The 144,179-nt window shown below is 43.7% G+C and overlaps 2 protein-coding genes across 4 annotated transcripts; one reads left to right on the top strand and one right to left on the bottom strand.

Moving 5' to 3' along the window:
* The first annotated feature begins 10,581 nt into the window (after nucleotides 1-10,581).
* SMIM13 (small integral membrane protein 13) lies at nucleotides 10,582-20,256 on the top strand. Of its 2 annotated transcripts, none has more exons than XM_083187920.1 (3): nucleotides 10,582-10,744; nucleotides 15,905-15,992; nucleotides 18,032-20,256. In XM_083187920.1, the coding sequence occupies exons 2-3, from the start codon at nucleotides 15,917-15,919 to the stop codon at nucleotides 18,223-18,225; spliced, it is 270 nt and encodes an 89-aa protein (XP_083044046.1). In that variant the 5' UTR covers nucleotides 10,582-10,744; nucleotides 15,905-15,916; the 3' UTR covers nucleotides 18,226-20,256. The 2 variants fall into 2 exon arrangements, with proteins under 2 accessions (XP_083044046.1, XP_083044047.1); XM_083187921.1 differs by lacking the exon at nucleotides 10,582-10,744 and adding an exon at nucleotides 10,891-11,180.
* Nucleotides 20,257-64,793: 44,537 nt separating this feature from the next.
* Nucleotides 64,794-113,772, bottom strand: NEDD9 (neural precursor cell expressed, developmentally down-regulated 9). Of its 2 annotated transcripts, none has more exons than XM_083187918.1 (7): nucleotides 113,648-113,772; nucleotides 83,780-84,184; nucleotides 70,908-71,006; nucleotides 69,666-69,755; nucleotides 67,736-68,857; nucleotides 66,086-66,175; nucleotides 64,794-65,963 (listed from the first exon to the last, which is right to left on the bottom strand). In XM_083187918.1, the coding sequence occupies exons 2-7, from the start codon at nucleotides 84,176-84,178 to the stop codon at nucleotides 65,454-65,456; spliced, it is 2,310 nt and encodes a 769-aa protein (XP_083044044.1). In that variant the 5' UTR covers nucleotides 84,179-84,184; nucleotides 113,648-113,772; the 3' UTR covers nucleotides 64,794-65,453. The 2 variants fall into 2 exon arrangements, with proteins under 2 accessions (XP_083044044.1, XP_083044043.1); XM_083187917.1 differs by lacking the exon at nucleotides 113,648-113,772 and adding an exon at nucleotides 101,101-101,347.
* Nucleotides 113,773-144,179: the final 30,407 nt, after the last annotated feature.

Genomic DNA, 144,179 nt, shown 5'->3' with positions numbered 1-144,179 from the left:
CACTCTGATTATGCTCCTGTGCAAATGCTGAAATCACCAAGCTTCTTCATGCTGTCCCTGCACAGCAATTACTGAGGACTGTTCATTCATACTGGTTTGCGAACTCACCTGTACGTTCACACCAGGGGCTGGCTGGCAACTTTTAGCCTGGGGGGCAAGTCCAGAGCACTGGCCCATAAGTAACAGCGCATCATAAAAATGGAGGTTTTTCGTAAAAAATATATGTATTAGTAAAAAAAAGATAATAACAACACCACCACCACAGGTTGCTCCCCCTGTATAATAACAGGACACCACAGGCTGCTCCCCCTGTATAATAACAGGACACCACAGACTGCTGCCCTGTATAATAACAGGACACCACAGACTGCTGCCTTGTATAATAACAGGACACCACAGACTGCTCCCCTGTATAATATCAGGACACCGCAGGCTGATACCCGCACAAGGATCAGGGGAAGCTGAGCACTGGCACACACAAACTCACAGTAGCTGGCGGAGGGCTTTTGCACACACCACACCACCCCCCCTGCCATGCTTACAGCTGGCTGCGGATGCTTCCGGAAGCTCTTACTGTCATTGCTGGTCAGCTCCGCCTCCTTGAGTAGCTGAAGGAGGCGGAGCTGCTCACCTATGGCAGTGAGAGTGGCCGCAGCTGCCACACGGACAGTCTCCTGCAGCCAGCCTAATATATCATGCAGGGGGACTAGTGACAATACCCCCTGGCCTAGCACATTATTGTCATGTGGCTCCAGGTTAACTGAAATTTTGCGCAAGCGCAGAAGCTCCTATTGTGGCAGCTGAGGGTTTGTATGTATCAGGCTTGGTAGGAGAATGGCCACTGAGAGGGGTGCGGGACACGGCACACTAAAAATTTGCCTGGCTTCCCAGCATCCCAATCTGCCCCTGCCACAGGCTGCTCACCTGCATAAAAAAAATAAGAGGACACCACTGGCTGCTCTCCTGCATAAATGAAGAACAGGACACCACAGGCTTCTCCCTTGCATAAATAAACAGGACAGCACGGGCTGCTTTCATGCATAAATAAAGAACTGGACACCTCAGGCTGCTCTCCTGCATAAAGAACACGGCACCACAGGCTGCACCCTTGCATACAAAAAAACGTACACCACAGGCTGCTCCATTGCGTAAAAGACAGGACACCACAGGCCGCTCTCCCTGTATAATAAAATGAATGCCATGACACCACAGGCTGCTCCCCCTGTATAATAATAATAATGCCATGACACCACAGGATGCTCCCCCTGTATAATAATTTATGTGTCATAGCATTACTTTTAATATATTATACAGGGGGAGCAGCCTGTGGTGTCATGGCATTATTATTATACAGGGGGAGCAGCCTGTGGTGTCATTGCATTACTTTTATTATATTATACAGGGGGAGCAGCCTGTGGTGTCATGGCATTATTTTTATACAGGGGGAGCAGCCTGTGGTGTCATGGCATTACTTTTATTATACAAGGGGAGCAGCCTGTGGAGTCATGGCATTACTTTTATTATACAAGGGGAGCAGCCTGTGGTGTTATGGCATTAATAATAATAATAATAATAATAATAATAATAATAATAATAATAATGCCATGACACCACAGGCTGCTCCCCCTGTATAATATAAAAGTAATACCATGACACCACAGACTGCTCCCCCTGTATAATAATAATGCCATGACACCACAGGCTGCTCCCCCTGTATGATATAATAAAAGTAATGCCATGACACATAAATTATTATACAGGGGGAGCAGCCTGTGGTGTCATGGCATTACTATTATTATTATTATTATTATACAGGAGGACACCTCAGGAAACAGAAGACATATATATTCTTTTATTTGTCAGTTTGATGCTCACTTACTGTATCTTTCTCAGTCACTCCTGCTGCTGCTGCGGCTCCCAGATTTTCTACACAGCTTCCTTGCTGCTTCCTGCGGCCACAGTCAGTCCCCGAGTCCCCGTCCAGACTCCAGCCTGCCTGGCTGCTCCTCTACAGACGCATGGGCGGGTGGCCTCATCGTCATGACGCCCACACCCAGCGTCTGTCACTGCCGGGCAGCAGAGGGAACAGGCGGCCGGGCCCTTCTCCACGTAGCCATGGAGGCCGGCGGCCATGTTCCTGTAGCCGCAGAAATGTTTTAACGCCTACAGGAACATGGCCGCCGACAGTGGAAGAATAGGTAAAGCGGCCACGGATGCGGCCCGCAGACCTCCTGTTAGAGCGGCCTGGGGGGCACATGGCACTCAGCCCCCCCGGCCCAGCCCGCCCCTGGTTCACACAGGGGTTCCATACCTCCCAACATGACCCTCTCCGGGAGGGACACAATGCTCTGTTACTGCACTTCCCTGGTAATAAATGATTGCCATCACCTGTGAACAGGTTAAGTAATAAGAAAGATGTTTCCACACAGGTGTTGGTAATCATAAATGAAGAGAAAAGCCCAGGAACAGAGCATTGTGTTTGTCTTGGAGATGGTCATGTTGGGAGGTATGGGGTTCAATGTTGAATATTCGCTTAAGCGCGTGTGCAGGGCTTCTATGCGGCACCTTTGGAGTTTTGCATAGTCTCCGAGTTGCTCGCAGAGACTGACTTAGATTTGTGTACACTGAAGAAATAATTAGATCGAATAACTTTATGCCCACACGCTACCCTGCGAATGGATGTTTATGCAAAACGGCAGGGATATTTTCCATGCGATGGGGGAAGGGCATTTCCACACCTGGCAGGCAGCGTTACATGGCTCACACTGGCTACTGGTATCCTGGGAAAACACCCCCAACTAGCCAGTTCAATGATGTCCTCAGCATAGCTATATCCTGTGCTACAGCTTCTGTGGGAATCTCTCTGTTACAGCCTGGCTTCGTTCAGTTTTGCTACTGATTCCAGTTCCAGATGATTCAAAGTGTATCTACATTAATCTACCACCGATTGCCATTGGTCACCATTGGCTGCCATCTATCACTACAAAGGTGTCTCCAGTTTCCCTGCTCATTCCTTGTGTACAATCTCCTGTTACCAGCCACCATCAGAGAGTCAGTATCGCTATCAGCCTCCATTGGTGTCAATCATCGGTAACTGTCATCATCGGTGATCTCCTTCTCATGCCTGTCAGTTAGACCTGTTGACTCACCTCATTTGGTTCCAGCGGATCCTGCACATACTGTATCCTCTGATTTCAGTCCTGTCACAGTCTCCTTTGGTTGGCCACCGTCCTCTTCAGTTCCGGGCAATTCATAGATGCGGCCCCTGTCACTGTGGACCATTCTACAACTACTACTCCTGACCCTATGGTATTTGGCCACCACTTTGGGCCTAGGACTCTACCTCCCACTCCACAGTCATCTCATCTATGTGGAAAAACCACATCAAGCCTTCAAGCTTCTGAAACTCTCTAACCCGAAAGCAAGTCACTCAAAGAGACACTATTCCACAAAGCTGGGTCGAGCATCTTAACATGCACATTTATTTAGCAGACCCCTTTTCCGTACAGTTAGATGAGCTTGTTTGTTCCCGCCCTCCCACACACACATACATCACCCAGATATTTGGATGCGGAAGATGAATATATTATACTAGATGGATGTAGTGACAAGCAGTAAAATTACACACACACTAAGGTTAATTTTTGTCAGGAGTCAATCAACCGATCAGTATATTTATGGAACCTTTAGAATGTACACTCTAACGAGCAGGGCCCTCTCTCCTCATTTATTTTATTTATTTATTTACAGTTTCTTATATAGGGCGTACATATTCGGCAGCGCTTTACAGAGAATATTTGAACATTCACATCAGTCTCTGCACCAGTGGAGCTTACAATTTATATTCCCTACCACATGTACACGCACACACAGACATTCTAGGGTTAATTTTTGTTGGGAGCCAATTAACCTACCAGTATATTTTTGGATTGTGGGAGGAAACCGGAGTACCCGTAGAAAACCCACGAAAGTACGTGGAGAATATACAAACTTCACACAGTAAGGGGCATGGTGGGAACCCATGACCTCAGTGCTGTGAGGCAATAATGCTAATCATGCTAACTATATAACACTCCGCAATGCCCATTACATACTATATAACACTCAAGCAATGCCCATGACATACTATATAACACTCCGCAATGCCCATGACATACTATATAACACTCCGCAATGCCCATGACTAGAGACAGGATTATATGCATTTGCATATTTGCATATGCATTTGCATATTTTGCCCATTCTCACTGGTTATTGCATATTTTACCTAAAATCTAGGGATGGTGCATATTTTAGGCCCCGTCCTCTTCCCACCCGCGAGTTACAGCACTGCTTTGCCCTGCTGCTGCTGGCCAGGTAGTGGTAGAGTGTGCAGGCTGGGGCAATATGTCCACAGTGTGGGAACCTTGGATGTGCGCTATGTCTGACTCCTCTAGGCTGCCAATTCATGTTGATAAAAGTCAGTCGGTGCGGATGCCATTACGAAGCTCCTGAACATTTGCCTGCCCCTGGCCTGGAACTTTACACTAAGAGACAGACTTCTGCAGCAGAGGAGGTGGGCGGAAGGGTTGTGACATCACGCGGCGCGGAGGAAATGCTGTGTCACAGTGAGTATGCAGCGCAGGGAAAAAGCCTTCCACTGCGCCGCCCTCACACACTATGTTGACATTTGGTCCATCGGCGCTGGAGGTGAGGGTCCGTGTAGTTGATGCAAGAAGAGCTTTGGACGCTGCAGTCTGCTGTAGCAGCCAGGAAGAAAAAAATCCTGTATACAGCATTAGACATTTGCAGATGCTGTGGGCCTATTTTTGAGGTTGATTTGCAACTAATTGTATGCTGATTTTTAAATAAATAAGTTAAAAATTACTTTTTTTATTATTTAATGTAGCATATTTTAACACTTTTTATGCATATTTTAAGTATTTTTCATGCATATTTGCATGCATATTTCAAGCTTTTTATGTTGCATATAATCCTGTCTCTACCCATGACATACTATATAACACTCCGCAATGCCCATGACATACTATATAACACTCCGCAATGCCCATGACATACTATATAACACTCCTCAATGCCCATGACATACTATATAACACTCCGCAATGCCCATTACACATTTGACATATAAGTGCCACTTACCTACATGTTCAATTCCAGGGGCTTCATGCTCGATGCCAAGGGGCTTCATGCTCGATGCCAAGGGGCTTCATGCTCGATGCCAAGGGGGACTGAATTTGCTTGTTGCCAAGGGGGACAGAACTGTGCAGCAGCCCGCTACCGGCTGCTATTTTCAATGCACCGCCAGTAGTAGTGTGCAGCAGGGAAGGAGGGAGCCGTAGTGTGCAGGAGGGAGGGAGCAGTAGTGTGTAGGAGGGTGGGAGCAGTAGTGTGCAGGAGGGAGGGAGGGTGGGAGCAGTAGTGTGCAGGAGGGTGGGAGCAGTAGTGTGCAGGAGGGAGGGAGGGTGGGAGCAGTAGTGTGCAGGAGGGAGGGAGGGTGGGAGCAGTAGTGAGTAGGAGGAAGGGAGGGTGGGAGCAGTAGTGTGTAGGAGGGAGTACACCTTACTCAGCCCCCCAATGCCCGAGCCGTCGGGGGGCTGACAGATGCAGCATGCGTGCGCCCCCTCCCCTGTCGCCGGGCCTGCCCGCTCCCAGCTCCCCACCCGCTGTGTCCGGGAGAAGTGTTACTATGTAAAATCCATATCTCCCGCTGGACCGCTCTAGCCAATAGGCGCTCGCGGTCCAGCAGCCACCAGTTGATTGGCTGCTGACCACAAGCGCCTATTGGCTAGCGCGGTCCAGCGGGAGATATGAATTTACATAGTAACACTTCTCCCGGACACAGCGAAGCGGGGGAGCGGGCGGGGAAGCGTGCAAGCTGGCGGTGCCGGCACAGCTCCAGCGCCTTGCTGTCTTCCGGTGCCTGGAGCATGTGCTCCGGTGGCACCGCCCTTGCTACGCCTCTGCCTGTATCCCCAGTAATTCTGGAAGTCTGAGCTTTATAAAGTGAAATAGATCAGGGCCCTTGAGAGACTCTTAAATTGTGTCTTCTGGATCTGTTCTCTAAGTCCTGTACTTTGTTATACAAGTACAGGAGGTCTTTCGATTGCTGCTTGACCACTGGTTTTATATCTGCCATGTCTTTAAAGCATTCACCCACTCTGCACTCAGCCTCCACCATTCGCTGCTGCAGCTGGGCTATCTGTTGGTTTATATTGTGGGTTTATTCCTGCAGCAGGGGAGCCATTGCAGCCCTTATGGCTTTGATCATGTCCCCATATGTGACCGGGTCTTCCGGCTGTGGCAATGTCTTATCAATATGGGCTGGGGAGGCGGATTGGGAGGCCTCTAGTGATGGGCTTGATGCTGGGGGTGAGGCAGGTTTGGAGCGCTGGGGCAGGGGTGATAGCTGCAGAGGCGTCTGCTGTGATCTATTGGCGGTCAGTGCCATCTTGGGAGTGGCAGGTCCCGGTGTCTTACCCCTGTTTGTTCGCGATCTGGATCCGGGCATTCCCACCAGGTACTTTTCCATGCGGGGTGGGAGGTTGTCAGGCTCCGGGGGTATGTTGTATGCCGAGCGTGGAGGCTGAATAGCCTAGTAAGGTGTATGTTTGGCAGATTAGCAGCGGAGCTCTCTCTGCGTGCAGCTTCACATCACGCTGCCGGAACCGGAAGTCGCAACTGTCTTTTTTATTTACCATGTACTTGTCCTAATTGCATTTGTACTGTAACTCACAATTTTTGGACTTGTGGATAGTGGGGGTATGAAAACGCCGGAGGATGCGTTCCGCTGCCGCTCGCCACGCTTCGGGGTGTCGTGGATAGTGGGGGGAGTGTGAAACATCATTCTGTGTCATACAATGATATTATTGTATAGCTAATGTAATGGCATCGCACACCCTATAAAATCGCATGCAATTTCGCGGGAGGTGCGATGCGATATTATGCGATCCCCTGGGGCACACAGAGCAGTGAATAAATTACATGAAAAAATCGCATCGCATCGCACGCCACTAAAATGGCCCATGCAATGCGCTATTTCACTACGTTACCGTATGTAGAAAATCTGGACGCCGTGCTAGGAAACAAGTACCAAGATTTATTTCCATGCTGAAGACTTGAGAATTTTGGATCAATTTGAGACATGATGTATTTATAGAATCAATCCATAAATCCCAATGATACAGCACTGATATTGTAACCCAATGCACATTATCTTGATTTTGAATTAGACTTCTTTTTTTTTAGTTACTGTGTATGCACAATTTAAGCTGATCCCTAACCATGCATGCACAAAGTAGTATTGATCTCGGGAATGTTATTTCAGTTAGCACTTTCTTCATTTTTTAGGGTAAACCCTATTCATCCTATTCAATTGGAGGGCAAAATATTCGTAAGTGGCAAAAACACCTGCAATTGGTCAATTAGCTGCCAATCCATATGTTTTCGCTACATTGCTGGTAGAATTGTGTCTGTTTTAACAGATTTTTCGACAATGCCTTTTCGCTCTAAAAAAGTGAAAAGGCATTGGCAAAAAATGCCCCCAATAGCAGCAAAACCCACCGTGCTTGAAAGTTGGTGGTCGGATTAGTTCGATTTTTTTCGCATAGGCAAAAAAATGGAACTAATTGAATACTCCCCATGGTAATCTTATATTGATTTGATATGCCTTGGGTTCTGGAGATAACTGGCTATCTTTAGTATGATTTATTACAAGATATTGCAAGGTTAATTTACAGTGTTATAAATTGGATTATAATATTCTTAGACAGGTAGGTGGTTATTTTTTTATTAACACTTGTTCTGTCTTTAAACAGGCTCAGATGGGTTGTGACATTATGGGGCAGGTGAAAAGCAACTAACATTAAACCAGGACAGACCATATTGAAACGCAAGTTATTATACATGCAGGGTAAATATGCAGACTAGGGATGGCCATTGCATTGCAATGTTTCTTAACCATCAATGATTTTGTTTTGATGGTAGTACTTTTACCATTCATTGGTGACATTCCGATGTTGCCACCATCGAATGGTAAACATTTGATGGTGAATAAATGATCTGGCCCCCGGCCAGCCATGCTGTAGTGTTTCTGTGCATGCGTGGCTGTGCTGAAGATATTTGGGCATGCGCAAAAAAGGATTTTTTTAAGCATGAAAATGATATGCGATGTGTCACTTTTTATGCGATCCATGACCATCGCAGCAATGGGTCGGAATCGTAATTGCCATATAGCACTAGTGCAGTGGTGTCAAACTCATGGCCCTGCAGCTGTTGTGGAACTACACGTCCCAGCATACCCTGCCAGAGCCGGCCTTAGGCATAGGCCAACTAGGCAGTTGCCTAGGGCATTTGGAATGCCTGGGGGCATCAGCAGCTTCTGCTGATTAAAATGATATGCAGCATGCCTATATTCTGTGTGTGAGTGAGGCTGTATCTGCATATTAAATAGTGTATTCATGGAAATCACTGTAACATAGCATTCCGTATGCAGGTACAGCCACAGTCGCACACAGAATATATTCATGCCACATATCATTTTAATCATCGGAAGCTTCTTGTGTGTGCTGGTCATAACAATGCAAATTTTCAGCAAAAAAGGCACCCAACGTTAGCAGAACTGGCCAGGAGCTGCATGGCCTATTGAGGCAAGAGATGTATGAGGAAAGGGTGTGGTATATTAGCCCGACAGTCGGGATTCCGACAGTCATTAGTCAGACGTCGGACTCCCGACTGCACAGCGTGGGGAGCGCGTTCGCCACGCTGCGGGCACGGTGGCGAGCTGAGCTCGCCACCTATTTTATTCTCCCTCTATGGGGGTCGTGGACCCCCACGAGGGAGCAGTCGGGATTCCGACATCTGAGTAATGACTGTCATAATCCCAACTGTCAGGGAGCCGTCCGGCACCCTGAGGAAACATCTGTATCCAAGCAGAGGCAGAAATCACAGTGTTAGCGGCTGTACGAGTGCTGTCTGCGGGTGGGTTGGTTGTGCAATAGTGTTCGGCATATGTGTAAGGGGCATTATGTGTGTCATGTATAAATGCATTAATAGTGTGTGACATATGTGTAACAATTATGTGTGTCATGTGTATAAGGGCATTAATAATGTGCAACATATGTGTAATGGGCATTATGTGTGTCATGTGTATAAGGGCATTAATAATGTGCAACATATGTGTAAGGGGCATTATGTGTGTCATTATGTGTATAAGGGCATTAATAATGTGCAACATATGTGTAAGGGGCATTATGTGTGTCATTATGTGTATGAAGGGCATTAATAAAGGTTAGCATAATGTGTAAGGGGCATTATGGTTATAAGGACATTAATAATGTGTGTTATGTGTAAGGGGCATTACTGTGTGGTATTATCAGGGGTGCTGAGAGAAAGGGGTAGGGGGTACAAATTACCCAGGCCAAAGTCTGATGGAAGGGCCCAGTGGGGGCCCCAGGCCCCCTCCCCTTCAGTGACTGCAGCAGCTCTTCTCCTCTGCCCAGCACACGCTGCTTTGTGCTGGGTTGCAGTGTGGCCATGGAGGTGCTTAAAATACAATATTTTCTCAGGATTTGTTTTCTAAGGGTATAATGTGAATAATGTGAAGAGTAATGTGTATATAAGGTAAAGTGGTACTACTGTGTGATGTAACGTGAATAAGGGACACCATCGCATGATATAATGTGAATAAAGTGGCACTACTGTGTGGCATAATTTGAATTGGGGGTACTATTGTGTGGCCATGCCCCTTCCCAGCAAGAACACACCCCTCTTTGGCCCGCGCACCCTGTGTGAACTGTTTCTATTTAAAATATTGCGGGTAGGAGCACCAAAATGATGACTGCTATGATGAGGGTTGATGGTGCTGGGAAAGGGGAGCAGGGTCAGAGGCGGAACTAGTGGTGGTGCTAGGGGGCACCAGCCAAAATCTTGCCTAGGGCGTCATTTAGGCTAGGGCCGGCTCTGTACCCTGCCACAGATTTTACATAATGGACTGCTAAAACTGTGGCAGTGCATGCTGAGACATGTAGTTCCACAGCAGCTGGAGGGCCATTAGTTTGACACCACTGCACTAGTGGATGGGGGCCTAGAATCAGCCTCATACGTTCCAGAGTGCCCCTGTATCCTAAAATGCAGTTTCAAAGGCCTCAAGTAAAGTCACACATTCCCCTGAAAAGCAGGCTACCCACAAGAATTTCCTATAGCCCCAAATTAAAATACTTCCCAGCGGCCCTTAGTTTTTACCAAGACAGTCCCTTTTTAGAGGAGTTGCTTGCGCCTTGCTGATATTATGGATGACCGCCCCGAGAACTACTAAACAGCTGTCAGTGTAATATGTCCTATTCGTGTTTCCGTAGTGCTAGGAGGCTGCTCCTGCCTATCATCACCACGCTGACTACATAGCCACTGCCGCTCTGAGCTGCTGTATCGCAGTACGCCTGCTGTACCAGTAAGCGGCCTGTCACACGCTTCACAGCGCCACCAGTTGGTCACTCGCTGTACATACAGCGAGCAGGCACCTCCCCAGTGCAGCTGCCGCAGTACTTAGCGACTACACCCACTTCAGCCCTGGAACACAAGCAGTGGGCGTGCCTTGTGGTGTCACGGATGTCTTATTGGCTAGCGTTGGCTTCGGCACCAATGGGTGCGTGCAGGGGAGAGGCCATGCGGTGACCGAGCTGTAAGCGGCCCTGGACAAGTCCATTTGCATTGTCTTCTACCAGTACCTGGGACAGCAGGAGCACAGGTAACACGCACGTAGTGTCACACCGGGCAGCGGGCGCTCACTGTGGCCTCAGCAGGCGGCGGACTGCTGCTACACAGAGACTCCTGTCAGTGACGGGAACAGATTGATTTCCAAGGGCATTGGTACAGACTGCATGCCGGTGTATGTGGGCTGCACAGATGTTTGTGCTAGTTATGACGCTCTCAGCGATCGTGAATGATGTCATCAGGCTATATGATACAGCAGCACACTAGAGGGATGAGGGGATTCTTCGTGAGAAGCTGGAATTAATATAAACACATCCTCCTTCCCTCTGCTGCTCTATGATTCTGCAGTAAACAACGAGACTGAGTAATCAGTGTATTCCCAGGCTGGGGGGGGTCAGAAGCAGCTAGTCTCCGGAAACTCCCATTCCCACCCGTACACAGACAGGCAGTGGGTGCTGCATTCAGCTCTGGTATGTGCGAGGGATACGTATTTGGCCTATATTGTCCTGTAATGGCTGTATTATTCTAAAAGTATTGTATTTAGTGATGTCTGCTTTATTAAAGTCCTTGAAAACACAAATTGGATGCACTGTGAGGTGTGCCATTGCAGTCTAATAAATCAGCAGGTGCCAAATCCCCCCCCCCACCCCGAGTTTTTCCAGATATAACAGAAAACACTACATGCTTCTACAGACAGTCAGAAACTAGTTAATTATTGAGTTTTGGTTGCTAGGCAACCTACAAACATAGGCTTCAAGTAAACTATTATAAATTAAGACAAAGTAGTGCTGCTTTGGAGGGCCACAGTTTGGACATGCCTAGCTTAAGGTGCCCATACACGTTACAATTATTGTATACAATATCGCATCTCATCGAATCTCGGTTTTGCGATGAGATCTAGTATAAAAAGTATGTTACATAGTAGGTATGGCTGAAAAAAGACTTGCGTCCATCTAGTTCAACCTGGTATGTGCTGCACATACTTTTTGTACTAGATCTGATCTCATCGCAAAACCGATATGCAATGAGATGCGATATTGTAACGTGTATGGGCACCTTTAGGCCTTCCTACACTATGGCTATGCTAACCTGATGCTTGACATAAATTTAAAAAAATAGTGTCCCTCCGCAATCTTCATGTATGTGTCATAGCAGTACTGCCTCCGAGCACTGAGTCATGGGTTTGATTCCCACCGTGGCACTAACTGTGCAGAGTTTGTATATTCTCCCCCTGCTTGCATGGGTTTCTTCAGGGTACTCTGGTTTCCTCCCACAATCCAAAAATATACTAGTAGGCTGTGTGTGCGTGTGCATATAGTAAGGAATATAGATTGTAAGCTCCACTGTGGCAGGGACTCATGTGAATGTTCAATATTCTCTGTACAGCACTGTGGAATATGTGTGCGCTATATAAGAAACTGTAAATAAAAATAGACATTATTTATTTACATTTTCTTATAAATCCCAGCATAATGAATTATGGTTTTGTTTAACTTCCTGGTTAAAAAACTTGTTTTATTGGTGAACGTCGATGGTTTGGTGGGGAATATCACCGGTACCACAGAACGCCTAGGTTATGTATTCCTTAAAGCCTACTGTAAAATATGAACAGTTTACATGTTGTGTCTCTTTAATGTCATTATTGAGTAGGTGACTTGCAAAAGTGAGTGTGTTTATGTATCAGAACTCTTCTACATTTCATATTGTTTCTTTATTTAATATATGTCACTATATGTAACTCCTGCATGGCAGGTACGAGTTCGTTTTAGCCTAATATTGATGCTTATGTAGCAACTTCATATAAGTTGCATGACCAGTTAAGAGTTATAAACCCAATGCGTACATTGTAACATGTGTACCGTGCTTGTAGTTCTTAGACTACATACATTGCCTTTTTTTTTTTTTTTTTTTTAAACTTTAGTCATGTTGTCATCCCTACAATACCCTGTTCTCACTGCTAGGCAAATTCCCGGGTCTAGCATTTCGACCTGGTAATTTTGCCCTTTTTTTGACACCGGTTTTTTGGTACTTGTGTAATATCTGGGCGCCCAATTTTTTAATTGTATTGCATTGCATGCAATATAGTGGCATACAATTCATGCGATGCGATTTTTTTTCATTGTAAAGACCAGGGGCGAAATGTAATAGGGTGCGATTTTTTTTTTTTTTCGTAAGAAAAAAATCGCACCGTTAAAAATCGAGTTTTTTGCCACGAATTCGCATATGTAATGAGATGCGAATTTGCGGCAAAAAAGTGCGATATGGTGCGATTTCGGGCGATTTTTAAGTCCTTAAAATGTGCGATTTTCAGTCATGAAAATCGGCACATTGTCAGTACTGTGCGGTGTGTTGAAAAAAAAACGGCGTGCGGTCCCTCTCCTAAGCATAACCAGCCCCGGGCTCAAAAAGCCGGTGCTGCTATCATAAAATCAGAGGGACAAACAAATAGGGGTTCCTTTGATTTAATGAAACCAGCACCAGGCTCAAGGTCCAGCGCTGGTTCCCAAAATACGAGGGACAAAATGACTAGGGGTCCCCCGTATTTTAAGAACCAGCACCAGACCCAACCAGCCAGCAGGGTAATGCCACAGCCGGGGGACACTTATTATGTAAGGTCCCGCGGCCAAAGCATTATCCCCGTGGCTGGTCAGCATGGGCAGGGGTCCTGGGGAAGTGGGGACCCCCCCCAATAAAGGGGTCCTCCCCTCCAGGACTTACCAGCCCATGCTGAAAGTCCGGGGCTGTCCCCGATACCCCTGGGCGGTGGGCATCGGGCTGATGAAAAGTGTAAAAAAAAAAAAAGAATAAAAACTATTGTCTTATACTGTAGAACTATGAGTCCCAGCAAGCCTACCCCACATGCTGGGACTTGGAGAACCACAAGTCCCAGCATGCGGGGCATTAATGGGCCTGCTGGCACTTGTAGTTCCACAGTACAAAAAATAGTTAAATAAAACACACTGACACCCTGAAAAATAAGTTTAATACATCCACAGCCCACACATACTGATACTTACCTACCTTGAGCCCGTAGGTCGGTCCCTGGGTCCGGGGCTCCAGGGCTGAAGAGTCCGGTTCCGGGGCCTTGGTCCTGGTTCCGGGGTCCTGTGCTCCAGGGCTGATGTCTCCGGTGTCCAGGATCCGAAGTAATCCAAAAGGGGTACCTAAGGAAGGAAATCCTACTCACCTGCTCCCCGGCGACGACCCCAGCATCTTCTCCGGCAGACGCGCTGCTCCCGGCTGGTACCCGTTCACGGACTGGAGAGGCGCAGAGATGTTTCATCTTCCGCGCCTTTCCTCCGGATGATTCTATTGGCCGCCTAGCGGCCAATCAGGAGCCGACTTTCTCGAAAAAAACGGGAGCCCAGAAAATACACAAGTACCGTTTTTTTTTTCAGAATCAACTCTATTGGCCAGGTATACTTGCGTATACTAGGAATTTGGTTTGGATTTCTGTGCAACAGCCAGTTAGGTACAGTTAAGCAGTGACAGTACAGATATACATAACACATACAGGTGTGGGCTAGATGTACCCTGGGGATTATAGATGCAGGGAACATAAATTAGCTGGGCAGCACAGCGTGAACGGTTCAACCTGTGTCGAAATTCCTGGGTCTCCAACCCTGCTTTTTACATGGGTTGGAGACCCGGGTATGCAGACACCGGTTGACCCATTCACACTGCAAAAAAACCTGTATTAAAAGGCAAATTACGGGTAGAACTGCTTCACCCAGGAATTTGCCTTAGCAGTGAGAACAGGGTCCGGTGCTGCAGTACCCACAATTAAAATAGAAGGCAAAAGCCGTGTTGTTCACACTGGCGGTGTGAACACAGCATTACACAGCATATGGCTGCCAAGTTTTACAGGTCCAGAGTGATTACTTATATAGTCCCTTTGGCCAACACTCTTTGTACCTGTAAACAATCCCCAGTTGCATGAAACACCACCAGCTTGACTAGTAAACAGACCCACAAGTGACCACTAAACAAGGCAAATAAATTAACACAATGAATCACCCACTTCATAAGTAAATATTTGACTAGTTCATGGTGCAACATTTGAATAACAGAAATCCCATTTGACCTGTATACAATGCACCTACATGACCAGTAAACAAACCTTGGCCATTCCTCATGGTTGTGTGTTCTGCTACTTCTGATGTTGTTATAAGGAGGGATTCATGCCTGACGTGAGGTGGAGGTCTCCCAAAAAACCTGTGATGGGTAGTAAAAGTGACTTCCTCCAATGCAGCGTGCTTACACCAGTCAATCAGAGTTCACTTAAATGAAATCTGATTGGCTTGAGTAAGTCCTATTGCAAACCCATGTTCCTTATACATGGTCCGCATCACTATTGCTATGACCCCTACACACGGGTCTATATAAGTGCATTTTCTAAGCGATCTAATGAAATCACTTAGAAAATGCTCTGAGATCACCCGTGTGTGGGGCCCATTAGCCTGTATGTGTGACCAAAATTATCATTTGAAGTGACTAAAAATCTTTAGCATTTGTATAGGACTGTTCAGATAACCAGGTCAGCTAAAACACCAATAGCTGCTTGTGTACCCTATCCAAGTTCAAATGATGTTAATGAATTTGCTATCATCACCTCATATGATAAATAACTATACAGTTCAAACGCCCTTAAGCTGGCCATAGATTGCAATCAAGAAATTTGCTCTGTATACAAACAACTCAGTCAACTAATCTGCTAGTATGTTTTTGGATTGTGGGGGGGGAAAAAAAAGCATAGTACTCGTAGAAAATCTATGCACACGCAATGAGGACATATAAACTCCACACGTAAATAGTAGTGGGTGAATAATCTAAAATATTTTGTATAACTGTACCCTGTATTTAACCCTTTAGAGTGCTAACATTGCTGTGAGACATGGGCAAAATATGTACTAAATATGCCAGTTTTACTCACAGCAACTGTTATTATTTTTTTGGCACAATGTTTAACAAAACTTCAATTGATTGACATCAGATCGATTGCCAGCAATACCTAAAGTGATTCATTTTCCTCGTCTCCGACCCGGGCATTTTTAGCATATATTTTGCACATCTCTCACAGCAACTTTGGGTTAATGTATATAAATTTGTAAATAATATATGCACACCTAACCGAACTTTAGTTTCATTACATATGTGTACCAAACCCACAGAGTTTTCTTGTTTTGTTTTTCAGATAGCAGAAAACATGTGGCAGAGTGTTGGTTTAACATTTCTGGTCTTCGTGGCCACATTAATTTGTGTCTTACTGTTTATGCTGTGTGGTGAGTAAAAGATTTCCTTGGCTTTCACTGACATGTACTGTATATCTGTATGTCAGTAGTGGTAAAGGGGATACTGTTATACTGTTTAAGTTTAAAATAAGGCCAAAAGTGAAGACATTGGTCCGTTCTATAAACTATTTCTTTATGCAAAAATAGATGCGTCCTTTGATATTATTACGGGAGGTAGCATCTCGCTGCAATGCATAGCGCAGCCTCTTGGAGCCGCCATTTTCCCCATGCAAGGCTAGTGGTAATGAGAGCATGTGTAAGCTTTTTCTTTCACTTCCTCATTTCAAGTATATGGAGTAGCGGGAGAGTGCATACACGCACTCCACACTATCTCACACTGGGGGTTATTTTGGTTCACTCTTTCTGACAAGTTCCTTCTTACCGGTAGATGGACAAAACCATGTGCACTGCAGGTGGGGCAGATGTAACTTGTGCAGAGAGAATTAGATTTGGGTGGGTTTTTACTTTAAAGCAAGATCTATATTGCAGTGTAAAAATAAAGCAGTCAGTATTGTCCCTGCACAGAAACAAAATAACTCTCCCAAATCGAATTCTCTCTGCACATTTTACATCTGCCTCCCCCCCTGCAGTGCACATGGTTTTGTCCATCGAAGAAGGATTTTGTCAGAGTGAACTAGAATAACCCCCACTGTGCCATACAGTCTGCAATGTAAACCTATATACCTCTTTCACACCACACCCTGGAACTGGGTTATTGCCAGGCTAGTGACGTATGGACCCAGGTCAAGGTGCAGTGTGAGAGCACCGCAGCTTATAACCTGGGTCACCAACTGAGCAATTCCACCTGGGTTATAAGAATGGTTCAACCAGGTCACCCTCTGTATAATGGGTGTCCTGGATTTAATGTGGAAGTGCTGAACCTGGGATTGCGATCCCGGGTCCGATTTGGCTTTGCAATGTAATAGCGTGAAAATAAATATCTGGACACATCTATGATATGTGACGTTAGAAGTGAGGGGGGCATAGTTGGCTCTATGGTAAACATCTGCCAGCAGGGCAGTTTTATATTGACTCATGTCAGTAAGTACATACAATATGGAGCGGCCTCTCCCTTACTTACACATTCAAAATTTAACCTCCTGTCCTTTCCAGGCCTGGCCAACATCTGTCTCTACAGCTGTTGTGAAACTAAGGGTGCCCATACACGTTCTGATCCTGCCGCTGCGATGTGTGCTATGAGATGTGCGCTCCCGCGGCATCTCATCGCACAGTACAAAAGGTATGTGCTGCGCATACTTTTTGTACTGTCTTTTTATCCCATCGCATTGCATGCACAAGGCATGTGATGCTATTTACGCTCAAAACGCACGGCAGGATTGGAACGTGTATGGGCACCTTAAGGGCTCCAATCCACTAGGGCATGGGTCTTCAACCTGTGGCCCTCCAGATGTTGTGAAACTACATGTTCCAACATGCATTGCCACATTTTTTCCTATAAGAGCATGCCAAAACTGTCAGGGCATAATGGATCTGGAGGGCCAAAGGTTGAAGACCTGTGCACCAGGGCGAGGTATCAGATGCAGTACCTCGCATGCAATACCCTGCCAACTCACCCGGCAGCTGCTGGACGGCAGCATTGCATATGATACACGGTCCTTTTGCATACAATGCGATCCTAGCAAGGGCTACGGCTGCAATGAATATTCACGACCGCTCTGCGCACGGGAACGTCACGGGAACCTCACATCACAATCGCAGAAAAATGACATGCGATCTGTCACAGCAATGAGTTGGAATAGCATAACAAGTGGCCATATCCCACTAGTGGATGGCCACCTTTAAAGTCCCAGCACGCTTCACTAGCTTATCAGTAAGTTGGTGTGATGGGACATGTACCTAGTCATTTTGAATTAGTCACATGTTTGCAAACACAGATATCCTTAAAACCTGGACTGTTACAGAGCTTTGAAAACCAAGTTTGGTATACACTGGCTTAGAATAAAAAAGAAAGCAGATATCTGTGGATATGCATATTGCATAGTAACATATTGTGATTCTTCTCTTCTTAGGCTGGTATGTGGTTTGGCATCTGTTTTTGTCTAAGTTCAAGTTCCTCAGGGAGCTTGTATGTGATAGCGGGTCTCTTCAAGGCGAGAGTGAGTCCTCAGAATCTGTTGCAGAGTTGGACTCTCCATCTACTCCACAGAGAACAAGACCAAAGTCTGCACGACAGAGGAGAGCTCCGGCAGAAGAGGCAACTTAGTAATGGCGCCACCGTTCATTTCCATGTTCGGAAGGCTATATGACACTAAAATTCAGCATATGCACTGTCCACACTATGACTATGGAATTACTGGCTTCATAAAAGCGGGGAGAAGGTACAGTAGTGGATACATTTAATCTAGCATCAAATCCCCCCATCAGACTTGACATAAGTAGAATACGTCATCACTTGATAGGAGCATTAGTTGCATGCCCTTCACCTTGCAGACAAAATGACCATTTTGCAGCTGCACTGATTGCCTACCTGGCTTCAAAGAATGAAATTGGCTGCTTACATATGTGCTGCTCTGCGTTTACATATACTGAATTATTTTGTGCGAACTATATGTTTTTCTTTGAACATTTGGTGACCACTTTCCATCAGTAGCCTCCAGTAGCACTTTTAGTGTTCATGCATTCACTGTAATCGCAAAGGAACACCAGCCTAAAACGCCATGTTTATCAATGAGTTTATCCTGCTGCCATGGTGTCCTGCAAACAGTACTATGAGAACCGCCTCCAGAGTGCAGGTTTACAGTCCCCTGTGCACTTCCTGCCTTGTGTTATGTCATCATTGTGTATGCAAGAACAAGATGCTGTGGGAACATCATTAATCAGGAATATCGTATTGGTAACTGCTACAAATTACAAGCATCTTTATTTAACTGAAGAACCTTTATCAGGTGCTTTTACTTCCATATGTCAGCCAGAAGTTATCACCACTGTTCAGCCAGAAGGATCTTCAAAGTGGATATATCTGATCACACACTGGATGATGCACCATGACTTGTCTAATGTCTACATATGTTGGATTCCCATTGTAAAGAATGCAGGGAAATAATTGTTTTTAGACTATTCACAAAGAATTTAGTCCCTTTCCTTGTCTTACTGTGAAACTATTGTCCTCCAGATGACAATGAAAGTCTAACTGTTAACTATTTCCTTTGGGACAAAAACTTACTTTTTACACAGTCATCATATCTGTTCTATGTAAAATCGTTAATTGCTCTTGCTATAAGGAGTATACTGTTGGTGTGTATGCTAGATTAGCTGTCATGTTACCATTACAAAAGGCTTTTGTAGAGATCCCTATCTATACATTGTAACATACCAAGCAGATTTTCAGTAAGCTAACCTGATATTGTATTATTTTTTTATTAATGGTATCTTGTTTTATAAAATGTTCTTACAGTACTTGATTCTAATGGATCTCCTATACCAGCAATAAAAAAAAGTTTTACCGATCTTGCTGCGCCCCCCCCCCCCCCCCCACCTTTCCAAATTAACTGGTCTCCAGTCCACCAATATGCACCCTTTCTATGCCAATATTGAACCCGATTCTAACCTGATTGCTGCTGTGTGAATTATGGAAGACATGCATATTAATGGTAGCGTGCACACGCAAGTCCAAGCAGCGACAAAGTTCAGCATCTATTCTGATCGTTAGCTGTTTGCAAGTTAATTGATGGTGGCGTTTGTGGCTCTTACCCAGCCATTTCCTGGGAGTGGCCAAGAAAACAAAACACATAAGCGCCCAGGCACTTTCATGGTGGGTCTGTGACGTCTGGTCTGGTCTCAATCAATCAATTCTATCGCACGCTGAATAGGTTCTGGGCCACACACAGACAGGAAAATAATTCCATGGTGAGTGAGTTGTGAATGGATTAGCAGCTAGCCGCCAATTGGCACGATTTTCACAAGCCATTCAGAGATGTGCACATTGCAAGTTTTCACTCTGTCTGGGAGGTGGATATCTGATCGCAAGGCTCTGCTAAATCCCCAGCAGCATTCAGGTGTAAATAAACCCCATTCTTCAGGGATTTGAAGATTTTTTATTTTTTTTACCAGCTAAAGATCAGATCAGCAAATTATCATGAAAGTGCCCATTATGCTATTACTTGTCTGCGAATTGGCTGATCCTTGCCAAACACTAGCAATCCACAGCCCGACTAGTGAAATCCAGTATATTGAATAACCTGTTTTACTGATTCCAATCCACTTATGGTCGGAATTTGTAATCTGTACATTTATGGACCCCCCAATACCACCGTTGAATCAGAGCAGTCACACTGTTGCTAATGCTATTTTTCCCTATGCTTCTTCGGTAGGATATTAGTTAGAGGATTGTAAGTTACTTTAAAATGCTATATAATACTAATGGTTTTATCTTGCTGTATCAATTTAAAAGATAAGTTTACTGACACTTAAAATACGGTGCCTATGCCTAATTGTTTGAAGAAATGTAGTAATTTATACTATTGGAAATGTTTATTTGAGACCAGGAGCCATACTTGCCATCCTCTTTGGGAGAAGCCTGGAGAGGTGATGCAGGTGGGTGGTGATGGGAACAGGCCAGAACATTTGGATTGGTTAGACCACGGACCCTACATTAAGTGCCGTAAATCACAAATATTCTGTTTTGAGGGTGGTGCATAAATGGAGCAAATAGTATAGAATTGCGTCACCAGGCCCTACCACCTTTTGTATGGACCACCGTTTCCCTTTATTATATTCCACATTCTGCCCACTTCACTAGGGTGTATACAGGATGCCGGAGGGGTGCGCACTCTTCCCGGAGTGCAGGGGTGGGAGTTTCCAAGAGACTGGACAAATATGACGTGACCACATATCTGCTAGGGGAAGTATTGGATTAATCCAGAGAACCTTCGGCCCTCAAGCTGTTGTTGAACTACACATCCCAGCATGCCCTGCAACAGTTTTAGCACAGCATGCTGGCATGTGTAGTTCAATGACAGCTGGAGGACCAAAGGTTTCCCATTCCTGGCTCAATCCAGTGATGGTCTTTTGTAGGGACCACTTGGTGCAACGATGTCATGTCTATATAATATGAATGGGTTCAATACAATATTTCTACACTTGACTCGGTTTGGCTGCATTAAATGAATGATGCATGCATGAATATGTGTTGTGAACTTATTCTTTACTGATGACCTGTTCTAATTTTAAAACCCTTAACCCTTTTCCCTTAAATATATAACTTTTAACCCCCCCTTCCCCAAAAAAAAAAAACCAATTTTTTTTTTTATTGGATATGGCAGTGGTGTTTCTAATGGTGTGTACACACAGTGAGATTCCCTTGCTATTCGACTTAAGATGCGAGTGCTATGCAATCTTTGCTATCTCTGTACTTTTTACATACAATCTGCTTTAGATTTGCACTATATAGTCTTTGCTGCCCTGTCTATCTGGGATTCACTTTGTGCTGTCACGGGAGCGTGCATCGTGATCTCAAGGTAAAAAACCTGTGCAATGTACATGCGATTTTGACTATATTTAGTCAAAATATCATGTCAAATCTCAGTGTGTACACAGCATTTGAGCAATATGTTGATGATTTTATTGCCACCTGCTGAATTCCGCAATAAGTTATTTACTTGTGTTACCTGCGAGTATGATGCATCAGCACCAATAAAGAATGAAGTATAAATGTGTATGGTATTGTGGAGGTTTCTTTATTACACTCAATAACACAGCATGCTGAGTGCTGTAGTACAACTACTACCTGATCGCTGTGGTATGATTGCCTGTGCATCTTGTTTTTCTCCATTTATTTTTAGACCTTCATATTGTGTAATATGAGCTGGACATATTCAAGTATTCTTTTTTTCCTGCTGTTGCGGAATTTATTTATTTCAGTAAAAAAAGACTATGTTCATAATAATTGTCTTACACATATATCATTTTATTTTTGTGTGTGTGTGTTTTATATTTGGCTGCAATAAGATTTCTTTCATGCTGTTCAAACCTCCTTTCAGTTTTCTGACAGCTTTGCCTTAGGTATACAGAGCCATATGTATCAAACTTCAAAAAGACCTAAAATGGAGATCGATAAAAAGCCAGCCAATCAGCTCGTAACAGCCATGTTACAGGCTGGGTTTGAAAAATGAAAGTTAGGATCTGATTGGCTGGTTGTTTATCACTGTCCATTTAAGCACTTTTTGAAGCTTGATACATCTGGCCCTCAGTCACTTAGGATTCTCTTATAACGAACCCAACTGTGCTAATAATATTGTCCTATAAGCTAGTGTGTTTAAACTGTGGTGGTCTGTGCCTCACCGAATGCACTTTATACAGAATGCAGCATCCAGCTTCAAGGAATTCATTTCATTATATGATTGCACATACAGGACAATTTCTTGCTCAGACTAATTGAGTTGGAAATCCTATGTACTTTTTTGGTGTAATGGGATGTCCACAGAATTTAGATGGAAGATATTGTCATGTTCAATTACATTGCACCAGCAACTTTCTGCCTGGTCATCAACCTGTTACATATACACCAAATGGCAGAACTCTCTTGCCAGCCTCATACACATGTATATTAAGTGTTTAACATGCATTCTTAAAGCCTATTAATTGTGCTTTGGTGCTGATAGTCCAAAACAGAAATAATAATGTTCAGAGAAGTTAAGGTACCCATACAAGGTACAATAATTGGATGTGTTTTGGTCTAGATCGCATCTAATGCGATTTGCAAGCGATGCGATCCGTACCTAGTTCAAAACGTATGTGCAGCACATACTTTTTGAGCTGTGCGATGGGATGTGCGCGGAAGCGGACATCGCATTGGATCCAAAAAACGCACAGTGTATGGGCAGCTTTAGTGCTTGGTAAAATACTGTTGTGCCCATTGGAAGCATTCATTACATACAGACTAATTCATCATGGATCGCTATTTGCAAACAATTCTGCCTACGCTTTCTGTTTCAGTGCAGTTGTGTTTTGATTGACAAGAAGCCAGGGTTTAACGGGAGGATACCTGGCATTTTGTGGGTGTGTGTTTCAAAAAGCAGGTGTGCCAAGGTATTTTTCGGGTGGGACTCTGACATCAGTGATGAGCACCTCTGGTCTGTTGCTTTAGCAGAATTGTGGAAACCTTTGCCTGGTGCAGGGGAAATTACTCTTCAATGCCCAGTTTTTGTGAATGGATCTGCGTTTTGCAATGCATTTGCAATTTCTGCAATGGAATTTTTTTTTATTCGTTCTCTCGAAGTGCAACTATTCGGTCCCAGCAAATTCTTTTTTAGCAGTTTAGCGATCCAGCCTGAATTAGGCCCATATTATGCTGTGCTGCAATGAACCTTTGAGATGTGTTAATAAAAGTGCTGCTTATGCTTTAAAAAAAATTGAAGATAAAATGCTTGTAACTAGCACTGTTTTGCAATATGTGTGTATAAACTTTTAGGGTTATCATGCTGGGTATATTATTAAGACTAGCTGTAAATCGTTTTCTCGGAGCTTTTGCATCTGCAGTGTTAAGAACTATTAAAGATGGTGCAAAACAAGTTTTTTTTCTTTGTTTGTAAATGTACTAATTCAGGAAATCAGGATGGCTAATGGTTATACTGTATCTGCCTGCTTTCAGTTTTCCTTTTTGCTAACATTACAGATGTATCTACTTACATTTAGCTTCCCTGCTTATTAAACAGCCCTTCCAGTCATGCAGTAACTTGCTAGTGCTTAGTATCTATTCATGCAACTTTTTCCAGTAAAATGCATCTTATTCGCAAAACAAATAGGACAAGAAAGCAGCTTCTGCTGATTAAAATATGCAGCATGCCTATAATCTGTGTATGATCATAGCTGTATCTGCATACAAAATTCTACGTTGCTGTACTTCCCTAAAGAACACTGTATTGTAGCATTTCATATGCAGAGGCAGTTGTGCACAGAATATAGGAATTTTAATCTTCTAAGGCTTGTGTGTCCTATTTGCATCAATATGCAAATAAGACACATTTTAAAGGCAAAGTTGCACGAAAAGATGCCCCGGTGCGAACGTAGTTGCCCAGGAACTGTTGGCCAACGCTAGACCTTTCCCAGTATGTGGCATATTGAGGCAAGATGTATGATGACTCATCTGTACATTCACTGATGGTAAACTGCTCCTTTCTGTATGTATGTGTTTATATTACATAATTGTTCAGTAAAACAAATAATGTGTAACTGCAACCAGAGTACATCATTTTTTTGATCCTATGAATTCATTAAAATTTAGAAGCAAGTATCACCTCATGCCAGACCGATGCGTGTGATGTGAATGTTTCACTTACAATGTTTTATTTGTCTAATATATACAATTGTATGCAATAGCATGGGCACTCAAGCGCCAAAATCTTATGGTGTGTACACACTTGTACAATCTGCATGAGATCCAGATGAGATTTTGACTATATAGTCAAAATCTCATCTGGATCTCACGCAGAAAGTCTTGGCTGCATAGACTATGTAGTGCAGATCTGCACTATATGTATGCAGATAGTCTAAATTGTATACATAGTCAAAATCTCATCTGGATCTCATGCAGATTGTACAAGTGTGTACACAGCATTAGTTTACAAAATCTCCTTGGCTGTGTATTAATATCACATTTTTGCACCTTTTATACTATATTTACTTGCTAAATCAGGTAGCCGGTAAATGCCCCAAAAGCTGATGGACCATTTAGTTTTTACAGTAAGGTGGAGACCCTTCCGATGGTTGAAATGAGCACAAATGTGGTCATACAACAGGAGGACTATGCTATGAGTAGATGCATACTTTAGTGATACGCTATTGGATTATCTGTGATACAGCTGGCTTCCTGACCCATGTAATGTCATGCAAGCCTACCGCCACAGCTCCTATCAAGAGGTCTGGAAATCTGTTTTCCGACTATCTTGATACTACCTCAAAATGGAGCTGACCCTTCGTTTTGGAAAAATGCTGCCATCACTGTTCTCAAAGGGCTGCAGACTAGAAATGATGGGTGAGATTTAATAGGATGAGAGATTCAGAAAGTGAGAGATTTGGTAAGAAATCTCCCGTTTTTTTAAAGCGGCAATCATTTACACTACTAAACCAGTTTGATTTTGAAGAGTAAATGATTGCAGCTTTAAAACAACTGGAGATTTCTCACCAAATCTCTCACATTCTGAAACTCTCATCCTATTAAATCTCACTTCTTATGTCTTCAGTCAGAGTCTGTCCAAGGACACAAAACCTGTACTGCACATGCTCAGTATGGGAGCACCACATGCACAAAGTACAGTACCAAACATCAGTACTTTGTGTCATGTGTCATAGAACCTTTACAATCTGAATTGGACCCACCGGCAACAACCCTGGGTTCCTCAAGCAAATATAAGCTGACTGTTGACTTCAATATAAATAATTTAACCCCTTATCGACGCAGCCTGTTTTTGCCTTCCTGACAGAGCCCTTTTTTTCAAATCTGACATGTATCACTTAAGTGGGGATAACTTTTTTTTGCTTTTACTTATCCCAGTGATTTTGAGATTGTTTTCTCGTGACACATTGTACTTCAAGTTAGTGGTAAATTTTGGTCGATACAGTCTGTGTTTTTTTGTGAAAAATACCAAAATGTCGTAAAAAAATTGAAAAATTTGCAAAATGTTAAATTTTCTGCTTGTGAGACAAATAATCATACCACTCAAAATAGTTAATAACTAACATAGACCATATATTATACTTTATGTTTCCATCATTATTTCAACCTCCTTTTAATTTTTTTGGACACTAGGAGGCTTAAAATATGAATAGCAATTTCTCAAATTTTCAAGAAAATTTCAAACACTGATTTTTTTTAGGGCCCAGTTCAGTTCTGATGTGACTTTGAGGGACTTGTATGTGAGACACCCCCATAAATGATGCCATTTCAAAAACTGCACCCCTCACAGTATTCAAAACAGCATTTTGGAAGTTTGTTAACCCTTTAGGTGTTTCACAGGAATTAAAACAAAGTGTAGGTGAAATTTCAAAATTTCATTTTTTTAGCAGATTTTCAATTTTAATACATTTTTCTAAGGAACACAGTAGATTTTACTAGAGAAATGTGACTAAAAATTGATTCCCCCAATTCTTTTGTTTTCATAAATATCCTATATGTGGCCCTAGTGTGCACGTTGACCAAACCACAGGCTTCATAATAGAAGGAGCACCTACTTGATTTTGGAGCCTCCTTTTTATGAGATTATTTTTTAGGCACCATGTAGGTTTCTAGGCACCATAAGATGCTAAAAGTTAGGAACTCCCCCACAAGTGACCCCATTTTGCAAACTACACCCCTCAGGGAATTCATCTAGGGGTATAGTGTACATTTCAAACCCCCAGGGGTTTCACCAATTGTGGTACAACTGGGCTGTGAAAATGAAAAATTACATTTTTTTACACAAAAATGCAGTTCTGGCTCAAAATTTTTCATTTTCACAAGGAATGAAGGAGACAAAGCACCCCAAAATCTGTGCCCCAATTTCTCCCGAGTACGGCAATGCCTCATATGTGACCAAAAAATGGCAGGACTCAGAAGGGAAGGAGTGATATTTGGATTTTGCAGCACAGATTCTAGTGGAATGAATGGTGGGTGCTATGTCGCATTAGCAAGACCCCTGAAGCACCAATACAGTGGAACCCCCCCACAGGTGACCCCATTTTGCAAACTACACCCCTCAGGGAATTCATCTAGGGGTATAGTGTACATTTCAAACCCCCAGGGGTTTCACCAATTGTGGTACAACTGGGCTGTGAAAATGAAAAATTTAATTTTTTACACAAAAATTCAGTTCTGGCTCAAAATTTTTCATTTTCACAAGGAATGAAGGAGACAAAGCACCCCAAAATCTGTGCCCCAATTTCTCCCGAGTACGGCAATGCCTCATATGTGACCAAAAAATACCATTTGGGTGCATGGCAGGACTCAGAAGGAAAGGAGTGATATTTGGATTTTGCAGCACACATTCTGCTATGTCGCATTAGCAAGACCCCCGAAGCACGGTGAAATGATGAACCTAATAATCCATAGATGTGTGGTATATTTTAAAGCACTCCTTCATACATAGGCCGGGTTTGTCGGGGCAAGTTTCACAGTGGAAAATAGTTTGCTTTCGTATTCCCTTTTTATAGCAAACTTTGCACCTTTTTTGTGTCCTGCCCTTTTTTCCAGTGGAGGGGATTTCGTTAGGAAAATGCTGCCCTGATACAATACGGGGGCCAGTACTAGAAGTACTGGGGCCCTCTGCCTGCTGGTTCCCAAATATTAGGCCCTTTATGACTTCCTCTTGAAAGTGCATAAATGTCCCCGTCTGGCTGGTAGAACGGAATAGTAAGTAAGCGTTATACAGTGCCATCTGGATGATATACACGGCCAGCTTCTTATACCATATTTTTGTTTTCCGCAGGGCACTGTACGGCTTCAGTACCTGATCTGAAAGATCCAATCCGCCCATGTACTTATTGTAATCTAGGATACAAATAGGTTTTGAGGTGTGGGTACTGGTACCTCGTACAGGGACGGAGGTGGTACTGTCTCCGTGAATTGTTGTCAGTATAAGGACATCCCTCTTGTCCTTATATTTGACCAACAACATATTTTCGGTGCATATTCCCCTGCTTTCACCCTTTCTCAGTAATTGGGCAATGTGCGTTTTTGGGAGGCCTCTTTGGTTCTTGCGCACAGTACCGCAAGCTGCTGTACCTCTTGAACCAAGGGCCTTAAACAGGGGGATGCTGGTGTAAAAGTTATCCACATAGAGGTGATAACCCTTATCCAGGAAGGGGTGCACTAAATCCCAGACAATCTTTCCACTAACACCTACGAGGGAGGGGGGGCATTCTGGCGGTTCAATTCTTGTGTCCTTCCCTTCATATACCCTAAACCTGTGGGTGTACCCTGAGGTACTTTCGCACAGCTTATACATTTTTATGCCATACCTTGCCCTCTTATTGGGAAGGTACTGGCGGAATTTAACCCTTCCTTTAAAATGTATAAGTGACTCGTCTACACAAATGAATTTTTGGGGGATGTACATCTCAGCAAATTTGGCGCTGAAATGATCAATGACCGGCCTGACTTTGAATAGCCGGTCAAAGGTGGGATCATCTCTGGGTGGGCACTGTGCATTATCGTTGTAATGCAAAAATTTAAGGATTGTCTCAAAACGAGTCCGGGTCATGGCCATACGATGAAGTGGGGTGCTGTACAGAACATCTGTACTCCAATATTGCCTAATTTCTGGCTTTTTAACTATGCCCATATGTAACACCAGACCCCAAAACGTCATCATCTCTACTGCATCTACAGGGGTCCACCTAGCAAATGATGACGTGGGGTTTTGGGCAATAAACTGCTGGGCATATAAATTACTTTGGTCCACCATTAAATTTATAAAATCATCAGAGAAAAAGACTTTGAAAAAGTCAATTTCTTTGAGGCCTGTAGTATCAAATTGGATTCCTGGGTTGGCCAAAAACTCAGGAACCTGTGGCTCAAAATTGTCTGATGGTGGGGTCCATACGAGATCAATCATTGGGGGGGGGGGGGGGGGGGGGGGGGGGTCTCAGCTGCTCTACGGGGGCGTCTTTGAGGGGGTCCCTCATCACTAGAGGAGGAAGAGGAGCTTAAGGCGAATGCAAATTCATCGCTTGCATTACTGTCTGTGTCAGTGTCAGAGGCAATAAGGGCATATGCCTCCTCCGCTGAAAACAGTCTTTGCGATGATTGGGACATTTTTATTATTTTTGTGTAGGCGTGTATAGTGTAGGGGGGGGTGCAAACTTTATTTCAACACGGGGGGTATGTAGTGTGTATGTAGTGCTTTAACACGTGTAAGTTAAAAGAAAAAAAAAAAGCTCCTGCGCCAAAAATTGAGCACAGATGTTGGTCAGTAACGTCCGTCACTGATCAGCGCTCAGCGGGCACAGGACACCCACAAAAGCACCGTGGGTGTAAAAATGTTTTTAAAAAAAGACTCCACAGCACCCTCCAAAAAAAAAAAATTAAAAAAAACTTCTGATGACTCAAAGACAACAGGAATTTGATCCCCAAAAAAAAAAATAGATCAAAAATGCTGATCAGTGATGTACGTCACTGATCAGCGCTCAGCGGGCACAGGACACCCACAAAAGCACCGTGGGTGTAAAAAAAATTAAAAAAAAGGGTACATGTGAGTTATCCGGACGCCCGATTTGAAAATCGGGTCGGATCGGGCACATCGCATCGCATCGCATGCGACCATCGGATGCGATGCGATGCGATGCGATGCGATGACCCGATTTTTCCATAGGAATCAATGTTAAAATGGACTGAGTCCATTTTAACATGGAATTCAATGGGAAAAAGGGGTCCTTTTCATACCCCTACTATCCAAGTGGGCATGGAGTTGGATATAAACCTGTGGCGAGCGTAGCGAGCCACCGAGCCCGAAGCGTGGCGAGCGTAGCGAGCCCCGCGAGGGGACACGGAATACCGTCCCCTCGCGGGGCTCGCTTCGCTCGCCACGCTTCGGGCTCGGTGGCTCGCTACGCTCGCCACAGGTTTATATCCAACTCCATGCCCACTTGGATAGTAGGGGTATGAAAAGGACCCCTTTTTCCATAGGAATCATTTTAACATTGATTCCTATGGAAAAATCGGGTCATCGCATCCGATATCGCATGCGATGCGATGCGATGCGATGCGATATCGCATCGCATCGCATCTGATTGTATGCCTTAACTTAAGGCATACAATCAAAAAATCGGGCGTCCAGATAACTCACAAGTACCAAAAAAAGACTCCACAGCACCCTCCAAAAAAAAAAAATTAAAAAAAACTTCTGATGACTCAAAGACAACAGGAATTTGATCGTAAAAAGAAAAAATAGATAAAAAATGCTGATCAGTGATGTACGTCACTGATCAGCGCTCTGCGGCCACAGGACACCCACAAAATCACCGTGGGTGTAAAAAAAAACAAAAAAAAAACCCCACAGCACCCTCAAAAAAAAAAAAATGCTGATCAGTGATGCAACACTGATTAGCAGTGAGGGGCAGCAGGCACACAGCTGTGGGTGCAACCTGACAGGGTATATATATAAAAAAAAAAAAACCTGCACCCCCCCCAAAAAATGCTGATCAGTTAGTTTACACTGATCAGCACAAAAGGGGGGCAGCAGGGGGCAGCAGATACAAAATTATATCACACAATTATAAATCTCTGACACAATGACGCTGCTGCAGCAGCACCAACAGCACAAGCACCAGGAAGTCACAGCAGGAGCTGGCAGCACGGATGCCACCAACGCTGATCAGGTCAGTATAGGCACAGATGGGCACGGAGACCGCTCTGCACGCTGTTCCTGACCGGAATGGCGGCTGCAGGGCTGTCTCCGTTATTTTATTTAAGGTGAAATGGCTGTGATTGGTCCGTCGGTCCGACGGACCAATCACAGCCTTTGTGGGCAGGTGGGGTGAGGTGGGGTGACCACCAGTGACACCCTTACACCCGGTGGTGATTGGTGCTGTACTTATTACGTTATTCGCCGGTACACAGAAAATGCTGTAATTGGCTGAACAGCCAATCACAGCGATCCCCGATGGGTGGGGGCATCGCTGCCCCCCCTGGGCAATGAGGGAATATGTCTGCTGTCAGGGACAGCAGACATCGTCCCTCTGTCACCGCGTCTATAGACGCGGTGACAGTTTAAAGTCATGACGTACATTTATGCCATGTGTCGGGAAGTACATCCCGACCATGACGTAAATGTACGTCAAATGTCGGGAAGGGGTTAACTTCTGAATGAGTGTCCCTGGTGTCAATATTTGATCAACTCAGAGTAGCTGTATATCATTATGTAGCTATTCATAATCACTTGGACAATCGCTGCGATGAGCTCTTTCTTTAGATAGAATAGAGCCCACTATAGAATGTACTTTAAAACAGCTATATATATATATATATATATATGTGTGTGTGTGTGTGTGTGTGTGTAAGTATATATAAATATATATATATATATATATACATGCTGGCAGAGTCCCATTGTGGGAGAACTAATAATCATCATCAGCTCATATTTTGCACAATCATGGGTTGTTTTCTCAGGACATATACAAACTTGTGTGGGTTTATTTACAAAATGTAGGGTTCTAATAACAACCATTGCTTCTGAGCATGTCAATCAGTGGCGGAACTTGTATAGGTGGAGATCTCAGGTGTAAAAATAAAATTTGGGCTCCCCTCCACCACCCCAACCCCAGTTTACAATATGCAACATGGTAGTGGGTGACAGGGAGAGGCAGAGTGTGACAGGGAAAAACAGTGGGTCCTAGGAAGAGGGCAGGGCAGGCGACAGGGGGGGTCAAAGGGGACACTCGTCCCGGGCCCCGACCAGTTGAGGGGCCCCAAAGCTTTGAGGAACTCAGGGTCTGTAAGCATGACTGCCTAATCACCTGTCTGGCTACCCGTACTAATGAGTTTAATGACACAAGACACCAAACCACACAATGCACAATGCTGTGCCCTCCCATCTGCCCTTCCCTATTATATTGCATTGTGAATATTAATTATCTGTTTATTTCTATTAATAAAAAATACATTCAATATGCAATGTAATAACAATCCATGTTCAGTGTTGGGGGGCCTCAAAGATATCAGTGTTCCGGGCCCCAAGATTTCTGTTGCTGGCCCTGGAAGAGGGTGACAGGCACTGCTCCTGCCGCACCAACAGTAGTTCTGCCTCTGATGGCAATGAACCATATATAAAAAGGCAAATAATTTTACTAGACAAGTCTTGTAAGTATAAGCATTGTCCTGATAAATATCCTGCATAAGCACGATAAGAAGCACATTGTTTTTCAACCTGCCATTTCTTAAATAAACCCCCAAGGCTGCAAGTTCCACTCCATTTAAAAAAAAAAAAAAGAAATGCTCTGTAGCCACCAGGTGGCATCATAAGATCTACTGAAATGTGTAATGTGCATTTCATGGCAATAGTTTTTAATAAGATATAGATGTGAAAGTGCTTGGAGCAAAAATAAGTAAATGTAATAACCTGATACTTACAGGCATTGGACAGTTTCCGGCTAGTCTGCCTGATGTTTTAAAGTGGATGTCATTTAAAATGCAAAACTAACCTTGTTTTTTGCCTTTTTAATTATAGGCATTTTAAAATGTCAGACAAACTTGCCATGATCTATTCAAAACATGTGAGCCAGATAGCCAATAAGATGCCGTTTTGAGGTCAGAACATAACCGAGTAAATCTGAAACCACACATTTCAAATAATATTTTCATCAATTAGGCAGACCAAAGGTGCAGCATTTGCATTTGGAAACTATTGCTCTCATTAAGTTCTCAAATGCAAGTGAAACAGGCCACCCATCGGGCCAGATGTACTAAGCTTGAAAAGTGATAAAATTGAGAGTGATAAACAGCCAGCCAATCAGCTCCTACCTGCCACGCCAAAAACTGTTTGAAAAATGAGAGGTTGCAGCTGATTGGCTGGTTGTTTATCACTCTCCATTTTATCACTTTTCAAGGCTTAGTACATCTCCCCCTTAAGCTTCAAAAAAATTAAGATTTCTGTACCATGAGAAAAAGAACATACTGGTGAGTTTAGCAACAAAAAAAAGGCCTGGACATTCACAGAAGACAACAGCAGTGGATGATCACATGATCTTTTCCCATTGTAACGAAAAATCTCTTCACCACATCCAGCCAAGTGAAGAACACTCTCCAGGAAGAAGGGATATCAGTATATAAAGATACCATAAGAGAAGACTTCACAAAGCAAATACACAAGTTCACAACAAGTTACAAACTATTCATAAGCTATAAAAATAGAAAGGCCAGATTAGAATTTGCCAAAAGGAAAATCTAAAAAAGCTAGCTCAGCTCTGGAACAGCATTCTTTGGGCCGATAAATCTAAGATCAACCTGTATTAGATTGATGGGTAGAAAGAAGTATGGAAAAAGGTTGGAGTTGACCATGATCAGAAGCATACCACATCTTCTGTAACACGGTAAGGGCAGTATAATAGCATGCTTTTCTTCTGAACAAATCTAAAGGCAGAACCGCTAACAAGCAGACAACTGAAAACATCTGTATTAAAGGCCTAGTAAAGTATAGTATATGTGGCCATATTCCATGTGAGGCCACGCCCTGCCAGAACTGGCAATGCCCCTTTTCAGGGTGGTCATGGTGGGGTTGTGTGGAAGTCCCAATACCCCAGTTGAAATGCTGGGAGGTATGGTATTATTATTTCTGATTGTACTCATTTGTCCAATACATGTGAGCCCTTGAGAACAGGACAGGGGTATAAAGCTGTTTGCATCTCTTCAACTGGGTACACATTAGACAATATGCTCTAGGAACGATATCATTAACGATTTCTCTTGAATTCCCTGGATCTCCAGGACAAAAGATATCTTTTGTGAAAACTATATGCATGATAACAATATTATTTACAATATATTGTGCATAACTTCTAATGTGTATGCACTATATCGTTAACAATGCTCGATCCCATGGGTCATTAACGACCAGTGGCAGTTTTTACCTATGGGCTGCAGTCTCCCCTCCAGGTAATAAATATATTGTGCTGTGCGCTAATCAGCAGCTGCTGGCACAGGGTTGTCAGACCCTTAAAAACAAATGGTTGAGAAATATATGGATTTGCCAGCGCTGGCTGTACCAATCATTTGGACCAGACGGTTCTCAAAGATAATTATACAATTTATTAATACAAATACTTAATAAAATAATAAGAAAATTTTTTAATCAATTTAGAGCAATGTGCACATTTAAAGTTCTATCTCAGGAATAATTGGATATATTGGAACATCTACTGTATGTCACATGGACAATTTGAGCATATACTGTACTTTCCAGATATTGCAGGCTGACAAAAATGTTAATATTACCATCCGGTTGTCCTGGTGGAGATTTGTATCCAGGATGTAGTGACCCAATAGTCCTTGTTTGCCCTATAGTTGCAAGGGCTCAGGTTTCCCAATTAGACAATCTTCCTCTGTGCTGGAACAATTAGGACAATGCAGATATCCCAAAAGGATGGGGATAAACAGGTCGCTATGAAGGTCAGGATGGTGTTATCAAGTACTGTGTCTGCAGCTCAACGCGTTTCCCCGGATATCTCCGGCTTCCACAGAAGCACTTGCTCCTGAGGAAGCCGGAGATATCCAGGGAAACGCGTTGAGCTGCCGACACAGTACTTGCTGACACCATCCTGACCTTCATAGTGACCTGTCCATCCGTCCATCCCCTACTGATGTCCCTCGTAATAAATATCTGGATTCATCCTTGTGGGATATCTGCATTGTCCCTAATTGTTCCAGCAGCTTACTTCGGGGCTGAGCTTGCCCCCAGCCTGGCGGTTGGGGGCCGGCATGGCGATTGGTGGTCCCGGCACTTGGAGATGATGTCATGTCCAAGCCACCAGCTCAGGAACAGCCTCCGCCAGGGGGAGGCATCCAGGGTACAGGCATGCAGTGTAAAAGGTAAAGAACATTGGGTCGCACCCGGGTTGAAGCTGGGTCCAAAAATCAGGGTGCAACCCTGCATTTTGGTGTAAAAGGGTTATTACTTAGGAGTTTTCCCTTTAAGACAAGTATGCGGTTATTTTAATATAACATTTAGGATACAATAAACCTACCTTATAGACTGAGGTGTCCTATCTTCCAACACAGACACAGCAATAAACAATGTGCATAACCTACAGCTCAAACAGCTGAAAACTGACTGTCCTGTACCAAGCACTGACTGTTATACCTGCTAAGTAACATCACAAAGGCTGTATATGATGTAATTCAGTCACATAATCAGCCTGCTCAACTGTAACATATTACCCTGCTTGCATATCACTGAATGTGAAGTTTTATGTGTCTCCTTATAGAGATGCAATGGATGCTCCACAGGGTAAATTCAATGAAAGGGGGTTGTATAGTTATGGGCATAGATATACAGACTATATTTATATACAGTAGGAGCCCATCTCATCTATCTTCCTTAGGCCATGGCTCACCATGGCTATCCTATTGTTCTCAGCTGCAATACAATACATAGAACAATACAGTAGGGCAGTGGTTCCCAAACTGTGTGCCATGGCACCCTGGGGTGCCTTTGGACACTTGCAGGGGTGCCTTGGGCTGGTGATCCTAAAAAAATTATTTATGGCTAGTACTATTGGCTGCCAATCATTAAATGTGGACACACAGAAGCAAATATTGGGGGTTATTCTAATTTACACACTTCCCTGCTTGTACGCGCAGGGGAGCGATGTTAAACGTCTGCACATTTATGTGCATGTGCAGATGCTGGGTGCGAGCAAGCACGACAAAAGCGTTCACGCCTAGCCAGTGGCGTAACTAGATACATGTGGGCCCCTATTCATCAACAAATGCTGGAAAATGTATATAGCACATGATACTTTGACAGGCAAAGTGGGCCCCTCTCAGCTCTGGGCCCCGTAGCAGCTGCACCCCCTGCACCTATGGTAGTTACGCACTTGCGCCTAGCAGTGCGGGCAGGGGGTTTGGGGTGGCGGTGAGGGGTCGTGCCCATTAGAATGCCCAGCACCTGTAAATGCGCCCATGACGTGGGGGCGGAGGGCAGGCAGCTGATGTCAGTGGATGTCAGCTGCCCGTCCGCCTCCCACACACAGGGCGCCCGCAGATGTAAGACACCAGAGAGGTGTCTTACATCTGCGGGCGCTTAAGAAATCATTTGATGGTCAGTAACATGAAATTATTTCTTCCCTGCAAGCAAGCTGTGAATGGATGTCTATGCTAAATATCCATTTGCATGCCTACGGGGGAACGGAGCGTGCAGGGGGGGAGGGGCGGACAGCCATGCAGCATTGCATGTGGACCAGAATAAGGTCCATTGTTTTTAACCCCATAATAAAACCTACGGATGATATATAAACAACATTTACTTACATTTTATATATAAGAAACGTTTTTCCTGGGGGCGCCCCAAAAATAAATTCTGATACCCTAGGGCGCCGTGATTAAAAAATGTTTGGGAACCACTGCAGTAGGGGATTAGCAGAGTAATCCAATTACTCACTTAATCCTATTATAGGGATAGATGACAGTGGCTCCATCTGTATATTTGCATGTTACTATATTTCTATAAAAGTCTGTCCATATCCCATCTCACTGCTTTGAATGTGAAGTCTCGGAGAGTGATTAAGTGGGAGGTTGCCCAAAGCAACCAAACAGCTTCTATCATTTCAAAGACTGAGCTAACAAAAAATTACAGAAGCTGTTTTTAGTACCTGCAATGTATCGCAATCAGAATACCCTTGAACTCCCCTGGCAGCTCGCCGGTAGTCCTTTTACATGCGATAAATCGCAAGTTAAAATGGCACATCAAGTACCAAATTGAGGGTAAAGACAAGAGCCGGCCCTAGCCTAAATGACGCCCTAGGCAAGATTTTGTCTGGTGCCCCCTAGCACCGCCACTAGTTCCGCCTCTGACCCTGCTCCCCTTTCCCAGCACCATCAACCCTCATCATAGCAGTCATCATTTTGGTGCTCCTACCCGCAATATTTTAAATAGAACCAGTGCACACATTCGGTGCGCAGCCCAAACAGGGGTGTGTTCTTGCTGGGAAGGGCAGCGGTGTAGCTAGGTGCCACGGTGCCCGGAGCAAGGGCATGTTTCGCGCCCCCTAACCCACCCCCCCACCCCCAATTTGTAGCAGACGGGCCTCTTGCGCAAAGGGGGCATGGCCTAACATTATACCACTCACCCTAATGCCCATTACATACTATATAACAAACCATAATGCCCATTACACCTTGGACACATAGGTAAAACTTACCCCCCCCCCCCCCTCCATAATGCACCTTACACTATATGCCACTCACCATAGTACCCCTTACACAATATGACACACTGTAATGACACATCTCACATGTGTGTTTATGTGTGTGTGTGTGTGTGTGTGTAACTTGTGCTTACCTGCCATGATTCTTGTTCCTGTTGGTCTTTACCACTTTTAATGGCAGCCACCAGCCATGGATGGGGGAGGCACAGGCACACATGAGGAGGTCGCAGATGGTAGGGGTAGGAGTCTCTCATACATGTGTTAGTAGTGGAAGCCTCTTATACATGTGTCAGGGGTAGGAGCCTCTCATACATGTGTGATGGGTGGAAGCCTCTCATTCATATGTCAGGGGTAGGAGCCTCTCATACATGTGTCAGGGGTAGAGGCAGCAGTACAGGGGGTTCCTCACCCGTCAGGTTTCTGGTATGTATACAGGTGAAAATAGTGTTTGGCGCTTAACCCCTGATGAGCTGCTGGGTCGAGTTGTCCAAGCTCAGAAAACGTGGATATAATACAGTAACAGGTGACCCGCGATCAGGCACTAAATGTATGTGTAATGTAAATATACTATTTATATGTGTAAATGGCCAATATATGTGGGCCACTAGATGGCGTGTATATAAAGAGGATAAAAAGATATGTGTCATGGTCATATTATAGCATTTATTCAAATGTTTGCACACACAAATGAATATGAATAATAATAATAGTATGAATAATGGCATACAATTGTTATAAAAACACAAGTTGTGCTGCAGTGTCAATATACACATGGCAATGGATAAAGGGGAGAATAATGGGGCAAAAAGAAATGATCCAGACAGTCAGGATGGTGAATGGCTGTATATAGGGGAACTGTGATGCAGGGAGCTGGCGTCCCGACTCCCTGCAGTGCACAGAACCCCTGGTGTTACCTCTGAGTATCTGTGGTCACCAAAAGGACTGAGTCCTGGCGTGGTCCCACATTGTAGGATCGGTCCCTCGTCGCCGCTTCCCGCTGCCAGAAGGTAGCTGGGGTCCAGCTGTGTCTGTCACTCAGAAGCAAGCACGCGGCCGCTTCCACACGCACAGCGTGTGCGATCTGATGGCGTCTCCATTCCCCTTAACCCGCAGTGTCGGAGCTGGCTCTCCTATGGAGCTGCAACAGGCATGCCCTGCTCCGGCACACGGAGCTCACTGGCAGGAGGAGCGGGCAATTCAAAGAGCCGAGCGCATTGCAGAGAGCGTGGATGGGTGTCCTCACAGCCGCCTCTATGGACAGTCAACTACAGCAGTATTGCAGAGCTGCCTGGGAGGACACAGCAGGGGGGTGCCCTGCAAACCCTTGGCACCTGGAGCATGAGCTCCACCAGAGCCACCCTAGCTACGCCTCTGGGGAAGGGGCATGGCCACCCAATAGTACCCCCAATTCAAATTATGCCACACAGTAGTGCAACTTTATTCACATTATATAATGCGATGGTGTCCCTTATTCACGTTACATCACACAGTAGTACCACTTTACCATATGTACATTACACCTCACATTATTCACATTATACCCTTAGAAAAAAATCCTGAGAAAATATTGTATTTTAAGCACCTCCATGGCCACACTGCAACCCAGCACAAAGCAGTGTGTGCTGGGCAGAGGAGGAGAGCTGCAGCTGCTGCTGTCGCTAAAGGGGAGGGGGCCCGGGGCCCCCACTGGGCCCTTTTTATCAGACTTTGGCCTGGGTAATTAGTACCCCCTACTTCTTTCTCTCTGCACCCCTGATAATACCACACAGTAATGCCCCGTACACATGACACATATTATTAATGTCCTTATAACCATAATGCCCCTTACACATTATGCCAACCTTTATTAATGCCCTTCATACAAATAATGACACACATAATGCCCCTTACACATATGTTGCACATTATTAATGCATTTATACATGACACACATAATGCCCCTTACACATATGCCGAACACTATTGCACAACCAACCCACCCACAGACAGCAATCGCACAGCCGCTAACACTGTGACCTCTGCCTCTACTTGGATACAGATGTTTCCTCATACATCTTGACTCAATAGGCCATGCAGCTCCTGGCCAGTTCTGCTAACATTGGGTTCCTTTTTTTGCTGAAAAGTCTTATTTGCATTGTTATGACCAGCACACTCAAGGAGCTTCCGATGATTAAAATATATAGCATAAATATATTCTGTGCGCGACTGTGGCTGTACCTGCATACGGAATGCTATGTTACAGTGATTTTCATGAATACACTATTTCATATGCAGATACAACCTCACTCGCACACAGAATATAGGCATGCTGCATATCATTTTAATCAGCAGAAGGTGCTGATGCCCCTAGGCATTCCAAATGCCCTAGGCAATTGCCTAATTTGCCTATGCCTAACGCCGGCTCTGGTAAGGACTCCCAGGGAGCTGCCGGGGAGGTTCAAGGGAAATCAGATCTGGCTTGTGCCTCAGAAAAATCAGACCTGTGTATGGGGCCTTTATTCAGTAACATCATTGATATATTTAGGAAGTTGTGGCTGTATATTACCTAATTAATATTTCCTTTTGTATTACAGCATGAAATGTATCCATTGACTTGTTAAAGGGGAAAACAACAGATCTTTGTATTTAATTTGCATTCTTTTATTTTGTTAATTATATTTTAAATGGAACATGCTTCTGTATTGGAACCCTTAACCACTCCAGTGGTATGCCCAGAAATTTTCAGGGCTCAGCTGCGCTGCCGTAACGGGCTGTCCACCGATAAGAAGGTGTGCGCCTGTGGTGCCTATGTGGCAGTCCACTCAGGATGCCCCCTGTGCCCCAAAGGTTTAATTGCAGCCAATGCTGCTATTAAGAAAGACTGCAGCTTCATAGACACTGCAGGGATGTGAGGGGTTAACAGACCCAGCTCACATCCACGTGCAGAGAACCTGACATTCCCCTGATTGGCTGCCCTGGAGTGTGTGAAGACAGGAAGCTGAGAGGTCAGGGGTCAGCCAGCAGAACGGGACAGAGAAAACTTGCTGCAGTGGAGAGAAGGCAGAGATTGTGCACAGAGAGAGTGAGAAGACATGCTTGGAGCAGGGAGAGGCTCAGGCAGAGAGAGGAGAAAGCCCAGCAGCGTGTGTGCAGTGAATGGAGAAGCTGTTCCCCTGTCCTGCACTGAAGAGGAGATCAGGTGCTGCTGATAGGTGCCAGGCAGAGTGAGACCCAGAGAGGAGTGAGAGACCCAGAGAGGAGTGAGAGACCCAGAGAGGAGTGAGACCCTGAAGAGTCATGACCAGCAGGAGCTGGCATCTGCAGCTGAGAGTTAAGGTACAGGAGCTCCCCTACCCCCAGGCTGGCCTGCACCCCACATTGGCCCACTTTACCCAGCTATTGAAGTGGCTCTCCACTGCATAGGGGACAACTGTTATTGGGGTGCTGATCACCCTGCGACATTACTAGCCCAGAGACACCTGCAACGCCCCTCTGGCTGCATGCCAGATTTGCCACCACTGCCAAGCCTATATTTACAGCCTGTGTTGTATGTCTAGCAGGGAGTTGCCCTAGGTAACGGGGACTCGCCTGTACCCCGCTATAGGGGACCATTAATATTTTCTGGCCTTTATATAGTAGTGTGCACACTAAGGTAGGGCCTACCCTTGTACTTGTGAGGATCTTCCTGCGTGGGACCGTTTCTTTATTGACTGTTTTCCTTGCACCAGGGACTATAGTTCAGTATAGTGTTGTATGTGCAGTATAGTGTTATATGTGCAGTATTGTGTTATATGTGCGGTATAGTATTCTAGTGATGTCATATTATTGTCTTTAATATTGCTCTGTTTGATGTCATTGTCTTTGTGTTTTTTTATCTTTCTTATTGATGTTTGCATATGTGTACGAGTATATCACAGCGACTAGTGCAGTTGTTTTCCTTTAATAAATATTTGTCGCTGCTAACCGAAGTAGCGTTGTCTTTTGTGGGTCCCTTGGGTTGTGCCGTTCCCTGCCACAGGTTCTCCAGCAGAAGCCGCAAAGAATCCAGAAGCCGCCGCCGTCACCAGCTCCAGATTAAGGTACGCCATCTTGCACCACACCGAACAGGGGCACTGTCACACTTGGCGTCACGAACAGGATTGCACAAGACCCCTGTGAACGGCAAGATGTGGCGATCGCAGTACATAGAACCGCTGGAGATGCGAAGAACCGCCACTCCACCAGCCCAAGCCAATCAGAACTCGATTGGGGCCATCATCGAAGCGATGACCGAAATGACCAGGATGATCCGTGAGATGCGTCAGGAATGGGCGGAGGATGAAAAGGAAAGACAGCAACGTGAAGGTGGCAGAAGGCATAGATGGCAACAGAATCACCAATGGAGGTCGGAACGACTACACAGTGACCGAGCCAATGTATGCCCACAGACTGTTAGAAGGCACGGGAGAAGAGGTCCACCGGCAGTGTTCCAGAACGCGTCAAGAGCATCCGGTGTAACTCAGATTACCGATAGGCCGCGAACCGGCCCAAGAAGGATCACAGGTCGTGTCCTGTGGTTTGATGTGCCACGCGGATATGGATACATTAGACGTGCAGACAACGGGCGTAGCGTCTATGTCCATTACACCGCCATACAGAACGAAGACCCCCAGAATTGCTTTCGGAGCCTTAGCGATGGTGAAACCGTCGAATTTGAATTAACAAGCGGGAAGAAAGGCACCAAGGCCGCAAAAGTGACTGGGCCGAATGGAACGCCGGTGCTACGCAATAGACATGCCCCGGAACAACAGTGGCACTACCCGCACTGTAAAGAGCCTCCACCCTACCACCAATATAGCGGAAGCAGAGTTGAACCGAGAGAGGTCAAGCAGGAGAACGAAAGGGTCAACACCAACCCTCCTCGACCAGGACAGATGCCCCGCCCACCAGAACCTGACATCACGAGCTCAAGCGAGAAACCGGTCGTGTGGAGTGAGGCGGTCCATCAGAATCGACAAGAAGCGACCAGGCCTCAACTTCCGGAGCCAACAAGAGAGTACGTCCCTAGAATGGATGATGCCGACTATCGAGTGGCGAACCTAGGGCCAAGAAATGGTGGAATGGTTTACCAGCAGAGAAGCCCCGAGATTGTGGTTCACATGGCTGTGACACAGACAGTGGAGCCGTCAGCAGCAGAACCAGTTGTGCCACTGCCTGAATCCAAGGCCAAAGTAGAAGCACCAGAGAGAGATGACAAGGCCGAGATTTATTCCATCGCTGGGAAGCCAGTAATGAGCAGTGAATACGCGACCATCTCTGGAGAGGAATTTGCCTTCAGAATCCAACAGGCAATACAGAGGTCGAAGAGGCAAGATCGAGAGGCGAGACATGCCTAAAGCTGAGTGCAAGTCGTGAGAGTGGGCGCCATCCGTTGACAGCAGTGGAGAAGCTGGCCCGCAGAGGGATGGAGTCCTGTGGCGGAGGGATGGTTGACTCAGGGTGCCCACATTGGATATCAGGTGATAGGGAGGCAGTAGTTTGTATTTGTGTTGAATGTATGTGTACTCACCTGTTTTCGTTCTCAACGTTAAATGTCTTGTCATGGACATTGAGAGGCTTTTGACCGGAACTTATTGACCCAGGTTAGGTTGCCTGCGGACAGGCAAATTTCCAGCAGGGAGGTATGTGGCAGTCCACTCAGGATGCCCCCTGTGCCCCAAAGGTTTAATTGCAGCCAATGCTGCTATTAAGAAAGACTGCAGCTTCATAGACACTGCAGGGATGTGAGGGGTTAACAGACCCAGCTCACATCCACGTGCAGAGAACCTGACATTCCCCTGATTGGCTGCCCTGGAGTGTGTGAAGACAGGAAGCTGAGAGGTCAGGGGTCAGCCAGCAGAACGGGACAGAGAAAACTTGCTGCAGTGGAGAGAAGGCAGAGATTGTGCACAGAGAGAGTGAGAAGACATGCTTGGAGCAGGGAGAGGCTCAGGCAGAGAGAGGAGAAAGCCCAGCAGCGTGTGTGCAGTGAATGGAGAAGCTGTTCCCCTGTCCTGCACTGAAGAGGAGATCAGGTGCTGCTGATAGGTGCCAGGCAGAGTGAGACCCAGAGAGGAGTGAGAGACCCAGAGAGGAGTGAGAGACCCAGAGAGGAGTGAGACCCTGAAGAGTCATGACCAGCAGGAGCTGGCATCTGCAGCTGAGAGTTAAGGTACAGGAGCTCCCCTACCCCCAGGCTGGCCTGCACCCCACATTGGCCCACTTTACCCAGCTATTGAAGTGGCTCTCCACTGCATAGGGGACAACTGTTATTGGGGTGCTGATCACCCTGCGACATTACTAGCCCAGAGACACCTGCAACGCCCCTCTGGCTGCATGCCAGATTTGCCACCACTGCCAAGCCTATATCTACAGCCTGTGTTGTATGTCTAGCAGGGAGTTGCCCTAGGTAACGGGGACTCGCCTGTACCCCGCTATAGGGGACCATTAATATTTTCTGGCCTTTATATAGTAGTGTGCACACTAAGGTAGGGCCTACCCTTGTACTTGTGAGGATCTTCCTGCGTGGGACCGTTTCTTTATTGACTGTTTTCCTTGCACCAGGGACTATAGTTCAGTATAGTGTTGTATGTGCAGTATAGTGTTATATGTGCAGTATTGTGTTATATGTGCGGTATAGTATTCTAGTGATGTCATATTATTGTCTTTAATATTGCTCTGTTTGATGTCATTGTCTTTGTGTTTTTTTATCTTTCTTATTGATGTTTGCATATGTGTACGAGTATATCACAGCGACTAGTGCAGTTGTTTTCCTTTAATAAATATTTGTCGCTGCTAACCGAAGTAGCGTTGTCTTTTGTGGGTCCCTTGGGTTGTGCCGTTCCCTGCCACAGGTTTTCCAGCAGAAGCCGCAAAGAATCCAGAAGCCGCCGCCGTCACCAGCTCCAGATTAAGGTACGCCATCTTGCACCACACCGAACAGGGGCACTGTCACACCTGCAGCTATGAACCACTGTCGCATCACCTCTCCGGGCACCCCCTCTCAGTATTAGCACCCCCCTTGCCCCCCCCCCCCCGCTACAGCGATTGTACGCCAGAGCTCCTCTGCTCCCGCTACCATTAGTTGGAGCAGTAAGCAGGCGGCAAGCTCGGGGATGTTCGGTGCGGCTTGTCACTGCTCACTGTCTGCTGTGAATGGTGGCTGGGGCAGCGGCAGGGGAGCTCCGGCGTACAATTGCCGAAGCGGAGAAGAGGAGGAAGGGGGGGGGAGGTGTGGCACATTCTGTGGTGGGTTTTGCTGGGGCAGGACAAACTTGCCCTGGTAGGTTTGTCCTGTCCCGGTAAAACCCACCACACTAGGGTTTTGCCGAGACTGGACCCTGCACATGCACAGTGCACTTTGGCACAAAGTCAGAGAGAAGGGGATCTGCATGAAGTCTGGACACTGGCCTTCTCCTGTCTTAACTGCCTTACTGTCACAACAATATTCTCTACTGTGTATATGACACTATTACACCTTTGTACATTACAATGTGTATATATATATATATATATATATATATATATATATATATATATACACATACATACATACATACCGGGGCGTCAACAGCAGTGCAGACCCCTGGGCATAGCAATGTATTGGGGACCCTACCAATCCTCCAGCGGCAGGGGTGGGGTAAGCTTTGATGTCCCGTGGGTGGTAGGGGGTATTGTATCAACCTCTCAGCATGTAGGGCCTGGATCAGTAATTTCCACTAATTATCCCTTTACTGCACAGATGGTGGGAGATGGGGTGGGAGAAGGGGGCATTGGGCTGAATGAAGGGGACCTGATACATAACTTCCAGGGTGGTAGAGAATGTTTAATACGCAGAGGAGGGGTGTATAGTGGAGTGGGCAAATTATTCATAATTTTCTGGTGGGAGGACAGCTTGCTTGACTGCAGCTATCTCCAGTTCCCAGAAATAGATTTCTTAGATTCTTAGATAATGGAATTAAAACTGGAGAATCCCACCTACCAAATGGTATTGGGGACTAGGGGATCAGAGTTCAGGAGGCAGAGCAATCTGCCAACGAGCATATAAAACTACATACCAGGTGTGTGGAGCTGGAGCAGTAACCAGCTGCTGGAAGGCTGATATCTCTGGTTCTGGGAACCGTAGAGACAAGCTCCTAGTGTCCATCAAAGGGGGAGAGTCCCAGCTTTTGGAATATACCCTAAGAAAAACTCTAAGTCAGACAGAACCTGAAATATCTGACTGGGAAGAGCAATTAACAGGCTTGGATGGGGACCACTGCTTTGAAGTCACAAATCTCCGGTTCCCAAGGGCCGATTTTTAAAATTCTTGTACCCATGGAAAGAGGGGACCCTCGGCTTTCAGCCTAGGGTCCTTAGACTCCTGGGGGGGTTTCTGGGTACTCAGAAACCCCCCTGCGTGCGCTACTGCTCCCAGGGGCGTAACTTCAGAGCCTGTAGCTGTCGCCCCCTCCTGCAGCACATTGGGGTCGGGATGGCGAGAGGAAGACCCAGGGCATGTCCCCTCCCCCTCGTGAGTCATTGCAGTGGCAGCCTCTATCGGCGCACCCCCTCCCCACTGTGTTCTGGAGACGTGCACGGGGCTGCTGTTTAAAATTCACATCTCCCGCTGGACCGCGCTAGCCAATAGGCGCTCGCGGTCCAGCAGCCACCAGTTGATTGGCTGCTGGACCGCAAGCGCCTATTGGCTAGCGGCCCAGCGGGAGACGTGAATTTTAAATAGCACCACGTCTCCCGGACATAGCGCCGCCCTCGCTACGCCTCTGCCTTTACATGAAAAGAAGAGACCAGTAAATAACAGTTGAACTGGTGGTGTTTGTAAACTGGTTTGGGCATCTCTAGATCTGGGGGCACACTTGAGAACAGCTCAAGGCACACTAGTGTGCCATGGCGCAGTGGTTGAAAAACACTGCACTACAGTGTACAGTGTCTGGGGAGACTAGTATCACAGCCAGAATTACACAAATTAAAATATTTAGGTCCTGATATCTTTGATTAGACTAATACAGCTATGATTATAAAAATGAATAATATAATACAGAGATAATTGCATTATACAGAATATTCAAAGTATATTTTTAAATATATTCTTTGTATTATTATAATCAAAACTCTGGAGTCTACTGGAGTATAAAAGGTGAGGTAACTGGCAGATCTTCTGATGCCACCAACTAAACTTATGCACATTAATATATTTGTATGGTTTATTTTTCATAAAAAATTAGTCCACCTTAGAGCACTTATTAGTCCACCTTTATATGAGGCCAATATTATTTATTTAACAACTGTCCACGTTCAGCTGCAGTCAGGTATTATCTGACTGTGACTTGTCCAATGAACATTATGTTAAACATGGCTCTTACTTGGTGTTGCTTTTTTTTATTTTCAAATTGTCTCAAGATGTTTATTTTGCCTTTTTATAAATATCCTGGATGGGGTTACCTGGAAGTGAGCAGATGATTTGGTGTCTTTTCCATATAAATGACTAGTCATTCAGTCATAAAAGTGAAATGACCTGAGCTCTCTAAAAGCGTTTAACCTACACAAATAACATGTCGCATATTTATGTTTAACCTTGAACAATACTGAAGCCTCCTGCTGAGACTTTGTAATGTTAATAGACAAGTAAATGTAAGTTAATCATTTAAGACTAAAGTGGCTGCTTACAGCTAATAGCCAGTAAAATATATCCCTACAGACTTTTATAGCAGATGGGTACATGCTAACTGACAGAGGAGCACAGGAATGTTTAGTGACCCTTCCAGTGGGTATATGTAAGGTCAGAGAGCATGTTGTACAACGTGGTCTTCTCCTTATTTTAAGAGCACAGCACATAATTAAGGCTATTCGGGGAAAACATACCGGACCTATAAATAAAAACTGGACCAAGGAAGAGTTGAACTTTGGTTGTAATCGGGGAAAAAGACGTATCTAACGGTATGCTGAGTTGGGCACATCTCAGCAGCCTAAAGGCCCCTATACAATACAGTGATTGTTGACCTACACATTGTCATCCTATCATCTGGAACACCTTATGGTAAAATCATTTATGCTTTTGGTACTTGTGTATTATCTGGGCTCCCGATTTTTTCATTGCATGCCACTACTTAAGGCATGCAATGCGATGCGATTTTTCATTGTAAAGACCTGATTTTTAATTGTATAGTCAACCATGGGTGATTTCTTACCCCCGCTATCCAACTACGCATGGAGTTGATGATATATAGTATGGCGAGCGCAGCGAGCCACCGAACCGAACCGTGGCGAGCGGCCGCTGATTACTTTACATGTATTCTGCGTCCGCTCGCCAGTGGGGGTATGAAATCACCCATGGGTGACTATACAATTAAAAATCTGGTCTTTACAATGAAAAATCGCATTGCATGAAATGTATGCCACTATATTGCATGCAATGCGATGCAATGCAATACAATGAAAAAATCGGGCGCCCAGATATTACACAAGTACCATGCTTTTTTGCAGTGTTGTGGGAATTTTAAAGAAGAAATCAATTAGTGTAATGAACTTTTCTACAGAACTATTTCTTAGCAGATTATGCAGTGGAGCAGACGAGTGAGAGACAGACACATTTACAGTTTACCCAAGGTTGCCTATCCTCCCGGAATGGCCGTGAGGCTCCCGAAAATTGGTGCCGCAACCCTCATTTCCTGCAATTAACGGCTTTTTGGGTGTGGGTGTGGCTAAATATGCAAATTACATAATTTCACATAACTGGGGACAGGGCTTGATGACATCTACATCAGGCCCCGCCCCCTGGAGTGCTGCTGACAGTCTCCTCTCCAGACGTCTCCCAGAGAGGAGACTTTAAAAGTAGGCAACCCTGAGTTTACCCGTATGTTTCCACAATTTACAAGCAAACACTTAGCATTGCCCATTTTGTGCTAGCAGGCCTTTAAAAGTTATGTATTTGTATGAAATGAAGTATATATATATATATATATATATATATATATATATATATATATATATTAATAAACTAAGCCATTTGTAGAGAAATCAAACAAAATAACATTGGCAAATATTAAGCAGTGTCTGGGGCCACTGTCAGAGTGTGTAGGGTAGAAATGGATGACACCCATAAATCTGACTGACCAATTCTCTCCTCTGCACTGGACTGGCAGCTCACAGGTCAGAGCAGGGGTTCTAAAATGTATGTATTTTTCTACAGCTTTTCTCCAGCTCAGCCACTGGCATGACAATGCTAGGGTTCACCCTAGGGTCAACTCACCATTCAACTTGATTCAAGCCATTCATTTAGGTGTTGATGGAGTTAAACAGACACACAGCAAACTAATATTTAAATACTAGATTGCATGTATTATGTGTGCTCTCAGCAGGTCTACCCCTGGCTCAGTTATGCCCACCCCATGCATTAATGATGAGTAGTAATGTGTATGGGAGATATGACTGGTCATTTAAACTGCAGAATTAATTGTCATGTAATATACCACCTATTTTCTTCCAGTACAGAATGCATTTATTTCATTCAGTACAAGCAATGAAAGAAACAGAAAATAAAAAATATAAGCTCAAAAGCAGAAATTGTTCTCATACACAATGGTATAATGTAGCCCCAAGCCAAGCACAATGGCCTACTAATGACTGTGACCCACAGCATCATGTGTGATGCCTTGCAGTCCACATTGTGGAGATGGACTCCCCCTCTCTGAGCACTGCATTATGGATCATTGTAGTTCACAAAATACAGCAAGCATCGCAAGCAACTTGCGATGCTTGCCGCCAGTCCCCCCATGCATCTACTAATGCCGTATTCACAAAGAATTTGGCATAAAAAGCTTTTCTGGTAAGAGTTGTACTCTGCGATGTTAGGACTTCCGAGTCCTATCTTTACATGCGTCAAGTGACACCCACGCCACCAGGTATGCTAGAAGGGATCTGGTTGGATCCCTCATAGCAGGAATCTGTGATCAAAGGCTTCTTTGGGCAACACCAATTTGTAGATGGCTTTACGCATTGCATACAAGCCCCGGAGAGTGTCGCATTTTGGTCTTGATTGGTGCATATGCTGACTGCGGCCAATCCTCAAAAACTACATTTTGTCACACTCAGCCGCGGTGGTGCGCGGCGGGCATATTACTCACCTGTCCGCGCCCGCCGTCGGCTAGCGTGTAGTGGTCTCCGGGTCAGCGGCAACGGGCAGCGACAGTCTAGTGGGCAGCAGGCAGCGTGGGACGCCGACAGGTGTAGCAGTGTGTGCTGTAATGGTGCCGGGAGGCCGGTGCCGCCATCTTGGTTAAGGGCAAAATAGCAGATTGGCCCAGGTCTGAGGTTTCCTCCCATACTGACCTGACAGCCAATGGCAGCCGCCCTCTTGGGATATAGGGGATCTGCCTAGGGCTGTTCAGCGTCAGTGCAAAGAGTCTCCAGAGGCGTTCACAGCTCCCAGCTGACTCCGGCTCTCTGACTCACCTCTCCTGACCTTGGTGCCTTGCTCGTGCTCTGTGTTGGTCTAGGTTACTGCTTAACCCCATCGCTGCCAGTTCTCTCCACAGTCTGGTCTCTGCCTGTATCCCTGAGCTTCCTGGCCTAGCCCTTCAAGTCTCCTGCTTCCAAGCAATTCTTCAATCTTCATTCATCATTCATCTTCTTCCAGTCTTCAAGGATCCTTCATTTACCATCAAGTACATTCTCTTTCCGGATCCTCTTATTCTTCAAGACCCCAGCCTGCCGTCCTATGCTATTTGAACTGTCATTATTCAAATGAACTTTCTTCTTCTAAAGTGCCTTGCTGGCTCAAGTATTGTTTATCACTAACTGCCACTTTAAGAAAGTATTCAAGTGTGTATTGTTCCCATTTATGAATTCTATTATTAAACCTGCACGATTTAATCCTTCATCCTCTGGTCAGTCTCCAGTTGCTACACACCACACGACTTCATCCAGCCCTTCAGTTGTGACAGTTTGCACTGACCAGATGGAGTCGGGTGAAGTACAGGCTTCCATGACGGACGTCTTTCAAGGTATCGTGGCTCGTCTTGAACAAGTGGAAACTACCCAACGCCAAGTGGCTCAATTTCTTCAGGCCTTGTCCCCGCCCCAGGCGGCTCCCTCAGTGTCGGTGGCTCCAGCACCAGAGATTCCAGTTCCTGTTTCCACACCAGGATCCGTAGTTCCTCATCACATGCAACTCCCTACTCCCAGCAAGTATGATGGTTCGCCAAAGGCATGCCGTGGGTTCCTGAACCAATGTGATGTCCACTTCACCTTGCAGTCATCTCACTTCCCAACCTCCAAGGCAAAGGTGGCCTATATTGTGTCTCTCCTGGCAGGGTCAGCTCTGGACTGGGTGTCCCCTCTCTGGGAACGCTCTGACCCCCTGCTCAATGACTATGAAGCTTTTATTACCTCTTTTCGTCGCATCTTCGATGACCCTGGCAGAGTGTCCTCTGCCGCTACTGAAATCCTGAGGATTCGCCAGGGTAGCCGATCGGTGGGACAGTATGTTGTGCAGTTCCAGACCCTGGCCTCAGAATTAAAATGGAACGAAGAGGCTCTCCTCTCCGCCTTCTGGAATGGGCTGGCAGGTCGTATCAAGGATGAATTAGCTACTCGTGACTTCCCGGCTACCTTGGTCGAGCTCATCTCTCTGTGCAACAAAGTAGATCTACGGATGCAGGAACGCCAACTAGAGAGAAATCGCTCTGATCGCCTTCGCCCTCGCTTCACTCCAAATGCTGTTCCCGTTCCTAGACCAAGTCCTTCCACAACTACACCACCTGATGAACCTATGCAGATCAATCGTTCTCGGCTCTCACTGGAAGAAAAGTCCTGTAGACGACGGGAGAATCTCTGCATGTACTGCGGGTCTTCTGCCCATTTGCTGTCCTCCTGTCCATTGCGTCCGGGAAACGGCCGCTCCTAACCTCCCCGAGGGAGGCCCGGTTAGGAGTTTTGCTTTCATCTCCCTCCTCAACTGTTTCCACCATTCCAATTACCATTGTGTGCCCTCAAGGGGAAAATAAAGTCCAGGCCCTATTGGATTCCGGAGCGGCAGGAAACTTTCTTTCTTCATCTTTCGTCTTTCAACACTCCCTGGCAGTACAACCCTTGACCCATCCCCTGGTTCTCACTGCAGTGGATGGGAGTCGTATCTGTAGTGGGCAAATCACCCTTCAAACCAATCCAGTGACAGTGCTAGTGGGTGCTCTACATCAAGAGACTCTAGAGTTCTTAGTTCTTCCTCAGTCATCACACCAGGTGGTCCTGGGTCTACCATGGCTCGCTAAACACAATCCTCATATTGATTGGACCAGCATGGAGATCAAGGCCTGGGGTACGAACTGTTTAACCACTTGCATGACTCGTATCATTCCACTCAATCAAATGAATCCTCAAGAAGAGGGAGGTTCCAGTCTTCCGTCTTCACCAGCGTCACCCTTGTCTATACCCCCACCATACCATTCTTTTTCTGATGTCTTCAGCAAGGGAGGTGCCGATTCTCTGCCCCCTCATCGTCCTTGGGACTGTCCGATAGAGTTGGTACCCGGGAAATTTCCACCACGGGGTCGTATCTACCCCTTATCTCTACCCGAGACCAAGGCTATGTCTGACTACATTCGTGAAAACTTGAATAAAGGCTTCATTCGTCCATCCACCTCGCCAGCCGGAGCGGGGTTTTTCTTCGTTAAAAAAAAAGATGGGACTCTCCGGCCATGTATCGACTATAGGGGTCTCAACGATATCACAATCAAGAACCGCTACCCATTACCCCTCATCACCGAACTCTTCGATAAGATCAGAGGGGCGTCTATTTTTACCAAACTGGATCAGAGAGGGGCGTACAACTTGATCCGAATCCGTTCCGGTGACGAGTGGAAGACGGCTTTCAACACCCGGGATGGCCACTACGAATACCTGGTGATGCCATTTGGCCTTTGCAATGCCCCGGCCGTCTTCCAACAGTTTGTAAACGACATATTTCGGGACTTACTGTATCATTCCGTCGTGGTGTATCTCGATGATATCCTCATATTCTCTCCTAACCTTCATCTCCATCGTCAAACTGTATCTGAAGTCCTGCGCCGTCTACGCCAAAATCAATTGTTCTGCAAGCTAGACAAATGCGTCTTCGAGGTCACTTCCATTCCATTTCTTGGCCACATCCTCACCAGCACTGGGATAGAGATGGACCCAGAGAAAGTAAGAGCCATCCAAGACTGGACAGCGCCTACCACGCTCAAAGGTATCCAGAGGTTCCTGGGTTTCTCAAATTATTATCGTCGCTTCATCCGGGACTTCTCCACCCTTGCTGCACCCCTTACAGCTCTAACACGCAAGGGAGTAGATCCAAGTCAGTGGCCACCCGAAGCCTCGTTAGCTTTCCAACAACTAAAGAATGCATTCGTCTCTGCTCCAATTCTTCTTCAGCCGAACCTCGACAAACCCTTCATTATCGAGGTGGACGCATCCTCAGAGGGAGTCGGGGCAATCTTGTCACAGAAAGGGGAGGACCAGGAACTTCACCCCTGTGCTTTCTACTCTAAGAAGTTTCTTCCAGCGGAGAAAAATTACCCCATTGGGGAGCAAGAGTTACTAGCTGTCAAGTTAGCGTTGGAGGAGTGGCGGTACCTCCTGGAGGGGGCACGACATAAGATCACGGTATACTCTGACCATAAGAATCTCTCATTTCTCAAACATGCTCAATGTCTTACTGCTCGTCAAGCCCGCTGGGCCATGTTCTTCGAACGATTCGATTTCCAGATCAGATTCAGACCCGGGTCGATGAATGCCAAGGCCGATGCCCTTTCACGCTCCTTCGAGACTCCGGCCGACCTAGAGACTCCTCCTCGACCAATCCTCGACCCTCTGGTTTTTGCTCAAGTTACGGTCCAACCTTCACCTCCTCCGGGCAAAACCTTTGTTCCCCTCAATCTTCGCAAAAGAGTGCTGTCCTGGGCACACGCTTCCCGTTTTGCAGGACATACTGGTGCACAGAAGACCCTAATGTTCCTGTTACGTTCATATTGGTGGCCCACCATTCGTCAAGATGTAACCAGCTTCGTCGCTTCCTGTGTAAAGTGCGCCCAGCATAAGTCCTCCAGAACATCTCCTGCCGGTCCTCTTCTTCCTCTAGCCATTCCTACAGAACCATGGTCCCACTTGTCTATGGACTTTATCTGTGAACTTCCTCCCTCCAAAGGGCATACGGTAATCTGGGTGGTGGTTGACCGGTTCTCAAAAATGGCGCACTTCTTCCCATTGAAAGGTCTTCCATCCGCTCCAGTTCTGGCTCAGCTCTTCATCTCCACAATCTTCAAACTTCATGGGTTGCCCAAAGAGATTATATCTGACCGTGGAGTGCAATTCGTTGCGAAGTTTTGGAGGGCTCTCTGTTCCGCTGTACAAGTCAAACTCAAGTTCTCCACTGCATTCCACCCACAAACCAACGGGCAGACGGAACGGGTCAACCAAGACTTGGAAGCCTTCATTCGTTTATTCATCTCTTCTTCTCAAGACGACTGGGTGGATCTTCTGCCTTGGGCGGAATATGCGCACAATAATTCTTATCATTCATCCTCCGGCACCACTCCCTTTTTTACTGTTTTTGGCAAACATCCCCGATCTCCAGATTTCTCAGACTTATCTTCATCCGATGTTCCTGCAGCTGCTGCTTCTTTACAACGGTTTGCGAAAATCTGGTCAGATGTTCATACCGCTCTCCTCAAAGCATCAGCTCGATACAAAAGGATGGCGGACAGGAAAAGAAGAGCGGCTCCCAAATTGAAGGTTGGAGATCGAGTGTGGCTGTCTACCCGCCACATACGCCTTCGGTTACCATCCATGAAGCTGGCTCCCCGATTCATCGGACCGTTCCCAATCACGCAAGTTATTAATCCTGTTGCATACAGACTACAGCTTCCTTCTTCCCTGAAGATCTCAAATTCTTTTCATGTGTCTCTTCTAAAGCCCTTGAGATTGAACTTATATCAAAAGAAGGTGCCCAAACCGCCCAAGATTGGTTCTGAAAGAGAGACTGAGTTCGAAGTGAGACGCATCATCGACTCACGTTGTCGCAATGCCCATCTGCAGTATCTGGTGGAGTGGCTTGGATTCGGTCCTGAGGAGAACTCCTGGGTTGATGCGGCAGATCTCCATGCTCCCCGTCTGGTGAGGCAATTCTTTCAAAGGAACCCACATAAGGTGCGTAGGTGTCCTGGGGTCACCCAGAAAAGGGGGGGTACTGTCACACTCAGCCGCGGTGGTGCGCGGCGGGCATATTACTCACCCGTCCGCGCCCGCCGTCGGCTAGCGTGTAGTGGTCTCCGGGTCAGCGGCAACGGGCAGCGACAGTCTAGTGGGCAGCAGGCAGCGTGGGACGCCGACAGGTGTAGCAGTGTGTGCTGTAATGGTGCCGGGAGGCGGGTGCCGCCATCTTGGTTAAGGGCAAAATAGCAGATTGGCCCAGGTCTGAGGTTTCCTCCCATACTGACCTGACAGCCAATGGCAGCCGCCCTCTTGGGATATAGGGGATCTGCCTAGGGCTGTTCAGCGTCAGTGCAAAGAGTCTCCAGAGGCGTTCACAGCTCCCAGCTGACTCCGGCTCTCTGACTCACCTCTCCTGACCTTGGTGCCTTGCTCGTGCTCTGTGTTGGTCTAGGTTACTGCTTAACCCCATCGCTGCCAGTTCTCTCCACAGTCTGGTCTCTGCCTGTATCCCTGAGCTTCCTGGCCTAGCCCTTCAAGTCTCCTGCTTCCAAGCAATTCTTCAATCTTCATTCATCATTCATCTTCTTCCAGTCTTCAAGGATCCTTCATTTACCATCAAGTACATTCTCTTTCCGGATCCTCTTATTCTTCAAGACCCCAGCCTGCCGTCCTATGCTATTTGAACTGTCATTATTCAAATGAACTTTCTTCTTCTAAAGTGCCTTGCTGGCTCAAGTATTGTTTATCACTAACTGCCACTTTAAGAAAGTATTCAAGTGTGTATTGTTCCCATTTATGAATTCTATTATTAAACCTGCACGATTTAATCCTTCATCCTCTGGTCAGTCTCCAGTTGCTACACACCACACGACTTCATCCAGCCCTTCAGTTGTGACACATTTTCACAGGTTTTACCACATAATTTACTTTCATGCATCTCGCTGAGTGTGGGATAATGTGGGATCATCGTTTTGTACTGTAATTCTTTATCTGTTTTTGCTCATTTATGTATTGTTAGGCGCTGCAGAACATTTGTGACGCCATATAAATAAACGATAATAATAATGATAATAATAATCTGACCATCGGCATATCTACTGTACAGATGACCAGCAGTCAGAATACTGGCACCGGCATCCCAATGGACGGAATCCTGGCAAGGATCAGGTAAGTACTTACCTCTCCAATGCCCCCCAAACCCTCCCTCTCTGCAGCCTAATCCTACCCACCTGCCCCCACAGCCTAACCCTCACCCTATCCGCATGCTCCCCACAGCCTAACCCAGCCAGGTAAACTCACTCCCCGCCCCACAACCTAGCCCTTATGCCAGTGGCGTAACAAGAAACATTCCCCCCCCCCCCAGTTAAAAGACAAGACCACCCGGGAAGTTGGCAGGGGGGTCTGTGCGGCACGGAGGTACCTGCTTTTAGGGAGAGATTCCTGCGGTGATGAGTATGACGTTGCTGGGGTCCCTGCAGTGACCTGGAAACAACGTGATATCCACCGCCCAGCGGCGCGGGAAGGGGGAGTGTGGGGCTGCCCCCGGGAGTGATTTACAAGCAATCATGTGTTTTGTCCATAGAAATTGTGACTTTAAATCCTGTAACAAACATTGTTTAACACATGAGATTTTGTCAAGCCGTACTTTATGGTTCCTTGTATGTATGGTATATAGCTTGAGTCTATCTAATCTTGGGATCGCTGTCATATCTCTAATTTTTGCAGCGTTCACCCTGCTACCATTTTCTTCAATACTTATCCTATGGAGTCCCATGTCCGCAGCAGAAGCACTGCAGAAACCAAACCACCAGGGAAATAATGCAGTGGCCATTTTCCCAGAGACATGCACACTAGACTCTGTGACAGCGCTAGGGTTTTTCTGAAAGCTATTGTTGAGTTTCACTGCCAATGGCCTCTGCCAACCACCTCCATCCTATTTTACAATGATATTGTATTTGTGTCATCTCAATGCACTGACCTCTCTCACCATCTATACCAGGGATGGCCAACTCCAGTCCTCGACAGCTACCAACAGTTTACATTTTCCAGACCACCTAGGTGGTGCACAGGTGTATCCATTACTCACTGACATTTTAATTAGTTTACTTGTGATTATGTGAGGAGATCTGGACAATGTTAACTGTTACTATCTTTTGAGGACTGGATTTGTCTACCCCAGTTCTACACTATACTATACTATATAGCCTGATGTCAGGCTATATAGTATACAGAACACATTGCATTCTGGGCTGGCCTTAGGTCATCTTGCATCCTGTGGAATAATTTTTTGAGCCAATCCCCCACACCCACCTGATGCTTGGCACCACACATATTAATATCTAATTATGTATAATTATGATGTGTGAGACTTGAACAGCTACCATACAGAGAAGGATATCCATACATACTACCAGGGCATATTAAATTAGGAGAGCCGTGTCTAGCCTCCATCCTGGCCCCTCTATAGCCAGTAGTACAGTAGGCTCTTAGCATTAGGGTCTCTAGTATACCCTAGCATTGGCTAGAGTCTATAAAGCATATGCATGTCTCCAGGGAAAAGGCGTGGTGGCCATTTTCCCAGTTATTTTGCTATTGTGCGTGTGCGTAATGCTGCAAATATGGCTGATTTCTGCAGTACTGCTGCCACAAACACAGGATTCCAGAGGGTTAAATACTGAAGAAATGGTTGTGTGGCGTGGGCCCCACTGGACACAGGGGCCCATGTGCATCCATTATAGATAAACCACTGAATACTGCGCATACTAACTAAGAACAGTGACAGTTTGAAAGCATGCACCAAATTAGGGGTCAAACCTATTCTCCATGAAGGGTGCAAGCTGTCATAACTGCAGCATGTAACTGCCGGCAATAGCACTCAAACTCGCACTATTTATGACCCTTTTAGTGCCCTATAGGGCTAAAGACAAAAATCCACAAGGCTTTGGTACCATAAGTGTTGCATAATGTGACACTTGTACCCCTTTTCCACTGACATTAAAATACAGACTTTGTTCAGATGAACGAACACCTAGCTGGGATTTTTGTCAGTGGAAACAGTTACATGATAAACGTCCTGGCTAAAGTGACCTAGAATTTTTACCTTGGTCAAAACCAGGCTTTTTAGCTGGTTTTCCCAGGTGAGCTGAAGTTGATCTTCTACCCAGGCAGGGGCGGCTGGCCCATTACACAGCCACAAGACACCACCTGCTTCCTGCTGCCCGCCCACCTGCTGGTGCCTCCCGCCACCTGCCCCGCCTGCTAGTGTCTCCTGCTCACCTGTTTTACTGGGTTTTTCCTTTCAGTGGAATTGGTGTCTGCCCGGGAATAACCCAGTAACATAGTGCAGGGGAAACTGGGACATTGCAAATTGAGACCCGTCAAAATCCCGGGTCTGACCCAGGAAAGGGGTATATGTATCACAACATTGTCAAGAATAAGGCTATCTCCTTAGTGCAGTGGTTCCCAAACTGTGTGCCTAGGCACCCTGGGGTGCCTCGGGATGTTTGCAAGGGTGCCTCGGGTTGGGGGTCCATGACCAAAATAAATTATTTATGCTCAAAGTGATAGGCAAATCCAGTGCTGGTGGCTGATGATCATAAAAGGTATGGACAACTAGAACCACAGCTATTTTTCCCACCACATAACTAAACCTAAGGGTGACAGTTAAGCACAATTTACTTTTTATTTATCCATAAGAGATTTTTGACTAGGGGTGCCTTGAACGAATGCTGATATTCTAGGCCGCCCTGGTCAAGAAAGTTTGGAACCACTGCCTTAGTGTCTTTAAATGCAAAGATGTTTCATATTTAACACTATTAATATTTTTCCTGGATTAGTCTGTGTTAGGAAACAAGTGTAATCACCAACGTACCTTATCCATGGGTGTTTAAAATCTACAGATAGATAGCTAGAGATATATAATAAAACTAGTAAGCATGCTCGAAGCAAATGCTTCAAAAGCTAGTCTGCTACCTTGTGATTCACTTGCTGCAAACAGATGGCAGTGTTTCAGAGACGCACAAACGGACACAATATATATATGATACCATGGGGAGGGTATTTTTCAAATCTTCGAGAGAGATAATCTTGTGAGAGATAACATACCAGCCAACCAGCTACTAACTGTCATTTTACAAACATGGCCTGTATCATGGCAGTTAGGAGCTGATTGGCTGATACTTTACCTCTCACTACTTTTCTCTCTGTAAGGTCTAATAAATACCCCCTATATATATATTACACGTCTCCGTCTAGAAATATTCTAGCAGCTCTGACTAACAACACATAATGAGAGACAGCTGGTCTCCAGTGCTTTGGCACTTCTCTTTAGTCAAATTTCTGGCTGATTTGTATGTCTTGCTGTAACCTACATTACCTAAGCCAGTGCATGAAATGACACATGGTTTTTAAATCATTATTAGGACACTTAGCTGCCTGTCATTGTCTGGACACAGTCTCTGGGGTAATGTATTTATAATCCTTCTGTATTCTGCTGTAAAGCGTTCCGTAAAGAGAGATGGTAGAAGTATCTTGTGTGCCCAAGTCTTTTGGCTCAAGCTTCGAGCTGTGCAACTTCCAAATGCAAACAGTAACGTCTGCTAGAAGTTATTTGGAAATGTAATTTAATAAATTGAATACAGTACACAGCACCTTACCCGTATACTGGGTTTTCATACTATGATACCATTCAATGCACAGGTAGGACCACTACAGAAATCAGAGCTCCACAAAGGGTGTCTGGTCCATAGGTCAGCAGTGTTTTAACAGTCAATAATTGATGCCATATGGACAAAAGGACGACATTTTTCATACTTTACTATCCATGTAGACTCCATTTGGGAACAGAGCATGGGCATTGTCATGACTTGTCCATGTTGACCATTTGCTGTCAGCCTATGTACTGTTGACCTAGGCACTGTTGACCCAAAGGAGGAAATATATTGCAGAGCTAGCTATCCATAATAATCCATAAGCTATCCATATTCTTCTTGGCGCTCTCCGCACTTGAAGCTTGTTTGTCATGAATGTCAAAACCCAGAAACATTGTCATAATGTGCCAAATAAATTAAGCCTTAACAAATGATAAAGTTCCAGCCAATTAGCTCCTAACTGCCATGTTTTGGCTATTTTTGAGAAATGACAGTTGTGAGCTGGGTATTTATCATTCCACACTTTATCACTTGTTTAAAACATTTGTCCCGATGTTGGAAAGATGGAGGAGCATGTAGAGGAAATATAGAGGTGTATTCAATGCTACCGGTGAGGGGGTTTGTATGGCGAGGATGGCTTGTCTTCGGCGAGGATCGCCGAAAACAATCCATCCTCACTGTCAAACCCCCTCGCCGGCCGCTAGCCTTATTCAATGTTCCGGCAAAATCCTCACAAAGATTTCCTTAAACGGCGAGGTTCACCGCAAATGCAGCGAGTCTGCAACATTTTGTGGCGAGCCTCGCCGGTTTAATGGGCACACTCGCTGTTTCCAGTAATTGAATACTGACTGCGAGCTATCGGCACTGCTTGCCGTCAGAGCATTGAATACTGCTCATAGGAGTAAAGGAGACCAGGGGAGGCATACATGAAACTCATTATACAGGTACTTTGTGTTAGTGTACATTTACATGTAGCCAGGGCCACCGAGAGGGGGGGTGGTGGTTGGGGAGCGGGTACTAATTACTCGAGGCCGAACTTGCTGGAGGCCCCTGGTCCGACCCCCCCCCCTTCCCTCCCAGACAGTGGCAGCACACACCTACAGCATGTGCTGTGCTGACAGCAGGCTCAGCATGAGCATCTCACTGCCAGCTCATGCTGAGCCTGCTGTCAGCACAGGACATGCTGTGGGTGTGCTGCTGCTGAGGGGGGAGGTAATAGCTGCTGAGGGGGGGTGGGGGGGGGCAGTAACAACACCCACCCTCGACTTTAGAGTGTTTTTTCACACCCTTCTAAACATTTTGGGGCGTGGACGAATTGCAGGAGGTGGCCATGCCTCCCGCTATTAGGTGACACCCCCCCCCCCCCCAAAAAAAAAAAAAAAAAAACTAATTTTTTCACCGGGGACCGGCATACCTCTCGGCGGCCCTGCATGTGCATCCACATTCTTAGAAATCTGAAGAGGTTGTTTTCCCAATAGGCAGCATATCTCACAGTTAGGAAACTCCACCAGATTGAAGTCTTCACTCATAGGGTAAACAAGTGACCTGTCATTGTTAATATCTCTTAAGTTGCTATACTTTAGTTTGTGTCAAATGGATAAATGAATTTTTTTTTTTTATTACTAAACAGTATCATGGTAATCTCATCAAAATATAGCAATGAAGGGGAATTCAATTCCATGCAAGTTCATTTGCTTGGCCGAATCTCAGACAAAAGTGTTCACAGCCCCATAGGGTAGCAAGCACTTTTAATTAAATTTATGATTGTGCCTGGTTGGCAAAGCATGCGAGATGTGGTGCCATTACCAGAATGTAAATTCTGCAGCAACAGCAATTCGCACCCTTTGCCTGAAATGTAATTCATCCCATAATGTCTAAATCATAATCTGAGGTTCCAAGTACACTCATACTTCAAAATAGGGCTTATTAGGCATAAGGATGTCATTAATAAAAGTGGATAAAGAAAAACAGGGGAAACCAGATGCACAAGAAGAAACCTAAGGAAAGTATATGAAATGAAAGAAGTAGTAAAGAAAAATGTATTGTGTTTTATTTTCAATGAACATTATTAGCGGTAAATTTACTAAAGCTTTTAAAAATGAAAATTGGTAAAGTTGCCCATAGCAACCAATAAGATTCCGTCTATCATTTCTCTATTGTATCCTAGAAAATGATAGACATATTGGGATTGGTTGCTATAGGCAACATCAGCTCTTTAATTTTTTTTAGAAGCTTTAATAAATTTATTAAAAAAAGGTAAGGGGATTGAGGCAGAAATATATTATCCAAGTGTTCAAGTCCGGTGTTGTAATAATGGAGTGGAGGACAAAGAAAACGGAGGATACACCCTAATACAGTAGGCTTTTGTTGTGTTACCAATGATGTGTTTTAGCTGTATTGTATATAAAATACAGTGGTAGTTGTGGTGTACCGAACACACTTCTGTGTCAACATTGTTTTCTTCCTTTTTTTTCAGTTTCAACCACAGCATTCCCATCCATAGGGCTAAATTAGAGCACAAGACATGTACAAAACAGTTCTACATGAAATCCATAAACTAGACTTGTTAAATGTGGAAGAGACAAGTGTCTAGTAACTGACTAAGAACAGTCCAGGAACTGTTTTGTAAACACTTTGGGAATTTACTACAGAAATGCATTGTTCTGTGAAAGTAACAGGGCTGTCCGTGTTTATTTGAGGGATTGTTACATTTCGACCTTAACTATCATGTGATGCTGCTTATAAATAGTCTTCTATAGCACCTATTGTAGTCTGGTAGGATATGTGTGAGCATAGGGCTCGATTCAGGTTTGTATGGAATTGCACAGATGTGTAATTCCACCTAATTACAATAAAAATGCAGCAGGAGGTGTCTGTAGGAGATGCCTCCTGCTATCGTTAGCCACTATTTGAGTGCTATGTCTGAGGACACAGCCACAGATTGCTATCGAGATACTTACAAGCACCGGCCAGGCGGTGTAAGCTAAAGCTTACTTAGACTGACGGTAGCATCCAGAGACCGAAGTCCAGGAAGTCTGCGGACATAGACACTGAATCCACCACTCCTTCAAAACAAGGATGACACCCCCATTTTTTAAGAATGGGGCTGGGTTCCTCCCCTGCTTCTCCCCTCTGACATGAGGATGCAAGTGACATCACAAGTCCTATTCTGCACATGTGCAGAACGGGTCTTGTGCTTGCACAGATCCCCAATAAAATTAAAATATGAATCAGGACCATTATCTGACAGCTGATAAGGGGCCAAAATTGATCACATAAGCAACGGGTGACGGATGGCCTTGATTCCGACGGTCAGTAGACAACGTCACAATCTCAACTGTCAAAAGCCTGACAGTCGGGATCCCAACTGATAGGGTCCACTCCTCTCATAGAGGGACAAAGATCCTGTAGCGAGTGCTGCATGCCAACGAGCCCGCAAACGGCTTTGTAGTGCTCACCCCCCTATTGGAGTTCTGGCAGTCGGGATTTGGATGTTGATCTAATGACTATCAGAATCTTGACTATCGGGAGGTCATACCACCCATAATCAATGCATCATATCATGCAACAAACCGTAAATATGTTATTGTGTTATAAGTAGTATCACACTATGTGATTCCCTTTCTTTTTTATGTGAACATGAAATTGTGTTTTCTGGAGATAAATGAAATATTGGAAGGAATTTACACAGTTGCTGCTTGCCCCATATGGAATTGATCACATGCTGATTTATCTTTATGCGTGGGGAAATCAAAGAGGTAATCACAATACAAGTGGGGTGATTTAGGATTCTCTACTTCTACCTGGTATGGGCTGTCACTTCAGTACATTTATTTACTCAAGCGATTTCATTTTTGTTTGAGGATATTTTACAGGTAACCTTATTTCCATAGGGGATACAGAGATGTGTGGTACTATCCTGTATTCTTGCACAAACCTAATAGTACCCTTACCTGAAGAAGAAAAGCTCTATACTTAGAACAATCTACACTATGAAGCAATCTATGTTTTTTTTTTAAGGAACATATTATTACCATATATGTGTGAGTGCCATATATCAAAGGTTCCATATACTATCTCTGATATAGTAATTAGAGCTACATTATTTATTATTAATTACAATAACAATAATAAAAATTGTACTTTTTAAAGTACCTTTTTAAAGGGAGGAACGTGTCACATAGCAGCCCCAGCAAGAGACACATTGTTACATGTAATATGTTCCCTCTGTCTTATTTGCCCATGATCAAGGATGAAGTCATTATTGGGATCCATATATTGATTCTTACTTAGTATAATGGATATAATCTCGGAAGCGCTTGATAATAATGTTGTGCAGATATCTGAAGTGTAAAGGGTATCCAACATTTTAGGTAATCCAATAAGAAAAAAAACATACATCATGCAATGCAGAAAATGGTCCAGACACACTGAGAAAACCCAATAACTTTGACGGTTCCTTACACCGGTTACGGTATCTGAGGTCTCCCGCACATGCACAATTTGAAGAGCCATAATCATTGCAAACATTCTTGCAACTGCATCATCTGCTTGGGTTTTATTTTGGCAAGGAGAGAAGGGAGATAGAGCAGGGCCGTCTTAACATTTAACATTGGCGGGGGCCCCTGGGCAAAAGAATAATGCCCCCCACATACCTATTTGCAGTGGGGTCTGGGCAGCACCGGCTGGGAGCTTGTAGCGCTGCGCTATTTGCCGGGCGGGAAGCGCTGCTGATTTTGAAAAGACTGTCCGGATGCTGAGAGAATTCAGCCAATCAGCGTCCGGACAGTCCATCCCGCCACCCAGCAAATAGCGCTACAAGCTTCCAGCTGCTGCTGCCCGTGAGAATTCAGCCAATCAGCATTCGACCAGTCTTTTTAAAATCAGCTTCCCGCCCTGTCGCCTGGCAAATAGCGCATCGCTACAAGCTTCCGGCCACCACTGCCCGCCCTTGTAGCAACTCCCCGGGGCAGTACCGTCTAAAGTGCACATTACTCTGAAATATCATGACCTGTTTAAGAAATTTATGTACCTATGAGTATGAATCATATATTCCTCAAATTCCAACTGACCAATGATGCCCAATACAAGTGAGAGCTACAGGCATAGGAGAGAAGCAGGTCCAGTAAGCCAGAAGTAGAGATAGCATAAAGTTTATGTTTTACAATACACTCCAATAGACAAGGCCTCTATGTTTGGGTCTAATAGTTCCCCATGCTGCACGACACTAAAGGTGGCCATACTCATGCAGATTTATCTTCAGATCTGGCTGGTTAGAACAAAAACATGGTTATGGATGAGAGCAATGACAATTGACCATTTGCTTGGAAATGCTGGAAAACTGACAAACTGTCACTCATCCATAACCGTGTTTTTGTTCCAACCAGCCAGATCTGAAGATAAATCTTACTAGTGTATGGGCACCTTAACAATATATTAAATCCTGTTATGGAGGTGACCAGGGGGCATACCCACAAAAACACTGGGTGCCCAGGAATGCAGGTGAACATCTCCCTGCTAAGGGGCGAACGGCTGATATCACAGGACGTCAGCCGCCCGCCCAGTTCTCGGACCAGACGCCACAAGTCTAAGTCGGCTGAGACTGACTTAGATTTCCGAAGAGGGTAAAAATCATTAGATGGTCAGCGACCATCGAATGATTTCAGACCCGTGTGCTACCCTGCAAATTAATGTATATGCAAAACATCCATTCGCAGTGCGGTGGGTATATTTGCTGGATGGTGTGGGTGGGCATTCGCACACCTGGCGAGCAGCGTTAGAAGGCTTGCTAAGCAGCGAACTACCCCTGCTTAGCGAGCCAACCAGAATGACCACCAATATGTGATGCAAACCATAGAAAGGCAGTATAGAAAATGTAGTAGAGGAATTTGGCTATGAACCTGAGAGCTGCCTTAACATTGGAAACGAGTACTGAACCATATACAAAAGATATATAATAGGAATGAGAAAAATGAAAATAACAAAAACAATACTACTTTCAGAAAAATCATGTTTTGCATTGTCAATGTTTCATAAAACATCATAACCCATTATCTCAGAAACATTACTTTGATATTTTACAAATTAGAACTGTTACCCTACAATGTACTTTTAAATATCATTTAATACTACATGTCAGTATTGATCAAATATTATTTTCTACAGCTCTTTCAGATGATAACAAATATATTTGCGAAAAAAAACAAAAACGTCTACAACATTTAAACACTGGCCCAGCAAAGTCAATTTAAAATGTGTGGTCTTCTTTTGTGGATTCTCTGCATAAATCTTAGTAAATACAATACATCTATAGGGATAGACTACGGTACAGGTCTGTAAAGGTTGCATTATCTTTATATGTGACATAAGGTGCATAGGGGAAGCTTTTTCAAAGCTTGGAAAGAGATAAATTGGAGAAAGATAAACTATCATCCAATCAGCTTCTTTATTTTACAGGCTGTGTTTGAAAGATGAGCTAGGAGCTGATTGGATGATACATTACCCATCTCTGCTTTATCTCCTTCCAGGATTTGGTAATGTTCTCCCTTATTGTTTTGAGTGACATGCTGCCATATCTGTGCAGTATCATTATTTTTCAAAGAGCAGGATTGTTGGTCTAAAAAACATTGTCTAAGCAATAAACATATTTGTTCGTTTTGTTCAAATAATAAAAATTCTACAAAAATATAATGTTATATAATATTTACATAAACACTCTGAATTGCTAGGACATATACACACACACCTATAATGTATGTTCTGTGTTTCATAGGGAAGCCATTTGAGTCAAAGACAGTTTAAAAAGCTGTGCGTGATTGGATAGTTCTGTGACCCGGTCCACCATTTCCTGCAACGAGGCAGAGCTTGGATAGTTCAAGGCAGCCATTTTAGTGGCCATTACAATATTTTTAAGTAGTTCACACAATTGGTTACTAGAATTCATCAGTCTGTGGCAGATTTCCTTTGTAGAAACTTGTCTTGACAAAGTGTCTCCGATAAACACCAGTTTGTGGGCACTTAAAATGACAAATTTACTGTGAGCAACGAAAATCCTGGGAGGCTGGGCAGTGCTCATACAACTGAAGAAGGCATCAATGGAGTTTAGAAGGGAGATGAAGATTGTCTCACACTGATCAGAGTAGAAAGAGAGTAGCTGCTTATCTTGAGGAGTCAGGGTACTGTTTTCAGCAGGAACACTATGAGGTGACTTCCACTTTGAGATATCATTTTCCATTGGTGTGGTAATCTCTTGCTCCAGCTGCTGGAACTGACTCAGCTGCAAAACAGATAATGAAAAACATGATCTCTTTAAGCATCTCTAAAAATAGACGTAGCTAAAAAAAAGAAAAAAGTTTAATATATAAAAAAACTAAAAGAAAGAAAAGAAAAAAAAAATACCTGGTGCTGTTCCAGTTGTGGTTTTCCATGCTTGATGATGTTTTCCTTTTCTAAAAGTTCTCTCTGATGACGTTCAAATTCTTCTTTCCCCTGCAAAGTCCACAGATTTAAAGATCAGAGTGATTATGCAGTGGAAATAGTAAATCATATACAAATACCAGTGAGGTCATCCTTATATATATAGAATCTGCAAAACTGGGCAAAGTAGAAAGGGAGAGGAGTGGTTCACTTCTTATCCTGCTTGTGCATAAATGGGAAATTCTGACACATGGCGGGTTATAATGAATACAAGAATTTTACTTAGCATTATGTCTGCCAATAAAAACACATATTCAGGTCTTATAGACCATGTGTTGCTTCTATGTATGTGCTAAATGCAGTTACACAACTATAGAACCCGAATGGGGCAGATGTATTAAACCTTAACAGAGAAAACCGCAAGGGTGAGAAATGTCCAGCCAATCTCCTGTTACCTGTCATTTTTTTTTAAACAAAGCTTGTAACATGGCAGGTAGGAGCTGATTGGCTGGATGTTTCTCACTCTCTCATTCTTGTGTTTAACTCTTTTTAAGGCTTACTACATCTGCCCATTGTGAGATAATCATTGTGTTTCTGTTGCTTGTGTCCCATAAAGTCATCATTCTGAGTTACAAAACTCAGCCCAGAATTTTTGTTCCATAAATACGTTCCCAACCTCAACTAACATAACTGCAGGATTTCCCAAACTTAAGGCGTGCACACATTAGACAATATTAAACAGTATACAAGATAACGGCCATCATTAACGATGCATGCACCCACCCACAGGTCATTAGTGAGCCCCTCTGTTGCCTCTATATGCAGTTTGATCCTGACTATATCATCAATGACAGCTATACTCCTGGATGTGGCCACTGAAGATATCTTTGAAGATTTATTTTGCAAAATCTTTCAGTTTTCTCAAAATCTAATGTTTGTTAGTGAGCTCCAGGTCATCTAATGTGTACCCAGCTTCACTCTGGCTTGCATCTCCAGGTTAAGTTTACTTCAGTGCTCAAACCCTGGAGGCTCTCACTTAATTAGCAAAGATACCGAGCAAGGCACAATTAAATTTTTTCTAGTTGGGGAGGGGGGACGGGGGCACTAGTGGCTGTAGTTGTTTTTCCTGAAGTTACTCAGTTTTTCTCAGAGTTCAAGGCAAATTCAGGGGTGGGAAAGGGCATAGAGGCCAATCACAAGCTTGTGTGATCAATCCATCAATTTACGCACCCACATCTACAGCCATTAAATAATTGTTACAGTTAATTTACCATTTCTTTATAAAAGAAACAGCTTTGCCTGGCGATAAATGGGGCCCAGGTTAGGGTATGAGGAGCTACACATTTTGTGATGGTGCAGCTTTAAGACAAGTACATATTCCAAGAAGTAACAAGCATTCATTGATATAATAAATTCTAACAGTTTATGGACCAGGTAAGTCTGTACATGTATTGGTAAGCTTTCATGTGTATGTCAACTCTTAATATTGCTGCTCTATACAAATGTAGTCTGTTTAAAGACAATCAGTGGCCTCTTGGTAAGTTCAAGGCCCACTTATGAGGCCTGCATCCTACTTTACATTATTTAATGCACAAGACATTCCAATCACTACAGGATGTATTATATAGTTACCTGTAAATGGACATAATCATAGTCATCCATCCAACTTCTCATTGAACCATCCCGACTCTTGTAATTAGGAAGATGGTCTTTTACTATTTGTGACGATGATTGAATATTATTTTGTGGTATAATCTGAGCACTGTTCATAGAATCTGAAGGTCCATTATTATGGATGTTAGCGGTAGCTTGCTTAAATAAATGTTCTGCATTAACACTGACAGTGGTGGTTAGCTGTTTAGCATCGTCTACGATTGTCCTAGCTACCATAACAAACCGTTCCAGGCTGTCACACTTGCTGGCGGCTTTATTGTAAGCAAGAACATTGAGTGCCCAGTTGCAGTTGCGGAGATCCTGACTGGTCTGGGCTAAGATCTGATGAGAATCATCCAGTCTCTGCAACTCCCTTTTCATTTTATTATAAAGACCCAGCTCTGGCACACAAGATGCATTGCTTGTAGCCCCTTTAGAGAACTGGAGAAACTCAAACAGAGATTGCTGTACTTTGTCTACAGCAGAATGAATTTCATTAACATGTCTCTCCATGTAAACATGTGAGCGCCATTCGGCATTGACAAAAGTCAATAATTTAGAAACAGATATTTCCACCGTTTGCTGAAGTCTCAACAGTAATTCTATGGCAGAATCTGGGTCCATTTGGAGTTTTTTGCCCTGAGAGGGTGAGGATGCCACAGAGGATTCTTTGGAAGTTGTGGATGATGTAGACATGTTGCTTCTAGTGCTTCCAGTACTAGAAAATGACAATCTGTTTACACCTTCAGTTACATCCTGCATTCCTTTACAGTCCTGCTGTACCTGTGGAGGGAAATCATAAATGCCTTCCTGGTCCTCTGATACAAAGCCCTCTGTCTCCCCAGAGATGTGAGCTCCCCGCGGAAAGTCGTAATCATCTGATGATGGGTGACTTTGTTGGTTACGAGGGAAATCATATAAATTGGGTTTTCTTGAAGTAACATCTGAATGAAACTGGTTCACTCCGTTCATTTTCCTGCACTGTTCTTGACAGGCTTTAGAACTCGGTGGCAGAGTGTCATAAGTTTCCTCAGGAGACTGTTTTGTTGGTTGAGGAAAGTCATATGCTTTATCCTTAGTAGACGGTAATATGTTATATATCTACAAATACAAGTGTAACACAAATATGTCATTTACTGTAATTGATGTCTTATATTAGTATCACATATCTCAAGTACAAAGTTGAGGCCTTGCATATTCTGAACTAGGTATATTATCAATATTATTCTTGCCAGTGCCGGATTGATCACACATCAGGGGCCCCTACACCGACACTGTGATTGTGGCAGGTGGGTGTCAGGCAGCGGGGTCGGGCAGGAGTTCCATGCGGCAATTGGGCACTGCAGTCAGCGGCGGGGTCCCTGCGGCCGATTGGAAATCAGCGGCGGGGTCCCTGTGGCAGATGGGAACTAGTAGCGCTAATATTTCCCATCTGCTGCAGGGACCCCACCGCTGACTGCCCATCCACCTTAGGGACTCCGCTGCCTCCCCACTGCTGCCTGGATCTCTGCTGCCCACATTCAGGTATCCAGGGAGGGTGCCCAGCAATTTTGTTGTCAAGAGCCCCCATAGACCTTAATCCGGCCCTGAATCTTGCTTTATATTATACAGCACTGTCCAGAGAATCTTTATTTACTCACATCAGTCGCTGCCGAAGTGCAGCTTACACACTATTTTTTTTTACCACAGCTACAGAACCGCAACCATACACATGTACATTATTTACTCTGAAGGGAATTCAGAAACTCAAGCATATTTAGGGAAAACATACAAACTCCACACATGCAGCACGATGGATTGATTTTAACCCAAAGCCTCCGGACAATATCTTGAGAAAAGTTTTTATTGAAGCCCCTTACAAAAAATAAAATAAAAACCCAAACACATTTATTCAGGCAGTGATAATTACCCCTTGTGAAGGAGGAACATCATAAATCCCTTGTTCCCTGGATGGACTGAAATACATGCTATTTTTTGCAACCGGTGGAACGTCATAAACCTAGAAAGAATAAAAATGGAATGTTTTATTTTATTATTCTATATGTTGCACAGTATGCAAGTAAAATACCACATTGGTCAATTCTTGCTTTCTTGCTTCTGCTGGAGCAGGTAAGACGTATAATAAATATACTGTCTCATTGCAGAGTTCCTTTTAATTTAATTAATACTGACGCTCTATATTAGTGTCATGCAAGTAAGCACAGGACAATTGTATTACAGTAATTTTATGCAAATCTATTAGACAGGCAAGATTCAGAGTTCAATGCAAATTGGCTACAATAGCATCCATACTGCACGTGCAGAACTTCTAAGGGACTGCACGTCCCTAGCCATACACTGGCCTAAATAGCCACCTTCATCATCACAGCACAATATTTTCTATCCTCTATTTATATGGTGCCACAAGTGGTACAGTATGTGCCAGTGCCTCATTGCAGAGTAGTCCTTGGTACAAGAGATGGATCTAATTTCAGACCGTTCTCATTGCAAGCACCATGAAACATAAGCCATAGTTAGGCTAATAGTACTGAGAGCATGTAACCCTATGTACAATTACCCTGCTCTACAGTCACAAGTGGGGATGAGAGTAGGGGCCTATTTCAGTCAGGATGACATAGGAAAAGCTGCTTGCATCAGCTTATCATATGCGATCCTTAAGCAATGCAAATGCAAGAAGTGGTGCTGTTGCGATTGCATTAAAATAAATTTAAGCGGAACATTACGACTGATCTGCAACTGCAGCTTTAGTAAGTCTAACCTTACTCAGACTGCCTGTTGCTGGGTGGTTAGTGAAGCCAAGAAACTGCTCCCTTGGTTTTGTCATTACCGAAAATGGGGAGCGATGCCCAAGTTTCTTGAAATGATGGCCCCATCCATCCCCATGAATGCCTCTGCTTGTGAATTGGCAGATGGGGCTTGCTATTTTGCCATGCAAGCACATGACTGGTCTTGCACATGCGCAGGACTACACCATCCGCGAAGTGAGGGTTGGATCGCATGCTGTGAAAAGTATGGACTTTTGAGGAGCTCAGCATCAGCCCACCTGTGAGCGACTTTTCCACTCTGACACTTGTTCCAAGACACCTGTGGCATCTGTTTTTATTACTTACAATGGTCAAAAGCAATTCTTAGGGATTTATTGTGCACTTACCCCCTGAGGTCGAGCAGGAAGGATATCATAGACATTTGTCTGCCACTTGGGAGAAGATTCATAACTGTAACCTTGACCTATCCTATTTGGGGTCATGACCTACAATTTGAAAAAAAAAAAAAAATTAATACTTAATATGAAAACAAACCTGCTCATACAAAATAGTATAAAGCAGACATAAATGCCTACTTTACTTTTGGAGAGAACATTGGTATACACACCTGGCATAATTCTTACATAATATAATCTGTCTATGCATGGACAATGTTATTGTCAAACCCTACATTTGCATTTACCATGGAAAAGCCAATTAAAACACACCTATCTGTATCCATTCACTTCAAATTTTGAAGAGCCAATGGTAATCTGTTTCCTTGCTGCGGATTAATTGCAGATTTCAGTGTAATAACCGCTGGAATACGTTTAATAGCATCATGAAAAGTTAGCCAATCAGGAATAGCCATGGTCGACATGGCTAACGTCGACAGGGTTGGAAGCTCCACATAAGCATTAAGTCGACAATGTCAAGGTCGACATGAGTTATTCACAATTTTGTCCCAAATGTCAACATAGTCACGGTCAAAGTGTACTGCGTCCCCTCGCTGGCCACACCACACTATTCTATTCTCCCGCCAAGCCTTCGTGGATTGCAGGGCATGAATTACCGCCTGTCAGCACATATTGGCTCAAAAAAAGGGGGAAAAGCTCATGTCAACTTTGCCATTGTCGACCTAATGCTTGCGTTGACCGATTTCAGGTGTTGACCAAGGTCTGTCGACCTTCAGGGGACAACCTAAATAGGGTCTACCTAATGACTGAATACCACAAGTCTATTATGATCATAGAAGAATCAGTACAGTGAGAACATAACAAAATTATAATTTAATTGCATGTGATTTGGGCAATAGACTTTAGGTTATACCCATTGTGAGTAACTAATTATAACTTATTTCCTCAGGGTTTTGGCCAATTATGTGTTCTTTTTCTGTAAATGGCAGAAATTCAGAGCAGCGGTGATAGTCTCTGCTGCAGAGATGTCACTGGCTCCTAGGGCAACATTGTAATTCTTGTTTAGCTCCTAAAATAGCTGTCAGCGATATGTACATGAATATACAGTGAAACAGCAACACTGTGCATTTTACACAAGTAGACAAACATTATAATAATAATAATAATAATAATAATAATAAAAAAAAACAAAAAAACTGTTTTTAAATGCATCTGGCGCGGTTTTATTCACTAGTTCTATGTGGGATGACAATCATTTCTCAGGAATGGAGAATATTTATTTCATTGTGAACTCCTCCACATTCAGGGACATTCCAGCAAAAGAAAAAAAAAAGTCCATTCTTATTGGTACATGCTGATCCTCTCGGAATGTTCTTCCTGACCTATATGTTAATGAACTTCAAGCTATTTTATTTATTTAGTTTTCAACTAGATTCCTGCAGTCATTTAGAGGAACACAACAGTGAATTCCAATCTTAGAATTCCTCGCTAGTTTGTGCAATAAGCTGGAGAGCACACTGAACTGTGGGCTATAACCCAAACATTCAAGCAATGGTTTGCAAGCCTGCATTATTCCTGTCAGAGAAGGTTCAATTACCTCCTAGTTTGCATGGCCTATTTCGGTTTCAGTCAAGCATAATATGAGATAGACCAAATGTGACAGATATGTATACGTGTTTCTAATCACAGCTTGTGAGACAAATAGCAGTGACTACTGAGGAAGCATTTCAAGCAAGCGTTACACTTCTAATTAGGTACAAAATAATCATAAAAATTGTTTAAAAAAAAAATCTAGAATAATTATTCCCTTAATTTGCAGCATTATACCTAAAACATACCCGCATAAACATGATCCCAGCCTTTACCAACACAACCTAGTCATAACCTGTATGCTGCTGTGTTCCTAACAGTGGGGCAGATGTATTATAGCGACGCTTATCACACTGCTATAATACATCCTGCTTCACCTCACTAGCGAGGCGAAGCAGGAAGGGACATCGACAAGATGTATTAACATCTTATCTGCCGAAGCGGGGGAGCGCTTACTCCCCCTCCGGCGATGTCCCCTCCTGGAGATAGCGCATCAGTTTACACTAATGCGCTGGCTCCTGTCCCCCGGCGATGCTGACCGTTCATACATTCGACCTGCTATCATTTAGCTAGCAGCGCTGATATGGACAGGGGCGCTGTCCTTTACCACACGCTGACTCCATCATACATGGGGAGAAGCTGTATCAGTGCACATAACGTGCGCTGATACCCCTTCTCCCCCATAACGATCTTTCATACATCTGCCCCAGTGACTGTTAGCAGAGGTGTAAAAGTAGGGGGCAACATGGGTAAGATAGTTACAGTGCTGACTGGCTGCCTTCCTTGTCTTTACTGTACTATTCTCAAAAATAAAACAAAAAACATACGGAAATCCAAAGCTTTAAATACATCTAGAATATAATTATCTAACACCTGTTATGTAAATAAAGATGCCAAACTATCGCTTTATTGCTCTATTTTACCCACATTGCAACATGTATAATTACTTTTATCATCTATATATATATATATATATATATATATATATGTCTAGTGTCCGTGTGTCTAGGAAACACTGCCATCTGTTGGCAGCGAGTGAAACTACCTCTCTTTCTCTCACACATGCACACAGAGGCAAGTGATTGTTCAAGTTTGTACAAGGTAGCAGACTAGCTTTCGAAGCATTAGCTTCGAGCAGGGTTTACTAGTCAATTATACATTTCTTCTAAAGGTTGTTACAATATTTTAATTAGTTAGCGATGTGTTTCCTCAATTCATTCCACAGTGCTTAAATTCAGGTTCCAGTTAGACTATAAAATGTAGAAGACATTGAAGCACTGTGTAGTAATTGTTCTCCCACTGTTTCTTAAGAGCTCTCTATGTAAAGCAGGCTTTGTACAATGTCAATGCATCAATAGTGAAAGGCAAGAAAGAAAAAGCACAAGGTCAGAAGCAGTAAAAAAAAAATGAACCTCAGATCAAAACAACCTATTACAGTAACTGCCCACACTGAAGAAATGCACTGTACTGTGTAATTTCCTCTGTACCGTTTACAGTGAGGTTACTTTACTTCCTGTTGCTCACATTTCAGTTCCTGGTCCTTCCATTAAGAGACTGATTTTCTCAGGGGTAAGAATGGGGAGAACAATGAGTGATTTTGTGTGAGAAAATAATAGTGAAACAAATCATTTCTTTCCGCTACTGGACAAGCTCCAGACATCTAAAAGGCAAGGTGACAGCATGTAAACCGGACTGAGATCAGAGGAAAAGCGATCTGACCTCTAGACCTGACACTGCTGTCACTCCTCACAGACAGTGACAGGTGATCCAGCTAGTAATATCATCAATGCTAGCTACTGTCTTGTGACCACTGACATAACAAGAGCCTTTGTCAGTTGTTTTAGGTACTGCAAGAGGCCTTTTTTTAACCAAAATATTATTAAGTAAGTCTTTCTGGATTGCCAGCAAGAATTTGCTTAATTTAAGCTAACATCAACCAGAACACAACCAGCAATAGCAACCAGTAATTGCACGTAATGGGGTCGATTTTATAATCCTCCAAGTTCTTTAGCAGCTTTATGCATAAATTTATTGTCCCTATAGATTCTATAGACGTGCAATTACTGGTTGCTATTGCTGGTTGTGTTCTGGTTGATGTTAGCTTAAATTAAGCAAATTCTTGCTGGCAATCCAGAAAGACTTACTTAATAATATTTTGGTTAAAAAAAGGCCTCTTGCAGTACCTAAAACAACTGACAAAGGCTCTTGTTATGTCAGTGGTCACAAGACAGTAGCTAGCATTGATGATATTACTAGCTGGATCACCTGTCACTGTCTGTGAGGAGTGACAGCAGTGTCAGGTCTAGAAGCAGCGAGCCACCGAGCCCGAAGCGTGGCGAGCGCAGCGAGGGTACACGGAATGTATTTTATGGAATTGCATGCAAATGGCATGCAATATTGGTGACTTGCTTTGAAACAACATCCGTGTGCGCTCGCCGCGCTTCGGGCTCGGTGGCTCGCTGCGCTCGCCACGCTATATAAAATCAACTCCACGCCCTAGTGGATAGTGGGGTAATGAAATGGATAGTAAATCTTATACTATATCTTATGCGATATCTTATGTTAAATCGCATACTAAATGGTATCCTAACTAGTATCCTATCTATCCTATCTATTGGCGCCGTGAAACTACACAAGTACCGAAAATGTAAATAAATAAATAGATTTACTGTAATGATGAGTTTTCAGATTTTACAATGAAATCTTAATTTACACGTCTCGAGAAATATATTTGGGCAGCATACACCTTATGGAATGCCCTTCCAAGCACATTAAGACTCTCCTCTAGCCTCCAAACTTTCAAGCGTTCCCTGAAAACTCACCTCTTCAGGCAAGTTTATCATATTCCAGAACCCCCACTCCAGTAGCATTCATATCTAATGGCATCCCATCAGGACTGTCTTGCAATCTGGTGGGACTGCCATGCTATGGAATCATATCCTTATGTAACCCTCCTATTATCCCTATAGCTTGTAAATTTATGAGCAGGGACCTCCTACCGCTACAGTATGTTGGTCTGTTACTACTCAGTTTGTAACATCACTGTATCCAATTGTAAAGAATATGCTGCGCTATATAATAAACTGTAAATAAATAATTAAATAACTAATGTATCTTGAGTGGATACATACAGTCTATGCTGATTATGCCATGCGGGCGGCGTCTGGGGTACTCGCAAGACTGTGAAGTTCGCAGCCTTGTGAGTCAACCACAATAAGGTCCATAGTCCTCAAGGCACCCTGACAGTCCAGGTTATAAGGATATCCATGACAGCACAGATAGCTAAATAAAAATAATTGAGGCACTCATTAATTCACCTATGTTTATTGATCAATATCCTTAAAACCTGGACCATTAAAGCAGGCATTCCCAATCACGGCCCTCAAGACACACCAACAGTGCAGGTTTTAGTGATATCCAGGCTTCAGCACAGGTGACTTAATTAGTACCTGATTAAACCATCTGTGCTGAAGCCTGGATATCACTAAAACCTGCACTATTGGTGTGCCTTCAGGACCGTGGTTGGGAATGACTGCATTAAGGTGTTATGAGGACCACATTTGGGAATTGCTGACCTAATTCAAGATCTACTGGCCACACTGTGATAACGGCTCTACTTGGATTTTTACCTTTCCATGAGGACCACATAAGGAAAAAAAGTTTCCTATGTAGAAATGCACCTTCAGTTACAGAATCTTACTTCACAGAAATCAAATCATAGTAGAAGTCCATAAATTCAGTAAGAACACCATATTTAATTAGACAAACTTTTACCCTTTTTGAGTTTCCACTTTGTTTTGCGCTATACCTACACACAGCAGCTCCTGCAGGATTTCTGATATACAGTACACCACAGAAAGAATATATACATTTTGAACTACAATATATTCTGTGAAGTGTTTGAAGACAAACAAAAGCTTTACATGCTGCACCTATAACAGCCAGGGCTGCGTCAGGTAAAGACAAAGAGGACACATGGGCTTGGGCAAACAGCAGGTGTTCTTTCTGTGCAAACACTCAAGACAGAACAGGGCCCATTTATGTGAGGCACGCCATAAATGTAACCCTTTAAGTGCAGCACATGCTTACTAGTCGAATTACTACTCAAACCTTTTCTATCCTCTCCACATTCCCAATTTTTTTTAATAATTGATACATATACTAGTATTTTTGAGCTGTCATTTGCCTGGTCTCTTGCTATTATGGTCACCCAATCCCCTCTGTGCCTCTAACATCCCATTGCTCAAATATATCTCCAGCTTCATGCCACCTATGTCTCTTTCATCTGCCCCATCCTCTCTCTTTCTCTTATTATATCAACCCCCATCTCAATCATCTTGTTAACCCACCTCCCATCTCCCTTTGTGATCACTTCCTATCACTTCCCATTAGGGGGAATACCAGGGTCGTGTCTTTGCCCCTCCTCTCTTTCATCCCTGGCCTGTTCCCCACCTTTCTAATTTCTCACCAAGGGAGATTACGAGTCGGTGAATGTGCTGCATTTGGGAAAGGGGAAGGTGCTGGTGAGTTGTTATTACCATTCAGTATATCCTATCAAAATCACTCTACAGGGAAATGACGACTATCAGTAACAGATATATTTACAAATTTACAATAGGCACCTTGAAAAATGTATAACTATTATTTCACTAATATCTAAGAAATGATAAAACTGTTGAAAATGGGTTCATATTGTGAGGCACATTTGGGTGTAAATATAGCCAGTTCAATTTGCCTATTGTTTTATGTTATTACACTGAAGCACTAAGATGTTTACATTGCTTTACATTGCTGTGGCTTTACTGGTAGAATTTCCTTTAAATCCAAATGGTCATGAACATATGGTGTTTACTTCTGTTTTCTGCGTGCACCTAGCTATGTTTTCTCTGGGGTTGGATATTTCTCCTGTGTGGCCAAAAATGTGAATCATGTTAACTAACCCCGTTCCCTCAAACTCCAAGGCTAAAAAAAGCCCAAACTCTCTGGCTGTAGTAATGATTTCATCTGTTTACACACATAGCAACAAGCTTATGAATAAAACCAGCTTGGGGTGGGGGGGACATGAATAAGTAGTAAAATGTAAACAGCTCCATAAATTCATCAATTATTAACCCGCATTATATATATATATATATAATATATAGACATCGGCAATGGTATCGGAATTCGTACCCCACATCGCTCAAAATTGTTCCGAGCCCTATGGGGCATAAAACATTTTTGTGCTGATCTAGGCCACCATGAAGTGCCAGAATTACCCACAGATTCTTCACATGGAATAGGATTGACAAATTTACTGAGAAAGGTATAAAAATGTTGGTGGTTACAATAATACATTGTTTTGCTTAGCATTAGTGATCTAGTTTTAGCAGTTTGATTCACAAAATGCTATGGCACTCAGAGGCTAAGAGAGTGGTGCCGGAACCGGGTACTAAATGCAGGGGTATGGCCTAGTCTCCTACTACAAAAAAAAAAAATCACCCAAAATGTAACTGCAGGGATGTAAAATGATGACACACATCAGCAGCTTACCTTGCTTACACAGTGCCGAGTCTCTGCTTTCACTGTCATCTTCCCAATGTCACTGGGAAGATGGCACTGCGGCAGAGGAGTCACTCGCTTCTTGTAGAAATGTAACTAAGCTAGGGGACAGGGAGACTCAAGCCCATCGAAAATGCCTGGGTAATTAGTGCCCAGCCTTCTCAGTGCCAGTTATGGCACTATACATCATTTAAAACAAGAATAAGTAATGAAATATTGCATTTGCTTTCACTCACAAACAATACTGTACTTTAAATGGGGCAGGGGCTGGTGTGTACTACTCCTGTACGACTGAAGCTTTTCTTGGGAATTTGAAGCAATGGTACTCTTTACTTAGAAGGGCGCCCATCTCGGGCATTGAATGCACTAAAAAATCAGGTGCGATGCGACAGACGAGATGCCCGAGATTTCCCATAGGGAACAATGTTAAATGTCTCAATTGACCCGATTTTCTGTTCAATGCCTCAATTGACCCAATTTTTCCATAGGAAACAATGTTAAATGGGCCACAGAGGCCAAATAGGCACCCTGAAGTGAATAATGGCCACCCGAATTGTTAACGCCACCCCACGATCAACGTCAACCCGAAGCGTGGCGAGCGCAGCGAGCCCGCGAGGGGCGGCGGTACGCGTCCTACGACCTTTTCATACCCCCACTATCCACGTCGGCGTGGAGTTGAGAATAGAAAGTGTGGCGAGCGCAGCGAGCCACCGAGCCCGAAGCGTGGCGAGCGCAGCGCGCCCCGCGAGGGGACGCGGATACCTTCACAGGTATCCGCGCCCCCTCGCGGGCTTCACAGCTGTCCGCGTACCCTCGCGGGGCTCGCTGCGCTCGCCACGCTTCGGGCTCGGTGGCTCGCTGCGCTCGCCACACTTTCTATTCTCAACTCCACGCCGACGTGGATAGTGGGGGTATGAAAAGGTCGTAGGACGCGTACCGCCGCCCCTCGCGGGCTCGCTGCGCTCGCCACGCATCGGGTTGACGTTGATCGTGGGGTGGCGTTAACAATTCGGGTGGCCATTATTCACTTCAGGGTGCCTATTTGGCCTCTGTGGCCCATTTAACATTGTTTCCTATGGAAAAATTGGGTCAATTGAGGCATTGAACAGGAAAATTGGGTCAATTGAGACATTTAACATTGTTCCCTATGGGAAATCTCGGGCATCTCGTCGGTTGATCGCACCCGATTTTTTAGTGCATTCAATGCCCGAGATGCCCGAGATTTTTTACTAACGATGCCCACGATCAAAATCGTGGGCGCCCTTCTAAGTAAAGAGTACCGAAGCAATTACTGTATTGCATGCAGGGCCGGATTATAATGGGGGCACAAGGGGTCAGTGCCCCTGGGCCCACCTCTAGCTGGCATTTTTTTTTTTTAGCTAAAGGTTTTGTGCATGGGAGTGGGGTAGTGCTGCAGCTTCACCTATCTGCCAATGAGACAATGATTAATGGTGCTGAGCATTGGGAGCCAAGTGTGCAGTGCATTACTGGGAGTTGACTAAGTCCCATGACACTTTGCACCCGAGGGCAGAGACTGAGACGTTTGTGCTGAGCTCTGATTGGTGGAGCTCATTACATGCTTCTCAGGCCCATGGATAACAGCAGCAGCAGCCTAGTCATGGGAGGGTTTTTGATCAGAGGCAGCACTGGGACTGTGAGGTCTCCTACAGAGTAAGGTGCAGAGGGACAAACACAGGCTTTTCATGTGGTATGTATGTATGTATGTATGTATGTATGTATGTGTGTATGTGTGTATGTGTGTGTGTGTATATATATATATATATATATATATATCCCCTGAAGTTACCCATTGACCATGTTTATACTGCCTTTACTCTGTGTTTTGACAGTGTAATATTCCCCCATGCAGTTTGCGGCCAGTAATGACAAGTGCAAGGGGCCCCCCTGTCTAAAGTGCCCCGGGCCCCGAAGGCTTAATCTGGCACTGATTGCATGTGTAATTCAGATGGAAAACAAATGACTGTGCTGTAACATTGGTTACACAATTACATCACAGCAATGGACTACTAGGGCTCTGCATGTGAAGAAAGCGCAAAACAGCATAGTCATTGTCGTTATTACTCAGACCTTTGGACTGTTTTGTAACATGGTGATAAGATATATACAGAGTTGTTAAGATAAAAAACAATATCCTTTTCAATGAAATCATAGCAACCTAATAATATAATAACTTTAACGTTTCAGTATTTTTCAGTAAAGCTCAAAAGTCATTTACTGTAGCTGGCATTCCTGTGGCATGGGGGTGGAGTCAAAAAAGGGTGTTAATAATATAAGTAACCCTGACAAGTAGGCAGATTAAAAACAGATGATGTGATCATCTGTTTTCTTCTACCACCATTTCAAAGTAGTCATTTTTTAAAGCCCATACATACTGGGCGACTTTCAGCTGAAAACTGAAAAGCTCCCTGCCCATCCGCAGCAACCTGCCTGTCTCCCTGAAGCGGAGACGGGCAAGGGAACCGCCGATCACTGATGTTTAGCTGACAGGGGCACGCAAACAAATGAGACACTTGCGTCAGCCAGTCCGCTAGCACATGCAATCTGGTGATCCTGCAGGCTGGCTGACGGCCATCTGTAGTAAAGTTCTAGGCAAGGCCTGGCCAACTTTGGCTCCCCGGCTGTTGTGAAAATGCAAGTCCCAGCATGCCTTGCCAAAATTTTGGTATAAGTGAATGCTCAAACTGTGGCAATGCATGCTGGGATGTGTAGTTTCACAACAGCTGGAGACCCACAGGTTGGCCAGGCCTGTGCTAGGCTGTACAGGATTTGTTCATGGTCACAAAGTAGCTTATCAAGTGATTTTCATCAGTACTTTATTGCATTCCAATGCAACAGATGGCTAAGTATCTATTTCACTTTCTCTAAATGTAAGAGATTACAAAATAAGGTTCAAGGTCTCTGTAATGCAGAGCCTAATCTCCCCTAAAATATACAGGGATTTATCAGGCATTAACACCATGTAATTGCTTGGTCTTAAATAATGCATTGAAATAAAGTCTTAATTTATTTCCAAGATGTTTTACAGGAAGTGTCATTCAAATTGTCCCACTACTTTTTACGCATTGAAAAAAACACAAAAACAATGTATTTTAGCATTACAACACATTACTGACCCATTGTACGAATTCTGACGGAATTAGCTACAGATGTAAATTGACATTCCTTTGCTGCATATAGTATAAGCATAAGCTTTATTGATATTCATAGTCATTAATTCCACATGAAGTTGCCCCTTTCTTATTACACTGATCCCATGTACATTTGGCACAGTTACAAAAGACAGGAGTAAGAAGAATATGAGTTTGTTTTCCTGAAAGGACCAGTAAACAAAGGCACCATCTCTGCAGCGCACTCTGCAAGTAATGTACTGGTTTAATAATAATTCCGCACCTGGCTTTGATCAAAAGTGGGAGGAGCTTTCTCAAGTGTTATGAAACAGAAATTCCGCATATGAATCTTGGTTTTCCAAATATGCATTAGAGCGACTTACAAAAATGTAGGCTGGAGTACAAGTCCCACAAGAAATATTACAAAGGTCTGTGAGCAGCAGCATTAGGTCTAGAAAGGAAAATGTCTGACCTCTCTGCCAATATAAGCTGGCGTTCAAAGGCTAAACTGCAAAAGCAGCCAAGCATTTCCTCTACTGTCCTGCCTGTGTCTGCTCGGGACTCATGAATTGTAAAAACATATTGACTATAAGCCTGTAATGTCTGAGGTTGAAAAATTCAGAGGAACTGTCTCAGTAACTTTATGTAATTTATACTCTTAAAGAAATTTGTTCTCTAATTTGCAACAAAGAGAAAACTTCTCTCTGTGGAACTGGAATGCCCCCTATATCATAATTAGCTTTTGTACTTTTTCCCCAAAATACCACAGCATCTAAAAATGTATTAGAGTTTCACTAAGTTAATGTCAAACTTTCCATTTATTCCCCCTTTTTCTTACTTACAATCTTTTTTTTTTTTTTTTTTGTATCGTTTCTCTATACGTGTGTACACACAGGAACTTATTCTGGTTCACTCGCAAAGGCAAATTCCTTCTTAAATGGACAAAACCAGATTAAACATGTGCAGAGAGAGTTACATTTGGGTGAGGTATTTTGTTTCTGTGCAGGGAAAATACTGACTGCTTTACACTGCAATATAGATCTCACTAAAACCTGGATGTCTCAAATTGAAGCTGTGTGCGGATAACCTGTGCTTATATATTAACATATATAGTGATGAATGGATTAGTTCTATTTTTAAAATCAATTTTTTTTTTTTAATTTACAGATATTAAACTGGTAAAAATTACCTGACCACTAAAATACTGTAAAATTCCCACATGAAAAAGTCAGTGACTTCTTATGACGTGTGACCACTTGCATCACAATAAAGAAACTCCATTGAAATCAGCATATAATGCCTTATCACTATGAATGTTCCCACAAACCTACAGTTAACCCACCCAAATGTAATTCTCTTTGCACAAGTTACATCTGCCCCCCTCCCCCCTGCAGTGCACATGGTTTTGTCCATTTGAGAAGGAAATTGCCTTTGCGAGTGAACCAGAATAAGGGCCACAGTGTAATATGGTCACTGAGCAATTTTGGCTTAATATCTCTCAGCAATATATTGCTTGGTGTACCATTGTCATCAGTGACCAGTGATTTTGTCTGAAAATTCCAAGCAATACTGACTCATCTGTCTACTTAATTTTGACTAGAGATCGCTGGTCACTTGTGCACAGTGCATTGGGGACCAGCGATTTTTAGCCATGATACCAGCGACCATTAAAAGCTGGCTGTGGGAGTGCACTCCTAGCGATTTATCTCCCACAACGCAAAAAAACACTGGTGATATGGTCGCTCAGCGACCATTTTGTCAGCCATAATGGCTTAAATCACCTCGTGTGTACAGGGCTTATGAGTTTCCACTGCTTAAATATGTAATGTGAATTTTGTTTTGCCCTTCAAATAACAAAATTAGATTATAGATTGTAAGATTGCGAGCAGGGCCCTCCTACCTCCATGTCGGGTATCTACCCAGTTTTTTTAATCACTGTTGTTTCCAATTGTAAAGCGCAACAGAATATGTTGTGCTATATAAGAAACTGTAAATAAATCAATGAAATAAATGATATGTGCTATAATCACATTTGTGAATTGTTTTCTTTTTATGTTTCTCTATCTTATATCTATTCCAGCTGCCACGTAAATTACACTAAGGGGAAAATTTAATAAGATGGGAGTTCTATTGAAGATGGGATGTTGTCCATAGCAACCAGTCAGAATCTACTTCTTATTTATTTAGCACTTTCGAGAAAATAGTAGATAGAATCTGATTGGTTTCCCATAGCAACACCCCATCTTCAATAGAACTCCCATCTTAGTACTAAGGGGTTTATTATTTAATGATATTTGTTAGTAGTTGGTGATTTTTTGCTGAAGAGAAATAAATCCTGTAGCAAATAAAAGCATTTAGAAGGTTGTGTGTACACTGTATTCACACTATGCATTAATAGAAATAATTTACCGCCTGACTGATTTTACTAGTGGCACAACTTTACCAAACCTAACTAATCTAAATGAGCTCTTAATAGTGGAAATTTGTCTGGATTTATAACATAGAAAATCCAATTAAATATTAAATTAAAGCCGTATTTTTCTTCTGTGTCAAACTCTATATTCAACCCTTGCAGATAACAAGGATAAGGTTTAAGTAACTCACTTTGCTTCCGGGAGAACCCTCCATAGTTTCCAAAAATTGAGGAGCTTGCTTGATGTTTTCTAAATCCTGACCTCGGTAGGCTGGACTGTGGTGAGATGGCGGCACCTGGTAGATGGCATCTTGTAAAGAACTCTGTGGCACTTGGTAGATCTGATGTTGGTAACAGGACTGAGGTGATGTTTCTTGTTTGGGAATGTCTTGTTTGGAGGTATCTGATACAGGCCCGATGAGAAGCTTCAGTCGGTTTCCTGGCGCAATGCCTTGCCGTCCATGTAATGAGCAGAGCCACCATCCTTCTAGACCCCCGGTGTTCTGCTCAATAATTGTTAGGATATCACCTTTTCGGAATGATAATTCTTCTGCACATTCTGGAACGTTATCGTATAAAGCTCTTGCCATGAGATTCTACAAGTGAAACAAGTAACAATGAATTACAAGATAATTATTTCCAAACTCTTAGGCTGTGCCAGTTACTATGTACTGGTGTTAATTTAAATGTTATATGACAATATCCTATCTGGCAGAGCATGGTGTAGTTCAATGATTACCGAAGAGCTAAGATCTCTAAGTGATCTACAAAATAATTGTCACTAGATAGTACAAGAAAAAAAAAAACCACATCATTATATATATATATATATATATATATATATATATATATATATATATATATATATATATGTATATGTATATAAGTTTCCACGGTGCAGGAGGCACTCGAAGGGAGGTACTTGATACTGGAATGAGAACCTGACACCGTGACAGCTTGGTGCTAACAGTTCCTTCGTCAGAGTACTCTTAGAGGAGGCAAATTCCTTCTTAGCTGGACAAAACCATGTGCACTGCAGGGGGGCAGATTTAGAGAGATTTAGCTTTGGGTGAGTAATTTTGTTTCTGTGCAGAGAAAATACTGCCTGCTTTATTTTTACACTGCAATATAGATCTTACTTTGAAGTAAAACCCCAACCCAAATCTAATTCTCTCTGCACATGTTACATCTGCCCCACCTGCAGTGCACATGGTTTTGTCCAGCTAAGAAGGAATAAGTGAACTAGAATAAGGCCCATAATGCCTTATCACTATGAATGTTCCCACAAACCTACATTTGCTGATTAGCTAACACTGCTGCAAGCCTAGTCACCTGATAGTCAGCTATTTGTCCCTGCATGTTTGCATTTACATAGGACACTACAACTTAAAAAAACAATTACAACAGTATATAATAAACTGGTTTGTTCAGCAGTAAATAATTCATACATAAATATACAAATGTATAAGGTTTATTGGGCCTTATAATAATATAATGAGACAGCATATTTTGTAACCTAAATGCTTGTATACATATAGCTTAAAAGGCAACTATACTTGAATTTTTCCTCTATTTGAAATGTATATAAATTACATTAATTAACTAAAACTTCTAAAAATGAAAAGAGTTGTTGTTGCCCATAGCAATCAGAGTATGTCTTTAATTTTCTAGGCTACAATAAAGAAGTGATAAGGTCCATAGACATTGGGCGACTTTGCCCAGCGTGTATGGACAGCGATGATCACTACCATCACTGGGGGAAAGCCACAATGAACGATTTTCCCCCTGCCCGGTGCCGACAGCGAGAAGAGGACGGCGTTGCATAACGCAGCCCTATGCAAAGCCATCCTCAAAGCCGCTCATCTGCTGGTATAACCAGCAGATGAACGGCTTTCTCGGCGATGATGCGGGTGTGCGCAGCAGCGCTCACAGCTCATCGCCGGGCCATACACACTGGGCAGCTTTGAGCTGAAAGCCGCTCAAACATGCTGTTTTGAGAAGCTTTTAGCTCAAAGTCGCTCAGTGTGTATGGGCCTTTAGAATCGGATTGGTGGCTATGGGCAATATCACCTATTTTAATTTTAGGAAGATTTAGTAAATGTACCCCTTACTGTGTATGTTATGGGACTTATGAAGTAATTTATTTATTAAATATTAAAATAAAAGTATTTAAAATACAACAAAAGTACATTATAACCATTTCAGTAAAAGCTCATCACAGTATATGTAGTCTGTACCACACACACTTGCCACTTGCCTAGCAAACTGTCCCTGAAAATGATTTTAATAAGCCGGTAACTATGTACAAAATCACTCTCAGTAATGGGGCGGCATATTTAATACTTTGTCTGCTGCAAGGAATAACATGATCCTCAGGAATGCCATAGTAGTTCAGGCTGCTGAATTACGTTTCAGTAACTTCTCCAAGTAAGGGCAAGCTGTAAACGCAGAATATATGAAGTAATCCATCATGATCTCTTATTTTGTCATTTCATCTATGTAACAAAGTAGGATCTAGTTATCCAGTCAGATCAGTTGACGAGCAATGGGCTGCAGCCAGGCGGTACACAAGAAATGACGCAGAGAGCTTCAGTGTGGTACAAAAAGTGGATCGGTTTATTATTATTGCGATGACAATCAAAGTGATGCCAATGTAGAAGAGGCGTTCTTGGCAATGGCAGTAGCAAGAAAAAGTAACAAATCAGGTTCTGCAAAGAGTATGTTTACAAGGGATAGCGTGTGACAAATTTTTGTTCATGGGAACAGTTTGGAATTGTCCTGAAGAAACACTTCCCATTATCCCGCACTTTTGCTTTTACTCCATTTTAAAAGTGATTGATTATGATGAGTTCATGCCTGTGAAAAAATATATATAACTTATCTTAAAAGTTATAATAAAGTGACTTTGTATGGTTTAAAGTTTGCTATTTTCATAGTTTTAGGTTATGTGGTGCCATATAACTGATATATTACTCACATTAGAAAATAATGTCATAGTGAAGCTCTCTTCATTGACATGTAGTATGTAGGTTTGTTATATGGTGTAAAACTAATTCATTTAATGTTTGCCACCTTTGCTGGAACAAGACCATAAGAATCACCCACTCATAGAAGTTTAAATTGATTGCACTAGTTCCACTATTTTTCCCAAAAAAATGTTTTTATTAAGGCACTCTGTTTTACAATAAATGAATAAATACAGATGTGTATTTTATACAGTTTCATTATTATAAATCGTGAAAGTGATTATTATTATTATTATTATTATTATTATTATTAATAATAATAATAATAATAATGAAATTCAGATGTAAATTGTTGATGAGCAATAAAAGTTTGGTGTTGAATCATGAAGAATTACATTACATTGACATCAAAGTTTCCTGAGGTAAAATTTGTATCACATATGGTGGATGTAGTAATGTACTTTTGAATAATTAATATTGATCCTGTTATTTTATATTTGTCGGTTTGTACTACAGCATATAGTATAACAGATAATAAAATAGGAAAAAACTTAACTCTCTCTGCAAAGCCCCCCCCCCCCAGGGACACCCCCCCCTAACCTTGGGACACCCCCCCTAACCTTGGAGAGTGATAAACAGCCAGGCAATCAGCTAACTATCATGCTACAGTGTTTGAAAAATGACAGGTAGCAGCTGATTGGCTGGTTGTGTATCACTCTCCACTTTACTTTTTGAAGCTTGATACATCTGGCCCTTAGTATATTCAGGCCACTAAATGTAGCAAGTAACAAGATGCATTTTTTAAGCTCTGGTGGATTTGTCATCTCATATCTACGTATAATGTGGAAATATACTGTAGCTTGCCCAGAGAGTAAAGAATTTGTCAAGTTTAGATTCCTTGTTTAATCTCACTTCAACCCAGTCTATTCTGAACAGGTGAAATAGATTACATTTTAATAATGGAAATGCCGGAGGAAGCGGAAATATCCATTCTTGCAAGATTGTATTGTGGGATGCCACAACTAGTTCTACTTTTTAATCTGCATGTTAATAAATTCGCTACTGTGGGGTAGGGGTAAGATGAGCCCAGCTGACCATGACCTTCTTAGGATTCTTCTACCCTAGTTACACATCAATACAAGAGATGTGATTTGCATTTTAAATCATGTAGATGAATGGATAGCAAAGTGCAAATTCTCCTCTGTCAGCTTTTCCTATCCTAGAGGCCCCTAAAAAGACAGAATGGAACACATCTTCTTAAATACGGGTGTATTATAGTTTTTCACATTGGATGAATGGATATGATTCAATGACCAAAAGGTATTCATATACTCATATGAAGCATATTTGTATGGTACTCTTAGCTGGTTCAATGACCACTACAAAAACAGACTACAACATTCAAACAGAAATCAGTTAATGATTTATAAATGAAATAAAGGAAGTACAAGAGTTATATCTAACATGTAGTAAACTTGGGTAACCTTAAGTTTATATTCACTGTAAGCTGGCGATGCTGTATTGCTCACGTCCCACACAGGTAAAGGAACATCATTTTTATGTTCCTTTACTGTCATTGAGCACGCAATGCACTATTATTATTATTGTTACCAGGATAACAATCCATTTTTCTTATCATGCACAGTACAGCATTTTCAGTCTCCATGAGTAAGATAACAGCATACACGTCTTGTTTTGCTTAATATGTATCACAGTGTGCATGGGCACAACTTATGGCTGTGTTTTCAGGTGCATGTATGAACTTACAAGCAGAAGTGCAGCACAATAAGAGTCTGCTATTTTACCATGCCAATTTCATTACTGTTTTGAGTTACATATATCTTTAGGTAGACCTTTTACAAATCTATGTGATCCTTAAGCAATGCAAATGCAGGAGGTGGTGCATATGACCCCCTGCCTACATTTGCCATTGCTAAAAACTGCAATTGCAGACTGAGTAAGGTTAACCTTATACAGGCTTGCAGTTGCAGGTCAGCTTGCGAAGTCAAAAAAACCTTGGCCTGGCCATTCCTGGAAAATGGGGATGACATACTATAATTTATGGAAACGCTGGCCACCTCCGCCACTGCCCTTCCCCACTAACGCCTCTGCCTGTCAATCAGGCAGAGGCATTTGCTGTTCTGCTCTGTGATCACAGGACTCATCCTGCACACACGCAGAATCCCACCAATGCGGGTTGGATTGCTTTTGCTATCCAAGCTGAATTAGCCCCAATGTCACTTCACAGTATATTTACTATGATCAAAATATAGGTCAGTTAATAATTAATCCTTGACAGGAATACTACTCATTAACATAGCTTAATTTCCAGAGCAATTTGTGCAGTGGAGTGTTGGGAATTCTCTGATGTTATGGCAAAATTAATTTCTTCATATTTTATTACTCTGCATATGATGGAAAATCAGTCAATGAATAAATCACCTGCAGCTGTTCTTTTTTTAAATAACAATTGATACTAATAAAATGTCAGTGGCTGATTCAAGCTGGCTATACCTGAGTAGTATGACAGACGTGGACTTTGATAGTACCAGACCTTCCAATGTAGTGGCATGAGCAGCTGTGAAATATTCATGTTGAAATAACCTGCCATTAAGAAAATACCCCTCAAGCTCTATTAATAATGGTTGTGTCAAAATAGCAGGAAGGTGGAAAACCATTCATTTAATGGCTTCTCTCAGTGGATGTAATGACTATGTAATTAGCAATAGGAGGTGAATAGCGGTGCATGCAAATATGGGCTGTTCAGTGGGCTCATTATGGGATGTTGTGGGCGTTCAATGCAAACGGCTGAGTTCCCAGATGCATAGGAGGCTATAGTCAGATTGAGCATCTACCACTATCTGTGTGTATATAGTCAGATAGAGAAACTATACCTGCCATAGGACTGGTGCAAGTTTCGATGGTGGGACCAATGGTGACGTATAAGGATGCATCAATATATTTTAGTGTGCATGAATGCTAAGAAGTCAGCGTCTCAGTAACTGCACAATGCTCTGAACAGATTTACACTGGGGAAGTACTTTGTAGCAACAATTGGCCGCTCTTTTGCATGTGACTTAGAATCAGGCCCACTGTGATGAGTATGTGGTGGTGAATCAGAAAGTACCCAACAAGTTCTCGCACATACACACTACGGTAGGTTTGGGTAATAGTGGGTGGTCAGTGGCGAATCTATGGGGGGGGGGGGGGTGAAAGGCTCCCCTCAGCAAAGGTTTCTATTCCCAATCTTAGTCCACGTGCATGTTAAATGATGGAAAAAAGTTATGGAAAAGTTGAAGAAAATGTAATTAAAAACAAAAACCTTGTTTCGACCACACGTCATTTGAACAGTTACGTCAACCTTTTGAACTGGTCAACCCTAAGCACCATCTACCTTTTACCTGTTGAACTATTGCATGTGGAACATTTGGGAATCGACCTATTGACTATCTTTTTACTATAGATCTGTCATCCAGGATACTAGCTGCAAGACAGTTAATCATTTCCTAACCTGACTAAGTGATGATAAAAGGTATACATTTATGGTTTCCCTTTAAGTGTACTTTTAAAGGCCTTTGACTTGATGCAGTTTTCAGAAGTGTACTCAATTCCACCCAATTACTTGCTTACAGCCTTACAAGTACCTTTAATTGTACAATGTAAATGATAACCAACTAGTTAGTATGTGAGGCTATAGCAGTACAACAGATGCTGCAGGGTTGAATAAAAATGTATGTATGTATGTATGTATGTATGTATGTATGTATGTAAGTATGTAAGTATGTAAGTATGAAAGTATGAAAGTATGTATGTAAGTGTTCTATTTCCACAATAAACACTGTCTGTATCTTTGACAGCACAATCCAAAGAAAGCAAATGATGGTGAAATAAAATGATCTCACTGTGACTAAGAGAAGCCCCACCAAAGTAAAAACACACAAACACACACGCACACGCACACACACTCATAGGTGTGTGAAATCGCAGATTTATTTTTTTGATTTGATGGGAAGGTGTGTTATTATGTACTTAGAAAGCAAAGTAACTTGTTGATGCCAGAGGCTACTGGAAGTCAAGTTGGAACACTGTGTTAATTAATAAGATAAGTAGTTATTTCTATTAGAATGAAAAAGACTTTCAAATCCTACTATGTGTTTAGATTTCACATCTGTTTCACTTCATCTGAACATCAGTCACAGAACTCCTGTAATTATGAACTGTAATTGTATATATACAGTAAATAGTAAACATCCTCTGTTCAAAAGTAATGTCTCTTGGCTCGCAGGGAGTACTTAAAGCAATTATTAGCCTCAAGAAATGCCACACCCTATACTGTATAGCAAAACATATGCTAGGTCTGATCAACTAACCACTGTTATACCCATTTCAGACAGAAAAAAAGACCCGGGAATTTCCCTGCTCTTGCAGTGTCGACCCGGGTTTTTCTTCTGTCTAAAAGGGTCAACACGGGTCTAAACTTCCGGGACTTCGACCCAGGTATTTACCTGGGTTTTTCCCGTGTCAGACACGTGTTTGCGGCTGTGTGAAAGGGTCCGACCCGTGTTTTTCTCCCGACTATTAAAAAAATCATGCTGATTGGCTGTGCAGCATGGCGCTGCGCGATTGGCTGATCTTTTCAGCTTCTCTGATTGGCTAAGCGGGCGTGGCAGTGGCGTGCAGCTTAACACTGGACAAAATCAGGGCTCTCCTCCAGTGCAAATACCTGCGTCGAGTGGAAGCCCTCTCCACCAAAAATTGTGCCTTCCTCCTCCTGGCATAACACTGTGCCAGGTAGCACAGTGTAAGCATCTGCATAATGCTCTGATTTGCTGTAAGCAGCAAAACACACAGAGCACTCATGACCTCCAGGTTCTGCAACTTGTCAGCCATGTTTAATGCAATGCAGTGAGCACACATCTCCCACTTTTCATGATCTCATCTCTGTGTGCCTTTAAAACTGTCCTTTTCTTATGACACACAGAGTTTTGCAGGAAAAATCTGGCTTCTGTGTGAAAGGGGTCGACACGGGAAATACCCGGGTTTTTGCTCATGTGTGAAAGGGGGTCAGCCCCTTGCTGCCTTGTTGTACCCAAGTTTTTGTATCCGGGAAATACCTGGGTTTTTGGGATTTTTCTGTCTGAAAGGGGTATTACCTGTATATTTATGTATATCACTCACCAAATATGGCTAGCAGTTGCCATGGTAATAGACTGAACAATCACTATACCATTCATATGCCTTTTTTTGCAGCTACAAGCTGTGATGCTGTTTATTGACTGTTGGATACAGGCATATAGATTGGTGGTAACATTTCAGCCACATCTGGCCACCTTTGGGCATAAGATAAGTGTATGGACGGGATGCAATTCTGCCTGAGTTCGGCAGCTTGCGAGATGCCGGCCCAACTTGGATGTTTTCTTAAAGGGACAATCACTTACAAGGTATGGTTTAAAATGATTGCCCCTTCAAAAAACCTCCGAGTTCGGCCAGCATTTCGCTCAGCCACTTAACTGATTCTATTACATTCGGCCCTATATGTAAATCCTCATCAAATCATTAAGCATGTCTATCATACTGCTCCTCTGTCATCATCTCGTTAAATCACTGAGGATGATCACTGACATTTAAGTATGATGTAAGATATCATGTAAGAGTTTTTTTTCAGATCTTGGAGAAAGGTAAATTGGAGAATTTGATTATAACAGCCAATCATCTTGTATCTGTCATTTTCTAGCACAAGGCCGACATCCTGCCCTTCACGTGTAATTTCCTGGAGAGGATATTAAAGAAGTAGGCAAATATAGTATTTACTTATGAGGGATGTATAGACCAACAGCTATAGTAGTAATAATGACAATGGTATAAGAGTTGTTATTAATGCCAGTTAACACTGCTGAAGCTAATATGCACAGGTTAACATTACATCAGTTGATATGCCAATGTGTACATACAACAAGTATATGCTTAAATGGCACTAATGAGAAGTGCAGCCAAATCTGATATCCGCACCAGGCAGTACGTTGTAATACAAAGTCTAGTTGGGATAGCTAACCATATAGAAAATAAATAAACTAAACTATATTCCTATTTCACTGCAGAGGCTAATCTCTAATTGGTTTATAGAATTCATGTTTTGAACTTATTATACGACTGCTGCACAAAAACATTTAATCCTTTGAGTGCCAACATCTCTGTCAGAGATGCTAAAAATATCCACTAAAAATGGCAGCGTCGCTCACATTTGTTATATAAATTCAAATAAAACCAGTTGTTTAAAAAAAAAAGTGTATTTTTCCTATAAAAAGGTAAACTTTACAGGTCATTATGATGAATAAAAATGTTTGCTTGGGCAATTTTCACACCAATTTGACAAATTCACTGAAAGGGTTAATCCAAACCCACTAAATTCCCAGGAAAAGCTTCATCCTTCATCGCCCATTGTCTGTGTGGAATGCTTGGACCTGCTTCCAGTCTTGTAGTGAATAGGACACTTTTCCTGAGACTGATTTGATTACTGCATTCATGTGCATGACCAATTCCATCTCTTTATTTCATCAACAATTTTTTTCTTGTGTTTATTAACTGCATCAATGTAACACAAAATAATAGGCTGACACAAAAAGGACCACTGCATTTTCATTTAGATCCCTGAGATTTCCCTCCTGTCACATCTATATACACGCAGCAAGCAGTTCCTTTGACTATTTTACAACAAAAAGTATACCTAAAGACTGTAAGAAAAAGATATATACCTGCAGGACTATAATTCCATCCTTTCCTGCCAATGCAATGACACATCTACACGTGTTAGGAAATGATTGCGTTGTCTCTGTGTGTAATGGCTAATAATACACACACATGGATATACCCTGTATTTATATCATTATAGGGTATTATAGTGCAGTGTATACATTTTGAGCAATGAGATTGCTCCAAGCAGCCATAGGCAGGTTTAACAGACAGATAGTCTACTAAATTGACCTACCCACCGAAGTACTTATCCTCAACAATCAGGATTAATTCCAGTCTGTGTTACCTTTTGTTATACAAATGGGATAAAATCATATATTTTGCATACACTTTTGGGACCCTGGTTGTCTGAATGGGGATTAGCTACAAGGCATATACTCCTCTACACAGCAATCCCTGTAGGCATAAAGCTAACAATTTCTGTCTGCAGCAGTGCTTCTCATTATCACGTAATCGGAACTGGCAAAGAGTTTGATGAAAACTTGTCGATTGATTTGAGTTAGAAGTACAAGAAAAAAGGATAACAGACTGGGTGGTATAAGAGATATACCTTAAAGGTCTTGATTCCCATGGATAGTAAACCAAAAAATTCAGATTATGGGGGTAATTCAATTGCCACCTTTTTATTTGCATCCCTTTTTCAGTGAAAATACAAAGGTTTCAGGATAAATTCCCAAATCCATGTGTTTTTTTTACAGCCAAGAAAACACTTATTGGGGATTTTATATTTCCTGCCTCTGGGCATGGAAACAAAATCCCTGATAGCTGGCACTGAATTACACCTGGAGATCCATTATCCGTGGTAATACACTGTGGCTAATTGAATCACCCATATGCAGAATTGTACACACCTATGCAGTCATGCCATCTTCAGCCTGCCCTTTCATTTGATACCTACCATTATTGGGCCTAATTCAGATCTGATCGCTGCTGTGCGCAACTGCAGAGGCCTGCAATCAGATAGCTTCCACAATATGCAATTGACTTGTGAATGGATCGTTGATCAGCAAATCCATTCACAACTCACTCCAACAACTGAATGATTTTCTATGTCTGTGCAAATGTGCGTAACACTGACCCTTACACAACTCTGTGACAGAGACAGGGTGATCGAGGACAGAGGTATGATCCGTATGCATGCGCAGTTGTTTAGATAATGAATAGGCTTGTAAATTCAGACAACAGAGGTCAGGTCTGAATAACCACCATTATCAGAGAAAACCTACACCAGAACTAGCCCTAGTGCAAAACTATGAATTCCACATCCGCACATCTCCGCATAGAACTTTACATTTCTGATGAGACACCTTCACCAAACTTTGCCTATGTGAGCTCATCCCAATACAACCAAGTTTCATACCTTCGGCCACATCTGCAGATTGACTTGAGCCAGACTCTGCATGTCCGTATGTGTACGCTATGCGAAAACATGCAAGATATGTTCGGCAAATGGACTTGCATTAAACTCTGCTGAATCAGCCACAACATCTACATTTATCTACTGCCCACAAGTTTAATCCAAAAACTGTGCAACTCCTACAGAAAGTACAGCATCTATATCAGGAGCACAATGATCCTCACTCTGGGGTTGAATCTCTGTTTCAATGAGGCAAGATCCCTTAAACTATAATCAGGTTTGGAGTTGCCCATAGGGGCACAAGGGGATGGACCCCCTGCCCTTCTCCTGGGATCATGTTCCACACTGTGCACTTGACTATACACAATACATAAGGTACCTTATGCACAGGACTATGGTGTATTTTCTATAGTGCATTGATGTTATTAATCTTATACTGTACATTAACAAATGCCCCAGTCTGACACAAACTATAATTCTTTACCATATACATCTCATAACAGTACAGCACGGATGGTGTAATGGTTAGCATTACTGCCTCACAGCACTGAGGTCATGGGTTCGATTCCCACTATGGCTCTAACTGTGCAGAGTTTGTATTTTCTCCCCGTACTTGCGTGGGTTTCCTCCGGGTACTCCGATTTCCTCCCGCAATCCAAAAATATACTGGCAGGTTAATTGGCTCCCAACAAAATTAACCCTATAATGTCTGTGTGTGCATGTGGTAGGTAATATAGATTGTAAGCTCCACTGGGGCAGGGACTAATGTGAATGTTCAACTATACTCTGTAAAGCGTTGCTGAATATGTATGCGCTATATAAGAAACTGTTAATAAATAAAATAAATAACAGCAAATCATTAATAGAAATCTATTTTGGTATAATAGACATGCCAGAAATGGAAAGCCACAGTAAGTTATGCTTTTCATTAGAAGTTAGTTTGGCAAAATAATGCTATTTTCGAGTTTCCAAAGTACTGTTTACAAATGTAGCAGACTTTTAACAACCACAGAAATGAGGAATGTGAGGGGTAAGCAAATCCAGCCTACAAAGCACACGTTGTTCTTTTTTTCTCTGTACATAGCAAAACACATTGAGTCTTGTGTTGCCTAGGTAATCAATGGCCACCTCTTGCGCTTATTCAGAATCTCTACAGCAAAATTTACCTGATAAGAGGGGCTGTGTGCAATAAAGCCTTTGGCCCACATGTAATAGTCTCCCACTTTGGTGATAGAGTTGCTAGATTTAGAGCAGAAATATGTTTTAAAGTGAAAATAGGGTTTTTAATCTTAAAAGTAATCACGGAGTGAAATATTATTATTATTATTATTCTTTATTTATAGGGTGCCGCTTTGTGATGCACAGACCCATACAGAAAATAAACAACAGGACAGTACAGGGCAGCCGAGTACAGTACCTCAGACAATTAACATTTTTGCCATCATTACTGATGCAAGGTGGAATATTGACATTGGATTTATCAATGCTATATCATTGATTGTTATTGATACTACAAAAGCACAACATGTTAAATGCTAAGTACCCAATAGCGGTAATCTCAAAAATACATTCAAACACTTATTAGAGTAGAACATGTAAACCTTTACAGAAATACACATTATTTACTACGCTAATGCTGTGAACTATATCGTTCATGATATCGCTCAATGACATCACCTTCCTGCTCCGTACATGCAGACAATGATATTGCCATATTGAGCTGCATGTACAGACAACAGTGGGGTTGATAAAGACCTATGACTGCACATTGTTAACGATACTGACTGTACACACTGGACGATATATTAGCAATATCATCAACAATATTAATATTGTCCATATCATTGACAATATATAGCCCAGTGCGCACCCAGCTTAAGACATCCCAAGTGCTTACGCAATGCAATCATCCTCAAAAAATGTAGCAGTGTGTGTCACCTTTAGCACGAAAGCAATATTCTGCAGAAGGCACTTAGACCATTTCCGTGTCAACCTTTTTTTATTACTTTACCATCCACGTGTTTACGGAGACATGTTTTACTGTGTATGTTATACACTGTGCCTTATTATATTATCTATGAAGAAATATAGACTTAATCCCTCTTAATCCTCAGATACAAACATGCAATTATACAAATGTATAGCACAAACACGACTCACAATTTTATATTAAATTAATTCTGCACAATAGAAGGCTAACTTGCTCCTCACCTCTATGGGGGGATTCCATTGTTGGGCGCACTGTTGGCCACTAGAAGGTGCCAGTGATTTATGTGTTGCTCAGTTCGGACGCGCACAGCCGCCAGAGCAGACAGTACTGTTATGTTGTTCTGTCATTTTGATGGGCTGGTAACTAGTAATAGTGTTCACTTTAGGATTTTTGGGGGCAGGGTGCTGACCACCGGGTAGGGCACATTTATCAACCAGGACAGCATATTTTATAATAGAAATTTACATTAGAAACAACAACAAAAATATATATATATAAAAAATTGCACACTGCACTAGGATTACGCCCATTAAACAGTGTCATACTCTGCTATGCCCATTACATATTCCGTCATAATGACAATTACGCATTATGGCACACACTGTAATGCCTCTTACACATTATACCACACATCATAATGCCCATTGATGGCATACACCGTAATACCCATTACACATGATGGCATACACCGAAAGTTCTCAGCGGCATGTCAGCACGGTGGGGGCATAAGGGCACACAGTGCCATGCACAAGGCAGGGTGCATTGTGACGTTTTAGAAAATGGGCAGGCTGCGGCACGCTGCAAAAGAAACTCAGGGAACACTATATTAATATAATTTTGTTGTATTGTATTTGAGGTAGGCTCTTCTGGGAGTCAAAGGAATTTATTGAGAAAGATATTTATAAAGCCTCAAATAGGAATGAAAATAAAGACAATGGATTTGAGTCTGAAAAGAGAGCTGGCAAAGAAACTGTCTAGTGCTTAGTATGGAGTGACAGGCATTCTCAGAGATTGCAAAACTCTATTCTTCATGGTGGCCACACAATAAGTAATAAAATATGTTAGGACTTAAGAATGTGCTGTGTGACAGACCATTAAATTGCAACAGTTCTTGTAATACATTGTTTACTATCTTCAAACTGTTTATTTGTTCAGGCTGTGTACAGTGCAACTGAACATGCTGGTGCCTTGATTATACAGCACACTGATAAACAAATCACATGTCTATCTTTCCTAGGACATGAAATTATTACTATGACAGGAGTCTTCCAGGATCATAGCAGTGATTAGATCCTGTTTGTACAGGGGATTGACCAAATGGTGTTGGTGTCTTAGCAATTTTACATGCAATCCTTGCCTTCCCCTTCTACTATTTACAGGAAAGCTTTAGAAACCTAGTGGCATTAAGCTGCCCCCTGAGCTGGGCATATTATGTTTCACTTCATTACATTATAGTGTGACCTGAAAACATTTTCTCAGTGAATTTTCTAAAACAAATATTTTTAATTGAGCTACTTGGCTGTATGAGGAGAAATGGTTTTCCAATCACCCATCCCTAACTATAATCCTACACAAGTCTACTTTGTATACTAGCTACTTTTACAGTGTGTGGTAATGTTATGTACTTTGCCAGGAACACAGAATACTGATAGACTGGATCTGGATAATATATCAACAATGTCTAGGTCGACACTTTATGTTCCACATTTACAAAGTAAAAGGTCGACATGGAGTTGGTCAACACATTATTAAAGATTGACATGAGTTTTGGGGGTTTTTTGTCATAATTTTCTATTACTTTACCATCCACATTGACTACAAATGGGAAAAGTAAAGTGTGCCAAGTGCAGCGAGGAACCTTGCCGGAGGCATGGCCTGGGTCCATTTTATAAAAAGTAAACAAATTGACTCCCATGTTGACCTTTTCATGTGTTAACCATTCCGTGTCAGCATTTTGTGTATGTCGACTTTGTGCCTGGCAACCTTTTGGCGCCAACCTAGGCATTGTCGACCTACTGTACTATACCAAATCTGAGCTAGACAGTAACTGGGAATGCATGAAATGTCAAACTGTAAAGTATATTTTATCATGTATATTTCATCATAATAGGGTTTTACAACCAAAAAATAACTTGGGAACAGATGTACTAAGCCTTTTGAAGTGATACAGTGAAGACAGATAAACTACCATCCAATCAGCTCCTCCTACCTGTCATTTTTCAAATACAGCCAGCAACATGGAATTCAGTAGTTGATAGGTACTTATCTCTCTTCACTTTATCACTCTCCGGGGCTTAATACATCTACCCTATGCTAATATATTATATTATTTATAATGTTCGGTACCAATATCCCTAAATAATCAGATACTGATATATCTTAATCTCAGATCATTTTATAGATCATCAGTTGCTGATATGTCTTATCTCAGTACATTTGGTATATGTAATCTACTGCCCTAGACATAGCAGTTGATATTGCCACACTGTATCACTTGATAAAGCTTCAAAGAAATAATTTGGCAAAATGGTGGTGCTTCCTGACAGGATGACTGGAGCAATAATGTGATGGGATTCCAAACCTGATTTGTTTTTAGATAAAGGTGAAACCAGAAATGTGGTGGACAAAAAGTAATGAAATAATATTACTCAGTATGCTTTAAGAAGGGGGGTTTAAGGCCCATACACACTAGAAGATTTTCATTTCAAAAGACTTTGCCAAAATCTCTGATAGATATATCTTTCCTGAAAGTTCTAAGAAATTTGCCACCATTTGTGTATATTGGGCTATATATAAATCACTACCCTATTAGATAAATCACTGGTGTTGTGTGCCTTCTATAGCTGGTCAAGTTGCCTTCCCTAAGGAGGTCTCAAAGTATATTCTGAATACAACACTGTCCAAGAGTTTATTTTGGCATCCAGTTTGTGGAAATACAATAAGCTGTGAGTCTGTGGGAAAGTGGAGGTTTAAATTAGCTAGAGAATTTTAAATGCACCTAGAAGGGATTTCTTTCTCGATTGGCTTTTTTTAATAAAAAAATAAATAAAATACTAGCTATGTGTATGTATAACTATAACACCCCCTGCTAGATAGACTGGAGTTGCAGGCTGATTTAAGTTGCCTCAAGGTCTTTTGAATAAACCCTTAAGAATAATAGGTGGCGTATTGTTTTGCTCAGTCTTGTTCAAGCTGTCTTTTATTTCAACTGAGATAACATGTCATGGAACCAATGACAGAAGGCCTGTTCTGGGTGGAATACAGTAGACACAATGTCATGTAGATGAGGTATGGAGATGCATGCATGCTGGAACAGGAATTCCTCACTTTTTCAGCTTGCTGTTACTTGTGAATGCTGACCTTTAAGCATTCATAGGCTTGTGTTATCAATAGCACTTATATTATGGTACCATCCCAGTGACACATTTCTCTATCACTTTAATTAGTATTGGGGAGATAACATCGTGAGAGATAAAGTACTAGCCAATCAGCATCTGTATTTTACATGCTGTGTTTGACAAATGACAGAAGGTAATTGGTTGTTACTTTAGGTCTCACAGTCCAATGTCTCTTCATGCTTTGATAAATATTATGCGTATTTTGGTATTTTCATAGTAGACTGGCAACCATAAAATAAATGACAACAATCCATCATTCCAACATGGTCCTGCCCATACAACTGTGGGCTAACCACAGCCCAATGACAAGCCACAGAGAAGCCCTCAGGCATCAATGATCAAAAACTGAGACAAAATAGTAATAATGCATCAATCTTATTCACAAATGTGTCCATTTTTTTTTAAATGAACAAATGCAAGTTTCCAGCACAATTTGGCATTGCTAGACATAACTGTTGTCACTAAGCTGCCTTATTGCAATTATTATTATCAGTAGCTTTATTGGTACAGTAACAGGCCCTCTTCCAAGCATTCCTTCAGACTATTGGGGCTTTGATGAGACCCCGTTGTGTCCCAGTTTATGAGTGACAGGGAGCTGCAAGCACGCTTTCACACTGAAGGGTTAACCTTTGCCATTGGAGGCTCATTACATAGTCAGACTGCAATCCCTCATTCACGTATTGTAGTTTGGAGGATTCCAGGCTCATATCATAATGAATGCACGCAACCTACCCTTTAAGCGCCACTGTCTGCAAAGCATTGCAGTCCGCACAACAAAAAGCAATGGAGGCACACATCAACTAGAAGCAAACCATTACTAGTGTACACATCTAGCCTGTAACATACGTTATCGAGGCAAAGTCTTACCTAAACTTCTGACAAACTTTTTTTAATTCTAGATAGTCCACTGTAAACAAAACACTGACGACTGATTGCTATGCTGTGACACTTCCCCTGCCCATACATTAGACATTGCTGTACACTGTATTTAAAGAGCTAAATACTGAAGTCTAGAACAAAACTAAAGTATTGAAATAAGCAGCCTTCTCACCTTGTACTTCATCTTTGCGAATTCCCCCTAGACTGGAGTTACTATGTAGCACGCATTGGAAGATCTGCTGCCGCCGTGAAGTGTAATAATGAAGCGGAGTACAGTGCTGGGGGGGTAGTAGCGCTAGCCTCGGTCACCCTGACCACACCGGGCACCACCACACTGAGCGGCGCTGCTGCAGCTTTGCTAGTAGGCTGCTGCTATAATCTGAGAGCGCTGACTGCGGCGCCCACTGCAGTGTGTGACCGTCATTTGCATACGGTCTCCTGATTGGTTGGGAGGAAGGTCTTACTAGCTGCAGCCAGCTCTGTCTGCTCTGTAGTGTATGAGCGCAGGCTGAGGTTGTGCTCTATATCGGGACATACAGCTCTATATACCAGAGATGTGCTCTCAGGATAACGCTCACATACTTATGCACTTACAGAGCAACTTCCTGTGACCTAGCAGCAGAGTCTGTCACATACCACCTTTACAAGCAGTCACGTAGCCGTCAGAGACAGACATAGCAATAGTGGGGGGACAAAGGAATTTCTGTCCATTGCCCCCTATCCATACATGTTGATCTCTGCTTCTTTTCCTCGGGCCTTTGTTTTTGTTCCACCGGACTTCAAAGCTTTGAAGCTGTCAGATTACACAGGCACCAATGTGTCAGCAAAGTGGGACAGAAATTTGGTGTGCAGGACACATCAGGAATTTATTGATGTCCTATACTCAGTGTGCCTCTTGTATTTGCTATAGAAATTCAAGGGACAGTCTCTCTCTCTCTCTCTCTCTCTCTCTCTCTCTCTCTCTCTCTCTCTCTCTCTCTCTCTCTCTCTCTCTTTCATCTTGCTTCTGAATATTGCATTATACAGAATGTAAGATTTAACACAAATATGCCAACCCCATTTATTGCAAACAAGCAAATCTGCATTGAAATCTAAAGGATGGTAAGAAGTTGTTTTGAACGATTGATAATTTTTGGAACGTCAAATCATTCATATCGTCCTGTGTATACACTCTTCTGTGCGCTCCCATGAGACATTGGTCACGTTCATGTTTGTAGTTCATGACCAAATTACCTAATAGTGCATGAGGTATTGTTGGGTTGTTTGGAAGATTGCACCGTGTGTACTTACTATATAGTTTTTTGGGGAGTACAAAGGAAATCAGGATGATTATTGCGTCATTTGTACATCGTCTAGTTTTTACCCAGCTAAACACCGTAAAATCGTGGAGATAATCATAAAATGAGATCTAGGTACATATATATTACAAGTTGAGTATCACTTATCCAAAATGCTTCTGGTCCCGAACAATTTGAATAAGGGATTATTCCGTATTTTGGAATATTTTTATATTTGAATGAGGTATCTTGAGGAATCTTGTATTTATGTTGTATAAGCACATCAAACACACGTAATACACACAAATGTGTCTTATTTGTGCATGAAACAAGGTTTTTAAACATAAAAACAAAGTTTGTGTACTATCTCAGACACTGACTTTGAATGCCAAGCAGTCCATTTCTTGCACATATTTAGTGCCCGTTACCAGGGCCGGCTCTACCATTAGGCAGCTTTAGGCAGCTGCCTAGGGCGCCAGGATCTGGGGAGGTGCCACCAAGTCTGCCTATCAGAAAATCATGGCTTTCTATGAGGAATGTGCAACTTCTAAGACCTCACAACCATACATTTCCTTGAGGCATACTTCCCTACTTTACTGCCCCCTCCTCCTTGTACTCAAAGGGAGAAGGGAGGCATCCATGGAAAGCAGGGGACTTGTCCATCTTCCTCCTTGGGGGAGAGGGGGGGGGGTAGGGGGCAGTAGGTTAAAGTTTTGCCTAGGGTGCTGAGAAGCCTTACACCAGCCAAGCCTGTTACAGATCATGCACCCAATAGTGCCAGGTACAGTACCCAGTAGGATTTTAGCAAAAAAAAAAAATATATATATATTTCATTTTGGAAACTAAGGGATACTCATCCTGTATTAAACCTAGGCTAGTTGCAACTAGTTGCAACAATAAGAATTTAAAATTGCTGTGATATATTAAAATACATCTAGACACATGCTCCCTCCCTGTGCTGTTTACAAGTGATAAGATTCTGATCCCATAGCTTTTCCTTTGGGAACCAGTCTGCTGTGCACATGACCACATGTACATGAGTGCTGAGTGCCGGGGAGGTCTATGTATCCCTCCATTAGTACTTTTGGGGGGAAAGTAGCCAATAGGCTACAAAAGCTACTAGGCCCAAGATCCAGGAGCTACTTTTGCAAGTGGAAACTGAGCATCATAGCAGATCAGATCTCGGCCAGTATACAGGGAGATGGCACAACATGTTTATGATTACTGGTGCAAAGAAAAAAGTCCCTGCCATATCTCCCCCACTCCTTTCTTTTTAACCATCCATCCCCTGTCCCCTTGTGGGTGCTGCCCACTGTTTTCATTTGTTTTTTTTTTCTCTTTGCTGTTTTCTTTTCACTTATAAAAATCAAACTGCTCATCTTGCACATTGTGGCCCATTTAGTGAACCCAAGATCACTGCCTCTACTGGTTCTTTCATGGATGGAAAACCCATGGAACTATTTTTTTAGTGGTTATATTGTTAGTTGTTTACCATGTTTCCCTTACAGGTCTTATGGGTTCTACACATGTAGGGATTTTGTGTCATTTTCTAAGCAATCTGACTTAATTTGACTGGATTGCTTAGAAAATGACCAACATCGATCCGTGTGTAGGGGCCATAGCGATAGCGATGCGCGGCCCCGCACCTTGCTATCACTGGATAGCATGCATGATAAATCTAGACAGATCGTCAGTGTTCTCATAAGTGAACACTGGCCCTGACAGATTACTCAGCACACATTGCTGACACATCGCTGTGCAGCGATGTGTGCTGAGTGATCTTGCAGAATGATCTAGCATCGCTCAGATCACTCTGCAACATCGCCATGTGTAGGCCCCTTAACTTTCATGTATTGCTTATCTCACTCACTGTAGTCTTTGCAGTGTGCCCAAGATGGTTGAGATGTATCTTACTGGACGCGGAGGTGAATTTAAGGGTCAGGCTGCCTCTTGGCAAACCAATATTGAATCCCCCTCAAAATTTTATATACTGTTACCTCAGGGTTGCCTACCCTCCTGGAATGGCTGGGAGGGTCCTGGAAATCATGTCAACCTCCCTGCCCCCCGAAAAGGTAGGCATGCCTCCCGGAATCCGGGAAGCCTCCCATGAGACCCCCCCCCCCCCCCCTCTGAGGCAGGGGGATCCATGGGAGCAAATGAAGCGATTTGCATCTCTCTAGCTCCGCCCTCACGATGCAATGCATGAAATACCAGCATTGCACGACAGGGGAGTGGCCACAAGGACACAATCACATTGACCACGCCCCCACACAGCAGCCAGGAACTAGGCAACCGGTGTTACCTCACTCCATAGCTCCCCATAGCCTTCTCCAGTGAAATTTGCCCTGTGATGTGGTCAGACATGGAGGAGTGAAAGGCACTGCCGGCACATACACAGCATGAAGAAGAAAACTTATCGGACTCCCTATATATCTGTCTTCTCAATGCTTTCCAGATTTGTGGAGGGGCCATTTATCGTAGGATATCGCCGGAAAGGTAATTTTTTCATGATTGGTTACACATTATTACTGTATGTTACTTCAATGTGATGTTTTGTATAGTGATAGGCAGTTCTACATAAATGAAGCCCATGATGTTTTAATAGAAAATAGAATGAAAAGAGTAATTTTACTGTATATGACCGATAATCTATCAACATTTGTATAACATAACTTTATATTGTATCCAATATGTTTTCGGTTTTATATGCTGTAATATAATTTGTTGTAATAGAACACTTTGGTTTATTAGTTGCTCGCTATGATCAGTAGAATATTTATTATATTATGAAATTAGGGGAAGTTTGTATTTTCTGTTAAATAAGAGATATTCTGGAATGTGGTTCTATGACATGTAATTAGTATTTGTATTTCTTGCAAAGTCTAGTTTTCAGTGGTACAGTATTTTATATATCTAAATACTGCCTTGTCCAAATTTCACATAGCCTAATTATGAAAGTACAGGCCTTTTGCTAAGTAACTCTTAAATGCCTAAATTGACCCTATAAAAGCTAGTACATTGGCAGGCAAGAATGCGTTATGCTAATTGTGTATTACAAAATGCTGTCCCTGAGGCTACTAGGAGGCAGCCAGAAAGAGATTACTAAACAATACAAGAGCACATCCTCCACTAACCAAGATATGCACAGTAGGAATTACACTGAACTCATTTTCTTCCCTGCCCACCATAACAAGCACTTCTGTCTCCCAATGCAGAGATTTCTGCATGATAATTCCACCTTTCCTAGAAGCCCCAACATTGGGAGCAGCTAGACATACAGCTTCAATTAGCAATACACTAGATATACAGTAGGTCTCTGTTTTACATTGTAAATGTCTGGAGTCTATACATCTCCACCCTTTTAAATAAAGTTTAATAGAAAATGTGCCTATAGGGTAGGTGGCATGTGTTCCACCATTTACTGTGTTGCAGACTGTAATAAAAAAAGGAGGGCTGATTTGACTTAAGTCACGTGGTTTACAGGCTAAATTAGTACAGGTGATTCAATGGTATGCGTTCTGCATACCAGTGTTCAGGATAACGGCATTCAAAATTCGATCCCGGATTCCCAACACTGGTATATTGGGGGTAAATTTACTAATGTCGGCCATACACGGCCGATCCCTGTACGAACAGGTACAAACGGGATCGGGCGTGAATGGCCTGACAATACAAATGAAGAATGGAGTAACGGCCGTTTGCATGCTTCTTTTTTTTATATGTGTCTGCCACTGGAGCTCTTCACACAAAGGGTGAGAGTGATAAATCAACAATCAGCTCCAAACTTTCTTTTTTCAAACCCAGCCTCTAACAGGGTAGTTGTGAGCTGATTGGCTGGTGCGTTATCACTCTTCTCTTTTATCACTTTTCAAGCTTAGTACATCTGGCCCAGAGAGCTCAATCAACAGAGCTCTCTGCACCAGAGTGGAGGGAGCTACTGAACATGTGCAGTAGTACTAGCTCCCCTTCCCTGGACACTGCGGCCGTGACTGGCCTCCTCCTTTTCTCCTCCCAACTTGGTTAGAGTTATGTGTGGATGTATGAACCGAACTCATTATCTTTCCCCCACCCAGAGCTATGCCCCCTACTAATATCTCTATCTCCCCCGACCTATCCCCATCACTCCTGTCCAAGGTCTCCGAATGCCGAATCTCAGCCTGGATGACCCAACGCTTCCTGAAACTAAACATGGCTAAAACTGAACTTCTAATCTTCCATCCCCCGAACATCCCCTCTTCTCCCACTATCTCCATCAGCATTGGTGAAACCGAGATCACCTCCACCGACCAAACGCGCTGCCTCTGTGTCATCATTGACTCCTCCCTCTCTTTCACCCCCCACATTTGTGCTCTCTCACAGTCTTGCCGCTTTCACCTACGCAACATCTTACGCATCAGACCATTCCTCCCCACTGACGCGACCGAAATTCTCATTCACTCTCTTGTCATCTCCCGCCTTGACTACTGCAACATCCTTCTCTCTGGGCTACCTCTCACCCGCCTCGCACCTCTCCAAACTATTCTTAACGCTGCCGCTAGGCTCATCTTCCTCTCCCGCCGCTCTACCTCCGCCTCCCCCCTCTGTCTATCTCTTCACTGGCTCCCCATTCCTTTCCGAGTTCTCTTTAAATTCCTCACCACCACCTACAAGGCTCTCTCCTTACCTCTCTTCACTGATCTCTATCCACACTTCCTCCCATCCTCTTCGCTCCATCGCTGACCGCCGACTGACCTCTCACCTAATTACCTCCTCCCACTCCCGTGTCCAAGACTTCTCTCGCGCTGCCCCCCTGCACTGGAACAACCTCCCGCAACCCATCAGCCTTTCTGATTCCCTTACCTCCTTCAAGCGCTCCCTCAAAACCCACTTTTTTCGACTAGCCTATCCCTCCTCCTAACCTCTTTTGATCCTCCTATCCTGCCTCCGTTCCCCTCCGTTCCTACTTATCCTTTTGTTTTTCGTTCGTCCACCCACCTATTTTTAGTATGTTAACTCTTATAAGTAGGGTCCTTCTGCCTCACGTACTCACGTACTCACCCTACCTCTTTACCTCACATGTCCTCCTGTCCTGTTCTTCCCTTCCTCTACTTCATCTTCAGTCTCCTCGACAATTTTGACACCTACTTCTGAACTGATGCTGATTTTATTTCTACCAGCTATACCCCTATTTATACTGTATTTTTCAACACACCCTGTACGTTACCTTGTCATTTGTTTTTTTGTTTGCTATGTACGGCGCTGCGGACACTTTGCGGCGCCTTATAAATAAACGTACTACTACTACTACTATCACTGTTAACAACACCGTCATCTCGCCCGTTCCCCAACTCCGCTGCCTGGGTGTCACTCTTGACTCCTCCCTCTCCTTTGCACCCCACATCCAAGCCCTAGCCCATTCTTGCCGGTTCCAGTTACGCAACATTGCTCGCATCAGGCCCTTTCTCTCACAGAGTGCAACTAAGCTGATCATCCACTCATTAGTCATCTCACGGCTCGACTACTGCAATGTTCTCCTCACCGGCCTTGCTCAATCCCAACTGGCTCCTCTCCAATCTGTCCTCAATGCTGCAGCCAGGCTTATCTTCCTCTCCCGCCGCTCTAATTCTGCCACTCCCCTTCAACAAAATCTGCACTGGCTTCCATTCCCCTACAGAATCCTCTTCAAACACCTCACACTCACATACAGGGCCATCTCTAATTCCATTGCTTCATATATCTCTAACCTCATCTCCATTCATAAACCCTCCCGCCCTCTACGGTCGGCTGACGACTGTCGTCTCTCCTCCACCCTGATCACTGCTTCCCATGCTAGAGTACAGGACTTTGACCGTGCTGCACCCCTTCAGTGGAACGCACTCCCTCGCTCCATTAGACTCTCCCCGACCTTGCAAAGCTTCAAACGGGCACTGAAAACTCACCTATTCATCAAAGCGTACCCTTCCACTGCATAAACCAGATGGTTCTCCGACCTCTTGCCTGTTTACATCCTGCTATCTAACCACCACCCACTTGCTTGCACCTCTTGTATTCTGTCTGTCTCCCCTTCCTACTAGATTGTAAGCTCCTCCGAGTAGGGCCCTCTTCCCTCCTGTTGTCAAAGCCCACTTCTCTTCACATGTCACTCACAGCTCTCCTATACTCCAACACTCAGTGACCATCTTTGTTGAGTCCTCACTACTTATATCCAAGCTGTAATGTGTATTGAACTGTGGCGCTCTTTATTTGTACTGTATTTTTGTTATTTATTCAATGTTATGCCAAGCTTTGTCTCCCTGTATTGTTTCTTTGTAAGGCGCTGCGAAACACTTGTGGCGCCTTATAAATAAAATAATAATAATAATAATGTATGCTAAATAATGACTACAACTTATTGGACCCACTCCAGTCAGCCTTTCACTCTCAACACTCCACCGAGACAGCACTGACTAAAGTAGTAACTGATCTTGTCACTGGTAAATCTAAAGGCTGTTTCTCACTTCTTATTCCTCTAGATCTCTCGACTGTCTTTGACACAGTTGACCACTCTCTTCTCATACAAACACTACAGACCCTAAGTCTTCAGAATACAGCCCATTCTTGGTTCGCATTCTAACTATCTAACCACTCCTTCAGTGTTCGCTTCTCTGATTCTACTTCCTGTTCTCTACCTCTGTCAGTTGGAGTACCTCAGGACCGGACCGTCCGTTCTGTACTATGAGATGCGTGCTCCCACGCATCTCATAGTACGGTACAAAAAGTATGTGCTGCACATACTTTTTGTACTAGCTGTTCATCGCATCGCATCACATTGTTAAACGGACCGTGTATGGGCGGCTTTAGATCCTTTGCTTTTCTCAATCTATACCTCATCTCTTGGCAAACTAATCAACTAATCAGCTCTTTTGGTTTTCAGTATCATCTGTACGCTGATAATACTCAAATCTATCTATCCTCCCCTGAAGTGTGTGTGTATGCTGTTAGTGTACGTATGTATATTTGTATGTTTATAGATATCAGAATAAGCTTTATTGGCCAGGTATACTTGCGTATACTAGGAATTAGATTTGGATTGCTGTGCAACAGCCAGGGTGGTAACAAATAAACAGTGACAGTACAGATATATATCATATGTACAGATATGCACTAGATGTATCCTGATGAGGGACAAGGACATGGGGAACATATATTTACTGAGCTGTACAGCACCCAGGTAGCCATTCAGTAGCACCACTTGATGATTGCAACAGCCAGATAGGTAGACAAGAAAAACAGTACAGATATAGGACACGTACAGATATGCACTAGATGTATCCTGATGGGGGACACGGACATGGGGAACATAACATTTACTGAGCTGTACAGCACCCAGGCAGCCATTAAGCCACTCAGATAGGTAGCAAGTAAAACACAGTACATATATAGAACACAACATCTGAGACACTGGGTACATATTTTGGCTAGTTACAAGTAAACAGGGACAGTCCCCGATGGTCAAATTTTGCGGTTTTCAGTGAGTTTGACAATCCGCGGGCCGTTCTCTCCAGGAGGGGAGGTAAGAGGGCAGGCATGGGGTGGAAGCATGGGAACATCCAGCGTTTTAGGGCAGGGTGGGGTGGCCATTCGGTGGGCAGCATTTACCTGCTCGCTAGGCTGCGAACATACGAATGCGAATATTCAGGTCTGAATCAGGCCCACATTTTTTGTTTGTATCCAAATAAATCCAGGCATTAAAAACCAGCATTTAAATAAGGAGGCAGCGTAGGTGTGTAAAGGCCCATACACACTGGGAGATTTTGATTTACCGTTTGAGCTGCTTTCTGTTCAAAAGCCGCCCAGTGTGTTTGGCTCCCGCATATCATCCCTCATATCATCATCGGCGGCATCTAAGTGTATTCCACAGAAGGCTGCACAGATCAATGAGATCTATGCAGGCTTCTCTGTGTAAAAAATGTGAAAATAAATGATAATATATAAAAAGTTTTGGGTCCTCCCCCAACAAGTATATTAGTTCCCCCGGCCAAAAAATGACACCCTGGTCAGCCAGCCCGAGTCTGTCCCCAGCATCCCTGGTCAGTGGACAATGGGCTGATTGTGTAAATTTAAATGGTTTCTCCCACTACAGAACCAATACCTCAAAGAAACCCTGACTCCAATTAAAGTTAAATTTTAATACATACACCAAACATACATACTTACCCATAGGGTCCCCCATAGGCCTGTTCTATTCTCCAGTAGAATCCATAGGGTACTGTACATGTGAAAAAAATTATACTTACCATCCATCCAGCGTGGATCAGTCCACATGAAGGGGGTTACAAAATAACAAACCGGGAAAACACAACACTAAATGGACCTGAGGAGCCGCAAGTGTGCACCTCCTCCCCGAGAATGAATTAAAGTTAAACCTTTAACATAGGGGAACCGGCCATAGACTGCCAATGTTCTTTCATAATGCGCATAGCAGATCCACTATGGATGGATGGTAAGTATAATTTTTTTTCACAGGTATCCTATAGATTATACTGGAGAAGAGGACAGGCCTACGGGGGACCCTATAGATAAGTATGTACAGTATGTGTGGTGTATAGATGGAGTCCCTCTCATTCAGGCTGGGGCTGGTGATCGAATCGCCAGCCGCTAGCCTCTGTCGGAAGAGGGCGCACATGCACGAGACGCTTGCGTGCCCCATTCTGATGGAGCTCCCCATTGGTCCCCATCGCCTCCCTGAAGCCCCCCTAACCTTGCACGTCTCCCTGAAGCGGAGACAGGCAGGGTTTCCGATCCTCGCCGCCGAGTGACTGGGACGTGCATGCGTGGGAGACGCTCGTGCGTCCCAGTCAGATGGAGTTCTTCTCAGCCAGCGCTCACCAGCAGGGACATTCTGGCGAGCCCTGGAGCTGAATGAGAGGGGCTTCATCTGTATGTTTTAAAATTTTACTGTAATCGGTGTCAGTGTTTTTTGTGAGGTATTAATGCCCTGCATGCTGGCCTTGTGGTTCTCCAAGTCCCTGTACACGGGGAAGGCTTGCTGGGACATGTAGTTCTAATAAAAAACCCAATACTTATGCTTAATCTATTTTTAACCATTTAATTTTACACATTCAGCCCAGTGTCCACTACCCAAAGATGTCAGGGAAAGCCCCGGGCTTCAGCCCAGACTAGGGGTACCGTGGAGAGGGGGGCCTTTATTGGGGGTCCCCACTCCCCAAGGGACTCAGCCTAATACAGCGTCGTTTGCCATGCTCCCAGCAACAAAAATGGAGGCGTTGCCTTGTGGGAGCACCGCAATTATAGGTCATGAGCCCTTGCCGCTAGGCCACACCCCAAAATTGGTGAAGAACAGTACATACCAGGGAATTCTGGGACCAGTGGTGCTACACATAACAGGTTACTGTCTCTCTCATCCATAACAAGGACTCTTGTGAATGAGGGGCTACAAATCATGCCATGTGGCTTCAACCACTCACCCAGATACATCCTTTCCTGATACTCACAACTGCCACTCTTCTAGGGCACCCCGACCAGTGGGCATCACCCTCTCACTGGATTCTGAGTACTGCTGCTCTCACACTGCGCTCTCTCTCTCTCTGTCAGGTTCCTTGCTGGGACTGGCAGCACTCCCCACATGTTCAGTGAGCATACCTCCCAACTTCTGTGCTGATGAAATAGGGACACTCACGCGGCGAAGCCGTGCGAGCGCCCGAAAAGGGGGCGGGGTGTATGCAAATGCAGGTGTGGCTTTTGCTAATTAGCTGTGACCTCATTTTCATACGAGAATAGACGCTGTGCGCATGCACACAGCGTCTATTCTATTAGATTGGGGGGTCTCCCATCTGCCACCCCCCGCAGCGGGACAATGCCTGCCGCGGGTGGGACAGCGGGACAGGACCCGAAAATCGGGACTTTCCTGCTGTAATCGTGACAGTTGGGAGGTATGAGTGAGGGGCTCTCACTGAGGTTGCATTCTTCTTATGTTACTCTGCAGAAATGGGCTCTATTCACAGCAACCCACATGTGCTGCTGCTCTCTCCATAGAAGGGGTGCAACTTATGGCTGCTGTTTCCAAAGCTGGGGACCATGGTCCCAGCAACATCCATGCTCCTTCTCCTGACTATTACTCCAGACTTGTGCTGAATCTGCTGCTTTTTAACTTTCACTTCCTGTCTTTCCCTCTGCAGGAGGCTTGTATGTGAACACTGCCTGATCTCCAAACTTCTCCCAATCAGTGCACAGGAAATATCCCTAGCTATGCATGATACAACTAAATAGTCATTTATCAAGCAATATTTGCGGTTAAATCCCCGAAAACGGAGGTTCACCGCAAATATTTAGTATCCCCCAAATGTATTAAAGGGGGACCGCAGCAGGGATCTCCGATCCCTGCTGCGATCCTTCCTGCAGCGCCGCCGGCCGCATCCCCCATAGGTTTCTATGGGGGATGCGAAGCTGCCCGATGTATCAACATCGGGCAGCCCGGCAACGCACCCCTGAGCTATCGCCATTGTAATGTGGCGATAGCCCATTGTAGCCTATGGCTACACTTTGCACTACCCGAGCAGGGCAGTGCGGTAAGAGGGGTCGGCGGGGGTCAGCGCATAACCGCGCATGCGCTGACCTCCCGGCTTATCGGTTAGGGCTATCGGAGCCCTGTCCCTGCGCCCCTAATATTGATACATTGCCCCGATATGATCGCATTTTACAATGCGATTCTGGGCGGTAATATTACGCCCAGATCGCATTGTAAATGCGATCATGATAAATGGCCCCCTAACTCTTGAAGTACCAGACCAGGGTATCACACATGCAGAGTCTCACTTCCTGTACTTCAGATGTTGGGAGCAATACACACACACACACACACACAAACCCACACATACTGCTTACAAAAACGCATCATATTTATTAATTTAAATTATTTATTAACAGTTTCTTATTTAGCGCACACATATTCCGCAGCGCTTTACAGAGAATACTTGAACATTCAAATCAGTCCCTGCCCCAATGGAGCCTACAAACTATATTCCCTACCACACATGCACACACAGGCATTCTAGGGTTGATCTTGTTAGAAGCCAATAAACCTACCGGTATATTTTTGGATTGAGGGAGGAAACCAGAGTATCTGGAGGAAACCCATGCAAGTACGGGAAGAATATACAAACTCCACACAGTTAGCACTGCAGGGCAGCAGACAATAATGCCCCCATCATCCACACATGCTATCTACTCTGGAAGAAGCTGGAGGCTCCAGCACGATGAAAATAAGACCTCCCGCATTAGGAGCCACAGAAGTTTAGAGGTACAGTATGATTTATATATTGCATATATATTACTTAAATAGTTTTTTGAATGTATAGGGTAATATTACAGGCATATTAGACACAAGTTACAAAACTTTTTAGTAAAAAGGAAAAAAAACATCTGCCAAAGCTTCAAAGGCGAAACAAACTGTGAAGCAATTACCTTACTTATGTGTTTGGCTCTGCTGAAAATCTGTCAGACAATGAGCTAAATCTTGAGGTATGGCTGGTCTGCAGCTCATGTCTGGTCTGCCTGGGCTCCGAGTCTGCTTGGCAAGCTCAGCTTCACAGTGGAGCAAAAAAGCAAAGCAGTGAAGAGGAATCCAAGCTATGCGTGGGCCAGAAAGGAGGAATGCAGTCACAATGAAAACAATCGCAGGGAAGAAAGCATCCAATTCATTACTTGTTGTTTATTACATTGTTTCTATCTGATAAAGGCTTTCTCCTTTCTCATAATATTCTCATGTGGCTCATATCCATACTACTTTATCCTTGCCATTACTATTACGTATACACTTCATATCACGTTTCTGCTTTAAGTCTATAGTATCTGGCAGGTGCCTTGGTTGATTGCAGTTGCTTTGTGCTCAATGTTAAATGAAGAGTGGTTTGGCTACTAAGGGATTATTTCCTCTTTTCAGCATTCCTGTGTGGCTTGCATGTAAAGGAGAGCAAAACACATGGGATGTAGCTTGATATACTTAAGGAAGTGATCATTTGGTTCTTGATTTCTAAAGGACCTAGTCATCATCAATGGTCCCATTACATATAAAGAAAAGATAGTTTTTGCATATTTTAGGTAATAGCCCATTCATTATTAGAGGTCGTTTAGTAGACTGCAAGCTAAAGTTATAGAAGTTTGCCTTTGAGAGCCAATGCCATCTTCAGATGGTGTTGATTCCAGGAACCCTGTTCTTTTTTATGGGAGGAACGTCCAGGGGTTCCGAGAAGTATCTGAGTGGATACCTCTGCTGCACCCGCAATTTAGGACCTAATTTATATTTGTACACACTTGCCTAACCAGCTGCAAATCTTTTGGCTATGGAATTGCTAATCATTACAAGGAAGTTGCCAAGGAAAGAAGATAGATGCTCACCTGAGCCATCACAAACACATATGCAGCCTGTATGCAAAAGACAAGGAACATTGACTGCTAAGGTAGCCCTATAACTGCATACACTGGATATATCAGTAGTGACGTATTTTAATACATGCCTGATCACAGCTGAAGGCAGATACATGCACCAGCAACAGCCATGACACACATAGGTTTTTGCCACCACTCCCTGTTACCTCCCACAAATGGTCCCTTCCTGTCAATCACTCTACATTCAAAATGTCTGCTGATAAGACCTTGCATGCAAACATGAAGTAGGCAGCTGGTCCTGCAGCGGAACAATACTAAATTGTCTAATACAGCGGTTCTCAAACTGTGGGTCCTGACCCCAAAGTGGGTCCAGACCTTCTCAGCATGGGGTCGTGACTCCATGTTGCTGACCATCAGGCTGATGACTTTTCTAATCTCAGTCAGTGTTTCAAGGAGTCTGGACAGTCTGTTGAATTGTATATTATGTAGACTGCTCACATCGTATTGTGCATCCACAATGCTGCCATGTATGTGCTGTCTGCTGACTACACATGTGATGCGATGACCTTTCTGCAGTCACTTGCTGGGGTCCTGTCATTATTTTTATTGTATAATGGGGTCCCAGAGCAAAATAGTTTGAGGAGCCCTGGTCTAATATTTCCCTGTTAATTAACCCTTTGAGAGCCAAGTGAATTTGTCAATATATTTCTTTAAATTGGCAAACAAACATTTGTATGCATTATAATGAGCTGTAATGTTTACCTTATATAGTATTTGAATTTATGTAACAAATGTTAGGGATGCTGGCATTTTTAGGGGATATTTTGAACATCTCTCACAGATTTACATACAGTATCACCTGCAGCAGCTCACAATGGGGTTATTTGCTAAGATGGGAGTTCTATTAAAGATTGTATGTTGCTATAGGCAACCAATCAGATTATATCTATTATCTAATAGAAGGTGCAAAGCAAATAATAAAATATATTCTGATTGGATGCTGTGGGCAGCATCCCATCTTCAATAGAACTAAAGCCCCCCATACACGGTCCGTTAATAGGATCCGTTGTGTGCTTAAACAGCACCCATCGGATCGGATCGCATCCCCAGTGCATGCAGTGTGCATGCACTGCGATCCGATCCGATGTGTACCTAGTACAAAAAGTATGTGCAGCACATACTTTTTGTACCGTACTATGTGATGCGCGGGAGCGTGCATCGCATAGTACAGAACGGAGCCGTACACAACGGACCGTGTATGGGCTCCTTTACATCTTCCATATAATAAGATGAACCCTTTGTAAAGCGCAACGGAATATGCTGCGCTATATAAGAAACTGTTAATAAATAAATAAATAAATAAAAAGAGTGTGTGCGCGTGTCTGTCGCATTGCAGAGGCACCGTGGCACTCAGAGTCACCAAATTCGGTACAAGGTACCTCTGGACCCAGTGGTGTGCATCTCAAAGCCATTTTTGGAAAATTTCTCTTAGAAATGTAAAAAACACCAAGGTTCAATTTGCCTTCATTGATGATCTGGAAAAAGATCTGTGAAGGAACAACACCACACCTGATTGCTGTCAGTGAGTATGAATGCAAACACATTCTAACATTATGGTGGAGGCTTTAAACAATTAGGAATAATCGGGGATATACATATACCACACATGTACACACCACACACACACAGTACACCACATACGCACACACAGCACACTACACACACACACACACATATATACATATATATATATATATATATATACATATATATATATATATATATATATATATAGCAGGGTTGGATATTCCAATAAGGGCACTCACCAGTAAATCATGAAAAGTTTTATTCAGGGTACATTACCAATCAGGCATAATAGTCAGTCTACGTTTCGGCCACCAGGTGGCCTTTCTCAAGACAAGTCAGCTTAGACATCCACACAGTACAAGAGTCAAGATACCTTATCTTGACTCTTGTACTGTGTGGATGTCTAAGCTGACTTGTCTTGAGAAAGGCCACCTGGTGGCCGAAACGTAGACTGACTATTATGCCTGATTGGTAATGTACCCTGAATAAAACTTTTCATGATTTACTGGTGAGTGCCCTTATTGGAATATCCAACCCTGCTATAAATTGGGACACATTGTGTTACCTTAAAGGAGCACCGCGACTTGTTACATTGTTGGCTGGGAGTGCGGAATGACAGAATCTATATATATATATATATATAGAATATACAGGACGGTCAGGCAACAATATATATATATATATATATATATATATATATATATATATACATATACACTTATCTGCAGCAGCACTCAGGACTAAAAAAAACGTCACACGGGCAGCCCAATGTATGCCATACATTGGGCTGCCCGTACATTGGTATGGCATACATTGGGCTGCCCGTGTGACATTTTTTTAGTTGAGTGCCGCTGCAGATACGTGTTTGTGTGGGTGACTACAGCGAGTATACCCGTTTGGCAGAAGGCAACAGGCATGTTATGGACAGTTTGTAGCGAGTGCCAGAACTATCGACTTTATATATATATATATATATATATATATATATATATATATATATATATATATATATATATATATATGGAGAAAAAGGAGTTTCAGAGTGTGCCAATTCATTTGCATACACAACAAATTTGTTGAACAAACAATATAGTAGTCCGGAAAAGATTCATATAAAAGTTTATTCAGGAATCTTCCAAATGATGATACAGGCCCAACGCGTTTCGTCAATAGCTTGACTTCATCAGGGGCATTGGAAGTAGAGCAGTACAAAGCAATTTCACACTGTAAAATTATAACAAATCAATATAAATTGTACATAAAAGCAATAAAACATAAAAAAATTAAGAGCATGATGAGGATGGAGGACATAATGTATGTAACAAATGTATTTGTTGCCAATATCTTGATAAGAACCAATTTAGTCACACCTTCGATAACGGTAGAATATATAACATCAAAGAAGCCGTCACATGCAATTCGGATCATGTTGTATACATGATCACATGCAGCTGCAACTTAAACTACATCGGGAAGACCATTAGGCAAACAAAGATACGTATCCAGGAGCACATCAGGAATATAAGGAATAGAGTGAAGATACATAGTGTACCTAGACATTATACCGAGAAACACAACTCTACCGTAACCAAAGACAACTTCAAGTTCACTATCCTTGAACGAGTACTAACTAACCCCAGAGGAGGGAATAGAGATAAAGAACTTATCAAAAAGGAAAGCTTTTGGATATACTCCATGAACTCACTAACCCCAAAAGGCCTAAACGAAGGGGTAGACATTGTGGCTTTTCTCTAGACCCCCATTTACATTTCACCACATTTCCATCCCCCCTTATCTTAAGTCATCTGCCCTTCACAGGGTAGTCCAATTTATTCTTCACCCCACACCCACATTATTCTCTTCCCCCATATAGAGGTTACTTTCGTTCTTTGACACTTATTCTACTGTCATTTCACCAGTAACTATTTTTGGCTGTTAAACCTGTATGTCACTTTATGCCATATGTTTGATTAAGCCATCTCACTTGTAGTGAGCAATGGGCATCGTATTCTATTGCACATATGTTCAAAGTGTGTTATGAGGCATGATCGAGTAATTGATCTATGCACCAGCCTTACCACGACCCAACAGGATGCGGGGTCTTGAATAATTTGTAAATGTGACAGTGATCATACTTGGAAGGTGACATATTCACGAATCAATTGAAAGCCAATTGATCACCTTACCTAATGGTTAATGGTGAGCTAATATTTATACATACTTAATTATTAATGAAGAGTAGACTTAAAGTCCATCTAATCCAGCACTGGTAGGTTTCTACACCATAAAAATATGCATTACACCTAGAGTCTGTCCCCTTTTATATTAATATCATATATATCATTATAGGCAAATAAGATTTCCATTGAATCACAGCTCTATCGAATGAATTATATAAATTTGTGAGCTATTGTATCACTTCAGATGCACAGTTTAGACCCTTTCTCTATCACCTTAATTTTAGGCACCACATGTAGTAACATTTTTGATCACTCTAGAGGTATTCATTTAATACTTAGTCTCAAAGTTACGTACTGCTGTCACTTTAAGACACACTGTCACTCAGCAGTATGCTTTATAAAGTAAATTTTCAAATATTATCATAGTTTTAATAATTGTGTATAAGTTTTATTATGCACTTCATTATAAAAATATCTTTTTTGTTGTTTAGACCATAGATATATGTTAACACCCAACACCTGATGATATCAGCAGGCCCCACCTCCATAGAGGGTTTTGCCCTATTAGAATTACGTTATTACCACACTTGTTTTAAGTACATATAAAAAGGGAAGCGCTATATATTACTTGATAGGGAGTTAAGATGGCCGCCATTTGAAACGCATGACGTCGTAGCCATGCGTTCCACAGCCATACGAAATGTTAATAGCCGATTTGTGCACACCCCACCTCCATAGAGGTAATGCCCCACCTTCTACTCGTCAGGAGTGGACATCCGCCCACCACTTATCACAGAGAAGGAGGCGCTGTTTCCCTCATATACGGAAACAAGATGGCCGCCATTTGGAACGCATGACGCTGCAGCCATGCGTTACACGGCCAGATTAAATGATTTAGCAGCTCTAATCATTCTTTTGACGGGCCTTTTTGATCCCCACTGAATTACACAGTGGCGTTTGAACTATCAGCTATGCCTCAGCGCAGTAATTAAAGCGCTTAGATAAGCTTTCTAAAAGCTACATTTCAGTTTGAACAGGAAGTGATGTAAGCATTATTCCCCTACTTAAGACACCTATCTCCTCTAGTTGTTCATTCAGCATTTAGATCTCAGGAGTTCACTTCCGGTCTGCACTGCTCTAGTAAGTACACCTTATCACTGCACAAGTCTGCTCACTGTCTCATACCTTGTGATTATGTATAGATCAGTAGTTGTGTCATCTCTTTCTTTAGATTGTATATTGGGGTTATTTATCCTTCCCCCGAAACTGTGATTAACTTTGGAGACCATTGTATTGCTATTTTACCATGCTCTACCACTGTTGCTGATCTTTAGTGGTATGTTATATTTAATTCATTTCGGTGGACTACAACCAGAGGCGTAACTACAATCATGTGGGCCCCATAGCAGAATTTTGAAAGGGCCCCCCCCCCGGGGGGGGGTGCAGAAAAAAGTTAGGGAGTGAGAGACAAAGGCAAAGAGTGTGTAAGGGGGAAAAGAGAGAGAGAGAGAGAGAGAGAGAGAGAGAGAGAGAGAGAGAGAGAAAGAACAAAGGTGTGAGAGAGGGAGGGGGCTCATGGAAAAGAGGGAATGAGAGAATGAGGAGCAGGAGATAGAGGGTGTCAGGGAGAGAGAGAGAGAGAGAGAGAGGAGTTCGAGTGGGAGTGAGAGAATGGCAGGGAGGTAAAGAGAGAGTAAGAGGGGAACAAAAGAGAGAGTGTCTAGGAGAGAAAGGCAGAGACAAGGAGAGAGAGGATGTCAGTGTGAGAGAGAAAAAGAATGTCAGGGTACACAAGGGGGAGAGACAGGGAAAGAGAGGGTGAAATCAACAGAGAGAGAGAGCAGGTAGAGAAAGTGGAAGAGAGAGTGCCGGTGAGAGGGGGAGAGAGACACAGTGTCAGGGGAAGACGGAGGGTCAGGGAGATAGAAAATGCCAGGGATATATATATAGATAGATAGATAGATAGATAGATAGATATGAGAGAGAGAGAAAGTGTCAGTGATGGAGGGAGAGACCCTGTCGGGGAGAGAGAGAGAGTGAGTGTCTGAGAGAGGGAGATAAAGGGCCTTATTCGAGTTCACTCTTTCTGACAAATTCCTTCTTAGATGGACAAAACCATGTGCACTGCAGGGGGCAGATATAATATGTGCAGAGATAATTAGATTTGGGTGAGTTATTTTTTTTCTGTGCAGGGTAAATAATGACTGCTTTATTTTTACACTGCAATATAGATCTCACTTTGCAGTAAAACTCCACCCAAATCTAATTCTCTCTGCACAAATAACATCTGCCCCACCTGCAGTGTACATGGTTTTGTCCATCTAAGAAGGATTTTGTCAGAAAGAGTGAACTAGAATAACCCCCAAAGAGACAAGGTCAGGGAGGAAAGAGAACGCAGACAGTGTCAGGGAGATAAAGAGAGAGTCACAACATAGATAGAGGGGTAGAGCGAGCTTGAGAGACACTACCTGGTTACATTACAAGATGTGGTGGGGGGTCAGACAGACTGGGGACGGGGACAAGTACAGACAGATAGTGCCCCATATGGGGCATAAATGGGTATATGGATGGACGGGCAGAGAGCACCATATGGGGCATAGATAGTTCAACATATTTGGGCAAAGATGAAAAAGATTGATGGGGGGTGGGTATAGACAAGAAGGTGGATGGACCGGGGGCATAGACTGACAGTTAGACAAAGGGGGGGGGGGGGGGTGCACACATGGTGGCACAGAATGACAGACATAAGGGGTGGGAAATAGACGGATGTCCAGAGCACCATATGGGGCAAATACTGAAAGACGGACGGATGGTCAGACAAGGGGTCATAGACCACCATATTGGGCACAGACAGATAGACATGCGGGGCAGCATAGAAAGGGAGGTCTAGGGCAGCAAGAATGGATGATCCATTGGTTTGGCACAGCATAGCTAGACAGTTTGTAGGGGAGGCCACATAGATGGACAGTGGTCATAAACAGCTCATTTACCGGCACTTTGCCTGCATGCACTGGCTCAGGGAAGAAGCTGCGTCTCATTCTCCCGGAGGGGGGACAGTCACCCCCTCGTTCTCTTCTGTGGAGAGGTTCCAGGTAGCAGCAGCGGCTTCTCCTCATTACCTTGGATGGAGCGGCTAAAGACAGGCTCCGGGCAGCGGCACCCACTTGCCTCTGCAGAACAGCCAAAGCGAGCAGCGGCAGCTGCTCTTCCCCATCCCCCTTCAGACAAGATCGGAACAGCCGCGCCTCCTTGTTTTCCTCCGCGGTGAGGCTCCTTGCAGCTTCCGGACTTATACCTTCTTCCCCTTCATTGAGTGGCCGCCGCCTCTGGTCAGCGGCTCCGCCTCCATCTGCCACAAGCTCCGTCACTAGCGGCTTCGTTCCGGGACACTGGCAGTGTGTGCCAGGTAGTATAGATGCCGACCCGCACAGAATTAATGCATTTATTTATTGCTATGGAGGGGGCAAGGGAAGCAATTGCTATGGGGCCCCCCAAGCCCCCGGGCCCCATAGCAATTGCATCCCCTGCACCCTCCATAGTTACGCCACTGACTACAACTGTAGGCAAACCTCCATACTATATTTAAAAAAAAATTATTTCATTTTAGATATCAGCGTAGACCATTTCCAGTATTGTCTTTCGCATGAAAACTTCTGCTGTTTGTTTTTTTAAATTAAACAATGGAAAATCTATAGGTACGATTTATCTTGAACTACCCTATTGGGGCTTTGGTGAATCTTCTTTTGTGAAACTTCTTTGTGAAAATCTTCACCGTGGTTTTCCTCCTAATAATACCTTCTATTCACGCCAAAGGTTGGCTGTTATATATGACTCACAAATTGGGTGCCAAATAAATGTAATTTGGTTACTGAGATATCTCTTGATATCAATGGTTTCAAGTGGTTCCCTCGCTATCCTCCTCTCCACATTATGTCCTCCATCCTCATCATGCTCTTAATTTTTTTATGTTTTATTGCTTTTATGTACAATTGATATTGATTTGTTATAATTTTACAGTGTGAAATTGCTTTGTACTGCTCTACTTCCAATGCCCCTGATGAAGTCAAGCTATTGACGAAACGCGTTGGGCCTGTATCATCATTTGGAAGATTCCTGAATAAACTTTTATATGAATCTTTTCCGGACTACTATATTGTTTGTTCAACAAATTTGTTGTGTATGCAAATGAATTGGTGCACTCTGAAACTCCTTTTTCTCCATCTCTAAACCTTTGGGTCCTGTCTAACAGGGGGCCCCTCAGAGGTGCTGCCTTCTCTCCGTGAGGCGCGGTTGGGTTTTTCGGTCTTATATATATATATATATATATATATATATATATGAAGCACACCTCACACACTTACACATTGGACAGATATACACAACACACACACACATACATAACACACACCCACATACACTACAACACACACACAAAAACAGTATAACACACACAAACACACAGAACACACACACACTTAAACATTGAACAGATACACACAACACACACACATAACACACCACTCACAGTACAACACACCCACATTCACTTCAACACACGCAAACACACAAAACACACACACTTAAACATTGCATAGATACACACAGCACACTACAAATGCATATATACGTAGCGCACCTCACACAATTACACATTGGACAGATACACACAACGCAACACATATACACTACAACACACACAAAAACAATACAACACACAAACACACTGAACACACAAAAAATAAATGCATCTTAGCCTAAATCTCAGTAGTGGATGTGGAATTCATCAACACACACAAGCTACCAAGTCAGGAGCGGTGTGTTTCAAACAACAGCACCACACCTGATTTAATTGCTGCCATTGAGTATCAATGCAAACACATTCTAACATTATGGTGGAGGTTTTAACAAATTACAATCTTGGGCCTTTGGCACATCATAAGACAAATTTTGACAGCAATTTTGGAAATAACCCCCCCCCCAAGGTTATCCTGAGCAATGCCGGGCAGGGAAGCTAGTAGTAAATGAACCCAAGTGAGTTCAATACGTAATCATCTGGAGTTGATGATGGACAGGACTCTAAGAGAGATCAGCTATATACAGTAAGGACAATGTTAAGGGCCATACACATGGGGCAATTTCAGCCCCATTTCCATGCAATATGACTAAATTGCTTAGAATTGGAGCATTGATCACTCTGTGTGTATGCCCTGCAGTCCCACGTGTCACTATCGCCCACAAGGAAAGCCAGTGCTTGCACTGGATTTCCTGCTAAATGGCGGGGCTTTAAATATTAAAAATAGGCAAAGTCTCGCTCAGCACAATCACTCAGCACACAACATCGCAGGTGCAACGTGATGTGTGCTGAGCAATCGTGCTTAAGCCCGTCGCTCGGCATGGATCACGGGTCACCATGTCTGTATGCCCCTTTATTTGTATGCTTCTACAAGGCAATAAAAGTATGTATTTTATTTATTGTTTATGTAGTGTTTTGTTTGTTTAATTCAAGCTGAATTGTATATGTGTATAAAGTTTTGTAGTATTCATTCTCTAACTTTTCATGGAATATTAAAAAAATGTAGAAACTGTGTATGGAAGCTGACTAGTCTATAAATATAATGGGGTGTGCCTCACCGACTCTATTGTACCCTTTTCATTCCGCTTCTAGACAAACATTGCAGGAGAATTAGTTTTAGTTTATATAAATAAAACTTAAATATGTCTTAGTAACCAGTGCAGAAATGATTTTGCTCATAAAATGCCTGTTTCCTCTTTATAATACAAGAAGTCATTGTGCAACTATATTTAGAAAGGTCATGAATTTTATACTGTGCTGCTGGAGACTGGAGGAAGGAGTCTTCCCTGGGAAGTTGGGTCCACACCTCACTCATGCACTAGACGAAAAAGAAATAACCACAGTGACAAGGAGACACAAACAGAATAGTATAATATAGCAATGCAAAGAGGCATACATTGAATAACCGTACATTTTGGATACATTGGTTAAATGTGGTTTACTGAATATATAGCTATATTGAAATGCCTTTGCCAGCAATGAAGCTTGCCAATGCAGAAAGAAGATTGAATATTTTTCTTCATTGAAAGAAAAAAAAAGAGAGAAATAGGGTATCAGTTGGCCCAGATGCACTAAGCTTCATAAAGTGATAAAATGGAGAGCGATAAACAACCAGCCAATCAGCTCCTACCTGTCATTTTTCAAACCCAGTCTGTAACATAGCAGGTAGGAGCTGATTGGCTGGCTGTTTATTACTCTCCACTTTATCACTTTTTGAAGCTTAGTGCATGGTTGTAAATTATCTTACACAAAGAAGCTAATTTTGGTAAACTGTTGCAAACAAAGTATTAATAGTGGTGCTGAGAGGATTGGTGGATATGGGGGATGCTCTTTACCCGTGCTTTTTTGGAAGGGTCCGGGAGGGGCAAGGCCGGATTAAGGTCTGTGGGGGCCATGGACAACAAACTTGTGGGGGCCCATATCAATAAAAATATGATATACAGATGGGTCCGCTATCTCATCATCTAACGTCATCCGCCGGATTGCGCGGTTTGCCAGAATAAGGTGCGCGCACGTTGAGACGCTTGCGCGCCCCATTCTTGGCAATGGACGCTCAAGCATGTAAGACGCTTGCAGGTCCACGTCCCGTCCCCGTCTACCGGATCGCCATCCACCAGAAACCTGCGGATGGTGATCTGCTGGCAGCAACGAAGAGAATGAAGGCAGAATTCGACAAAATGTGTCCAAGTTTTAAAACCAGTCGGACCTGTTTTGTCCAAAACGATCGTTGTCGGATTCAAGGACAGAACTCGACAATCCCCGTCCGGTCTAGCCAAAATGCCCCCTTTTCGACAGTGGCCAGACAGAACATTGAATTTCACCTATCGATATACAGTCGACCTTGTCAAAAATGTTCAGAGAGTCAGAATCCAGGATTGAATACCCCCATTGAATTTTAAAACACTTTGCACATCTCAATTAGATATATGGAAATACATTATGTGCAGAGATATAGGTTTTATGGGCTGGTGAACAGAGACTTTACCAAGGACGGGATGTACCAATTATGGCGGTACATCCCATCACTTAACTTTCTGACACTAAAGGCATATGTACTAACAAATGCAAATAGTATCGCAAAGTGCAGTACAAGAGTATAAGAGTTGCCCTTTGGGATGGCTGCCGGTCCCTGGACTTCCGAGTCCCATAGGCTTGTATAGGGTCAAGCTAAGTTTTGTGGTCGTTACCCTATGCATCGGAAACCAGGCGTCTGGTGCTTAGTACATATATGAAATGAAGCTAAACTTTGAAAGTAAAGTACATCCTGCCCCAAATGTTCCGCAGATTTACAAGCACCTATAGAGTTAATAAACAAGTCCTTTATCAGATACATAGTACATTATTAACAAATATTAATATTTACATAAAAAATGTTTGGAAAATATGTCATATAAATATGCAAATGTATATATATATATATATATATATATATATATATATAAATTTTCACAAAGTCCGCACTCAAGTAGATATCCGTAGATAGGGGGGTGCTCCTACCGATGACCAAACATCCAAGTATATAGTAGAGGAAAAGGGCACTCACCATTGAAGTAAAATTTTCAACTGAATATTATTCCATAGTATCACAAGTAAGCTGACATACCTATATGCATATAGCTTACTTGTGATACTATGGAATAAAATTCAGTTGAAAATTTTACTTCAATGGTGAGTGCCCTTTTCCTCTACTATATATATATATATATATATATATATATATATATATATATATATATATATATATATACACAATTGAAGAAAGAAGGGCACTCAGGGACTAGATGCTGGTGAACGTAGGACAAATTTATTGCCTGGTGGTCTACTTTTCGGGGTCTCCCCCGTCGTCAGGACAAAACAATAATGTTTTGTCCTGACGACGGGGGAGACCCCGAAACGTAGACCACCAGGCAATAAATTTGTCCTACGTTCACCAGCATCTAGTCCCTGAGTGCCCTTCTTTCTTCAATTGTGTCTTCAGGGGCTGCAAGGCCCTTAGGGTGGCACCAGGGCAAGCTACCTCTCTGGACTCAATATAAGTCCTGGGTGCCGGTCTTTCCTTTGGATATATATATATATATATATATATATATATACATACTTGTTGATGGCGGCACTCAGAGACTTCAACAATGCTTTAGAGCAGTGGTTCCCAAACTGTGTGCCTTGGCTCCCAGGGGTGACCAATTCAAATTATATATGTTTAATTATTTATGGGCAAAACCAGTGCTGGTGGCTGCCAATAATAAAATGTGTACAAACAGAAGCAAATCCTGTCCGTTACCACATAACTGATCCTAAGAATTGCATATAAACACAATGCAATTCATTTTTTTTTGACCTAGGGGTGCTGTGAAAACTTTTTGATAGCCTAGGGTGCCGTGATTCAAAAAATATTGGGAACCACTGCTTTAGAGGATTTATTAATGGACCATAGATATCAATGTTTTGGAGTTAACATTACCCCTTTCTCAAGGTGCAGAAATGGGTTTTGTTAACCCATTAACAAATAAATCCTATAAAGCATTGTTGTAGTCTCTGAGTGCCGGCTTCAACAAGCACGCGGCTACTTTCACCCGGAAGGCAGCGGAGAGATATTTCCAGCAAGAGGGTGAATGTTGATCCTCCCCCGAAGCCTATATATATCTATATCTATATATATATATCTATATATATATATATATATATATATATATATATATATATATATAGATATATATATCATAGATCCGGTACTCCCAATGACAAACAACAACTCCGTACGGTACCCTCCCTGTAGTAGCAATGCAGAGGCCCAGCGTGCAGCATTCAAATCTATGAAAAGATGTGACACACGCAACTGGTTGAGGACTTTGGAGTGTGTTTCATCATACAGTTTGAGTGCCACACCCTGGACCTTTCTCTCTCTCTCTTTCTCTCTCTCTCTCTATATATATATTAGCCATAAACATAATCATAGTCACATTGATTGTATAGTTTTCTAGAACCATAGGCATAGCAAAATATATTCCTTGTACTGCTCTGTAGAACCTTAGGCATAGTCGCATGCATTCCTTTTATAGTTCTAAACAACCATATACATACAGTGGTCAAGTGTATATCTCCCAACTGTACCGATTTTCACAGGACAGTCACAATTTTTTTGTGATTGAATGGAAGAATCTTTAATGTATTCATAGGCATGCGCACAGGGGGTGCCGGTGGTGCACAGGCACCTCCTAATGGTCGGCACCCCCTGCACGATTTTACAGGCTTGTCCCTGCTGTTGCATGGCAGCTGACACAGCTCTTGCAGAGCCTGTCACTGTCTGGAGAGGGAGCAGTGGCAGCAAAGTCTATGCTGCGGGGAGCGCAGAGATAATGATGAGCAGGTCCTTCCTGCACTTTTGGCATTGTTAGCCGTGCAGGAGGACTCGGAGCGGAGGAGGGCTGTGTTACAAAGGAGTCAGTGGGCGGAGTTAAACAGGAGTCAGGGGCGGGGCTACACGGAGGTCCCTACTGGCCTGCTCACATTGCTGCTGCTGTCATGGAGGGAGAAGAGGGGCAGCTCCTCATCCTTCCAGACCAGGGCATGCCCATCAGGAAGATTACCCTCTGTTCCTCAGGCAAGAGTGAGTAGAGGGAGTACTACTGTGTGTGTTTTTCTTGTGAAATTAATTATGTAAGGTGGGTTAGCATTAGGTTGGAGGAGGGAGGATTAGATTTAGGCACTAGAGGGGACATAGAGTTAGGCTGCGGGGGGGGGGGCTTGGGTGGAAAAAAGGGAAGGTTAGGCTGCAGGGCAAGTTAGTGCATCAATGTGATAGACTGCAGGCCGCATGATGAGGTAGTGTGTCAGAGTGAGGGAGAGCGCTAGTGTGATAGAGCACAGGCTGCAGGGTAAGAGAATGTGTCAGTGTGACAGAGCGCAGGCCACAGGGTGAGGGTGTGTGTCAGTGTAATAGAGCGCATCCCGCAGAGTGAGGGAACACATCAGTGTGATAAAGCGCAGGTCGCAGGGTAACGGAGTGTGTCAGTGTGATTTAGTGCCGGCCGCAGGGTGAGGAAGCATGTCAGTGTGCAGCGGCGTAGCTACGTTTTGGGCGCCCCCCCGCCGTTAGGGGGGGGGGGGGGGCGCCCCCCGCCGCCCATGCAAACCCCCACAATCCCCCGCAGCCTTACCTTTCGCGCTGGTCCCGGCGGCTCCGTTCTTCTGCTGAGGACCACCACAAAATGGGCGCCCCCATACAGCAGACAGTTTCTGTCTGCTGTATGGGGGCGGCCATTTTGTGGTGGTCCTCAGCAGAAGAACGGAGCCGCCGGGACCAGCGAAATAGGTAAGCCTGCGGGGGATTGGGGGGAGGCGTAACTATAGCACCGCAGCCCCCGGCGCCCCCATATGCACAGCGCCACCCTGCGGTGGCGGGGGCTGCGGTGCTATAGTTACGCCACTGTCAGTGTAATAGTGTGCATTAGTGTGTGATAGAGCACAGACCGCAGGGTGAGGGAAAGCGTCAGTGTGACAGAGCGCATGCCGCTGAGTGAGGGAGCGCGTCAGTGTGATAGAGAGCAGGTTGCAGGGCGATGGAGCGAGTCAGTGTGATTTAGCGCAGGCTGCAGGGTAAGGGAGTGTTCAGTGTAATTTAGTGCAGGCCGCAGGGTGAGGGAATGTGTAATTGTGATAAAGAGCAGGACACAGGGTGAAGGAGATTTCTCCATCTAGAGCTCCCAGATAGCTGATGCTGTTGCTTTGCGCAGTTAAGGTAGGTAATATTTGTCTCCAACACCCTGTCCCATGTCACTGATACTCACACGCCACTATCACTCACTATCACTGTGTGGCATAATGTGTATTGGGCATTACGGTGTGCGGCATAATGTGTAATGGGCATTATGGCATGTGTTATACTATGTAATGGGTGTGTGACATGTAATAGGCATTACGGTGTACATTTTTGGCACACACTGGGCGAGATTCAGCAAGCTGAAAATGCCGTAAAAACCCAGTTTTCAGGGTTTTTACCGCATTTTCATATGCAGCAAAGCCCCATTGCTGGGGCTTCGCTGCGGGGGGTTACGCCAGTTCCTATTTGGCGTAACCCCATCGAAGCCTATGGGCTTCCCTTCGCGTCCCCCGCCTCCCCGCACGCCCCCCGCCGCACCCCCCTTACCTGTGTCCGGGCAGCCTCTTGCTGTGCTGCCCGGACCAGTGATATCCTCTTGCCTGCACCACTTCTGAGTGCAGGGAGGTGGAACCGGAGCCCTTACAGCCGTGTAAGGGTTCCGGCTGGGAGGGGGGGCCCCGGTGCACATCGCTGGGCATCGCTTTTGCGTTAATAATCGCATATGTTAGTGCATATGCGATTATTAACTATGCGAATGCCGGCGATGTGCACCGGGTATTATTGCTGAATCTCGCCCATTGTCCCTATTTTACAATAATACAGGGTGTAGAATGGCCATTAATATGTGTAGCATTATGTGTGATCTGGGCATTATGGTGTGTGGCATTACTGTACATGGCATTATGTGTAATGGGCATTACTGTGCATGGCATTATGTGTAATGGGCATTACTGTGCATGGCATTATGTGTAATGGTCATTACTGTGCATGGCATTATGTGTAATGGGCATTACTGTGCATGGCAATTTGGCGGGCACATTCCCTGTTTCTAGTACACATGGGGGGGGGGGGGTTTGATTCATTTAATATGCATGCACCTGTCCTTGTGTTTCCCCCCTATATCCCTATAGATTGTAAGCTTGCAGCAGGGCCCTCCTACCTGTTGTTGCCCAGTTTGTCTTATATATATATAAGAAACTGTAAATAAATAAATGTACATAAATAAGTCACCTACAGTATTTAGTTTGCACAGCCCAGTAGGCTGTAATGGACAAGCCCAGTAGAAGGTGATGGACACGCCCAGTAGGTGGTGATGGACACGCCCCTCTAATGGTGCACCCCCTAAGGAAATGGCCTGCGCACGCCTATGAATGTATTAAATACCATACTAATGCCATTGTAATGAGGGATTACTTTTTCTACTTTTGCATGTCATTGTATGTGTTTTCATTATAGATGTTGGAAGCCTGTGTGCAAAGCAAATCTGTAACATTTGTGTTGGCCAATAACTGTGCAGAAAGTAACTTCTTGAAAGATGAATGTATTTCCTTGATATGATTGTCCATCAGCCAACTGTGTTTTGTAGACTTTACATAATGTGGCAATTGTGTTCCAGATTGCAAAACAGCACCCACTCTTGTTACCAGCTCCCTGAGTAATACACTGATATACTTACTGATTGTTTGCTCTGGAGAAGGGGCAGGAAGCAAATGGTAGCAGCTTGCCAATAAACCTTACATCAACTTGCTGAAACTGGCACCCTACAGAGCATTCACAGGAAAACCCTGACCTGTTGGATTACAGATCATTGGAATTCATATTTTTTTATTATAACTGCTGAAGTCCTATGTAATTTTGCCACAGAAACAATTACCGTATATACTCGAGTATAGGTTGACCCGACTATAAGCCGAGGCACCTAATTTTTACAACAAAAAAACTGGGAAAACTTATTGACTCAAGTGGGACCCTCACTCGAGTATAAGCCGAGGGGGGCTGTTTCAGCATAAAAAATGTTCTGAAAAAGTAGGCTTATACTCGAGTATATATGGTAATTGCCATTGTGACAGCTGTGTGTGTGCCCATATGACAGCTATGTGTGCCCATATGACAGCTGTGTGTGCCGGTATCCGTGACGGATCCCTCAAACAGCGCTGCGGTAAGAAGCCCATAGGCTTCTGCAGGGAATCGCCAGCTTTTGCTGGCGATTCCCTCCGCAGCGCTGCCACTGCGGAGGGGGGTTAGAGCATACAGAAATGCGGTAAAAACCCCGATAATGGGGTTTTTACCGCATTTCTGTCTTAGGGAATCGCCCCCTTTATACGGTATGTTGGTTTGTGAAGTGCTATACACTTATGTTCTCTTTGAACTGATTTCCATGGAAGAAAATACAGATACACACGTAAGATAAAACACAACCCTGCACGCCTCATCCACAATATGTTCTCTCCCTCTTCCTTTACTAATGCACAGAGGTTAGTATTACTAGGGGATGTGACTCAAGTATACAGAGAAGAATAAATTGACTGTTAAAGCTGGCAAGTCTGCAATCTCTTTTCTAAGTAAGGGCACATACAGTTCAGAATTTTCCACTGAATGTGATCATATATAAAGGTATTACTGAAACTGTCCAGAAATGAAACATGTATGTTTCAAACATCATAGCAAAACAATAGTCAGTTAAGTATAACTATATTTGTAGCCAAATACTGTCATAAGAGGAAAAACCCTGTAATAATGTAAAAGTGTTACGACTATTACATCCCTGTAATCCATCTTTGCACTGGCAGGTCAAGTTATATGTTCAACTACAGTGCCTGCTGTCACTTGGGCATAAAGGACTGTTGAGAGGCTTCATTGAAAACAGTTTTTAGTGAGGTCAAGTAGTAAAAAGTAGGTCAAGTCAGCAGGTGAGCCAGGGCCTTATTAGTTTCACACCACACAGAACACGATCTCCGAGTCTAATCAGACGAATCTTACAATGCTGGTTTATAATATATACACACATAGCCTCATTTAGGGGCTGATTCAGAGTTGCACATAAGGGGCCTGTTCCAGATGTGGAGAGAACGGCTACTGCTGCTGCTTACATGGAATCAGCAGCTATAGCTCTAATATGGTAATGCAGCAGGAAATGTCAGGGCTCCCTCTTTCATTAGTGATCTGGGATGCATCCTTAGACATAGCATTGAATCATCTGCAACATCATCGGCCGACTGTGTGACCAGAGGCGCTTTAGGAGTGGAGGGGGCCCATGTGCCCCCTCCTCTCAGGCAGTGCAGTGGAGTCTGAAATTGTAGCAGGTCTCTGAACTTGGCGTCCGCGCCACATGTGTGTGTGTGACACATGGGTTTGCGCAAACCAGATGCTGCAATTACACCAATCTTCATCTTCTGAACAATTCAGATTAGGGCTGTATGTGTATTTTTTTTTTTTTTTTTGTAGCCAATTTGTTATTTTATTATTTGCAAATAAATACACATGCATCCAACTCAAAATCAGCCTCTTTACGTTTGACTGGACATCAGGTAGTGGTGTAACATTAAATTATTCTCCCCCTGCCAATAAAGTTTCTGCCCCCCCCCCCCCTCCTGCAATGCTATTTACACTATATGCCACATTGTAATGCAATTTACACTATACACCACACACCCTAATGCCAATTACACTATACACCACACATCGTAATGCCACTTACAGGCGGGGGCCACGCCATAGCCTCTGAATTGAACTGGAAGGGGTGGTGGTGGCACTCTGGGGTTGAGTTGTAGGGGAATTGGTTGTGTTGGTTCTGTGATCCAGTTTATATAAGAAGTCTAATCCTACACGTTTGCCAGGGAGTGTCCATTGAACTGCTGCAAACTTGAGGCAGTTACTTGTATTTCCACAGAAAAGTTGACTTTTTTGAAAAAGCCGCTGACACTGCAAAAGGTGGAGAAATGCATCAAAGCCTTTAAAATGCCAGAATACAGACCAATGATGTGTGGTGAGGACATTGCCTGGGGAGGCACTCACCTCCCCGCACTGCAGCGGGCGGGCACAGGCAGCAGGGGGTACATGCGGCAGCCTACTCCCCCCCCCCCGGCGGACTAACCTGTCCTCTCCTCGGCGGTGGCGGCGGTCAGTCCTCTCCTCAGCGGTGGCTTTCTCCCAGCAGCGCTGGACTCCCTGCTGGCCGCGCTGATGCAGGCGGGCCCTGCATGTGTGTGATTGGACAGCGGATCCAGCACTGGATCCGCTGGCCCAATCACATCTGAGGGCGTGCATTCATACTGGTGCCCCTGTCATTGCTACACCAGTATAAATGCCGCTTCCCCATTAAATTTCAATGGGCTTTTACTTGCTGCCCCCTGCCCTCCCCTATCCACCCCCGCTGCCCGGAGTTTTAATGTTAACAGCGGGAGGCACCTCTCCCGCTGCCTCCCACCCTCACATGCAGCAGTGTAAGAGGGTGGGAGGCAGCGGGAGAGGTAGAAATTATGAAAAAATTAAAAGAAGATATATAAATATCTTTTTTTTATTATTTTTATCATTATGACAGGGGGAGGCACTGCCTCCCCTGCCTCCCCTGACTGCACGTCCCTGATACAGACAACTCAAGGTACCGCTGATATCTCAAATAATTGGCAATACTTACTTGCAATTATAAAATCTCTGGAGAAAGCTGTGTCTATCTGGGAAAGCACCAACAGCTGCGGGACACCAATAGCAATTACAGCAGAATGTTTGCATTTGCCTAGCGGTACCAGTTACAATTTACTGCCTAGCCAGACTAAAATCATAAGCTTCATATGCCTGTGCTACATAACTATGCTTGAGAACTGATTTGAACATTATAACATCAGACGGGATTAATAATTGAGATACTAACGGAATTAACATCTATTAATCCAGTATACTCTTGGCGGTTTGTTGGTGTCATGCCAGGTAACCAGCTCCTTCAGCAATGGAAAGTCGCGGCCTAGGGTCAGTGGATAAGGTGGTCTGGAGATCACCACCACTTCCACCTTAAATGACTGACTTTGAATGTTCAGAGGTAAGTAGACAGGTGGGCACCTCTTCACATTGCCATGGATGCACAACACCCTGACGCTGGACCTTGTCAGCTCCTGGAGGAACCATGTTGGCAATGACAATTGTGAGCACACTGCTGGTATCCACCATGGCCTTCCAACTGTACCAGCACCTGGAACAGGGAGGGCTCTACTTAGGATACACTCGCAGCTGCCATGCTGAGCAACGGCTGTTTTCCCCGCACTGCAGTCCATCGCTTCTCCTTATTTCGGCACTCCGGCTGCAAATGACTCGCCGCGCTCAAAGTACACCAATGGAGGCGGAGCCAATAGTTTAAACACTGGGACTCGAGTTCTGGGCTTTGGTATTGGCACGTATCCCTCCTGGCTTTATTCAGCTTTCCCAGCATCAGGTGCCACTAAATCACCACCACAAACTCCTCAAATGTCTGTGGGTCAGCCTGAAAGGCTAACTGCTGCACTGAGCAGTCTAAAACACTCATAGTCTGGTCCAGTGCGACTATCTCCACAATCCTCACTGGGGATTTATTATCTAGCTGCAATCAGGCCCGTGCCAGTTGGGCCAGCTGAATCCTGGGTGGCTTAGAGCCCTTAAGCTGCCAGTCATTGAATTCCTGGGCTTTGTCCCATTACTCCAATCCTGTCCAATATAGCATTGTTTAGGCCAGGAAAGGAGCATGCTTTAGCCACAGGCATATCCACAAACGCTCACTGTGACGCCCTTGTTAAATAGGAAGCCAGGCTGTCAGACCATTCCTCCGCAGGCCGTCCCAACCGTGTGGACATGTGCTCAAACGTACAAAGGAATGCCTCTATGTAGTCAGCTGGGGTGAGCTTCAGTAGTCTTCTCGTTCTGGCTCACTTTAATAACACCTTGCCCCTCACCCAGCATCTGAATCTGAGTTTAATGTTGAGCAGCCAGATCCTGTTGCCCTGCATATATCATCAGAACCTGGGTTTGTTGCCCCTCACACAACATCTGAATCTGGGTTTGCTGTTCTGCAACCATTTTCTGAATCTGGGTTTGTTGTGCAGCAACCATATTCTACTGCCCAGCTGCAAGTTCAGCAAACTTTTTTAGTAATTCCTCCACATTGCCCTGCGCTTCCCCTTTAAGGGCAAAGCTGGGAGGTTTAATGTGCCAGACTGTTCAAACAGACCAAGCCGACACCCCCTGCCTTGTTGGCTATCTAAGACACAACAGCAAACAGTCTGCCTATAATGCGATGACCCTTTAAGGCTGCCAATGGCACTGCATAATAAGAGAGGGAAAAAAACCTTGCAGTTTAAACCCTGGTATGCTCACCACCAGTTTCTGCTGTACACAGTGTCCTTGCTTGCATTATCCTCCAGTTGTGACAAGGATCACAAACACGGGGACTCAAATGAAGACATTTGGTGTTTATTTTGAACATCAGAACACAGCATAGCAGATTGAATCCATATGCAGTTGGTATTACAGGCAGTAGCATACATGCACTCTCAGCATAGCCCACTCTTGAAAGGCTCCAATGGTCCCTACCATAAAACACCCTGGCCTATCACTTAGATAGCTTCTTCCACCATCAAGTGCAAGGTGACTCTGCCGTAGAAACCCTTATATCAGGAAATCCCTGCTGATTACTCACCTGTGATTCTGCTACTGCTTCCAAAACCTGCTGCACATTCATTTCATGTGGAAGGATGCTGTCTCTGCCACAGTCTTGTATTTTGCCTTTGTCTGTAAGTTGTGTAACAGTGTCTTGTATATTAACTATGTGGGAGTTACCTATTTATTAAATGCCAGAACGGGATGCGGTCAATATCCCGGTGGTCAGAATCCAGGCGGTTGAAATACAGACGCCGCAATCCCAATCGCCGCAATCCCGACCGCCGCAATCCCGACCGCCGCAATCCCGACCGCCGCAATGCCAGCACTTTGTCCCTCTATGGTGTCCATGACACCCATAGTAGTAGTAGTAGTACGTTTATTTATAACCCATAGAGGGAGAATAAAATAGTGTGACGAGCAAAGTGAGGCACCGGGCCCGCTGCGTGGCGAACACAGTGAGCCCGCAAGGGGGGGATCAACGCCCCCCCTTGTCGGCATTGCGGTGGTTGGGATTCCGGCGTTAGTGTTTCGACGGCCGGGATTCCAACCGCCGGCATTTCATACCGGACCCGCTAGAACAGATGCATTAAATAACATGCTTTATTATTGTTATCACACAGTACTATGAATTTTTTTTTTACACATAAAAAAGGTCCCTAATTATTCATCATTGTAGCTCACCAGTGCTGCACTGCTTCATCCTCTTGAATTTGAGTTTGAAGAAACTCAGGGAGCCCGAGGTGTGCTCCCACCACCACCAGTGCTGTGCCTAAACACGTGCAAAGAGGGCAGCCGTACGAAGGTTTGGACCCTCTCCCAAAGGAGAAAGGCCCCATGGTTCCCCTAACCCCCCTCAACCATAAGGCCGAGGAAGGGAAAAAAGGGATCGGTGGGTCCTCTTCGCCGAAGCTCAGAGAGACCCGCGTTTCCTCCACCCCCGGAAGGGTTTTGGACGGTGGGTCCTCCGCACCCGAAGGTTTGGAGAGACCCGCTTAGGCTTCCCTCCGCCTTGCGGCTCGGGGTTGCCCTCAAGGGGACCGGGACTCTCCCCAAAAGGTGAAGAGTCCCAGCCACGTTTGGGGAACGGAAGGCCCGTTAGGGACAGCCGCACTACCCAAATAAAAAAGAAAACGTGACAAACTAACGAAAAACGTGAAGTGCTCAAAAGTGCAAATCAAAGAAAGAAATAAAAAGAGGCCCTAGCCAAAAGGCCGGGGTGGGGGTGTAAAAAATTGTCCTACCCCATCCAAAAGGACGAGGTAAGGACGTGTAGCCTAACCTAGAGGGAAGTGCGCGGTGCAAGTGCCATTCAGTGCATGGTGCTGGACATCACCAGTGCAAATCAGGCACCCCCGAGTTACCCCGGGGGCACAGTGCAGCCTCGGGCTCCAGGCAGCCGACCAATCAGCGTCCGACCAAGTTTTTCTCCGTCTCACCAGCAGGCATTTTCCAGCCCCTGACATGGGAATGGGTACTCCACTGGGCTTTTCGAAAGACTCCCTTAGGGGCTGCACCCCCCTCGGAAGAGCAATCTACTCAGTCCCAGTGTTTCTCCGCTCCCAGGGTTAAGATACTAGGCTGAGCTTTTCGCTGTGCCCAGGCCGGGGGCCTGCCCCAACCTGGACCAATCTACTCGGTCTCAGCTTTTCTCCGCTCCCTGGGAATGGATACTAGACTGAGCCTTTCGCTGACTCATCCTTCGGGGGCTACGAACCCCGTCAAGAGAGTCAAACTACTAGGCCCAGTGTTTCTCCCCCCCTCTTACCAGTGGGTTTACGGAAACAACACCTCCTACCACTGGCAGAGGTGAAGGTACTCAGCTAGCCCTTTCACTGCTCCCGGGAAAAAAGAGAGGGGTCCCACACCCTCCGCCCATCAGAGCAGCTACTCAGACCAGCCTTTCTCTATTCTCTGCCAGGAGGCCAGTCCATGCCCAACTGATAAGAACAGATACTACACTTGATCTTAGCCAAAAAGCTTCATCCTCTTGAATACTGCTATGAAATAACCTATTGCCTGACTCAAGTAAGCCGGATCACAAAATATCAGGCAATAGTACCTTCCCCCTCAGTGCTCATGTAAGCAATGTAGACATTCAAGCATTAAAGGAAAGAAGAATTCATGTATAGGCAGGGGAATGATTGGACAGTGCAGATGGGACCATGCATGGAAGACAAATTTGTAGGAGATGCTGTCATCATCTGCAAGACAGCCGAGAGGAATGCCGGGCCCCGGTAAAATTGTGGGGGCGTGGTCTAAGTGTGGGAGGTGTGGCCACCTCCTGCGCTTAGGCCACGCCCCAAAAATGTTTAGAGGGGGTGAAGGAAAACTCTAAACTCAGCAGCAGCAGCACACACCTACAGCATGCGCTGTGCTGACAGCAGGCTCAGCATGAGTTCTCACACTGTCAGCAGACACACATGCTGAGCCTGCTGTCAGCACAGCACAACACAGCACATGGGGCCTTATTCTAGTTCACTCTTAGAGGCAAATTCCTTCTCAGATGGACAAAACCATGTGCACTGCAGGGGGGCAGATGTAACAGGTGCAGATAAAATTAGATTTGGGTAAGTTATTTTGTTTCGGTGAAGGGATACTAACTGACTGCTTTATTTCTGCACTGCAATATAGATCTCACTTTGAAGTAAAACCCCACCCAAATCTAATTCTCTCTGCACATGTTATATCTTCCCCACCTGCAGTGCACATGGTTTTGTCCATTTGAGAAGGAATATGCCTCTAAGAGTGAAGTAGAATAAGGCCCATGGTGTATGCGTGCTGATGCCGGGAGGGAAAGAGGGGGGGGGGTCAGACAAGGGCCCCTGCCGGGCCCCTCAAGCAAGCCTGGGTAATTATTACCTGCTCCCCCCCCCCCCCCTCTCGGCTGCTTTGATCATCTGTTCACTTACATGCTGTCCTCAGCACAGGCTAGTGGGCCATTTTCGGGAGCCGGCGCCACTAGTTCCACCAACAGCAGGCTACACTTGCCATGCTCCCCATGACAGTACAGCAGCGATTCAGACTTGTAGGATAGTGCAGTGGCAGTGTAGCACAGTGTCAGCCTTCTGCTTCAGCTGAGATGATATACGGGAGCTGGATACAGTCTACCAAAAGTGTTGGGTGAGTGATTTCTGCACATTACAGCGGCAGTGCAGGTACCGGCTTCCTTATGTTCAATAAATCCAGTCCTCACCTCTCCCCGATATGAGCTCAGAATAAGGGTTTGTTTGAGCATAGATAGTGACATGCAGCTCAGCCTTCCCTGTTCAATGGCAGGTCACATAAAACACTCCTGACAGGGTATTTAAAACTTCCAACTAATGTATGTAACTTTTTGCATGAGCAATTCAGCTTCAGTGGGAGCTGGCAATAAATTAACTGTTTTGGGATCTCTACATTGAACTTAATTGCCTTATGGTTTTACTGTAGTAGTAGTAGTAGTAAGATTGTGTGGAAGATGTACAGTATGATTAGGCATTATGGAGGACTAGCGGTATCAGAGCGAGATGTGGTCAGGAATCTGGCGTTTATAATACCAATACCAGCATCCCAACTGCTGTCAGATCGGCGCCAGGAAATTTCAAAAGGATCAGGATACAGAAAGCGAACATCGGTTTAGGGCCTAAACTTTAGGCACTATTGGGTAGGTTAGGGTTAGGCTGTATGCCCTTTAAGAATTGATCCCACCCCCTTAACAGACCCCACCCCAATTAGGGATACTTATCTGTCCCAATCCACCCCTGTTAGTGCCCACACACACACTGCAGAAAGTTTAGCCATAGATTGGCTGGCTCCTAGCAGCATAGCACCAGCCACTATTCCCATTTTTATGGAGTGGGGTATAATGCTGTGAAATTCCTGCCTGTTTAGAGATCTACTGTATGGTTGTGCTGAAGTCCAGTAGTGCTCACTTCCCCTCCTCTCTCTATCCTCTCTCTCCTTCTCTCTCTGTCTCCCCCTAACACATTTGCCTCTCATTCCCTTTACTCTCTCTCTTGCTCTCTCCTAAGGGGCATTTTATTGACAATAAGGGGGGCCCCTTTCAAAATTTTGCTATGGGGCCCTTAAAGTTCTAGTTACTCCCCTGCTTGCTGGATATTACAGGTCAATACAGAATGCAGATTAAGGGCATCTGTGTGCAAGTCAGCCAATCTAATAAAATGTAGTTGATGAAGAGTCAATTATACCATTGGCTGGACAGTAGAAGGGGAAAGGAGGAGGGAGTGCTGAGGCGGAGGGAGGATGTGCTGCTGACAGTGCACTGCCTCCTTTTGACAATAGGCTCGACCAACGCTGTATAACCTGCCTCCAACCCAATCCGCCCCTGAGGTATGCTACATCTACAACAAATACAAACAGTGCATTGTTTTATGTTAATCATGTCAGTAGCTATACACATCCGTCCGTGCTGTTTTAACACGCACATTGTTTTCACTGGTTTGTTTATGTATGTATGTTTCTTTTTAAATATCTTTTGCTAAGTTTTTAATAATCAACATTAAAAGTTATATCTTATTGTGCAATTATTCTTCTTGAGGTACATCGCACCATAGACACTACTTTTTCTTTCCCAAATGAATGAGCTATACACATCCTCTATGAACCATATCTTTTCTCATAAATTGAATAGAAATTATAACCAATATTAATAAGTTTTCCACAAAAAAGCAGATGATTGAGCCAAATGCTTGAGTCAGTTTCCTATGGTGTCAAGGTGCCCTTGGGGGGAACTGATGCTGCAGGGCAAACTCCTGCCATTAACGATCAATAGTATCATGGCACCCAATAAAATATATGCCACTGAGGACATCTCCAGTTTTAATCTAATTACTTAAAATGTGGAAGAAACCAGTTTATAATCTGTCAACAATTCTGAGATGTGTGTAAGAGAAGGACATTAAATTGTTGTCATAGTGTTTCTTTGTTGGTACATGTAATATACATCCCAGCATAACCTCAGACAATGTGGCTCAGACATGCAATAATCACCAACAATTAGAGGCATGCCCAGGTTCATTCCATTCATTTAACCAGAAAAAAGAGGTCAGTATTTCAGTCAATCGCAAACAATTTTATCTTTAATTGCAGGTTAATTAAGGTGAATGAACGTTATACACTTTAGTATGTACTGGATGACATCTACATACATTGAGGAACACTTATCACTGCACTGTACATTTATAATTCCGGAGCTACAGAATATTAATGTGCAGTAAACATCCTGCTTGCATGAGACACTTTTACATTTTAGTTAAATAATCAATTTAAGATAGAGGAATGATGTGAACACGTGATAAAAAGTTAAATGAGGTTATCTCTTACAATGTAACTATAAAATAGTATTTACACAGTAAAGAAAAGTAATACAACATTATGTGTAACTAATCTAAATGTCTGTACATTGCCTTATTCGCACAGTAACACAGTACACAAATAAAACACGGAGTTACTGATTGTGACAAACTGTAATGAAATAAATGATTTTGGGCTTTTGTAACTACTTTGGATGAATAAGTACATGCTAAACACATGGAAGTGATAATGTTTGTGCCATACTTACCGACTTGCCGCATTGCGGGGGCTGGGATATGAAAATGCATCAATGTGGTTCCACCCCCGATTAACAGTGTCTAGATTACCGTCATGTAAATCGGAGGCGGGGCTATGATGATGAAATTCCACAGAAGATGCAACATCACACTGCTCCTTTTCGATCCACAAGTGGGTGGTGTATGGTTAGATGTGCAGGACTCTCCCTCATGTGTTTTCACTCTATTAAACCATTTTTACTCCATGCACCTACAAAAGGCGGGTCATTTTCCGGTTTGCCGGTCCAGATCTCCCCCCCCCGGGTGCTTACAAGTTAATTGTTCCCCGGCCGGATCTCTTTACCAATCCGCCGCTGATGATATGATATCAATCATCATAAACATCCACAGTCAATGGCTAATGGATACAAATAGTTCACCAAGAGAAATGATAATTGCTCCTTATATGTTCACAATGAATTAACTATATCAGGAATAGTTTATAAAAGGAGACCAAATATATCATATAGAGGTGGTCTATGGAGATAGAAATTATTTGAAATGGTCATGCCGGTTTAAGCACATAATATACTTATCAGTGGTCGGCAATACCCAGGGTGGCCTTATTCGGCTAGCACCAGCGTCCCCGTGTCCCGGTCACTATATGCAGTCAGCACCTATGTCATTCTATGAACTGTGGGGAATAACCTGAAGGTGAGCCTCAGGGCTGTGGGCCGGTGCACAGGCCGCTTCTGCAGCTCCTTCTCTCCCCCACTCAGCACACCGCAATGAGCCTTTGCTCTCTTCTCCTGCTGCCCAGACTCTGCAGTGGGGGAGGGGGTGCCCCTCCATCAGACCCGGGCTCCGGTAAAAAGTACCCCCCCTCCTCTTGATGGCACTGAATGCAACAAACTCCCTTAAGCGGATCCTTAACCCCTTGAGTGACGTTTTTTCCTGGGGCACCCACTGCTCCCCCCTGGGGCTGCTGCTCCCAGCTTTGGGTGTTTGCAGCTACTTGGAGAAGTTTGGGGCCATCTAGGGGGGCTCAGGAGCGTTTGTCTATTCGTGCATTCCTGTGGTTGGATGGCCCGAGCGGCGGCGAGGAGAATCAGTGACGAGGACGGTAATGATTGGCCGCGGTTGAGGAAGGGGGGTTTGAGATCAGCAACAGGGTGGATGGTGGTGTACCCTTTATTTACAGTGGCATGCCCGGAAATTTCTCGGGAGAGCCCGCTCTTGCAGCGCAGCTCAGATAGATAAATTTCCAGGCATACCACCAAAGGGATTGAAGGCCTATAAGGGACCATTAAATGAAAAATATTTTGGGTCTGATGCACTAAGCTTCAAAAGTGATAAAATGGAGAGTGATAAACACCCAACCAATCAGCTCCTCCCTGCTATGTGACAGACTGTGTTTGAGAAATGTCAGGTGGGAGCTGATTGGTTGGTTATCACTCTCCATTTTATCACTTTTGAAGCTTAGTGTATCTGGCCCTTTAACTTTACAAAACCTTTGAGAATTGCATAAGCATACACTTTTGCCCGTCTTTCGGACTTGCCTTAAGACTTGTTAAGAAGAAAAATGCAAGGCTAAGTATTGTACTGAACTTTTGTAGGGCTGCCAAGTTAATAATAAATCCAGTATTTCATAATGTCATCATTTCTATTTCTCTTTATAAAGTACACATATTAGATGGGGAGAAATGTTAAATCTATATACTGTATGTAAACATGTTACATTTTGTATAAAGAATTGTTATGCTTTTTTCATATATCCTCTTAGAGGCTATTAAACTGGTTCAGGGTTTGATGTAAATGTAGCAGAAAAAAAATGTGTTTCCTGTGTACATTGATGTGAAACTTGGTTGTGGTTTTTGTATGACTTAAAAAAAAAAAAAAAACGGTAACAATTATTAAATACAGACAATGATACAATTTGCTGAACTTGCTTAGTTTGCATGGTTTATGTTACTTCTTAGGATATGAAATCCTCAAAGATGTTGATGATTTTTGGAAACATTAGTCCATGTTTGAACTCTCATAATATTATTTTGTATGCATTTAAATTTTCATAGCATTTACAGATAGAATCGCCATGCCCCATTCCTGCCCATCCTCCAGAGTACGACAGATTTGGGCGCGCTCGCATGAGATACTCGCATGCCCCAATCTGTCGGAAGCACTGCAGCCGGCTCCCATCTCCCCCGCTCGCTGCTGCGCCCTGCCTGTCTCCCTGAAGCGGAGATGGGCAGAGAAGCCGCCGAGTGAGTGGAATGCGTGAGCTGCTTGCATGCCCCCGTCCGCTGCCCAAACCCCCCCCCCCCCCTGCCAGCCTCCTCCAGCGCTATGGATATGTCACACTGGCAGGCTGGCTGGCTGAGGCTGCCTCCATCTCTACATGCTAATACTGACAGTAATAATCATTTTCATTTACTTTCTGCAACAATGTATGGATTCATTTTATGGGTTTTCACCTGCAGTTTAAGGACAATGCCATACTGTAAGTCAGGGGCTTCCAATTTTTTTTCTTGGAGTGCCGTATAAAGAAAATGACTGGATGATGCATACTATGCCCCCAGTTCAAAATACAGTATGTCATACAGTAGTGCTCCCAATTGATAAAATACCCCAATGTAATGCCCAAATTGATAATAGGCCACACAGTCATACACAAATTGGTAAAATGCTGCATGGTAATACCCCCAACAGGTAATATGCCACACAGAGCCCTCTCAGTCATGCAACTGTATATGCCTCAGTCCTCAGAGCCCCCTTATGTCTTTTTATACCCGCACTTGTTCTTATATGCCAGCACAAATGCATTTGTTAAGTATGTATGTGCCAGATCCCCTACTTGGGTAAATGCCAACACAGAGCTCTCTCTTATGTGTCTGCCCAGAGCTCCCCCTTTTGTACAGGCTCAGGGCTCCCCCTTTTGAGCCAGCCCAGAGCTCCCCATTATGTGCCAGCCCAGAGTTCCCCCTTATTTGCCAGTCCCGTGTTCCCCCATTTTGTG

Source organism: Crinia signifera, chromosome 5, assembly GCF_055691185.1.
Source record: "Crinia signifera chromosome 5, ASM5569118v1, whole genome shotgun sequence".
NCBI classification, from domain to species: Eukaryota; Metazoa; Chordata; class Amphibia; order Anura; family Myobatrachidae; genus Crinia; species Crinia signifera.
This window is presented reverse-complemented; position numbering and strand designations above follow the sequence as displayed.

Bases quoted from the DNA above. Each gene is read 5' to 3' on its own strand.
- SMIM13 (XM_083187920.1), top strand. From the start codon at position 15,917: ATGTGGCAGAGTGTTGGTTTAACATTTCTGGTCTTCGTGGCCACATTA. The intron at 15,993-18,031 runs GTGAGTAAAAGA...TTCTCTTCTTAG, and splicing joins CTTACTGTTTATGCTGTGTG to GCTGGTATGTGGTTTGGCAT.
- NEDD9 (XM_083187917.1), bottom strand. The intron at 71,007-83,779 runs GTGAGTTACTTA...TTCAAATTGTAG, and splicing joins AGGGTTCTCCCGGAAGCAAA to GTCATGACCCCAAATAGGAT. The intron at 68,858-69,665 runs GTAATTATCACT...TTGTATTTGTAG, and splicing joins ATGTTCCTCCTTCACAAGGG to ATATATAACATATTACCGTC.